The sequence below is a fragment of the Salvelinus fontinalis genome, chromosome 2 (assembly GCF_029448725.1).
Source record: "Salvelinus fontinalis isolate EN_2023a chromosome 2, ASM2944872v1, whole genome shotgun sequence".
Lineage (NCBI taxonomy): Eukaryota > Metazoa > Chordata > Actinopteri > Salmoniformes > Salmonidae > Salvelinus > Salvelinus fontinalis.
Genome location: NC_074666.1, coordinates 26,481,262 through 26,625,440, shown reverse-complemented (window position 1 = coordinate 26,625,440; position 144,179 = coordinate 26,481,262). Strand labels below are relative to the sequence as shown.

Below are 144,179 nucleotides of genomic sequence, written 5' to 3'. Positions count from 1 at the left end.
TATCTATCTATCTATCTATCTATCTATCTATCTATCTATCTATCTATCTATCTATCTATCTATCTATCTATCTATCTATCTATCTATCTATCTATCTATTCNTCTCTCTCTCCCTCTGTCCCTCTGATCTCTCTTTCACCTACATCTACACATACTTCATGGTTTATTTTGCCTGTATCTGCCTCCTCCCTGTCAATATCCACTATCGCCTAATGCACGCTTGGCTGGTGTTTACAGCATTGTAGATACAATCACTATATTGACTGGGTAATATTCTGGAGGTGCAGAAGCAACACTGAAGGGTGGTGGTGGGGTGGCCCTTCATGTGAAACTGAATTCTATGCAATTACTTTACAGCAATGTATTTAGAAATTATATGTTTCCTAATACCTAAGGTACAACAGTGTATTTATGTAACCTTATCCACTACCCTATGTCACTATCTGGTCCCACCTATAATGATGAATGTTGTGGAGTACTTGGAACAAAATAAAGGAATTGTTAGATATAGTTGGAAAATAATACATTTCATATATTTTCATTGATTTAATATGATTCATTTTGTTCATTTTCATAAATTTTGTAATCCTCTGTATGTTCTCATAGTCTCACAGTATATAAAGTTTTTTTTCTCCTCAGAGAACATACTGTGATATTCTCCTAAAAGGTAAATCTACCTCGACTGAATTCTCCATGGTCGCCTGGCAGGGTATAAATCCATGGAGTGCATACAAATGTGTCTGCTGTCACACCTAACCTGAACACTGCCTCCAAACGCAGCCCCAGAGAACAGGACACACAGGTTCACCAGAGCATCGATTTCTCCCTCCACGCATGCAGCACTATAACGGCGGAGAGGAAAATGGCTTTCTAACTACCTCTTGCTTTTTTGTTCTCCGTGCCCTATGCACAAACAAAGGCCCCACGAGCCACTGTATCAATTCTAACTTTGGTATTGGGGTGTAATCGGGCATGTAGGACACCAGCTTGCTGAAGCGCGGGGGCCTTTGTGAGGCGCCCATCTGTTTGGTGCACGGGAACGGGCTGGTTCCCACTGAGAGGACTGGATGAAAGGGCGAGTGTGAGAGGGGCCAGCTGAAAACACAAGGGTGGGCGGCTGCCTCGGGACGCCAGTCTGTGGAGCTCCTTCCTCCCCGTGTGTCACGGTGCTCTCTTATTCTAATGGAGCATCCTGGACTACCCCTCACGCATACAACTCAGAGATCAGACACTGCTGCTAGACACACACAGGGAATCACACACAAGCTGTGTGTTTGAGTGTGTGTGCGCGCCTGTGCAGATGTGTATGGTGGTAGTACAAGCCTAGATGTGTGCATGCATGTGTGTGCGCGCCAAGATTGTGTCTGTATGTTTCCCACCTCTTTTCCCTCTCCAGGCACAGCAGTTTGGCCAATATTTTCTTATTGACTTGCCAATGTACATATTACCTAGACTCAGTGACCCCTGAGAAGCACATTTCTGTGTGAGCCCAGATCGATTGATACAGTGGCCTCCCTCCCTGTTGTCTGTAGTGAGAGGATGGGGAGGTGTGGGTGTAGATGATAAGCTGCAGCAGGCCAGTCATATCACTCAGCTAGGAGTCGTGACCTCGCTGCAAAACAGCCTGATTACCTCCATGGACCACCCATTGTTACTGGCTCTCTGCTCTCAGTGGCACATTATATTATCCCTTGCAACATATTCTCACAACAAACACCATGGAGGAACCCATTAACATGGTAGAAACCAATAGATCACACATTACGTTTGAGTAGGGGTCTCCAACAGGTCGATCGCGAGCTACTAGCTCTTAGCTGCTATCTAATCAAGCAACATTGACATTATCCCACCCGTGGTTAGCCACTATTGGCTTAAAAAACAAACCTAACACAATATCTGCCAAGGAATTTACAGCACTCTTGCCTCTGTCTGTGTGGTGGGCGCATTTGTTTCTTACTCCGAGTGTAGCCAGTTGATGTGATAACCATCTTGTTGGTTGACAGAAAAACCTTCTCAATTAAATGTTAACTGCAAAGTAGGCTTACCTGGCAGAAGTATATCATGAGTAAGTATATCATTTGTATCGATTATTTGTTATTGGCAAACTTTTCCATGAAATGAGCAGCAGCAGTACAGAACCATGCTAGATTAAAGGGCCAGATGTGCAATTAAAGGGGAATTACACTCAAAAATCTAAATGTGTTCATTTTCTTTCTGACCTAAAGAAAACTGTCTTCTGATGTGATTTAAGCATTGACGTAGACTCAGAACATCCAACTTTGTTGTTTCTCTACAAACAATTGTAATTTTTGAGAGTGACAAATTAAACTGAGAATATCTAATATTTTATAGGACCCCCTTAAAGTTGTTTATGAACCATTCATTCTGTATATTGACAGAAAACATGTTCATTGCTTTCTCTTGTAGACTAAGGATCTGAAGAAGAGTTGTGGGTGAGAAGAGAAGAGAAGAAGGGGCCTATTTGAAATCTAGAAAGAAATGAGTAGCTCGCAACATATTATTTGTTTTTACTTCTTAGGGCTAGGCACCTTTTTTTCTCAATTTCTGACCTGAATGACATGCCCAAAGTAAACTGCCTGTAGCTCAGGCTCTGAAGCCAGGATATGCATATAATTGGTACCATTGGAAAGAAAAGACTTTGAAGTTTGTAGAAATGTTAAAATAATGTAGGAGAATATAACACAACAGATATAGCAGGAGAAAACCCAAAGAAAAAACAACCAGAATTATTTTTGTTTGAGAGACCATTCTCCTAGAAATATTGTAAAATAACTCCCTGAATGCAATTCCTATGACTTCCACAGGGTGTCAGCAGTCTATGTTCAATGTTTCAGGTGTGTAACTTCAAAAAGGAATAAGAAATAACAGTTTTAGTATGAGGACACAGACTTGGAAATCAATGTCTTCGTGTGCAATAAAGGAATTACGCACCTGCTAAAATCTGTTTCCTATTGAACATACTTCTTTCCGAAAGGAATATTATAGTCTAATTACATGTTAGGGTATCTAAGGAGTAAATAGAAATGTATTTTGACTTGTTGAAACAAAGTTTACGGGTAGATTGTTGGAGACCCCTACGTTAGAGGAAGGATAGCTGTTAATGTTAAGTGTTTGTGATTTTTCATGTCAAGCCCTATTTACTATGTCATACTAGTCACCCATCAGATCATTAAATGTCAATGAGAATTTTATGTCATATGTCAAAATAGTCATGGGGTTTGCTTGACCCTAGTTACGGAGAAAAATCATAGTTTGTAGTGAGGCTATAGCCAGAACTTACAGCCATATTGTAATTTCCATAACAGAACCCTAAATAATTTATAGAAATCCAATGATATGAAAGAGAGAAAACATAATGATTCGATATGGAATTAGTGCAATAAGTAATGAGAGCCTTCAAAATAATTTTGGCAAAATGAAAACTTTCATACTTTGAGTGATATTTTCCATGATGTCTGTGTAGATGATCTGAGAGGAGCATTAAACCCAGACAGGTTGGGGATATGGGGCAGCCAATTTGCTTGTGTGAGAGTTGGCATGTGTTCTGGACAGGAACACACCACAGGTCCCTCTTACCCCAGGTCCTGTTGGCCAGGCTCCACATGCCCTCCAGCTTCGTCAAGCCCCCATACAGCCCTCCACTACCCCCATCACACATCCCCGGTATCTGGCCATGGCTGTTTAAATGAGCACAAAGCATGGGGCAGGGCAGCTCAGCTGGCCTCCACTCCCCTCTTGACACAAGTTTGACCTGTGCTGTGTATGTCCTCCCTGTAGGCTGCACCTCCACCCTGACACAGGCTGTCTCTCTATCTCCTCTCCCCAAACACGCTGCTCACAGCCAGGGCAGCCATCCAGGGCCTGTGTGCGTCCTCAGGTCACATGGGTCAATTCAATTCAAATTGAGGATAAATGATCTGCAAATGATCTACAAATAAGAGAGTAATTCAAGGTAAGTTCCTCTTTATGGTTTACAAAAACTGAGACTTTACTCATATAGTCTGGGTATTTGTGTTTATGGATTCATGGCACTGAGAGGAAATGCCTGACTGATATTGGCATATTGACTGTGTTTACAGATGACAAACGATATAACCCAAAACATGACAGAATTCTAATTAGCAAAATGTATTGCTGTTTTACTGAGTGTTACTCTACTATGATGTCGTACAGATTTGACATACTTCCTCCACATCTCTCTCTCTCATATACACACACATACACAGAGAGCGAGGCAGCATGGCATGCTTCACAGACGTGGCCAGTGTGAGTGAAAGGCATGTACAGCCCCTCTCCCTGAGGGGTTGATGACACTAAAGAGACCAAACAGAAGCCTCAGCGTGAGCGCGACAGAGTGGGGTTTGGAGGACCTTCTGCCATTCTGCTCTTTTACAACTTTACAAAATAGCCTTTTAATTTGCCTGAGCGTCTGGGGTGTCTGAGTTGTGCCTGTATCAATCACCATCATCACTGGGCTCCAGGCACATTGTCCCTAAGGGTCTCTTACTGCAAGGCCCCCAGGCATCCCTTCCCCCTGGGGGAGCCCCTCTCCTCCTCTCCCTTGTCCCCTGTCCTCTACCTAACCCTCTCTCCTCCACCCTCTTTCATCATCACTCACACAACCCCTGTCACACTGCCTGGTTCCTCCCTCATATTACCACTCTCTCTTTTCCCTAACATTATTATATTCGTCAAATTGCTTTATGTTTTACCATCTTATCAAAAAAATCACACATTTACCATCTTTAAGAAAAACAAAATAAGTTGAGGTTTCAAATTATGTTGCCTGTATTGAACTAATTATTTATATACATTTTTACTTATGACCTAATATTGCCTTATATTGGATGGTAGGTTATTGTATGAACTAATAATGTCCACATAGCCTGTAAGCTTGCGAAACCTAACAGTTGCTCAATGTAATCTTCAGGGTCAGCTGAGAAATCATGATTTTTAATGTCTATTCCATAACAAAACTGCACCATGATCTGTGTGAATGATTCCCCACCATAGTGAGCATATCTGTTTGATTAGAGACACTGAAGACTGCTTCATTAACCTAATGTGCTGTACTCTCCCTGGGTGGTTTTGGTATGTAAATGTATATTTGTCTGCACCATTCCCTCTCCCTCTGTGGTAGTTTTGGCAGAGTCCTAAATGATGATGGTGACATTGAGGACTATCAATGGTATGGACTAACAGGGGGTGTCTTGATGAAGGCACATCATTGAGCGAGACAAATCCATGATATGAATTGGCAGACAAGGGAAAAGGCGGTCGATACGGATTACAGCTAAGCCTCTTCTCTTTGTGGCTGTTGGCCCTGGCATTGACGGGCTCTCCCAGAAGCCCCTGCTCTGTGGGGTTGGGGGTGGGCCGTAACTGGCAGAGTGAAGAACACTGTTATACCTGAAAGCTCCACCACTCCTATCCCTGCCCTCCCCAGTCACAATGTGCTGGCACACACAGACCAACCACTGCCAGCTGGGCAGGCACTAAGCAGGTACACAATCACTAGTCAACTGGATAAGATGAAGACCTCAGTAGATGATTGGGAATGGAAAAACACAGCAAAATCATGTGCATATATTTCACCTAGCTACAGGTGTTGTGCATGTACGTAAGGTGTTCAAGGACTGTTGTGGTGTGTTTTGGTTTTTCTGAGTGCTCTACGTGCTGAGTGCTACACTGAGGGGTCTAGTGCTGCCCCACTTCCCTGCCCTGAAAAATTGCTGAAGTGTGTCATTTCTCAATGGCCTTCGGCGCTGCTTGCTGAGAGGACAGGAGGTGCAGGTGTTGTGGTGTCAGGAGGCTTAAACCTTGCTTAACTCTCTCAATGTAGCCTTCTGGTACCTCTTGTGTTATTTACCCTGCTTCCGCTCTAACTAAAAATCAGACAATGGTGTCAAAAAATGTAACTATCAATTGACATTACAGTAACAAGCATGTTGAGATAATTCCAATAAAAACATATCCGTTTGTCTTACTTTTATGGGGTTCAATTATTTCAATGATGTCATTGATTAGAATTAGTAGTATTTTTGTTTTTTTCTGAATTTGTCAGAACAGAGCCTTCTCACAACATTGGACACAGTAATGGAGCTGTCCACATAGTGGTGGTGCTGATTTCAAATTCTGTCTCAGCAGTGCCTGTCAGCTATCCCATGCTCAAGGACTTGCCTCTTTATGAATAGCCTACACTCTATGTACTCACTATGGGTGGCATGTCTTTGTTTTATTAAGTGTTAATACCTTTATTTGTCACCTCTTTGGGAATAGCACGGCCGGCTGAGCTACAAGCCCCTATCTGGGAGCCAGATAGGGGCTTGACCACAACAAAGACTGAACCATCTGCCCCGTCACCCGGCCCTGTTTCTGCAACAAGTGAGAGGATAAAGTCTCACCCTCTCGCCCCTCTTCTCTCTCTTTTTATATACATCACTTCCCATTGTTTGAGGTGCTGCACAATGGAGCCCTTCATTTTGCAATGTTATAGTGAAGCTGTTCTGTAGTTCAGAACAGAGGGGTGGTTGATGAATGGATAAAGCTCTGGTGAAGTGTGATTGGCACTGTAGGAGATTCTCTGATTAATCAGCTGAGAGAGAGAGAGCAACAGGAGTTTGCTTGTTATATCAACTACAGCTGGTGAAGTGCTGTACATGCAGGTGAGAATCAGTTTGTTACAAAGAGTCAGGCAGCTCTAGGCTGTTATTATATGCTGTGTATTTTCAGCTTCTTTGCTATTTAATATTTGTATCTATTACTTCCACATTCCAGTATCGCGTAATCAGCGTTAATTGGCTCCAATTAGCATCTAGTCATTTATTTTTTCCTACTTATTATTTGTATGAATGATCCCACCGGGTTGCCTGTTCATCTCGTTAGAGACAATTAGCTGCAATTAGCACGCACTAATGAGATGCTTTCTGAGTCCAAAACAAACAACGTGCACCCTGCCTGATTCCAGAGCTGTTCAGACCTCTTGCATGTTGGAGTGGTGCTGGAGACCAAGTGCACTGGGCCAGGCTTCCAATCAACACCTCGGTCTCACAGAGGAACGAACACAAACCTAGCTGGAGGCTCCCAGCCCCACCGCACAGCAGCATTCAATATAGCCAAGCAAATCATTTTCACTTTCCATTGACGTGTTGCAACAGATTTCTTTCATTGTGATATTTCTCATATTGGTGTTTGTTGCATTTGAAATGGGAGACCGAGTGAATGGAGATCACTAATATGTTTACAGCAGAGATTAACAACTAGGGGGCCGATTTTTTTTGAGAGGATGGTCGGGGGTCGGAACATATTCACAAATAATTTCTAGACTGTAGCAACTGTTTGCTTTCAGAGGACTACAGGGGCGAAGTGGCTACTCTTAACAAACACTTAGCGAACCTACACAAGCTACTGGAGAAAACAGTGCCTCTGGCAACGGGGGCCTCCTTGGAGATGTTAAGCCCGGACCGGACACAGACTAGAATAAGCTTTACCACCCTGGATGCAGAGGCTACGGCGCCTTCTTCTCTGGGGGCTTCCAATTTCAGATCGGATCCGGAGGTACCTGCGCCTTCGTCCTCTGTTCTGTCTTCCTCTCCAATGGCTTCTACCTCAGATTCAGATCCTCAGAGCTTCCATCCTCAACAGACCGTGAGGTTATCTGAGACTCTGGCCCATTCATCATCCATGATGGATACTACAGCTGGCTCGGGTCCATTGGGCCCCACCACCCCTCAGTCCTCAAGGGGTTTGCGAAACCACTCGAGGCGAAACGGCCGGACCTCCTCAGCCATTGCAACAGCTGTCGTCATCAGCAGTTCTATGGTAAGAAACATCTCGGTTCCCAGGGAAAAAACCCTGTGCTACCCTGGAGCACGAGTACAGGACATTACAAGGCTGCTTCTGACCGTTCTACGACAGCTGTCAGGAACTGACGCTGTCGTTGTCCATGTGGGGTCAAACGACATTAGGAGGGCTAGCTCGGAACTTATGAAAATTGATTTTAAAGAACTGATTCTAGCACTGAAAGATTCCAAAAAGCGGCCACTTATTTCAGGTACTGTACCATCGTTGGGCCGCGGGTGTGAAAGATTCAGAACCACATTCCTGTAAAGCTTAGAGAGGATCTCATGTTAAATACTGTAATATGGCTACAAGTTCATCTGCCTCACTTAAAGCCCATTCTTGTGGGAGGCTGCTATAGACCACCAAGTGCTAACAGTCAGTATCTGGAGAATATGTGTGAAATGCTTGATAATGTATGTGACATCAACAGAGAGGTATATTTTCTGGGTGATTTAAATATTGACTGTCTTTCATCAAGCTGCCCACTCAAGAGAAAACTTCAAACTGTAACTAGTGCCTGCAACCTGGTTCAGGTTATCAGTCAACTTCAAATCAAATCAAATTTTATTTGTCACATACACATGGTTAGCAGATGTTAATGCGAGTGTAGCGAAATGCTTGTGCTTCTAGTTCCGACAATGCAGTAATAACCAACGAGTAATCTAACCTAACAATTCCACAACTACTAACTTATACACACAAGTGTAAAGGGATAAAGAATATGTACATAAAGATATATGAATGAGTGATGGTACAGAACGGCATAGGCAAGATGCAGTAGATGGTATAGAGTACAGTATATACATATGAGATGAGTAATGTAGGGTATGTAAACATAAAGTGGCATAGTTTAAAGTGGCTAGTGATACATGTATTACATAAAGATGGCAAGATGCAGTAGATGATATAGAGTACAGTATATACATATACATATGAGATGAGTAATGTAGGGTATGTAAACATTATATTAATTGGCATTGTTTAAAGTGGCTAGTGGTACATTTGTACATAATTTCCATCAATTCCCATTATTAAAGTGGCTGGAGTTGAGTCAGTATGTTGGCAGCGGCCGCTAAATGTTAGTGGTGGCTGTTAAACAGTCTGATGGCCTTGAGATAGAAGCTGTTTTTCAGTCTCTCGGTCCCTGCTTTGATGCACCTGTACTGACCTCGCCTTCTGGATGATAGCGGGGTGAACAGGCAGTGGCTTGGGTGGTTGTTGTCCTTGATGATCTTTATGGCCTTCCTGTGACATCGGGTGGTGTAGGTGTCCTGGAGGGTAGGTAGTTTGCCCCCGGTGATGCGTTGTGCAGACCTCACTACCCTCTGGAGAGCCTTACGGTTGTGGGCGGAGCAGTTGCCGTACCAGGCGGTGATACAGCCCGACAGGATGCTCTCGATTGTGCATCTGTAGAAGTTTGTGAGTGTTTTTGGTGACAAGCCGAATTTCTTCAGCCTCCTGAGGTTGAAGAGGCGCTGCTGCGCCTTCTTCACAACGCTGTCTGTGTGGGTGGACCAATTCAGTTTGTCCGTGATGTGTACACCGAGGAACTTAAAACTTTCCACCTTCTCCACTACTGACCCATCGATGTGGATAGGGGGGGTGCTCCCTTTGCTGTTTCCTGAAGTCCACAATCATCTCCTTTGTTTTGTTGACGTTGAGTGTGAGGATATTTTCCTGACACCACACTCCGAGGGCCCTCACCTCCTCCCTGTAGGCCGTCTCGTCGTTGTTGGTAATCAAGCCTACCACTGTAGTGTCATCCGCAAACTTGATGATTGAGTTGGAGGCATGCATGGCCACGCAGTCGTGGGTGAACAGGGAGTACAGGAGAGGGCTCAGAACGCACCCTTGTGGGGCCCAAGTGTTGAGGATCAGCGGGGTGGAGATGTTGTTACCTACCCTCACCACCTGGGGGCGGCCCGTCAGGAAGTCCAGGACCCAGTTGCACAGGGCGGGGTCGAGACCCAGGGTCTCGAGCTTGATGACGAGTTTGGAGGGTACTATGGTGTTAAATGCTGAGCTGTAGTCGATGAACAGCATTCTCACATAGGTATTCCTCTTGTCCAGATGGGTTAGGGCAGTGTGCAGTGTGGTTGCGATTGCGTCGTCTGTGGACCTATTGGTTCGGTAAGCAAATTGGAGTGGGTCTAGGGTGTCCGGTAGGGTGGAGGTGATATGGTCCTTGACTAGTCTCTCAAAGCACTTCATGATGACGGAAGTGAGTGCTACGGGGTGGTAGTTGTTTAGCTAAGTTACCTTAGCTTTCTTGGGAACAGGAACAATGGTGGCCCTCTTGAAGCATGTGGGAACAGCAGACTGGGATAAGGATTGATTGAATATGTCCGTAAACACACCAGCCAGCTGGTCTGCGCATGCTCTGAGGATGCGGCTGGGAATGCCGTCTGGGCCTGCAGCCTTGCGAGGGTTAACACGTTTAAATGTTTTACTCACCTCAGCTGCAGTGAAGGAGAGTCCGCAGGTTTTGGTAGCGGGCCGTGTCAGTGGCACTGTATTGTCCTCAAAGCGAGCAAAAAAGTTATTAAGCCTGTCTGGGAGCAAGACATCCTGGTCCGCGACGGGGCTGGTTTTCTTTTTGTAATCCGTGATTGACTGTAGACCCTGCTACATACCTCTTGTGTCTGAGCTGTTGAATTGCGACTCTATTCTGTCTCTGTACTGGGACTTAGGTTGTTTGATTGCCTTGCGTAGAGAATAGCTACACTGTTTGTATTCGGTCATGTTTCCGGTCACCTTGCCCTGGTTAAAAGCAGTGGTTCACGCTTTCAGTTTCACGCGAATGCTGCCGTCAATCCACGGTTTCTGGTTTGGGAATGTTTTAATCGTTGCTGTGGGTACGACATCGTCAATGCACTTTCCAATGAACTCGCTCACCGAATCAGCATATTCCTCAATGTTGTTGTTGGACGCAATGCGGAACATATTCCAATCCGCGTGATCGAAGCAGTCTTGAAGCGTGGAATCAGATTGGTCGGACCAGCGTTGAACAGACCTGAGCGAGGGAGCTTGTTGTTTTAGTTTCTGTTTGTAGGCTGGAAGCAACAAAATGGAGTCGTTGTCAGCTTTTCCGAAAGGAGGGCGGGGGAGGGCCTTATATGCGTCGCGGAAGTTAGTATAACAATGATCCAAGGTTTTACCAGCCCTGGTAGCACAATCGATATGCTGATAGAATTTAGGGAGTTTTGTTTTCAGATTAGCCTTGTTAAAATCCTCAGCTACGATGAATGCAGCCTCAGGGTGTGTGGTTTCCAGTTTACAAAGAGTTAGATAAAGTTCGTTCAGGGCCATCGATGTGTCTGCTTGGGGGGGAATATATACGGCTGTGATTGTAATCGAAGAGAATTCCCTTGGTAGATAATGCGGTCGACATTTGATTGTGAGGAGTTCTAGATCAGGTGAACAGAATGACTTGAATTCCTGTATGTTGTTATGATCACACCACGTCTCGTTAATCATAAGGCATACACCCCCGCCCCTCTTCTTACCAGAAAGATGTATGTTTCTGTCTGCGCGATGCGTGAAGAAACCAGCTGGCTGCACCGACTCCGTTAGCGTCTCTTGAGTTAGCCATGTTTCCGTGAAGCAGAGAACGTTACAATCTCTGATGTCTCTCTGGAATGTTACCCTTGCTCGGATTTCATCAACCTTATTGTCAAGAGACTAGACATTGGCGAGTAGTATGCTAGGGAGTGGAGCGCGATGTACCCGTCTCCGAAGCCTGACCAGGAGACCACTACGTTTGCCCCTTTTACGGCGTCGCATAGGGTCGCCGGCTGGGATCAGATCCATTGTATTGGGTGGAAGGCAAAACACTGGATCCATTTCGGGAAAGTCATATTCCTGGTTGGAACGAAGGTGAGGTGACGTTGCTCTTATATTCAGTAGTTCCTCCCGACTGTATGTAATGAAACCTAAGATTACCTGGGGTACCAATGTAAGGAATAACACATAAAAAAACTAAATACTGCATATTTTCCAAGGAACGCGAAGCGAGGCGGCCATCTCGGTCGGCGCCGGAAGTAGACTTACCAGGGTAGTTACAAACAGCACAGGAATGAAATCATCTACATGTATTGATCACATCTTCACTAATGCTGCAGAAATTTTATGTAGTGATCACAATTTAGTAGCCATATCTAGGAAAACCAAAGTTCCAAAGGCTGGACCTAATATAGTGTTTAACTGGTCATACAAGAAGTTTTGTTGTGATTCCTATGTTGATGATATTTGCTGGTCTGTGGTGTGTAATAAGTAGCAACCAGACGCTGCACTTGACACATTTATGAAATTTCTTATTCCAATTACTGATAAGCATGCACCCATTAAGAAAAGGACTGTAAAAACAGTTAAATCCCCATGGAGTGATGAGGAAGCTAAAAATTGTATGGTTGAGAGGGATGAGGCAAAGGAATGGCAAATACGTCTGGCTGCACAACCAATTGGCAAACATACTGCAAATTGAAAAATCATGTGTCTAAACTGAATAAAGAGAAGAAACTGTAGTATGAAACAAAGCTAAATGATATGAAGAATTACAGTAAAAAGGCAAACTCAGCTCCATCATTCATTGAATCAGACGGCTCATTCATCACAAAACCAACTGATATTGCCAATTACTTTAATGATTTTTTAATTGACAAGATTAGCATACTTAGGCATGACATGCCAGCAACAAACGCCGACACCACACATCCAAGAATAACTAATCAAATTATGAAAGACAAACATTGTAATTTTGAATTCCGTAAAGTGAGTGTGGAAGAGGTTAAAAAAAATATTGTTGTCTATCAACAATGACAGGCCACCGGGTTCTGACAACTTGGATGGAAAATTACTGAGGATGATAGGGGAAAGCAAAAGTAATTCTGTTACCCAAGAATAATAAAGCCCCCTTTACTCGCTCAAATAGCCGACCAATCAGCCTGTTACCAGCCCTTAATAAACTTTTTGAGAAATAAATTGTTTGAACAGATACAATGCTATTTTACTGTAAACAAAATGACAACAGACTTTCAGCATGTTTATAAGGAGGGACTTTGGACAACAAGTATGGCACTTACACATATGACTGAATATTGGAGAAATTGATGTTAAAAAATTTGTGGGAGCTGTTTTGTTAGACTTCAGTGCAGCTTTTGACATTATCGATCATTGTCTGCTACTGGAAAACATGTATGTGTTATGGCTTTACACCCCCTGCTATATTGTGGATATAGTGTTACCTGTCTAACGGAACACAGAGGGTGTTCTTTAATGGAAGCCTCTCCAACATAATCCAGGTAGAATCAGGTATTCCCCAGGGTAGCTGTTTTGCTTGCCTGAGGAAGAGAATCTCATGATAATCTGGAGACCACACTATCTACCTAGAGAGTTTTCAGATGTATTTTTCGTAGCTGTCTACATACCACCACAGATCGATGCTGGCACTAAAACCGCACTCAAAGAGCTGTATTCCTTCATAAGCAAACAGGAAAATGCTCACCCAGAGGTGGCGCTCCTAGTGGCCTAGGACTTTAATGCAGGGAAACTTAAATAAGTTTTACCTCATTTCTATCAGTATGTTAAATGTGCAACCAGAGGGGAAAAAAACTCTAGACCACCTTTATTCCACACACAGAGACGCGTACAAAGCTCTCCCTCGCCCTCCATTTGGCAAATCTGACCATAATTCTATCCTCCTAATTCCTGTTTACAAGCAAAAATTAAAGCAGGAAGCACCAGTGACTCAGTCTATAAAAAGCTGGTCAGATGAAGCAGATGCTAAGCTACAGGACTGTTTTCCTGGCACAGACTGGAATATGTTCCTGGGATTCTTCCGATGGCATTGAGGAGTACACCACATCAGTCACTGGCTTCATCAATAAGTGCATTGAGAACATCGTCCCCACAATGACTGTACGTACATACCCCAACCAGAAGCCATGGATTACAGGCAACATTCGCACTGAGCTAAGGGTAGAGATGCCACTTTCAAGGAGCGGGATTGGGATTCTAACTCGGAAGCTTATAAGAAATCCCGCTATGCCTCCGACGAACCATCAAACAGGCAAAGCATCAATACAGGACTAAGATCGAATCGTACAACACTGGCTCCGACGCTCGTTGGATGTGGCAGGGCTTGCAAACTATTACAGACTACAAAGGGAAGCACAGCTGAGAGTTGCCCAGTGACATGAGCCTACCAGACGAGCTAAATAACTTCTATGCTCGCTTTAAGGTAAGTAACACTGAAACATGCATGAGAGCATCAGCTGTTCCGGACAACTGTGTGATCACGCTCTCCGTAACCGATGTGAGCAAGACGTTTAAACAGGTCAACATTCACAAGGCCGCAGGGTCAGATGGATAATCAGACGTGTACTCCGAGCATGCGCTGACCAACTGGCAAGTGTCTTCACTGACATTTTCAACCTCTCCTTGTCTGTGTCTGTAATACCAACGTGTTTCAAGCAGACCACCATAGTCCCTGTGCCCAAGAACACTAAGGTAACCTGCCTAAATGTCTACGGACCCGTAGCACTCACATCTGTAGCCATGAAATGCTTTGAAAGGCTGGTCAGGGCTCACATCAACACAATAATCCCAGAAACCCTAGACTCACTCCAATTTGCATACCGCACCAACAGATCCACAGATGATGCAATCTCTATTGCACTCCACACTGCCCTTTCCCACCAGGACAAAAGAAACACCTATGTGAGAATGCTATTCATTGACTACAGCGCAGCATTCAACACCATAGTGCCCTCAAAGCTCATCACTAAGCTAAGGACCCTGGGACTAAACACCTCCATCTGCAACTGGATCCTGGACATCCTGACGGGCCGCCCCCAGGGAGTAAGGGTAGGTAACAACACATCCGCCACGCTGCTCCTCAACACGGGGGCCCCTCAGGGGTGCGTGCTCAGTCCCCTCCTGCACTGCCTGTTTACTCATGACTGCACAGCCAGGCACAACTCTAACACCATCATTAAGTTTGCCGATGACACAACAGTGGTAGGCTGATCACCGACAACTATGAGACAGTCTACAGGGAGGTGGTCAGAGACCTGACCGTGGGGTGCAAAGAAAACAATGTCTCCCTCAACGGGATCAAGACAAAGGATATGATTGTGGACTACAGGAAAAGGAGGACTTTTTTCTCATCGACAGGGCTGTAGTGGAGCAGGTTGAGAGCTTCAAGTTCCTTGGCGTCCACATCACCAACAAACTAGCATGGTCCAAGCACACCAAGACAGTCGTAAAGAGGGCATGACAAAACGTATTCCCCCTCAGGAGACTGAAAAGATTTATTATGGGTCCTCAGATCCTGAAAAGGTTTTACAGCTGCACCATCGAGAGCATCCTGACTGGTTGCATCACTGCCTGGTATGGAAAGTGCTTGGCCTCCGACCGCAAGGCACTACAGAGGGTAGTGCGTGTGGCCCAGTACATCATCGGGACCAAGCTTCCTGCCATCCAGGACCTCTACAGTATACCAGGCTGTGTCAGAGGAAGGCCCTAAAAATTGTCAAAGACTCCAGCCACCTTAATCATAGATTGTTCTCTCTGCTACTACACGGCAAGTAGGACCGGAGTGCCAAGTCTAGGTCCAAGAGGCTTCTAAACAGCTTCTACCCTCAAGCCATAAGACAGCTAATCCAATGGCTACCCAGACTATTTTCATCCCCCCCTCCCCTCCCCCCCCTTCTACGCTGCTGCTACTCTCTGTTATTATCTATGCATAGTCACTTTAATAGTTCTACCTATATGCACATATTACCTCAATTACCTCGACACCGGTGCCCCCCACATTGAATCTGAACCGGTAACCCCTGTATATAGCCCTGCTATTGTTATTTACTGCGGCTCTTTAATTATTTGTTATTCTTATCTCTTACTTTTTTCCCCCTTATTAAAACTGCATTGTTGGTTAAGGGCTTGTATGTAAGCATTTCACTGTAAGGTCTACACCTGTTGTATTCGGCGCATATGACAAATAACATTTGATTTGATTTTATGCGTTTTTGTAAGAAGTGTTGACATGCTGAATGCACCGATGTGTCTGTTTAAACTACTAGCACACAGCAGGGACACCAATGCATATCCCACAATACATGCCACCAGAGGTCTCTTCAAAATCCCCAAGTCAAGAACAGACTATGGGAGGCACACAGTACTACACATAGCCATGACTTCATGAAACTTTAATCCACATCAGGTAACTGATGAGAACAATAGAATCAGATTTAAAAAACAGATGAAAATACTCCTTATGGTACAGCGAGGACTGTGAAGAGATACACACAGGTACAGACAAACGCATACGCACACACGCTAGAACATGCACTCTACACATGTACATTGTAATATTGTTGTATGGTGGTGTTATACACTTTGTAGAGTAGATATGTAGTTGTGTAATTATGTTGTATGATGTACTGTGTTATCTTTTGTTTTATGTGTGATGTAAGTGCCTTAATGTGTCTGGACCCCAGGAAGAGTAGCTACTGTCTTGGAAGCAGTTTATGTGGATCCCTAATAAATAAAAATACAAGTAGACTGCAAATTGACTGCAAGAAGCCCAAACAGATATAATATTTTACTAAAACATAATAATTTCAGACCTTGCTTACATTTGTATAAGATCACGTGTCTCTCTATTATAAGTGAAAATATTTGGGAACAGATTTCATTGGTTCCAGGTCATCTACAAGACCCTGCTAGGTAAAGTCCCCCCTTATCTCAGCTCGCTGGTCACCATAGCAGCACCTACCCGTAGCACGCGCTCCAGCAGGTATATCTCTCTAGTCACCCCCAAAACCAATTCTTCCTTTGGACGCCTCTCCTTCCAGTTCTCTGCTGCCAATGACTGGAACGAACTACAAAAATCTCTGAAACTGGAAACACCTATCTCCCTCACTAGCTTTAAGCACCAGCTGTCAGAGCAGCTCATAGATTACTGCACCTGTACATAACCCATCTACAATTTAGCCCAAACAACTACCTCTTTACCTACTGTATTTATTTATTAATTTATTTTGCTCCTTTGCACCCCATTATTTCTGTCTCTACTTTGCACTTTCTTCCAATGCAAACCAACCATTCCAGTGTTTTTTTTAGTTTTTATTTTACTTGCTGTGTTGTACTCACTTCGCCTCCATGGCCTTTTTATATTTTATTTATTTATACATATATCTGTTTGCCTTCACCTCCCTTATCTCACCTCACTTGCTCACATTGTATATAGACTTATTATTTTTTTTTTTTCACTGTATTATTGACTATATGTTTGTTTTTACTCCATGTGTAACTATGTGTTGTTGTATGTGTCGAACTGCTTTGCTTTATCTTGGCCAGGTCGCAATTGTAAATGAGAACGTGTTCTCAATTTGCCTACCTGGTTAAATAAAGGTTAAATAAATAAATAAATAAAAAAATAAAAAAATCACTTGGAGCTGATTTTCTGGTGTTTTTACAGTCTTTTTTTACAGTTTTTTATGTCCAACAATGAACATTTTGTTGAGCTAGACAAAGCTACAGGATCCTCAGCAGAATGGAAAATGGATTCATGGATAATTAATGGAAAATGCCATTACCTACCTATTGTAGTTAAGTAGGTTGTATTGAAAATATTTTGTATACAGAACCACATGGTGGCTAGCAAATACGTCTTTTACAACATCAGCTCACAGTGTATCAGACACTCTCTCCCACCAATTCGGTAACATTCTCAGGGATAGAGAGTAGTGTGATAGGGACAGAAACAGAGGGGAGAAAGAATTCTTACTTACTCTACTGGATATATTAGAGCAGGGGTCTTCTGCCATTTCTTTCCCAGGGACCCCCATCCTATGTTATCATCAGGTGAGTGATAAATGGCAAGGAGAAGTAATCAACATCTTAAAATGAATACATTTGGTAGATCATTTTTCATTATTTTGACCTCACATTAGAACTGGAAGAGGAAGTGTAAACTCTAAGCCTATTAGCTGGAAAGGTAACTCCAATTGTTTTTTGCTAAGAGCAGCTGTTAAACAAAGGTTAGCCATGTGTTGGCAAAAAATAAAGTCCAAGTGAAGAAAGCTTACCAGCAGCGAGCAACACTTGCTGCACTAGTAGCCTATTCATGGGTGCTTTTTCAAAGCCTATGTCAGATACTTAAGTAAGCTAAATGGGCTCCAATGAGTAATTTGCTCAATATTAGGAAATAAATTTGACATCATTAGAAAGAAGATATTCTCCTCTTTTCTACTGTCGGTATGTAATTCAAAATGTGTTTATTCTGTTGTTACTAGAGATATTCATAAAAACATTGATGCATGTTTTGTATATACTTTTCCACGGTCCCACTGCAGTAACTCCGGTTGAATACCCCTGTAGTAGAGAAATTCCCTGGTGAAATAGAATGATCAGAGTGGTACAGGAAAGGAGGCTTCGCTCACTGTGGGGAAGAGTCTGATTATTCCTAGTAACAGTAACCTACTGTGATGCAGAGTTTTCTACAGGGGCAAAGGAGGGGCAACATTAGGATTCTAGGGGGAGTGGAAAGGGTATTGTAAGAGGGTAGAGGGGTATGGATGGGAGAAGGGTTGTATTATTGGGCTTTACGATGCAGAGAGATCGGTGTCTTTCAGTTTGGTGGAGAAGGGTGAATTTTAGAATTGAACAACTTAGTAGCCTAAATGTACACCGAGTATACCAAACATTAGGAACACCTTCCTAATGTTGAGTTTTGTCTTGCCCATTCACCCTCTGAATGGCACGCATACACAATCCATATCTCAATTGTCTCATGGCTTAAAACTCCTTCTTTAACCTGTCTCCTCCCTTTTATCTACACTGATTTAAATGGATTTAACAAGTGACATCAATAAGGGATCATAGCTTTCAACTGCATTCACCTGGTCAGTCTATGTCATGGAAAGAGCAGGTGTTCTTAATGTTTTGTACACTCAGTGTATATCTTTGTATATAGTTGAAATGTAGCCCTTTATTTTTGATGATATGTGTTCATCAACAGATCATTTGTGGGAACAGGATCTTCATATGTTCATGAATAATATTGCATTTGAAAGCACATAAGAACTGCATGCATTGCGTGTTTTGGTACTTAAAGCAGGTCTGACAGCCAGGTCTTTCCCATCACCCTCTGCTCAGGCCTGTTCTCTGCCTGCATCTTACATCTATTAAAATATGAAGTAACCAGGGGAACAACAATGTGTTTGAAATGATGGGGCCTATGTGTACTGTGTTTTGGGTGATTTGCAGATTCTCACAGCCTCTGGGTATAGGATAGACGAGGTAGACTTCAGCCATCCATCAGCTACAGCCACATTGTAATTTCAATAGACGCTGTGTGCAAGGGATGATTGGTCCAAAAATAGGAGACATAAATTAACCCAATGGTTTTATTATTAGGGCTAAGTTAACCCGAGACTGCAAGAAAAATTATTTTACACGGGCATGAAAATAGTTATCCGAAACGTCTATTTTCATTTTAGACTATTAAATATTGACTGCTGAATTTGTAAACCTGTTGTGTATTCAAAAGTAGGCCTATTCTATATATTTTTGTATGGCGTGTGTGTGTGTGTCTATGTGTGTGTGTGTGTGTGTGTGTGTGTGTGTGTGTGTGTGTGTGTGTGTGTGTGTGTGTGTGTGTGTGTGTGTGTGTGTGTGTGTGTGTGTGTGTGTGTGTGTGTGTGTGTGTGCGTGCGTGCGTGCGCGTGTTTGTGAGAATTACACTATCAATTTGCATCCTTGATTTCAAAATGCATGGGCCTCGCACATGCATGGTAAGGACCCTAAATAAGGACCATACGCTATCTCAATGCGCGCAGTGCAGGGACTACCGAGTTTTGCTTATGCATTAGCCATTATTTTCATCTGCTTGACATATCCCAACATAAAACCGTAAGGCAGTGGTGAACTATCTCTCTCCTGGCGAAAGTAAAGCGTTGCCTCTCTCCTGATCTATGTGCTATAAAATTAAACCCGTCCACCGGTGGTGGCTCTATCTTCAACAAGAGCTGCACTTGCGCACACAAAAGGCTATGAAGACAATCAGACGAATGGAATAGATTGTGGTGATTCTCATGCGCAAGCCACCCTATAATCTACTCAAATGAAATCAGTTCTCTTGTGGCTCTATTTTTTCTGAAGACTCAGTGGTTGCTAAGCAAATGCAGTTTTTTTTCCTCACGGATTTAATTAATCTTAATCTAATTTTCCAACCTGATTTTCCCCCCAGTGTTATGATAAACTGTATTTGATCAATTTAAAGGCCTAGTGCAGTCAAAACGATTTCCCTGTTTTTTTAAAACATATATATATTTCCACACTATGAGGTTGACATAATAGTGTGAAATTGTGAAAATTATGATAATGCAATTTTAGTGTAAGAGCTGTTTAAATTAGTTAATAGACCAAAAGAGAGTTCCAAACCTCTCTGCCAATAACACATCATTTCCCCCTCCTCCGTCAGGCCACTCCCAGACAGTCCTAGCAAAATTATTGCTTTAGAAATGGCTCTTTTTGACCATTTGAATTGAAAACAATCACAGTAAGGTATTACTTAATTGTTAAGCAGAAATTATTTGACATTGAGATAAAAATGGCTCACCATGGCCTTTGAACCCACTGGGTACACACTGGTTGAATCAACGTTGTTTTTACGTCATTTCAATTAAATTATGTTGAACCAACGTGGAATAGACGTTGAATTGACGTCTGTGCCCAGTGGGAAGCCTGCTTTGCACATATACAAATAAATAAATCATATGAGGAGCTGGGCCTACAAGAATAGACCTGGATTTATATTTCAGAGTCTGAATGGGACTATATCACAACAGTTTCAGTCGTCCACACGGTTGATTGTTTATACATTTCCCCGGGCAACAGATATCAGCGGCACGCAGAGCTGTGGCCTGTGGGAGAAAATGGGCATGAAAATCCGCTATCTCCACGTCCCAGCCCTGCAGACTGTCCCAAGTGCATTGCCCACTGCGCGATATTATCTTTCAGGGAGCGCCTATCGCTAGACATGATATTATAATGATTATCCTTGCCCTTTCACCCAAAATGTAGAATAAGCGCAGGGAAACATTAATCTATGGAGAAAGCTTGCATTCAGACTTCCCAGAGCCCTTCCCTCCCCTCATCTGCAGATGATGAAGTCATGATGATTTGTCATTTCTGTCACGGCTCCACAGTCTTATTCTCAGGCCTACTCTTTCGCTATGTTGCTTTAATACAGTATTATAAAAATACACTTTGGAAAACAATGTAGGCTAGTAAAATGTAGACCTGTAAACAGAGTAGGCCTAAATAGTGAAAAATAATTGACTATAATAATTGACAAATTGTTATAGTTGTTGACAAGGTTATAACAAATATGTTAGTTCAACTCTAGTTAGCGAAAATGTAGGCTACTCTAAATTATTAAGACATCAAAACACAGTCATAAATGACCATGTACATTTCTGGAGGTTAAAATTGGTTTATTCTATGAAAAACATCCAGTGTCAAGTTTTTAATGTCACATGCACAAGTACAGTGAAATGCCTTTCTTGCAAACTCAAAACCAACAATGCAATAATCAATAACAATGTAATACTAGACAAAAAACACACGAGAAATAAGAAGAAACATGAAGAACACAATACGGAAATAAGTAAGCATACCATATACAGGGCCAGATACCTTTAGACAGGCATATTGTCCTGTTTGAAATTAAGAGCCATAGAGTGAAACATAAATTAAGACAATTCATTTAAAAATATTTTTTGTGAGTTTTTAATGTCTGTCAAAGCCATCCAAACGAATTCTTAATGTGCATGGGGTTTAATAGCCCACTTTTGTAATTATAAAATATATGTAATCTTCATCATCATCATTATCGTCCAAGTCTGACAACATCAAACTCTATAATTGCAAGTTAACCTAACTCTGTCGTTTTGCATTGCCCTTCTTCCACATTTGAGGGTGGTGGTTTCCTTTCAAATAAAGTAACATATGTTGGGTGTTTATCGGTACTTTTCTGATTTAACTATTTAAATATCCATGCATGTGTCAGAGATGCATTTCCGTTTGATTAATCGATCTGTGAACTTCAGTGCGTCCGTGTCATTCACTTTCTCTCCTCTCCTAAGACCTGCAAACACATGATATAGGAAGGCCTATCCATAATGATAGCCTTATAAGTTATATTTCCAATTTCAGATGAATAATGTTAGATGTAAACGAACTTAGTTTCCTCTGCCAAAATGACTATAAACTACAAGAAAAGTTGTTGTTTTCATGAAATACTGTACCTTATTAAATGTATCCTATCCGGAGACCCTAGCTCCGCTTCGACCTGGAATATGCTATATGCCTGCTGTATCGAGTTGGAATTTACGAGTTTCTAAAACAATACGACCGTTTCATAGATACGAGGCAATAGTCGTTCTCTGTTCCCTAGTCCTTAGTGGGTCCGTCCGGCAAGTTTAGCGGGCATAGTAATTGCCACTCCAACAGCAAGCTGCTGATAGGTGTCGATTCAACATGACGTCAGGAGGCTCCTAATAAGGCTAGCTCGTGCGCTTTCAGAGGTACGGATACTGAAGCTTGTACTAAAGAGTGCATCATACTCGAAGAATAGAAGGATTATGACAGAATCGACAAGAAATTGAACAGATTTTTATCATATTTGTGTTAACTTTCGGCTTTGGCAATAATTATTTGGCTGTGTGGCAGTTATGTATTCGCGCGTAATTGTAGTGGCATGATGCCTTGTTCAGATTCACAAAATCCTTAGCCTACTATCGCACCTCTTGGCTCATATTGATGGACAAGCAGAGGCCTTGCTCCTCTCAAGTTTGCATTCTTGCTTGTGAAATGTATTCACTTTGATAAGTTAATTGTTCGTTTTCGTTTTTTTTATACCATTTTTTATAGCCAAGTTTGTTCTGTCCATGCAGGAGGAATGCAATCATATTTGAGCTCAAGGGATATGATGATGCTAGCTCATTGTTGAGAGATTCGTCTGGATGAGCTGCATCCTCTGGATTGTAGGAGTGGACTAGAGCAGGTCATTCTCTAAATCAACAAAGCGACTAAGGAGACAGACACATCGCTTTCGTTTGGGACAAAAAAGAAAGACATTCACTTGGAATAGCTGGAATTATCCAAATATGGTTCACTGTGCCGGCTGCGAAAGACCTATTCTGGACAGGTTTCTACTCAATGTTCTGGACAGACCATGGCACATCAAGTGCGTACAGTGCTGTGACTGTAAATGCAATTTGACAGAAAAATGTTTTTCACGGGAAGGGAAACTGTACTGCAAAAACGACTTTTTTAGGTAAGCACACCTGGGCACATGCCTTTCAGTATTGTGCGGAAGAGCTTTAGCTTCTACTGGGTATCCAATTAAGCAGAACTATGCAAATGTACAACAGATTATATGAAATGCAAGTTTTATCATAAAAAAATTATATTGCAAGATTGTTTTTTTTTGCAACAGGGCCTCGTGTCAATCTTGTTTAATCTATCCTCATGAGCGACATAATTTGAACAAACCAGAGGCAGGAAACCCAGATTATGAGTGGTGATCCAGGAAAAGCTGATACATTATAAGCATATATCACCATGTTCTGTGACGGATTAAAGAAACGCGCCCTTTGTTTACAAGGAAAGGCTGTCAAACAAGCCGCGGGGATTAAAATTATGCCAGAATTCTTGACGGAAATGTATTCTGCGTTCAATCAGTCGGCGCACACCCGTTTGTTTGCTGAGACTCTAGTGAAAATGTGATAAGTGGATTTGAATAATAAATCATCTTGAGAAAACCAATACTGCAATCACAGAACTACAGTCCACACGTTTGTTAACTATTTAAATACACAACTATTTACATAAATATAGGCTACATTGCAACATTGAACATTTTGTATACTATATATATATATATATATATATATTCCTATATATTGTATACTGTGGCTTTGTCATTTTCAAGCATTAAATAGGATATATTTCAATAATGGACCGTTTTTTTATGCATGTTTGACTTCTCGCCATGCAATAACCTAATAACAAACGGCGTGGCCTTTCTTGAATTATAGTTTTTTTAAAGAGTTCTGCAACACGTAAACCTAGGCCTAAATATAAGATACATTTATATTTATTTATGAAAATGTATTTAGCCTAAAAAACATAATTCTTATCTTATATTTATGGTTGCTAAATAACTGGTTATCTGTGTGAATAGGCCCACGTAAAATGAATATAGTGGCGGTGAAGCTAGTGCAGGCCCAACATGTCATTTACAGATTCACAAACAAACTTGAAAAGAAAAAGCCTACGAAATGTATATATATAGTTATATTCACTTGAAATCTCACCAAAAATATATTAAGCATCAAAATACTGAAAATTAAATATTTTGCTTCATGAAACACGCGTATCCCTTCGTGTAAACATCTATAATGTTGCCAATAATATTTTCATGTTATTGGTAATCTGATGTGAATATTTTCTGTGGCTATTTGCTGGTACACTGTCAGCCCTGCTTTGTTTGATCAATGATGGTATTTAATTTTGCTTTCTTTCTTTTAGGAGATTTGGCACAAAGTGTGGAGGTTGCGCCCAGGGAATCTCGCCCAACGATTTGGTTCGAAGAGCAAAGAGCAAAGTGTTTCACCTGAACTGTTTCACGTGCATGATGTGTAACAAACAGCTATCTACTGGAGAGGAAATGTACATTTTAGATGAATTTAAGTTTGTTTGTAAAGAGGACTACCTAAGCAACAGCAACGGAAAGAACACAACCCTCCTCTCAGGTATGGAACATGACTTGAACCACATCCCAATTTTCAACCATAAAGCGTTAATATATATGTATATTCTATATAATTCTATAGCCTCTTGTGAATCATTATTTTCAACTTTTTGCTATTGCTTTATATTCCATTTATAAAAAATATATATTTTTGGGGGGCGGGGGGAACAGTTATGATAACAGTATCTTGATAGGTTTAATAACAGTACAAATCTAAACAATAGCGTTGATGACGATTAAAATATTATTATAGGGATTAGAATTGATTGTTAATTCATGTTATCATCACCAATAATAATATGTCTAAAAGTAGTTGGCTAATATGTCTAGTGCATAATACTAATAATAACAATATTAATTGGCCCAATAGTAGCCTAATAATACTCTAATGATATGGTATTCTTGTCGATTATTTTTTGTATATTCGTTAATGAATATGCTATAAAGTCATAAGAATACATTTAAAATCATTTCATTTCGTGTTTTTTTCATCTCACAGTCACGACCTGCAGTGACCCAAGTCTATCTCCAGATTCCCAAGACCCACAGGATGATGGTAAAGATTCGGAAATCGGGCCTTTATCTGATAAAGAGGTGGGTAGCAATGAAAACGATGAGCAGAACGTAGGGGGGAAACGACGTGGGCCTCGAACAACTATAAAAGCCAAGCAACTTGAGGTCCTCAAAGCTGCTTTCACGGCCACGCCAAAACCCACAAGACACATTCGAGAACAGCTGGCGCAGGAGACAGGTCTCAACATGAGAGTGATCCAGGTAAGAGTCCATTTCGCTTAAGTCTGTATCACACGAACAATAAAAAATATGCTTATTTTCAGTATTCTTATACGGGTCTGTGAGAAAGTATTTTCAATTCAATGGCACCTAGGTCAATAATGGCAGATGGCAAGATATGCAGATTGCTTACCACGAAAGTGGTGCAGATGCACATATTGTCATGACTTCACAATGTTTTCACACCATGACCTCTAGGCTATCTATAGTCTATACATATCAATGCAAAGGTCTTTGTTTTCTCATTTTGAAAATAGCGGCTATATGTTGGACTATTAGGCTTTAGCATATGTTACGAGAATGTAGCAATTGTGGAGTAAAAGGATGGGGGGGTTGTCCCTGGCTGTTATGTCCCTGGTATTCACGAAACATACGCTAAACTGGGTTAAAGATCATTAAACATTTGACAGTTGAGCCAAGGACCCATTTAGAGGTATAGGCCTATAGGCTAATCACGTCATGGTTATTAAAAGGGCATTTCACAACATGTCATCAGATCTGGGACCTCGAGATGTTGCACACATTTCTGATGCACAAAATAAATATATGACCGGGGCTGAAAACACAATTTCAATCAGCCATTTCCATGTCATTTGTGGTGTGCAGGTTTGGTTCCAAAATCGTCGGTCTAAAGAGCGGCGCATGAAGCAGCTGAGTGCACTGGGGGCGAGAAGGCACTCGTTCTTCCGCAGTCCAAGGAGAATGAGAACTCTGGTGGACCGACTCGAACCCGGGGAGCTGATCCCCAACGGCCATTTCTCATACTATGGTGGTAAGGTATTTTATATTCACCATGGTCCAACCAAATAACACATTTGTGTTTAAAGATCATCCGAAATGCATTTTGATTATGAGCGCCATGCACAGGCCTTTTTACCTTATTTAAATTCCCAATTTCACTCATAATTCACAGGTGTTTTATTGCATAAAAAAAATGGCAATAGGTCTAGGCTTACTGTATGAATTACATTTAAACATTCTTGGGGTTAAGTGAAAAAAATAAGAGAAAAAATAGGCAATAGTTGTCATTGTTTTAAGTCTAATTACAATACTGTCATCCTCCAAATCACTATTATGGCAAATTAATCCTTTATACTACTGGAAATGTAATAGTTGTACTTTTTTTGTAATTTAAATGGCATTCCTATAGTTTCATTGTACCGGTACAATACATTTTGTTATATTTTTTATTTTCACCACATAAGCATTTCCCATAATAATTCTGGTGTATATGTTTGCAGATTATCAGAGTGAATACTATGGACCTGGAGGAAATTTTGAGTACTACACCCAAGGCCCCCCCTTGTTGCAGGCCCAGACCCCAGTGGACCTAGGCTTCTCCTCTGGCCCCGCTGGCACCCCTTTAGGGGGCATGGACCATCACCTGGCTGGGCACCACCCATCTGGTGAGGTGCAGTGCTTCACTGACATCATATCTCACCATCCAGCGGACTCGCCTAGCCCCGAGCCCAACGGACCCGGGTCAATGCACAGCATATCCAGTGAGATGTGTGGCGTCAGCACACCCTTCACCTCACTGTCCATCAACGGCAGTGGATACAGCAACCAATTGTCACACCCCTCCTCAGAGATGAGCGAAGGCACTGTCTGGTAGCCCACAGGACATTATGAAGCCAAGGCTAACTATTGACTTAGGAGGCAACTGAAGTCCTGAGCGACTATCCCTTTTTATTTATATTATTTATTTATTTATTCGTCAATTAATTTATACATAATAATATATACGCATTTAATTTATTACTTGTCTCTAACTACCTTTACTGCTGTTTTGATTGTTGCAGTTTTATTTAAAGATTCACACAGTAACAGTGCAGACTCCAAAGCAGTCATATATTGGTGAATACTGTATAAGCGTTCAGCAGAACTTTTGCTTTAGAGGGTCTACCATATCAGATAAAAATGATTTTTTTTACCTAAAGCTTTTATGATGGCTTTGGTAGTCGTGCTTATTTCTCAATTTGTTTTTGTTTCTCTGTATATGTCTGTGTTTTGACAAATCCTAGAGAGTTTGCCTTCAAAAGGAAAACTTTAAAAAGTTGTATAATCTTTTATTTAATTGAAAATAACTTGAATTTGAAGATGAAGTCAACCTTCTAAAAATCGATGGACAATGGTTTGAGGTGGACATACAGTAGAACAGTCAACTGTTTACCTATATATTTACAGTACTTCAGGGGTTTGAATATCAGCATTGTTTGAAACCTCTTGATTCAGATGTGAACATCGTTCAAGCAACAAACCAAACTTTTGTATTTATTCTATTTATATTATGGTCATGGTTCCTCACTGTGCTAGATTGTATTATTGTGTTTACTTCGAAGAACATATAAAAACACAAATAGACCGTTGCCAAATAAGGATAAAAGCACAATTCGTTAGTGCTTTGCGTCATCAATTGCTGAACATACTACAAGAAACATAGTAGCATTTTTAACAGAATGTGTTAAATTATAGTTAATTATATAATGAGGCTGTCTATTGTGTCCGAAAGGATTTATTTTGTGTCTTTACATGAAATTCCAAATGATTAAACATTGATGGTCAAACATGTTACCAGCAGCTGCTATATTCTTGAAATATCAACTCTCATATGATTATGTGACCTCTAGTGCATATTAGACCATTCACTGTATAATAAAACATGTAAAAAAAAAAAAATGCAAGCATTTTTAACGATAAAGGGGTGGACATTTTTAGGTTGAAAAGATGGACGCTACTGTTCTTTCTTCACTCACTTCTAACACACCTTCTGCACACTTCTTGATTTCTAAACAGTCGACCTAAAGTACAGTTTACCCAACTGCCCCTAGGCCCTAGTGTTATGTTATTTAAATCGCTGACATTGGGTGTGTCTGATGTACAGAATCCACTCACTGATTAGACTACAGTACGCAGAGGGCCACATCCACGTCTACAATGCTGCTCAGCTCTCCATCATCAGATAAATTGACATGAGGATGTCTGAGCAGGTACAGGCCTCTCCTATAAGGGGATTAGAGTTTGGAAAGAGGAAGATCAAGCCTATAAATTAAGAAAATATGATATAACGGTAGATCTACATATTTCTCAAATGCAAATAAGATTTTTTTAAATATGACAATGAGATCCTACATGTATGAATTGGCACCAAAAAATTGCACTCACAACCCTGTGGCACTAATTATTGAAGTAGGCCTACAACATATAGAAAGTATATTATTCATTTACCATATATTATAACCCACTTTACCTGCAGGGTTTACGGTGTATTATGCTGAACAACAATTACGTCGGATAGTATTCGTCCACCCGACATTATCTGGTTTAATTATTTTAATAATCCAAAATCAATAGCCTAAACAACAACCCCCGGTTGCTTGAAGTTAAACTGTAGCAGATCTATTTCGTTAATCTATTTTTATCTTTGAGTCGCCTCTTGATGACGTAGGGATTAACACGCGTGAGTTGTGAGTGCATGGAACGATGGCTGGCTACAAATCACAACAGCTCGAGGATTTATTAAATCCTCTGCCCAAGTTCACGGATCCAGGGGATGATAATGATTTACACGATTTGTAATGTTTTATAGGTATATTTTGTTTTCGATTTGAGGACAATGTTTCCGTTTTCATGTATCAACTCGTTACACACACGCCGGGTAGCATGTAAAACTAAGCTAGCCAGTTAGCTAACAGGCTAGTAGTACACTGAAAGCACGAAACACCTCTATAAACGATTATGATGCAGTACTGGCAACCAAACACTTAGACATGTATTTGTTGTGAGGTTTTTAAACTCGGCACGTTGTAGGATGAACACCCACTGCACCAGTTCCAATAACATATGATTCTGCTACTGGTGCTGCTAGCTAGCTATGATGACAATTTTAATATTATCACTAGCTAGTATTCTTATCTCTCCAAACCTCTTATATTCATTGTCATTGCTAGCAAGTCGGCTCGATGCTGAAGATACAAATCAACATTGACATGACCTTATGGAGAGGGGCAATATCTTGTCAGTTTTTCCACTTGACTTGTCTTTCTCCTGAAGAATTCTTCTGATTTAATTGTAACATTCTGATCCTGAACAGTAAGCTATTATTGCCAGCCACTTTGTATATTGATCAGCTATGACTATAAACTTGCAGTTTTCAATCATTCAATCACAATGTTTGGATACCTCCCAGAGACGAAAGCCAAGGTGGTAGAGGCATTTGAGGGTGGTGGTGATGATGTGGTTGCCTTAAGTGGGCTCCGGAAGAAAGCTATAACTCTGCTGGAAGAGACAGACAAACGGTACCTGGCCAAGGCAACCTCTCGTAAAGACATGCTAAAGGAGATCGAAGGTTCTGGTGAGTTGGAACATGAATGTGTCATTTATAATAATGATAAACATATATGTTGGATAATCAATGCAACTGACCACAGGGAAAAGGAAATAAGGAACCTGTCTAGAAAGTTGGATGAGAGTAGGTAGTTTGGGTTCAAGTACTTGAAATGCATATTTGTTTCCTTCTATCCCTGGAATTGATCTGATAAGGTTGGATTGGTGAAACGATAAGGTAGTAACCTTGATTTTACTTATTTAATCAGATACATGCTCATCCTTTTGGGGCGGCAGGTGGTTAGAGCGTTGGGCCAGTAACCGAAAGGTTGCTAGATCGAATCCCCGAGCTGACAAGGTAAAAATCAGGAGACCATCCGCCACCTCATCAGGAGCATGTCCAGGCGTTGTAGGGAGGTCATACAGGCACGTGGAGGCCACACACACTACTGAGCCTCATTTTGACTTGTTTTAAGGACATTACATCAAAGTTGGATCAGCCTGTAGTGTGTTTTTCCAAATCCAGACCTCCGTGGGTTGATAAATTTGATTTCCATTGATAATTTTTGTGTGATTTTGTTGTCAGCACATTCAACTATGTAAAGAAAAAAGTATTTAATAAGAATATTTCATTCATTCAGATCTAGGATGTGTTATTTTAGTGTTCCCTTTATTTTTTTGAGCAGTGTATTTCAAAAGCAATTTCATCAAGGCACTGCATTTGAAAATGGTATTTTGTAGAATTCTGCCCTCTTGTGGTTCTGCAAGGGACAGCTTTACATTTAGTAACTGTCCATCATTCAGTTCAAAATAAACTACAAGTAAATGTGCCTCTCACGCCACACTAGATTCTCTTATAATCTTGTTAATGTCTCCTATAATTATTACCATAACACATTGCTGGTGAACAAGATACCGTAGCTTTAATAGATTGATGTAGGTTCCTTATTTCCAATTGAATCTATGCTCAGCTGTGAATTGTCAAATCATGTGTAGATGTTTAATTACAATAAGCATGTAACATAGAATAGCTTAGGCCTACATCTTCAAGTGGGCTGTTTTTTTGGCTATTAAATGGAGAAATTGCATTGTTGTTAATCAAGCTAATCCCTGTTTATCCAAACAAAATGCCTTGATTAAGGCAAAGAGTTGCAAGTCAAACACGGGCCATGCAGCTAATCAATTTAAACTTAGAAGACAACTGATTACAGCATTAAGCTGATGTGTACACGGCATGCACTACTATTATTCAGCTGCTGAGTGGAAGGCCACCTACAGCCTTAACTGCTTGCATTAGTTAGAAATGCTACATTTTATCGCCGTATGGTTGTTAAAGAACATCTGTTTGGTTTTTTCAAATGTAATATTGAATCCTGGTCTTATCATTCTATTGCGATTTGGGTTTTTAGGAGAGGACGAGGACAATGATGATGAAAACGAGGAGGAAGCTGAAGATGACAGGCAAGGTGATGCTGATCTGGAGGATGGAGAGGCTGAAGATGATGATGAAGAGATTGAGAGTGACACTGCTAAGAAGAAAAGCTTGGTATCTAAGCGGAAGGAGACGGACATGACACTTCCCTCAGAGACAGACTTACATAAGCTAACAGAGGGGATGGATCACTTTGGAGAGAGCGAAGAGGAGTATGATGATGAAGAAAGTGGCGATGATGATGGAGAGAACGAGGAAGATGAGGATGAAGAGATGGAGGATGAAGCTGATGATGTGGGAGCTGTGATGATATTTTCTTAAGAGAAGGTGGATGAAGAGGTGGAGAAAGGGAAAGCTTGGAAAGATCAACTTGGTATGTATTTTGATAGACCTGCTATGTGTAATATACACTGCTCAAAAAAATAAAGGGAACACTAAAATAACACATCCTAGATCTGAATGAATGAAATATTCTTATTAAATACCTTTTTCTTTACATAGTTGAATGTGCTGACAACAAAATCACACAAAAATGATCAATGGAAATCAAATTTATCAACCCATGGAGGTCTGGATTTGGATTCACACTCAAAATTAAAGTGGAAAACCACACTACAGGCTGATCCAACATTGATGTAATGTCCTTAAAACAAGTCAAAATGAGGCTCAGTAGTGTGTGTGGCCTCCACGTGCCTGTATGACCTCCCTACAACGCCTGGGCATGCTCCTGATGAGGTGTCGGATGGTCTCCTGAGGGATCTCCTCCCAGACCTGGACTAAAGCATCCGCCAACTCCTGGACAGTCTGGTGGATGGAGCGAGACATGATGTCCCAGATGTGCTCAATTGGATTCAGGTCTGGGGAACGGGCGGGCCAGTCCATAGCATCAATGCCTTCCTCTTGCAGGAACTGCTGACACACTCCAGCCACATGAGGTCTAGCATTGTCTTGCATTGTCTTGCATTAGGAAGAACCCAGGGCCAACCGCACCAGCATATGGTGTCACAAGGGGTCTGAGGATCTCATCTCGGTACCTAATGGCAGTCAGGCTACCTCTGGCGAGCACATGGAGGGCTGTGCGGCCCCCCAAAGAAATGCCACCCCACACCATGACTGACCCACCGCCAAACCGGTCATGCTGGAGGATGTTGCAGGCAGCAGAACGTTCTCCACGGCGTCTCCAGACTCTGTCACGTCTGTCACGTGCTCAGTGTGAACCTGCTTTCATCTGTGAAGAGCACAGGGCGCCAGTGGCGAATTTGCCAATCTTGGTGTTCTCTGGCAAATGCCAAACGTCCTGCACAGTGTTGGGCTGTAAGCACAACCCTCACCTGTGGACGTCGGGCCCTCATACCACCCTCATGGAGTCTGTTTCTGACCGTTTGAGCAGACACATGCACATTTGTGGCCTGCTGGAGGTCATTTTGCAGGGCTCTGGTAGTGCTCCTCCTGCTCCTCCTTGCACAAAGGCGGAGGTAGCGGTCCTGCTGCTGGGTTGTTGCCCTCCTACGGCCTCCTCCACGTCTCCTGATGTACTGGCCTGTCTCCTGGTAGCGCCTCCATGCTCTGGACACTACGCTGACAGACACAGCAAACCTTCTTGCCACAGCCCGCATTGATGTGCCATCCTGGATGAGCTGCACTACCTGAGCCACTTGTGTGGGTTGTAGACTCCGTCTCATGCTACCACTAGAGTGAAAGCACCGCCAGCATTCAAAAGTGACCAAAACATCAGCCAGGAGGCATAGGAACTGAGAAGTGGTCTGTGGTCACCACCTGCAGAACCACTCCTTTATTGGGGGTGTCTTGCTAATTGCCTATAATTTCCACCTTTTGTCTATTCCATTTGCACAACAGCATGTGAAATTTATTGTCAATCAGTGTTGCTTCCTAAGTGGACAGTTAGATTTCACCGAAGTGTGATTGACTTGGAGTTACATTGTGTTGTTTAAGTGTTCCCTTTATTTTTCTGAGCAGTGTATATTCTTCACAATGATGAACCAACTTAATAAGCACATATTATCATCTATTTTTCCCAGTAGACAACCGTGTCATTATTTCATTGAATCTTCACAGCTCTTTGGGACCAGCTACTTGAGGGGCAAATTAAAGTGCAGAAAGCTCTTCTGACAGCCAATATGCTGCCACAAACACATACCTTCCCATAGTTCAAGAAGAGGGGTGGAGCAGAGTTTGCTGGAGCGTTGAAGAATAGTGAGCGCATTGTTTCTGGTTATATTTTAAACTACATTTTATTTTACAGCTACCAAGAATATTAAATTAATTTAACTTTGTTGATCCCCAGGGGGAAATTGAGAAAAAAGGGAAATTACACAAAAACACACATTACAAAGTTAATAAATGATGTGGTGATAATACTGAATGTTTTGTCTAGACATGTTATCTCCCAGACACAGATTTAGAAAATTAGTATTGCTTGCCTGCATATGCAGTGATTATTAGTGCGTAAAATAAGTTACTTTAAACGCAATGGCATTTGAAACATGAATTTTTAATCTTGGTGGACAAGGCTGGAGCTAGTGTTATGGTTTAGTATTTGGTGAGTAGAAAATAATTCAAACTATGTGACTAGAATCTGAAGTAGGCTTGGCTGTGGGTAAAAACATCACTACAGGAAGATTGTCATAACGAAATCATATTTTCTGTCTTTTCCTATAAGAATATCTTAATCCTTAATTCCACAGTGGAATCATATGTGAAACGCTAGTTTGCTTTTCTCTCATTATTGTTTAAACCTGACAGATTTGTCGTGATTCTTCTAATACTATTTTTCTCAAGGCGTGATGGTAGTCCACCTCCCTCATGAAAATCACTCACACAATTTTATAATCAATGCCCACAGTAATAGGATTCCTCTGGCCATGGGCAATTAATACAGTTTTTCCCTTTCTTTCTCCCCGCGCTGATCTCAAAGCTACGAGACACTGGCTTCTCTTCATTTGCATATTTATTACATTGGACTCAAATCTGGCGAGTGATTGATGTGGAGCCTGCCTCCTGAATTTTTAGCGGCCCATTATTATGAAAGGGAGGGAGGGGGCTCCAGCGTGCCAGTGTACTTTTGATTAAAGTTGAAGAGGAAGGAATCATAAGTGTTCCCCACCTCCTTTCTTTTCCTACACCCTGTGATTTGGAGGGCAAAGTCTCGAAGATTTGTGGCATGTTTTAATGGATGTTGACGAGATGTGGACTAACAACAGCCGAGGCAGATCTGCTCCAAAACATTTTATGCTTGAGGGGAATACTTTCTGTAGATTGGTTGACAAGTGAAGTTATATTTTCTATTGTTATGCGGTATAACTTTGTTTTATTATTTTCCCTTTTCCACCCAGCTAATATTGAGGATTTGACTTGCACCGTTATGCCATTTACACTCATACTTCCTTAATTCATTTTTATTTATTTATTTATTTCACCTTTATTTAACCAGGTAGGCAAGTTGAGAACAAGTTCTCATTTACAATTGCGACCTGGCCAAGATAAAGCAAAGCAGTTCGACACATACAACAACACAGAGTTACACATGGAGTAAAACAAACATACAGTCAATAATACAGTAGAAAAATAAGTCTATATACAATGTGAGCAAATGAGGTGAGATAAGGGAGGTAAAGGCAAAAAAAGGCCATGGTGGCGAAGTAAATACAATATAGCAAGTAGAACAGTGGATTGGTAGATTTGCAGTGGAAGAATGTGCAAAGTAGAAATAGAAATAATGGGGTGCAAAGGAGCAAAATAAATAAATACAGTAGGGGAAGCGGTAGTTGTCTGTGCTAAATTATAGATGGGCTATGTACAGGTGCAGTAATCTGTGAGCTGCTCTGACAGCTGGTGAGGGAGATAAGTGTTTCCAGTTTCAGAGATTTTTGTAGTTCGTTCCAGTCATTGGCAGCAGAGAACTGGAAGGAGAGGTGGCCAAAGGAGGAATTGGCTTTGGAGGTGACCAGAGAGATATACCTGCTGGAGCGCGTGCTACAGGTGCGTGCTGCTATGGTGACCAGCGAGCTGAGATAAAGGGGGACTTTACCTAGCAGGGTCTTGTGTAATCATATTTACTACTAATTGTCATTTCAGAGTTTGACAAAGACCAATGTTAAGTTTACTTTAGACAACACCATATTCATAGCATGTTTCCCTCTATCTTTACCCTCTTGGTTCCCATATCTCTCTGTTAGTATATTACATCCTGGCAGCATGTTCTCTCTGATGTTCTGTAAGGTCACAAAGCCCTGAATGCTCTCCAGAGTCTCCACTGGAGCTACAGGACCAGCTGCTCCATCAGAACCCAGACACTAGGCCCATCTCCCTGGGCACGACCTGGGGAGCACACAGGTCAGCACTGTCTCGCCTCCACACCCACAGACAGCACACGTTGTACTCTGCTACATGGACCACTCTCCTGATTAACATTAAATGCTCTGAATTTCAACCTACTTCCGGCTTTAAAGGCCCAGTGTAGTCAAACTTTTTTTTCCTGTGTTTTGTATCATATTGTACAACAGCTAATGAAACTAACACTGAAAAAGTGTGAATACATTTGCTGACATCACCAGGCGGTATAAGTTGATATAGACCAATAACAAAGCGAGTTCAAAACCTCTCTGCCATGACCGGGAGACCCATGAGGTGGCGAACAACTGGACGGTGTTTCCTCCGACACGTTGGTGTGGCTGGCTTCCGGGTTAAGCAAGAAGCGGTGCGGCTTGGCGGGGTCGTGTTGCGGAGGACGCTTGGCTCTCGACCTTCGTCTTCCCCGAGTTCGTACGGGAGTTGCAGCGTTCAGACAAGACTGTAACTACCAATTGCATATCACGAAAAAGGGGTAAAATGTACCAAAACAATCAATTAATATAAAAACTATGCCAATAACAGCTAATGTTCAAGATTACATATACCTCCCCCTCTCCACTAAGAACACTCTCAGACAGTCCCTAACAACATTTTTGCTTGAGAAATAGTTTTTTGCTAAAAAGCAATTTTTGTTTCTCTTTGACCATTTGAATGGAAAACTATTACAGTAAGGTTCTTATTAATTGTTACCCAGATTCAAATCAAATGTTGTCACATTTCCCGAATACAACAGGTGTAGACCTTACAGTGAAATGCTTACTTACAAGCCCTAAACCAACAATGCAGTTTTAAGAAAAATAAGTGTTCAGTAAAAAATAGATTTTAGTACAATTTTTTCATTACAAATAATTAAAGAGCAGCAGTAACATACAGGGGGTACCAGTACAGAGTCATGAAAAGTATGAAAAAATAGAACTGTTTGGCCATAATGACCATTGTTATGTTTGGAGGAAAAAGGGGGATGCTTGCAAGCCGAAGAACACGATCCCAACCATGAAGCATAGGGGTGGCAGCATCATGTTGTGGGGGTGCTTTGCTGCAGGAGGGACTGGTGCGCTTCACAAAATAGATGGCATCAGGAGGAAGGAAAATTATGTGGATATATTGAAGCAACATCAGTCAGGAAGTTAAAGCTTGGTTACAAATGGGTCTTCCAAATGGACAATGACCACAAGCATACTTCCAAAGTTGTGGCAAAATGGCTTAACGACAACAAAGTCAAGGTATTGGAGTGGCCATCACAAAGCCCTGACCTCAAACCTATAGAAAGTTATGTGGGCAGAACTGAAAAAGCGTAGGTGAGCAAGGAGGCCTACAAACCTGATTCAGTTACACCAGCTTTGTCAGAAGGAATGGGCCAAAATTCACCCAACATATTGTGGGAAGCTTGTGGAAGGCTACCCGAAACGTTTGACCCAATTTAAACAATTTAAAGGCAATGCTACCAAAGACTAATTGAGTGTATGTAAACTTCTGACCCACTGGTAATGTGATGAAAGAAATTAAAGCTGAAATAAATCATTCTCTCTACTATTATTCTGACATTTCACATTCTTAAAATAAAGTGGTGATCCTAACTGACCTAAAACAGGGAATTTTTACTTGGATTAAATGTCAGGAATTGTTAAAAACTAAGTTGAAATGTATTTGGCTAAGGTGTATGTAAACTTCCGACTTCAACTGTATCAATGATGTCGCTCTTGCTGCTGGTGATTCTCTGATCCACCTCTACGCAGACGACAATGTCAAGTTCTGTATACATCTGGCCATTCTTTGGACACTGTGTTAACAAACCTCCAAACGATCTTCAATGCCATACAACTCTCTTTTCGTGGCCTCCAACAGCTCTTAAATGCTAGTAAAACTAAATGCATGCTCTTCAACCGATCGCTGCCCGCACCTGCCCGCCCGTCTAGCATCACTACTCTGGATGGTTCTGACTTAGAATATGTGGACAACTACAAACACCTAGGTGTCTGGTTAGACTGTCAACTCTCCTTTCAAACTCATATTAAGCATCTCCAATCCAAATTAAATCTGGAATCGGCTTCATATTTCGCAACAAAACCTCCTTCACTCATGCTGCCAAACATACCCTCGTAAAACTGACTATACTACCGATTCTTGACTTTGGTGATGTCATTTACAAAATAGCCTCCAACACTCTACTCAGCAAACTGGATGTGGTCTATCACAGTGCCATCCTTTTTGTCGCCAAAGCTCCATATACTACCCACCACTGCGACCTGTATGCTCTTGTTGGCTGGCCCTCACTACATATCTGTCGCCAAACCCACTGGCTCCAGGTCATCTATAAGTCTTTGCTAGGTAAAGCCCCGCCTTATCTCAGCTCACTGGTCACCATAGCAACACCCACCCGTAGCACGTGCTCCAGCAGGTATATTTCACTGGTCATCCCCAAAGCCAACACCTCCTTTGACCGCCTTTCCTTCCAGTTCTCTGCTATCAATGACTGGAACAAATTGCAAAAATCACTGAAGCTGGAGACTTATATCTCCCTCTCTCTTTAAGCAGCTGTGAGAGCAGCTTACCGATCACTTTACCTGTACACAGGCAATCTGTAAATAGCACACCCAACTACCTCATCCCCATATTGTTATCTATCTTTTAGATTTTTTGCACCCCAGTATCTCTACTTGCACATCATCACATCATCTGCACATCTATCACTCCAGTGTTAATGCTAAATTGTAATTATTTTGCCTCTATGGCCTATTTATTGCCTTACCTCCCTAATCTTCTACATTTTCACACACTGTACATAGATATTTCTATTGTGTTACTGACTGTACGTTTGTTTATGTGTAACTCTGTGTTGTTGTTTTTGTCGCACTGCTTTGTTTTATCTTGGCCAGGTCGCAGTTGTAAATGAGAACTTGTTCTCAACTGGACTACTTGGTTAATAAAGGTGAAATAAAAATAATACAAACTGAGTTACGGTATTGTTTCTGACTGTTCTTTATCTCTTCTCTCAGGGTTTTGGGCGTTTTACAGAAACATCCTCACCCAGGTGCTTGAGAAATTGCTATTTGCTAAGAAGCTAAAAAAACACCAGAAGCGAGCGGGTGGAGCAAGCAGAGGGAGGCGGGTGGAAAGAATGGGACAGGCAGAGTAGTGACTGTATGCTAGCAGGATAGTCCATATCGCCAATAATCTTTGCTGAGAGCAATGTTGTGTTTCCAAAAGTGGATGAATTGGCCTAATTTAGTATGTATGCTAACGCCTAAATCCTTAGCTATCTCTCCCAATTCAAATGAGTTAAAAAAAAATGTAATAATGACAACTTTAAAATAAAAAATTTTGACTGCAGCGTCAGCGATAAAACGCAAAAATAGAGACAAGTTCTAATTGAGCGAGACGTGAAAGCGGACAACCCGCCCGCCCTACTTCGGTTGAGTCATAATAATTCAAAACAATGCATTCTAAAATAAATCACACACATGCCTCATACGTTCGCCTTTGGTGAGTTTAGGCCATAAGGTACCGCAATGTTACCCAGAAGTTATTTGATATTAAGATAAAAACAGCTGCATTGGCCCTTTAAAGAATATATCTCTGGTGGGAGCTTTCACCATGAAACCCTCTCTTCAGTCAGATTCCTTCTAGTTTGTTAAGCGTTCATCTGTTACAGCATTAACTGAGTGAGATACGTTAAGCTCTGTATCTTAACTTAATCTAGTCAGCAAATGCAGCATCTGAACTTTATTAACCTGAAATGTAGGCAATGTCACGGCCCAAAATGATTTCAAGCAAGGAGCATTTGTAGGTTGTTAAATACATTACGGGAGATAGAGGGGTTGTTTTAGATTAGGACCCGCGCAGCTCAGCCATCCCTCTCCCTCCTCCAGAGGTGCCACTTTATCTGGAGAGCAGCCTGTTTATCTGGGGTGCTACATCTGGAGTTTATGGCTTCACCTCCTGCATCGCTACATGACAGAGAGCTTTCTCTCTCCCACTCTCTACCTCGTTCTCACCCCTCCCTCCCTCCCTCTCCCCTCCTCTTCCTCTCTCGGGGGACAGAGCAGCTGCTGAAAGCTAACACACGTCTGAAAGACCTGGACGAGGAGATCTTTGATGATGATGATTTCTATCACCAGGTAAATATCAACCCTTCTGCATGAAACAATCATCACACAAGGGCTGAAGCATTCCTAAAAATATCTATTGTTTGATACCACACTTCCATTTTGTTACAAAAGTGGACGTGTATTACAGGCAGCATATCAGGAGTAAGCGATGCTGTGCTCTTGGGAATGGTGCCTGGATCTACATTGTGTCGCGTGAAGTACCAAGACTGCCCTTGTTATTATAGTTGGTCCTTCAGAGGACAATGTCCTGTCATTCGAGTCTCCCCCAGTCTGAGGGCTCCGGAAGTGCAGCTCAGAAGCGTTCCCTGTGGGACTAAGCCTGCTCCAGTAATACGCCAGTAATACATTGTTTTAATGTGGTTAACCTCTCACAGCAGGCCAGAGCTGGACTGATCTTTGCATCCACCCAAACCTTTTTAGTCAGCAACTCTGTGCATGCCATAAATCACTGTTGTGCATTTGTGTGTGTGATGCTGACTCCTATAGTACTGTAATGGCTCTCTCTACACCGCTCAGTACAGCTGAGGCGTAGTCATTAACCATGTCTGTGAACAGAGCGATCACTCCCACACTGGATTAGAGTCATTATGTAGCACCAATGGAGCTTTAACAGTTACATTCACCAAGGAACTGCAAGATATGCACATTCCTAACCTACGTCCTGATCAAGGATGAGGAAAGCTATGGGGACATGCACACTGTAGTGTGCATGTTGTGTTGCTGGTGACTTGGTATTGCCCATTCTCGCTATCTTTCCCTGTCTCAGAGCCTGGAAGCTGGCCATACAGAGAGAGAGCCCCATAGAGGGAGAGCCAGAGGGGTTAATTGGGGACATTAATGAAGATTCTCTCTCTCCTGATAGGGGTCAGGGAGAGGGCTGCATGGTGGCCGATTTTAAAACGAAATGGTCCAGTCAGTCAAGACGAGACGTTATTATCTCTGGGGGGAACACAAAGGAACAGGGCTGAGTAATGAAACTACTCCCTGTATTGTGGGGCTGTGTGTGGGGTTATGTGTAGTCAGAGTCAGTTGTGTGAATGGAGTGTGAATCAATGAGAACTGTCCTCATTAAGATGTTGTACTGTGAGGTCCAGTGCTGATGATCCTCTGGGGTCCTGGCACTGTGTTACTCTTCTAACTGAGGCTGATGCCCAGCGGTGGTTCATTCTGGCAGAGCCTGGCTGGTCTGGGCCTAGGTTCTGTGGTTGGCTGCTGGGCTGACGCTGTTGAAGAGGTCCAGGTTAAGTGAATGGATTTGCTGCTAGGGCAGAGAGGAGGGGGAGAGAGGGAGCTCTGTACTCTGGTGAATGAGCAGGGGGGATAAATATATCCACACACACACACACAGGAAACACTAAGTCTCCCCTTTTGGTCTCTTTTTCCTCCGCTCACCTTATTCTGTTTAAAACAGCTTCTGCGGGTGCTTATTGAACGTAAGACAAGTGCTGCAGACCCCAACGACCAGGTGGCTATGGGGAGGTGAGTGATGTGTGTGTGCATGCGTCTGTGTGTGTGGTGCTGAGATCTGGGATTACCCCTCTAGGCTTTGTCTGATAGGGGTCCTCTCCTCTCCTACTCTTCCAGACAATGGCTAGCCATTCAGAAGCTTCGCAGTAAGATCGAAAAGAAAGTGGCCACCAAGGCGAGCAAGAGCCGCAAAGTCAGTTGAGTGGAGGGAACAGCGAAGGTATACAGTGGGGAAATATTGATTCACTAGAATATTTCCTTTTCTCCCCATTAAAACTCTGACAATAATTGAGTGCCCTTGTTTCCATGTACGTCTTGTTCCATTTATGTCCGTTAGCAGTATTAGGTGTAGTCGGTCTGTTTTTAGCATCCACTGCAGAACAATCTGTGTTTCTCTGTCCGTGTAGGCCCCAATGACCGCATGTATTACCCTTGGTTCGTTTATGAAAAAACAAATAGATTTCACTTCCTCTAATGCCAGTTTGTCTAATGTCCTTTCAGTTATTTTAATGATCTTTTATAGAAAATGTCCCCATCTGTTAATGTAAATTCCATTTATATAGACTATTTTTTTTCCACTACGCTATTTGTTCTCTCCATTTATTGCAAGTGGAAAGGTCAGCCTTTTATTTGGGGCCTTTTGTGCCCATTGTATTTCTCTGTGTTTATCTTATACACGCATGCACACTGAACTAACACATGGACTCAAATACTCACATTTATTAACGGACAAACCACAGTTACACACATGTACATTGCATTAACATTTTAGTCATTTAGCAGACACTCTTATCCAGAGTTAATTACAACATAATTGAAATGGTGTGTATTCCCTATTTTTGATTATGTTTGTTCTTGCGTGCGTATCTGTCTAGGTTCCACATCCACAGTAAGCTGGTGAACATCATGGCCCCCATCGACCACAGCTCCATGAATGATAACGCACGGCGACTCTCTTATTGTTCACACATTACATGAGTAAAGGCAGCACTTTTCACTGACATGCCAATATTGACCTGTTCTTCAACCTATCACCTCCTCTATCTTGGGGCTGGAAATCACAGAGCTCAGTGTTCCTCTGTCCTGTCCTCTTGTCACAGCCATCTGACACACAGCCTCACTCACAAACCTGACATGACTGTCCCTATAACGGCTACCCTCCCATAAATCTCTGAATGCTGCTTTGCTCGTCTGCTCTCCTGCACTCACACACAGACGTTGTTCCCCTTTTAGCTTTTTTGTTACCAATGTCTGTAGTTGGTCAGTGTGATTTCTAAATGAGAAGAACAGGTTCTTCAGTTGTAGACTGCTGATTGTCCTATTATGTGAGTTTACAAATGCCATAGCAGGAGTGTTGTAGTCTTCCATTTGCTAGTGGGTCAATATTGATTCCAAGCACACACTGGAGACAGAGAGGACAGTAGATGGCTAGTCCCCTGACTGTCCTCCTTATCTGTCCTCGTCCAGTACATACTGTAGGTAGGCAGGGTAGTACAGGCTGAGGTTGTGTTTACTGTGAGATGACAGGTATTCTAAACGCGGTAATAACTGACCAATGGCGTGACCTTGCCCTGCCGTGTGTACAGCCCACCTCATTTCCATAGCAATCAATGGCCTACAGTAATAATGGTGATGTATGGCCGTTGCATCAGGCTGTTCACTGACCTTTCTCAGAGAGACACACTGGGTGACCTTTTGGAATGAATGCCCCGGCACAGCCCTCCTCACCCTCTATATCACCCTCCCTCCCGGACCTCTTATCTCTCTCCCCCACCACCGTATCTCAACGCTGCGCTGGCTTCACGGACGCAGCCCGCAATGCTCCACTGGCTCCATGAATGTTAATGTGAGGGGGGAGGGGGGCTGTCACAGACAGGTCCCACATACAATGCAGGATCTAAACGCTGTTTGTTTATTAATAGAGGTACGTGGTGGAGCTGATGAGTGAGTAGGCTCTTTTTATTTTATACTGACTTTTTCCGGCCCTGCACCCACTAAAGGATGTGCATTTGATCACTCTTGACACACACATGCAAGTGTCATGCATACATTTCATGCACATTGCACACCTGTGCACATTTAAGTCCTCTAGAAGGTATTTAGACATTCATCATGGCACATTTCTGCATGTAATATATAGGAGATGAGATTTGAGGCAGGCTTCACCTCCAACCACACTTCAGCTCCCCTGTTCCTCGTCTCTCATCTTCTCTCCCTCACACACACACACACACACACACACACACACACACACACACACACACACACACACACACACACACACACACACACACACACACACACACACACACACACACACACACACACACAGAGACACACAGTCAGTCAGTCCTATTTTAGGCTGGGTTCTGAGCCTCTCCTCCTCCCCTGTCTTCCCGGCGCTCCTCAGTATTCCCCAGCCGATATTTACCGAGCTCAGGCGGAATGAGAATTTATGCATTATGTGGTGATGATCAGAATGTATTGTAATCCTTGACCCTGGTGGCGCATTTCAAATGAGGATTGGGGATTAAGCCCCTGTGGCTGGCTGACAGACACGTTGGCTCCCTGCCCCCTGAGAACAACAACACAAGGCTCCTCTTTAACACAACACATTACACAGATACAGGGACTGGGACCCTGCACTGACTGTTATGCTGTAGTGGACACAGATTTGTAATAGGTTATAATCTGTATAGCATGCTATTGTAGGAGTGGTTACTTCTCTACCCTGGCCAACACAAACTATAGGTTGTTTGACACCACTGCAGTAAAGAGCAGTGCAGTTTGGGTGAATGGTTGTCCCGTTCATGTTCTGCAGTGATGTCTCTGGGACTCTACCTCTGGCTACCTATAGTTGGTCGGGTCCTTTGCCTTTTCCCATGGAAGTGGACCCACAGCAGTTCTGGTAGGATTGGCTGCATTCAGATCAGAGCAGCACAGGTCAACTGGCTGCATTCAGATCAGAGCAGCACAGGTCAACTGGCTGCATTCAGATCAGAGCAGCACAGGTCAACTGGCTGCATTCAGATCAGAGCAGCACAGGTCAACTGGCTGCATTCAGATCAGAGCAGCACAGGTCAACTGGCTGCATTCAGATCAGAGCAGCACAGGTCAACTGGCTGCATTCAGATCAGAGCAGCACAGGTCAACTGGCTGCATTCAGATCAGAGCAGCACAGGTCAACTGGCTGCATTCAGATCAGAGCAGCACAGGTCAACTGGCTGCACCAGAGCAGCACAGGTCAACTGGCTGCACCAGAGCAGCACAGGTCAACTGGCTGCACCAGAGTAGCACAGGTCAACTGGCTGCACCAGAGTAGCACAGGTCAACTGACTGCACCAGAGTAGCACAGGTCAACTGGCTGCACCAGAGTAGCACAGGTCAACTGGCTGCACCAGAGTAGCACAGGTCAACTGGCTGCACCAGAGTAGCACAGGTCAACTGGCTGCACCAGAGTAGCACAGGTCAACTGGCTCCCTTGATTCTCTAATAATCTCAACACAATTAACGGAGACATGTCACTTCTGGTGGCATCACATACTGCCATCTAGTGTCTATTCTATATGCAGACAGACGCACACAGGCTTTACATGCTGTACATTTGTATGTAAATGCTGAACATTATGTTTTATGGATGTAGAAAACAGTTGTGATCTATGTGCAGACAGTCATACACAAACAAAACTAGCCCTGTCTCAAAATTAGACTCTATTGGCCGATCTATCTGAGTAGAGCCACTTTGGCTGGAACATTTGACTGATTGAAATGACTGAGCTGGTCAGGGAAGGAGGAGGCAGCCCAGCGAGATGGAGATTGAGAGCAGCTGGTGCCTTTCCCTGATTCCCTCCCTGCCTGCCTGTGTTGGTCTGCTTTTTGTCATGGACAGGCCTGTCAAAGACAGTGACAGACACTTGTGTTCAGGCCGTAATCAGACGGCACTGGGCTCCGTAAAGACCCTTCTCTGTCTCATCTGGCCTATTGCATATACCTCCCTAATTGGAATCCTGCAACTGGGTCCCTGGCATTATCTCTCAAGTACCGTCAAGTCATTGAGACGCATGAATGTGGAATTATTCCTGCTCCCGATGCATGATTGAGACCTCTCCTTCTTTTCTGTCTTATCCCTCCGTCATCCGCTGATTTCCTCTTTTGTCACATTAAAATGTTAAGTCTGTGGCGAAGCCAGGTTTGATCATAATTTTGCCATAATTTTGCCATTCTTGCTATTGAAAAAAGTGATGTTTAAAATGTTTTTCTCCTTGATGGTGTAGGACTGAGTTGTATCGCTCACTATTCAGGAAGAACGCATTGTGCTCCCGAGTGGCACAGCAGTCTAAGGCACTGCATCTTAGTGCAAGAGTCGTCACTACAGTCCCTGGTTCGAATCCAGGCTGTATCACATCCAGCTGTGATTGGGAGTCCCATAGGGAGGTCGCACAATTGACCCAGCGTCGTCCGGGTCTGGCTAGGGTAAGCTGTCATTGTAAATAAGAATGTGTTCTTAACTGACTTGCCATGTTAAATAAAAAATACAATTTGCTGAAGGTGCAGTGCGGGAGTGACATGCTCTGAGCTAGTAGGAGAGATGCACAGCAGAACAGAAGGCAGAACCCGGGAGATAAACACATGCCTCTTCCTGTGGTCTGGCCCTCTCCTCTAAAGGCTTATGAACAGCACCAGTCTAGATGTTAGTTCAGAATGGACCTGACTGGTTTGGAATCGGCCTCATTGACTTGAAGATACGGTTTTCTTCATTAGGTTTAAATATGTGATTTTGATACTATCAGATTTTTTTTTTTTTTTGCCAAGTTGCAACAAACACTCAAACTCTCTCTTGTTGTGATGTGTGTTTTGTCTTATTTATATTGTATTTATTTTTTATTTTGAATCCCAGGCCCCCGTCCCCACAGGAGGCCTTTTGTCTTTTGGTAGGCCATCATTGTAAATTGTAAATGGTTAAATAAAGATTAAATAAAAATAAATCAATAAAAAGTTTTTTCTATTATCCCCATTTTATGTCTGTCAGGTGATTTGTCTGCTGACCAATGGAGGGAAATTAACCCACCCCAGAGTTGGTTGGCGATTAAATGTATTGTTGTTTTTAAATTTATTATGGGAGAAAAAACACTTAAAAACCTAACAAGCAGCCATGCCAAACATAACAAAGCAATTCCTTGTAACTTTCTCCAAACAATCCCGTTCTCTCCGCTCCAGTAGAAGTAGTGGAGGAAGGGTCTGATGCTGCAGTTTGTCAGTGATTAGTGCTGGAATTAGCCAGCCTAGCGTGCCTCTACAAATGAGCAAAGCCCTCTGGGAGACCGGAGAGGCCAGGCAAGGCGCATTTCCAATTATACCACCAAATGACTCATTTTCTTATTGGGTCTCCCATAATTGTGATGGGTATTGGGTGTATGCAACTCAATTTGTCTTACATATTTGTTGGTAGGATGGTAATAGAGTTGACGGAGCCAAGGGGACGATATGAAAGTGAGACAGGAAAAAAACTAAAGGGATGAGATGGATTCCTCACTATTTGTTTGATTCGTCTCATCCCTCTTAAGACGGTTGAAGTTTAAAAGCCCATACATTTAAAAAAATGCCACTGATCATCTGTGGGTTGAGGCATGAGAAGACAATATCATTTCAGAGTAATCAGAATGTCTCTCCCCAAGTATTATACTTCTCTCACTGCATTTGGCAGAATTGCTGAAGTATGATGGTGGTGTGATAATCTATCATGGATGATCTATTTCTCCAGGGGCTAGGCCACCGTCACTTTGCCATGAAGATATTTTTATGTGGATTATAATACACTGAACAAAAATATACAGTAAACACAACATGTAAAGTGTTGGTCAAATGTTTCATGAGCTGAAATAAAAGATTCCAGAAATGTTCCATACGCACAAAAAGCTTATTTCTCCTAAATGTTCTTAACAAATTAGTTTATATCCCTGTTTGTAAGCATTTGTCCTTTGCCAAGATAATCCATCCACCTGACAGTTGTGGCATATCAAGAAGTGGATTAAACAGCATGATCATTACACAGGTGCACCTTGTGCTGGGGACAATAAAAGGCCACTCTAAAATGTGCAGTTTTGTCACACAACACAATACCACAGATGTCTCAAGTTGAGAGGGAGTGTGCAATTGGCCCGCTGACTGCAGGACTGTCCACCAGAGCTATTGCTAGAGAATTTAATGTTAATTTATCTACCATAAGCCTCCTCCAACATCGTTTTAGAGTATTTGGCAGTAATGTCCAACCAGCCTCACAACCGCAGACCACGTGTATGGCGTGGTGTGGGTGGGCGGTTTGCTGATGTCAACGTTGTGAACAAAGTACCCCATGGTGGAGTATGGGCAGGCATAAACTACAGACAATGAACACAATTGCATTTTATCGATGGCAATTTGAATGCACAGAGATACCGTGATGAGATCCTGAGGCCCATTGTCGTGCCATTCATCTGCCGCCATCACCTCATGTTTCAGCATGATAATGCACCGCCCCATGTTGCAAGGATCTGTACACAATTCCTGGAAGATGAAAATGTACCAATTCTTCCATGGCCTGCATACTCACCAGACATGTCACCCATTGAGCACGTTTGGGATGCTTTGAATCGACATGTACGACAGCATGATCCAGTTTTCACCAATATCCAGCAACTTCGCATTGAAGAGGAGTAGGACAACATTCCACAGGCCCCAATCAACAGCCTGATTAACTCTATGAGAAGGAGATGTGTTGTGCTGCATGAGGCAAATGGTGGTCACACCAGATACTGACTGGTTTTCTGATCCACTCCCCTATCTTAAAAAAAAGATATCTGTGACCAACAGATGCATATCTGTATTATCAGTCATGTGAAACCTATAGATTAGGGCCTAATTAATGTATTTCATTTGACTGATTGCCTTAAATGAACTGTTACTCAGTAAAACCTTAGAAATTGCTGCATCATGTGTTTATATTTTTGTTTACTATAAATTGACATTTGTAAGGGGTAGATGTATTTTTCGTTAGGGATTTATTTTTAATCAATGGTTTCATATGTTGAAGGCAAGCAATAGGTAGAATAAATGTTTTCGGTTACCCCAGTGCCTGTGTGAACTTGCGGTTACAGTCACTGACCCATCACACAACTCAAAGGTTAACACTTAAGGTTAGTGCTATGGTTCGGGAAGGTTAAAAAGAAAATGATAAAAAAAACGACGTGTCTATGTATCAGTATTATTTTGGTGCTTGCTAGAGAGCATTGTGAATTGCCATAACGCAGTGGTCTAAGCAGCGCGCTCCAGCTCCAAGCCTCACGAGTGCTGGGCAGTCTCATGAGTAGTGACCAGTCCAGTAGCGTTAGTTCAGTAAAGGAAGCCCTGGACTAGCCTTTCATCGGTTTTCTCACCTTTCATTACGTGACAATGGATAGGCTAACGGGTAGCCTATTGGAATATAGTCAAATAACACTAGATTATCTCCAGTTGATGTCATTCAAACATTAATAGACCTACATGCTAAATTCACCCGCACAGCTGATCTCCAGTTGCAACCATTATTGGTCACCTCATTACCGCTCCCTAAAATGTGTGTGTTACCTTAAAGTTAGTCCTGCTTGCAACCAACGTCTTTCAAGATATGTTCGCCCTCTGGTTGGTTTTGTAATCGGAACAATGTAGTGTCCTTTTTGAACATACTAAGGGCTCTATTCAATCCGCATCGCAGAAGTTCAGCTTTTCAGCATGACACAAATGTAAAGGGTAGTGTTCCCACTTTAGCAGAGACTGTATTCAATGCCGCATATGTCGCCTCAAACGGAAATTACCTTTACATTTTTATCACGGAATCTGTAACGCTTTAACTTGAATAGATTGAATAGAGCCCTAAGGGAGATGTATTCATTTTACAAGCATTCCGTTCAAAATAAAAACGTACAGTATTTCCTTATTTACCATGTCAAATCTACTGTGGCAATTCACCCGACGCTTTCTATGAATGGAAATGAATGCTTGTGTAACCTATTATTATTTTATTCATTTCCTCTTTGGGTGATTCTGCAACTTCGGGCACTTGGGCCCTGCAATCTTTCAGAAATAAAACTTATTGAAACACCATTTTACCAGTATTATAATTGTCTTTGATTTGTCCAGAAACAATATCTGATAATGGCTGCGATCGTACTATTTAGGAATTTATATATTTGTCATTTTCCCCAGACAGCCAGAGACAAAGGTAATTTCCATCGTCATTAAACATCCATTTTAGTTGAAAATGAAATATCATACAATTTATTTAACACATTTGTACATGACCTTGTATTGAATATTGTTTTAAGTGATTTTTATGGTTTTCCTAATATTAATATTTCAACCCTATCCCTGAATGTTTAAACTTGCCTTGGTCACAGCTGAAAACATCATGAAAAATAAGATATTTCCACCCAAACTTTTAGTGAAATTATGATAACCAAATGATTTCCATATCTAAAACAAATCAATCAATGTAAATTATACATAATATACTAATATACCTAAAAAAATATGGGTTGTGATGGAAATGTTTTGGTACCATTCCCCAGATCTGTGCCTCAACACAATCCTGTCTTGGAGCTCTATGTTCAATTCCTTCGGAGCTCTATGTACAATTCCTTCGACCTCATGGCTTGGTTTTTGCTCTGACATGCACTGCCAACTGTGGGACCTTATATATACAGGTGTGTGTCTTTCCAAATCATGTCTAATCAATGGAATTTACCACAGATGGACTCCAATCAAGTTGTAGAAACATTTTAAGGATGAACAATGGGAAAAAAATGCACCTGACCTCAATTTCAAGATTCATAGTAAAGGGTCTGAATACTTACAGTACCAGTCAAAAGTTTGAACACACCTACTCATTCAAGGGTTTTTCTTTATTTTTACTATTTTCTACATTGTAGAATAATAGTGAAGACATCAAAACTATGAAATAACACATGGAATCATGTAGTAACCAAAAAAGTGTTAAACAAATCCAAATATATTTGAGATTCTTCAAAGTAGCCACCTTTTGCCTTGATGCCAGCTTTGCACACTCTTGGCATTCTCTCAACCAGCTTGACCTGGAATGCTTTTCCAACAGTCTTGAAGGACTTCCCACATGCTGAGCACTTGTTGGCTGCTTTTCCTTCACTCTGCTGTCCAACTCATCCCAAACCATCTGAATTGGGTTGAGGTCGGGTGATTGTGGAAGTCAGGTCATCTGATGCAGCACTCCATTACTCTCCTTCTTGGTCAAATAGCCCTTACACAGCCTGGAGGTGTGTTGGGTCATTATCCTGTTGAAAAACAAATGATAGTCCCACTAAGCGCACACTAGATGAGATGTCGTATCGCTGCAGAATGCTGTGGGAGCCATGCTGGTTAAGTGTGCCTTGAATTCTAAATAAATCACAGTGTCACCAGCAAAGCACCATCACATCACCTCCATGCTTCATGGTGGGAACCACACATGCGGAGATCATCCATTCAGCTACTCTGCGTCTCACAAAGACACGGCAGTTGGAACCAAAAATCTCATATTTGGACTCAGACCAAAGGACAGATTTCCACTGGTCTAGAGTCCATTGCTCGTGTTTCTTGGCCCAAGCACGTTTCTTATTATTATTAGTGTCCTTTAATAGTGGTTTCTTTGCAGAAATTCGACCATGAAGGCCTGATTCACGCAGTCTCCTCTGAACAGTTGATGTTGAGATGTGTCTGTTACTTGAACTCTGTGAAGCATTTATTTGGGCTGCAATCTGAGGTGCAGGTAACTCTAATGAACTTATCCTCTGCAGCAGAGGTAACTCTGGGTCTTCCTTTCCTGTGGCGGTCCTCATGAGAGCCAGTTTCATCATAGAGCTTGATGGTTTTTGCGACTGCACTTGAAGAAACTTTCAAAGTTCTTATAATGTTCCAGATTGACTGACCTTCCTGTCTCAAAGTAATGATGGACTGTCGTTTCTCTTTGCTTATTTGAGCCATTCTTGCCATAATATGGACTTCGTCTTTTACCAAATAGAGCTATCTTCTGTATACCACCCCTACCTTGTCACAACACAACTGATTTGCTCAAATGCATTAAGGAAAGAAATTCCACAAATTAACTTAAGGCACACCTGTTAATTGAAATTAATTCCAGGTGACTACCTCATGAAGCTGGTTGAGAGAATGCCAAGCGGGTGCAAAGCAGCCATCAAGGCAAAGGGTGGCTACTTTGAAGAATCTCAAATATAAAATCGATTTTGATTTAACAGTTTTTTGGTTACTACTTGATTCCATGTGTGTTATTTCATAGTTTTTGATGTCTTCACTATTATTCGACAATGTATAAAGTAGTAAAAATAAACATCTTTGAATGAGTAGGCGTGTCCAAACTTTTTACTGGTACAGTATGTGAATATGTAGTTCAAATGTTTATTTTTTTACACACAAAAAAATTATCTAAAAACCTGTTTTTGTTTTGTCATGATGGGGTATTGGGTGTAGATTGATGCGGTAAAATAATGTATTACAGCCTTATTCTAAAATGGGTGTAACGTAACAAAAAAAGTGGAAAAAGTCAAGGGGTCTGAATACTTCCCGAATGCACTGTATTTGTGCCAGAATCGAACCCACGCCAACATGGTAGGCCTATATGTGCGTGCTGAAGCCAGTAGCCCTAACAGCTTGACCACCCCAGGCCACAATTGGACTAAAGTTTGACCTTTGTATACAGTTGTATGTCATCAGCCTAGTGGACATCAATATCTATCTTTTATTAACAGTGGTGGAAAATGTACCCAATTGTCATACTTGAGTAAAAGTAAAGATATCATAATTGAAAATTACTCAAGGAAAAGTAAGTCACCCAGTAAAACATTACTTGAATAAAAGTCTGGTTTATACTTAAGTATCAAAAGTAAAAATATAAATAATTTAAAATGACTTATATTAAGCAAACCAAACAGCAGTTTAGTTTTTATTTATGGATAGCCAGGGGCACACTACAATACTCAGACATCATTTACAAACAAAGCATGTGTTTAGTGAGTCTGCCAGAGATCAGAGGAGTCTGCCAGTAGATGACCAGGGATGTTCTCTTGAAGTATGTGAACTGGACCATTTTCCTGTCCTGCTAAGCATCCAAAATGTAACAAGTACTTTTGGGTGTCAGGGAACATATATGGAGTAGAAAGTACATTAGTTGTCAAAAATATAAATAGTAAAGTACAGATACCCCACAACACTACTTAAGTAGTACTTTAAAGTATTTTTACACCACTAGTTATTAAACTATATAAAACAGTTGTTTATGCTCCATTTCAGATACTTTTTTGTACATTTGAATGTTGTAGTAATAGGACCTAGGCCTAGAGTTTGAGTGAGCAAGCAAACATTATTTTTTTTTAATAGCAAACCCCGATCCCAATGACTCCATGGAGAGAAATAACTGCGGATCAATAATTAACTCAAAATTAGTGAACATTTTAAAACACACCTGTAATACTGACTGTAACTCCAGTGTACATTACCTAGTTCTCTTTAACATGATTGCCATTTAATAAATTAGTCACCCAAATGTTTCACATTTTCAACAAAAACAAATACAGAAAAAACACATTTTCAACATGTTTTTTTGGTGGGAATAAGCCACAATAATAGCCAAAAATATACCACACGGTAGAAAACTATTGATTCTTAACCATTATGGCAACAATTACCATTGATAGTGTTTGCTTGTGTGTCAGACTTTTAGTAAACTAAAGAGCAAGCTGTGCTGCACTAAAGCCTAATGTAAGTAATAGAACAGTAAGGTCCATTCAAAGCAATGTGTGTAAGGCGACAACTGCTCGTCTATCTGCTTCAGCATGTGTCTGCCTGCCTTGGCTCACCCCAGGGCCAGTGTGGTTGGTCTGAATTGGCCTCTCCTCCTGCTGGACTCCTCTCCAGCACTCCAGTCCCTGGAAAGATCAGCCCACTTTCCCAATCACAATGCCCCGGTAGCGCCATGCAACACTCTCTACCATGGGTTTTATCAGTAAATAAGTGCTCCCTCCAAAATGTGTACTAACCCCCCCACCCTAGTGAACCCTCCCAGCAGTCTACTGGCATCTTATTTTCAAGATCACCATCAAAACACCCCAAAACCCAATGCATGTTTTCCTTTCCCATAGGACAGAGGCTCTTTATGATTGCAAATGGATGAAGAGCTGCTTCCACTTTGGTCAATTGTGTAGTCCCTAAGCTTGGCCTCATTCATGTTAGCTATACAAGTATATAATTTCTGGTCTCTGCTTTGTTGATAATTATTCAAATTGCACTTACATATACACATATATTAGATACACTGAGTGTACAAAACATGAACACCTGCTCTTTCCATGACAGACTGACCAGGTGGAAGCTACAGTATGATGCCTTATTGATGTCACTTGTTAAATCCACTTCAATCAGTGTAGATAAAGGGGAGGACACAGGTTAAAGAAGGATTTTTAAGCCTTGAGACAATTGAGACATGGACTGTGTATGAGTACCATTCAGAAGGTGAATGGGCAAGACAAAATATTTAAGTGCCTTTGAACAGGCAAGCTGTGCACCGGTGTCAAGTGCACCGGTTTGGGTTTTTCATGCTCAACAGTTTCCCGTGTGTATCAAGAATGGTCCACCACCCAAAGGACATCCAGCCAACTTGACAACTGTTGCAAGCATTGGAATCAACATGGGCCAGCATCCCTGTAAGAATGCTTTCAACACCATGCCCCAACAAATTGAGGCTATTCTCAGAGAAAAAGGAAGGAGTTTATCAACACGAACACACATTCTGTAAGACTTGTGTAAATTCATTACCCTGGACATCAGTCCCCGTGTGTCTCCACTCTTCCCCCCCCTCCCTCCAGAATCATTGCCAACAGTTTCATCAGTAACAGCACAAACTCATCGGCTGCCATGTAGGCTCCTCCAGCCCCAGTTTCCAGCACAGTTCCTCCACAGGGGCAGTGCCAGAGTGCAGTGGGGCCAGGCTAGGAAGAGAGGGGAGGCCCTCTAGGTTTATAACTGGTGCTAACGTGAGTCCTTTGTCCGGATCATATTCACATTCTGATTGTGCCCACATTGATGAATACCATTTTATTTAAAAATTCCACTGACTCTCTTGCATACTCACTGGACTCTACCCACACACGCTGCTGATACGCTTATCTTTCCTGATTGCTTCAACTACCTCGTACCCCTGCACATCCACTCGGTACCAGTACTCCTTGTATATAGCCTCGATATTGTTAATTGATTGTGTTATTACTTCCTTTTTTTATTCTGCATTGCTGGGAAAAGGCTGGTAAGTAAGCATTTCACAGTAAAGTCTGCACCTGTTGTATTCAGCGCATGTGACAAATACAATTAGATCTACACATGGTAGTAAAATGTGTCTCTTATCCACCAACCATTGTGACCAGATTTCCTGGTGCCTCCCTGTATGCAAATTATGTGACAGATTCTTTCAAAATATATATATTTTGTGTTAAACAATTATTGATGCCATAAGTCAATGGAGCTACCTGTCAATGGTTTTAGATACCAGTATAATGATTTAAATGGATTGACCATCCAGATCTGTTTACAATGGATTGATATCCAAATACAATGGGTCCCTGACTACCTCCGGAGGTGGTCAGGAAGATATGACCACAATAATCTATACCTCACAAAAAATGTGGACAAGATCAGAATGTGGACAAGATCAAGACAAAGGACGCATGTTAGAACCAGGTATAAATGAGGCTTAGGTATCGGCCGGGGCAGCATCCATGGTAGACAGGATGCGGACCACCTCAGCACGCTGTGTTGGGGAGATGTGTTGGGTCATGTGCACGATGGAATCCATGGCAACCTCAGGATTGGCTTGGACCAGGCTAAGAAAAGAGATGAGAGATTGTGAGTGAAATTAAGGCAATGCACAGTAAAACAGATTACATGGAATAAATTGATTCTGTGGTAATCAGTGACATCCCACTTTCCTGACACCAAGAAATATCCCACTGCATAAACATATGGTACTATACAAGGCTTTGAGTTGACTGCTATCTGACATCATAAAGGCCGGTAAGTTCCCAGTGATCTGCCTGTTAAACAGGCTGTCTGACTCACCTGCGGATTTGCTTGAGGATGTGGTCCCTGCGGATGTACTTAATGTTCTCGTCGACGATAGACCTGGCCCCCTCCTCCTCCTTCAGCTGCTTCTCCAGCCACTCCACTACCTCCTCATTGCTGTCCCATAGATACGCCTGCACACATACCACAGAGAGAAGAGAGGAACATTACTTTTTTGGGCCTTAAATTTACCCATTTTCGAGCAGGAGAGTACTACAATTTTCTCATAGCCTTGCTTGATTGAACTAGCAAACCAAGAAAGTGAAAAAAAATTAAAATAATATCCTATCAGAAGTGAAAGAGCTACAAAGCAGACCACTGATGCCTTTTTGACTGGACCTGATAGAGGGATCCCTATTCATGAGCGCAGCCAGTCTCTGATCCCAAACAAAGGCAGACGGGGGGGGCTTAGGCAGATTGGGAGGGCGTGACCTCACGCCGTTTTAAGAGCGCTCCTGCTTGTAGTCCGCAAGAACATTTAATGCCCTTATTAATCATTTTTTATCCGTTTGATTTTAATTAAGAAACAGCGTGTCGCACTCCTATCTGCACGTGCCAGGGCTCGGATTAATTGTAGCTTAAGATAGCCGGCCCTGATTGGAGTAATGTATTAAGCTAACAAGACGGCCGCTTCTAAAGATATACTCTCAATGTACCTCAGGAGCTGGGCTTTTTCTAGTCACCCCTGAAGGCAGCAGTCTGGGCTGAGGGACATCTCTTCGATCACCATCACTTCAGGTTATTTCTACCTAGCCATATCCAAGATACCACAACGCCTGCTTTGAAATTTAACTGATCGGAATGTATTTGTTTTGAAAATGACTAAAACCAGACTTTAATTATGAGGCTGTAAAGGAAGGTATAGATATACTCTGCAGCCTCTAGCCGACAGTGACCGTCAGTGTCTCGGTGCTGTGGTGGGCTGGATTAAGGAAAGTAGAGGAGCAGGCACTGGACAGTCACCTTGACGGTCCCCTCAGCCTCTACGAACCAGCGTCTCAGCATGGCCTGAATCTGTCCATCAGTCAGCTCGCTGTTGGCCACTTGGATCTTCATCTTGACCGTGTCCTCCAGCAGCAGACGCCTCAGACGCCAGTAGAAGAAGTGACGTGACGTCCGCCACTCCAGGATGTCCTGGGAAACCAACCACACACACCAGCGCTTCAGAGAGGATATGTCTCACAGAGAAGCCATACTGGCTGACACTGTACTTTTAACATTTAAATAGAATCGTATAATGTGTAGTTATTCACCAAAACATGATCTAATATCTGACAATACTTAGTTTACATAGATTTTATTATTTTGAACTGAATAAGATATTTGTTCATCATGATATGAGAACTTATGAGTGCAAGCAGTGGCATCCTGTCATTTATTTGGGCTGAGCCCCACCTGCTTTGAGGTTTATATTTTTTATTTTGGCATTAATACGTGTCACATATCAGTTTGAAAGCATTGTGGGAAAAAAATATATAATTGAGTTAATAAAGCCGTATACAACCATGGTCTCTATTTTGTTTTCTTGAGTAAGGCAGCTCCAAAATGCAGGTGTTTCAGTCTCACTCAGTGCTTTCTGTGGTGGTGGGGCGGGCCAGCAGAAATGAGCAGCATTGCACCATGATTGGCTCAGTATTCTGTCACTCATGGGGACCTTGTGCAATCGCCTAGCTTCAGTCCTTTTGTACAGCCAAAATTTCAGCCCTTTGGGTCCTACCATAGTTATATTACGAGCCTTCTTGGAAGGGCACTTAAGGTCATTGGCCATAGAAATGACATCAAATCACATTATATGTACAGTAGCTTTGATTGGACTGATCATGTCAACATCTTACTTTCACAATCTTAGCTAGCAGTCATCGTCATGAATCAAGTCTACTGGCAAATCCTTTTTAATCCTTATTTAAGGATATGGTCATATGAAGAGAAATAATGAAGAGAAAATATAGCTAAAACGTATCAGTGCTCATCGACCATTGGACATAAACATTACACAACAAGTTGGAAATTGCAAATTTGGAAGGAATAGGTGACAGTGGCTAACCACAAGCATTGCAACTGGGAAGTCAGATGGGGAAATTATGTTTTGAACGGTCATCCAACTCGGAATTGTAACCGCCGCGCACAACAATGTCTTATATGCTGCTGCATAAATGATGTAATATGCCAGGGAGATATGGTCAGCCATGTTTTTTTTAAAGGTAGTAAACGAGGCTGAATGAATTGTTTCGTTCCCAGAAGGATCCACTGATAGCCAGGTGTAGCTGTGGTAAGGATTCCCTCCATGGTGCTGGAAATAAAGCTCTGCTGTTGCCCCACCAAGATTAACATGCTAAAATCGCCACTGAGTGAGAAAAATCGCCACTCCAGAGAAATCCATTGGTCCTTGGTATTCTAATGAGAATCTGTGTGTCTGTCAATCACAGATTATTGTGCTGTTACATTTGCATGCATCTTGAGAGCGTCAGAGAGATTGTCATCTCTTATACAGAAATGCCCCAGCAGTCCTCTCTCATGAAGTAACCCATTGTGCGTACACGAGTGTGTGTTTCAAGTGTGTGAGCGTGTGTGTGATAGAGAGAGCCTGGAATTCTGCCTGGGGCTGTTCTGTGCTTGCTGAGGTGATGGGCCGGGTCATCAGAAGATAATTATAAAGACACGTCTCACAGCCTGAGAGAGATTGGAACACACTATTCCCTAGGCCTCTACCGAACACACTATTCCCTAGGCCTCTACCGAACACACTATTCCCTAGGCCTCTACCGAACACACTATTCCCTAGGCATCTCATCAACTGTACCAGGCTACTGCATCCTGGGTAATACAGGCTTGGTTACTCACATACCGCATAGACACAGTTGTGTGTGTATGAGTTAGATTTTATCAAAGAAAAACTTTGTAACATTTCTTCTCATATAGCTATGGGGGACCCTATTGCACCCTTCATTTTCATAGTGTTCTGACACAATCTCTGTTGTGATCACTTTTGCTTCAGCGTGACTTTGTGACAGTGTCGTCTCACCGTGATGACGCCCTTCTCCTGCATGCGTCCCGGGGTGTCGTGGAGGTCAGCGAACTGCACGGCTACCTGGTGGTAGATGGGTAACAGGAACTCCTCCCGCTCCTTCAGTTTGGTCTCCAGTTCCTTCCTCTCTGGCGGGCCCAGCTCTGGGGTACCTGGGGAGGGGGACCAAAATGAGCAGGAGGGCTACAACAAACTATTCTGAGCAGGTTATGGTGAGGCAGGGATTATTCACGGAGGTATGATTCAAACCAGCTGCATGCTGAGAACATTTATGTAACATCAGAAACTAACACACCAAGGATATTGTGTCAATGTGATGCTGAACGTTTGGGATGGGCTACACTTCCTTATTCACTGAATTGTTTAAATTTTTATTTAACCAGGTAGGCCAGTTGAGAACAAGTTCTCATTTACAACTGTGACCTGGCCAAGATAAAGCAAAGCAGTGCGACAAAAATAACAGAGTTACACATAAACATATAGTCAATAACACAACAGAAACATCTATGTGCAAATGGAGAAGAGTAGGGAGGTAAGGCAATAAATAGGCCATGGGAGGCAAAATAATTACAATTGAGCATTAACACTGGAGTGATAGACGTGCAGGTAGAGATACTGGGGTGCAAAAGAGCAAGAGGATAAGTAACAATATGGGGATGAGGTAGTCGGGTGTGCCATTTACAGATTGGCTGTGCACAGGTACAGTGATCGGTAAGCTGCTCTGACGCTTAAAATTAGAGAGGGAGATATAAGTCTCCAGCTTCAGTGATTTTTGCAATTCGTTCCAGTCATTGGCAGCAGAGAACTGGAAGGAAAGGCAGCGAAGGAAGTGTTGGCTTTGGGGGTGACCAGTGAAATATAGCTGCTGGAGCACGTGCTATGGGTGGGTGTTGCTATGGTGACCAGTGAGCTGAGATAAGGCGGGGCTTTACCTAGTAAAGACTTATGGATGACCTGGAGCGAGTGGGTATGGCGCCGAATATGTAGGGCCAGCCAAAAAGGCATACAGGTCACAGTGGTGGATAGTATATGGGGCTTTGGTGACAAAACAATTACACTGACAGACTACATCCAGTTTGCTGAGTAGAGCATTGGAGGTTATTTTGTAAATGATGTCGCCGAAGTCAAGGATCGGTAGGATAGTCAGTTTTACGAGGGTATGTTCGGCGGCATGAGTGAAGGAGGCTTCGCTGTGAAATAGAAAGCCGATTCTAGATTTCATTTTGGATTGGAGATGCTTAATGTGAGTCTGGAAGAAGAGTCTACAGTCTAACCAGACACCTACAGTTGAAATCGGAAGTTTACAAATCAAGTTTATTTTATATAGCCCTTCGTACATCAGCTAATAGCTCGAAGTGCTGTACAGAAACCCAGCCCAAAATCCCAAACAGCAAGCAATGCAGGTGTGGAAGCACAGTGGCTAGGAAAAACTCCCTAGAAAGGCCAAAACCTAGGAAGAAACCTAGAAAGGAACCAGGCTATGAGGGGTGGCCAGTCCTCTTCTGGCTGTGCCGGGTGGAGATTATAACAGAACATGGCCAAGATGTTCAAATGTTCATAAATGACCAGCATGATCAAATAATAATAATCACAGTAGTTATCGAGGGTGTAGCAAGTCAGCACCTCAGGAGTAAATGTCAGTTGGCATTTCATAGCCGATCATTAAAAGTATCTCTACCGCTCCTGCGGTCTCTAGAGAGTTGAAAACAGCAGGTCTGAGACATATACCTTAGCCTCTTGGTGCACAGATCCCTTTAGCGGGATCATTTGTCAACATCCGCTGAATTGCAGAGCGCCAAATTCTAATTAAATTACTAAAAATATTTAATTTCATGAAATCACAAGTGCAATATACCAAAACACAGCTTAGCTTGTTGTTAATCCACCTGTCGTGTCAGATTTTGAAAAGTTGCTTTACAGCGAAAGCAATCCAAGCGTTTGTGTGAGGACATCGATCAGTAGACAAAACATTACAAACAGCTAGCAGCAAAGTAGCTTGGTCACGAAAGTCAGAAAAGCAATAAAATGAATCGCTTACCTTTGATGATCTTCGGATGTTTGCACTCACGGGACTCCCAGTTACACAATAAATGTTCATTTTGTTTGATAAAGATTCTTTTTATATCCAAAAACCTCCATTTGGTTGGCGCGTTTTGTTGAGTAATCCACAGGCTCGTGCAGGTCATGACAGGCAGACGAAAATTCCAAATAGTATCCGTAAAGTTCGTAGAAACATGTCAAACGTTTTTTATAATCAATCGTCATGTTGTTTTTAACATAAAAAAATCGATGTTACATTCCCCAGGTTCTGTGTCGTGGTTTGTATTTGAGTGTGTGTGTTTCAGGAGATAGCTTCCTGAGTTCTCCCCTACCAGCTGAGTGGTCGACTCAATGGCTAATTGATGATTGGAGAGCTGACCCCGTCCCCTCGTCAAGAAGCAGCTGACCTTAATTACTATTGCCACCTGAAGATATTATGTTACGCACGCCTCTGAAGAGGGAACGCAACACCCTGCTGCAACTCAACTCCAAGTGAAGTGAAAAAGGTATGGGCTGTAGGTGCGAGTAAGGATGACACAAAAAGCAGAATTTACCGTTTACTAGGATTTATTTCCTTACACGGTAATATGGGGAAAAAGGGCTGGACGGAACCAAAGTAAATATCAAAGCTTCCCCCTCTCCTATCTAACCTGCCTACCCACTACTTACCTAACAGCACCACCTGGTGCCCTAACCAAAATACAGGGGGTGGTCCGCCCAGGTCTTACCTAGTGTGCCTAGACATTGAATATACTACGGGTATATGTATGCCTTTTGCCTAAGCACTCCCTAGGTGCCTTCCCCTTCCCCCTGTGAACAAATGAAACAGAATAATTATTAACAATTTCACAAACACTCAGAAACACAGGACATCAATGAGGCTCTGTCTGACTGAGCAACAAACTCACAGAATATACCAACTGCTCCTACCAACAACACACACAGTAAATTACCCCAAAGCCATCAGCCTCTTCTCTCAGCAAATATCTCTCTCAATCAAACTCTCTGCATTCCTCAGCCTTCAATGATCTCACCCTGCCTATCCTCTCTCTCTCTAATCATCTCTCTTCTGAACAGAACACTGGCTTTTATATCTTCAGGTGGCAATAGTAATTAGAGTCAGCTGCTTCTTGACGAGGGGGCGGGGTCAGCTCCAAAAATGTCTCCAAAAAGTACAATCTTAGTCCCCATGTGCACTTGCAAACCGTAGTCTGGCTTTTTTATGGCGGTTTTGGAGCAGTGGCTTCTTCCTTACTGAGCAGCCTTTCAGGTTATGTCGATATAGGACTTGTTTTACTGTGGATATAGATACTTTCGTACCCGTTTCCTACAGCATCTTCACAAGGTCTTTGCTGTTGTTCTGGGATTGATTTGCACTTTCTGCAACAAAGTATGTTAATCTCTAGGAGACAGAACGTGTCTCCTTCCTCAGCGGTATGACGGCTGCGTGGTCCCATGGTATTTATACTTGCGTACTATTGTTTGTACAGACGAATGTGGTACCTTCAGGTATTTGGAAATTGCTCCCAAGGATGAACCAGACTTGTGGAGGTCTACAATTTATTTTCTGAGGTCTTGGCTGATTTCTTTTGATTTTCCCATGATGTCAAGCAAAGAGGCACTGAGTTTGAAGGTTGGCCTTGAAATACATCCACAGGTACACCACATTGATTCAAATGATGTCACTTGGCTTTAGAATCTTCTGATAGGCTATGACAATTTTCAGGAATATTCAAGCTGTTTAAAGGCACAGTCAACAAAACCCACTGGATTTGTGATACAGTGAATTATAAGTGAAATAATCTGTCTGTAAACAATAGTGGGAAAAATTACTTATGTCATGCACTAAGTAGATGTCCTAACCAACTTGCCAAAACTATAGTTTGTTAACAAGAAATTTGTGGAGTAGTTGAAAAACTAGTTAATGACTCCAACCTAAGTATGTACACTTCTGACTTCACCTGTAGGTATTTGTAGGGATCCAGATTTTGCAGCTCTTTCAGAACATCAGCTGTCTGGATTTGGGTGGAGAAGTGTGGGGGGTGGGGGGGGCTTGGGCAGGTTGCTGCGGGGAGTGCAGAGCTGTTGGCTGGGGTAGGGGTTGCCAGGTGGAAAGCATGGCCGGCCGTAGATAAATGCTTACTGAAATTCTCAATTATCGTAGATTTGTTTTTCCTAGCCTCAGTGCTGTGGGCAGCTGGGAGGAGGTGCTCTTATTCTCCATGGACATTAGTGTCCCAAAACTTTTTGGAATTAGTGCTACAGGATGCAAATTTCTGTTTGAAAAAGCTAGCCTTAGCTTTCCTAACTGACTGAGTTTATTGGTTCCTGACTTCCCTGAAAAGTTGCATATCGTGGGGGCTATTCGATGCTATTGCAGTCCGCCACAGGATGTTTTTGTGCTGGTCGAGGGCAGTCAGGTCTGGAGTGAACCAAGGGCTATATCTGTTCTTAGTTCTACATTTTTTGAAAGGGGCATGCTTATTTAAGATGTGAGGAAAGCACTTTTAAAGAGCAACCAGGCATCCTCTACTGACGGGATGAGGTCAATATCCTTCCAGGATACCCGGGCTGGGTCGATTACAAAGGCCTGCTCACTGAAGTGTTTTAGGGAGCGTTTGACAGTGATGAGGGGTGGTCGTTTGACCGCGGACCCATTACGGATGCAGGCAATGAGGCAATGATCGTTGAGATCCTGGTTGAAGACAGCAGAGGTGTATTTAGAGGGCAAGTTGGTCAGGATGATATCAAAGAGGGTGCCCATGGTTACGGATTTAGGGTTGTACCTGGTAGGTTCCTTGATCATTTGTGTGAGAATGAGGGCATCTATCTTAGATTGTAGGACAGCCGGGGTGTTAAGCATATCCCAGTTTAGGTCACCTAACAGTACGAACTCTGAAGAAGGATGTGGGGGGAAACAATTCACATATGATGTTTAGGGCACAGCTGGGGGCTGAAGGTCTATAACAAGCGGCAATGGTGAGATCTGTTTCTGGAAAGGTAGATTTTTAAAAGAACAAGCTCGAATTATTTAGGCACAGACCTGGATAGTAAGACAGAACTCTGTAGGCTCTCTCAGCAGTAGATTGCAACTCCGCCCCCTTTGGCAGTTGTATTTTGTCGGGAAATGTTATAGTTAAGGATGGAAATTTCAAGATTTTGTGGCCTTCCTACGCCAGTATTCAGACACGCCTAGGACATCCGGGTTGGTGGAGTGTGCTAAAGCAGAGAAATAAACTAAACTTAGAGAGGAGGCTTCTAATGTTAACATGCATGAAACCAAGGCTTTTACGTTACAGAAGTCAACAAATGAGAGCGCCTGGGGAATGGGAGTGGAACTAGGGGCTGCAGGGCCTGCTTTAACCTCTACATCACCAGAGGAACAGAGGAGGAGTAGGATAAGGGTACGGCTAAAGGCTATAAGAACTGGTAATCTAGTGCGTTCGGAACAGAGAGTAAAAGGAGCAGGTTTCTGGGCGCGGAAGAATAGATTCAAGGCAATGTACAGACAAGGGTATGGTAGGATGTGAATACAGTGGAGGTACACCTAGGCAGTGAGTGATGAGAGGTTTTGTCTCTAGAAACACCATTTAAGCCAGGTGAGGTCACCGCATGTGTGGGGGGTGGAACAAAAGGGCTAGCTAAGGCATATTGAGCAGGGCTGGAGGCTCTACAGTGAAGACAATCACTAATCAAAACAGCAATAGACAAGGCATATTGACATTAGGGAGAGGGATGTGTAGCCGAGTGATCACAGGGTCCAGTGAGTAGCTAGGCACGCTGGAGTCACGGCGATTCAGACAGCTAGCGGGCAGGGGCTAGCAGATGGGCCTCAGGGGGACGTTGCAGCCGGAAAGCCTGTTGAAACCCCCTCGGACGGTTACGTCGGCAGACCAGTCGTGATGGATTGGCGGGGCTCCGTGTTAGCAGTAAAAGGGTCCAGGCCAATTGGCAAAATAGGTATTGTTGCCCAAGAATTGGCTGATGGACCTCTACAGCTAGCCGGGAGATGCGCCTAGCTTGAGGCTAGCTCCAGGCTAACCGGTGCTTGCGTCGAGACAGAGACGTTAGCCAGGAGTAGCTAGCTAGCTGTGATGATCCGGTGTAAAGGTTCGGAGCTTGCGGTAGGAATACGGAGATGTGGTAGAGAAAAAGCAGTCCGATATGCTCTGGGTTGATATCCCGCTGTGCATACTGGCAGGAATTGACCAGGCTGAGGCTGGCTGATGTCCGAGTTAACGGTGATGACCGCATGACAACAGGAGTGTTTAGGTAAGAAGCTACACTCCATTAGCATGGTGTTGTTTTTATGCAATAGTGTGTAAGTGCCACTCATTATCCCTGAGTTGGTTGGTGCTTTATGACTGAGTGCAGGCTCAGCTCAGCTCTCCGTTTCACTGTCTGTTTTGCTACACTGTTCTCCAGAACCTCTGGCTGCTGTGCTACCTGTCAGCAGAGATTGATTTCTGTCAAAGCCAATCGGTCAGCATCCCCACCATAGCCCCTAGAGGCCCGGCGCTGGCCCATTGCTCCATGGTGCTCCTGTGAGCCCAGAGGAAAATCAATAAGCCCGGGTTGGGTGGGGGGAGAGCAGGCCCTGCTGATTGATCTGGCCGTGCCGTGATTGACACATCTCCCCAGGGAACAGAGCAGGGACGATACGATCACCCTCAGATAAAGAACAAGAGTGACAGGGAATTACAGCACACATACTCCGCTAGATATTACCATCCCTCCCTCACAGAGAGAGAATGAGAAAGAGAGAACGCAAAGGAGAAACCGAAAAAGAGTGAATGAGAAAGGGAGAAGAGCAGTTGTGAAAGACTTGATTATTTACAAAAGAGAACGGCATTGTGTGATTGAGAGAAAATGGGAATAAAGCGAGTATCTTACTGACCCAGTCTCTCTGCCAGGCCCATGTAGACCGGGTCCACCCTCCTCATAGTCTTCACCAGGTCCTTCTTCCTGAACTTGATCTCTACTGTTCCCTCTGGCTCCAACACTCCACCACTGTAGAACAGACAGAGGACATCTTCAACACAGCACCCTAACGTCACTGCCTGAACACTATTACAGTAGAAGCATAAATCGGTCTGGAAAGTGCTTTGCTAAATCAAATCACATTGTATATACGCGCCGAATACAACAGGTGTGGAGCTTACCATGAAATGCTTACTTACAAGCCGTTAACCAATAATGTAGTTCAAGAAATAGAGTTAATAAAATATTTACCAAATAATAAAAATAAAATAGTTAAAAACAAAAAGTAACAAATGAAAATGACAAAACAATAATGAGGCTATATACAGGGGGTACAGGTTAGTTGAGGTAATTTGTAAAGTGACTATGCAAAGATAATGTAAAAAGTCTGGGTGACCATTTGATTAATTGTTCAGCAGTCTTATGGCTTGGGGGTAGAAGCTGTTAAAGAGTCTTTTGGTCCTAGACTTGGCGCTCTGCTACCGCTTGCCATGCGGTAGCAGAGAGAACATTATATGACTTGGGTGACTGGAGTCTGACCATTTTTTTGCGCCTTCCTCTGACACCGCCTAGTATATAAAGTTGAAGTCGGAAGTTTACATACAGCTTAGCCAAATAAATTTAAGCTCAGTTTTTCACAATTCCTGACATTTAATCCTAGTAAATATTCCCTGTTTTAGGTCAGTTAGGATCACCACTTTATTTTAAGAATTACATTTACATTTACATTTAAGTCATTTAGCAGACGCTCTTATCCAGAGCGACTTACAAATTGGTGCATTCACCTTATGATATCCAGTGGAACAACCACTTTACAATAGTGCATCTAACTCTTTTAAGGGGGGGGGGGGGGTTAGAAGGATTACTTTATCCTATCCTAGGTATTCCTTAAAGAGGTGGGGTTTCAGGTGTCTCCGGAAGGTGGTGATTGACTCCGCTGACCTGGCGTCGTGAGGGAGTTTGTTCCACCATTGGGGTGCCAGAGCAGCGAACAGTTTTGACTGGGCTGAGCGGGAACTGTACTTCCTCAGAGGTAGGGAGGCGAGCAGGCCAGAGGTGGATGAACGCAGTGCCCTTGTTTGGGTGTAGGGCCTGATCAGAGCCTGAAGGTACGGAGGTGCCATTCCCCTCACAGCTCCATAGGCAAGCACCATGGTCTTGTAGCGGATGCGAGCTTCAACTGGAAGCCAGTGGAGAGAGCGGAGGAGCGGGGTGACGTGAGAGAACTTGGGAAAGTTGAACACCAGACGGGCTGCGGCGTTCTGGATGAGTTGTAGGGGTTTAATGGCACAGGCAGAGAGCCCAGCCAACAGCGAGTTGCAGTAATCCAGACGGGAGATGACAAGTGCCTGGATTAGGACCTGCGCCGCTTCCTGCGTGAGGCAGGGTCGTACTCTGCGAATGTTGTAGAGCATGAACCTACAGGAACGGGTCACCGCCTTGATGTTAGTTGAGAACGACAGGGTGTTGTCCAGGATCACGCCAAGGTTCTTAGCACTCTGGGAGGAGGACACAATGGAGTTGTCAACCGTGATGGCGAGATCATGGAACGGGCAGTCCTTCCCCGGGAGGAAGAGCAGCTCCGTCTTGCCGAGGTTCAGCTTGAGGTGGTGATCCGTCATCCACACTGATATGTCTGCCAGACATGCAGAGATGCGATTCACCACCTGGTTATCAGAGGGGGGAAAGGAGAAGATTAATTGTGTGTCGTCTGCATAGCAATGATAGGAGAGACCATGTGAGGATATGACAGAGCCAAGTGACTTGGTGTATAGCGAGAATAGGAGAGGGCCTAGAACAGAGCCCTGGGGGACACCAGTGGTGAGAGCACGTGGTGCGGAGACAGATTCTCGCCACGCCACCTGGTAGGAGCGACCTGTCAGGTAGGACGCAATCCAAGCGTGGGCCGCGCCGGAGATGCCCAGCTCGGAGAGGGTGGAGAGGAGGATCTGATGGTTCACAGTATCAAAGGCAGCCGATAGGTCTAGAAGGATGAGAGCAGAGGAGAGAGAGTTAGCTTTAGCAGTGCGGAGCGCCTCCGTGACACAGAGAAGAGCAGTCTCAGTTGAATGACTAGTCTTGAAACCTGACTGATTTGGATCAAGAAGGTCATTCTGAGAGAGATAGCAGGAGAGCTGGCCAAGGACGGCACGTTCAAGAGTTTTGGAGAGAAAAGAAAGAAGGGATACTGGTCTGTAGTTGTTGACATCGGAGGGATCGAGTGTAGGTTTTTTCAGAAGGGGTGCAACTCTCGCTCTCTTGAAGACGGAAGGGACGTAGCCAGCGTTCAAGGATGAATTGATGAGCGAGGTGAGGTAAGGGAGAAGGTCTCCGGAAATGGTCTGGAGAAGAGAGGAGGGGATAGGGTCAAGCGGGCAGGTTGTTGGGCGGCCGGCCGTCACAAGACGCAAGATTTCATCTGGAGAGAGAGGGGAGAAAGAGGTCAAAGCACAGGGTAGGGCAGTGTGAGCAGAACCAGCGGTGTCGTTTGACTTAGCAAACGAGGATCGGATGTCGTCGACCTTCTTTTCAAAATGGTTGACGAAGTCATCAGCAGAGAGGGAGGAGGGGGGAGGAGGATTCAGGAGGGAGGAGAAGGTGGCAAAGAGCTTCCTAGGGTTAGAGGCAGATGCTTGGAATTTAGAGTAGTAGAAATTGGCTTTAGCAGCAGAGACAGAAGAGGAGAATGTAGAGAGGAGGGAGTGAAAGGATGCCAGGTCCGCAGGGAGGCGAGTTTTCCTCCATTTCCGCTCGGCTGCCCGGAGCCCTGTTCTGTGAGCTCGCAATGAGTCGTCGAGCCACGGAGCAGGAGGGGAGGATCGAGCCGGCCTGGAGGATAGGGGACATAGAGAGTCAAAGGATGCAGAAAGGGAGGAGAGGAGGGTTGAGGAGGCAGAATCAGGAGATAGGTTGGAGAAGGTTTGAGCAGAGGGAAGAGATGATAGGATGGAAGAGGAGAGAGTAGCGGGGGTGAGAGAGCGAAGGTTGGGACGGCGCGATACCATCCGAGTAGGGGCAGTGTGGGAAGTGTTGGATGAGAGCGAGAGGGAAAAGGATACAAGGTAGTGGTCGGAGACTTGGAGGGGAGTTGCAATGAGATTAGTGGAAGAACAGCATCTAGTAAAGATGAGGTCAAGCGTATTGCCTGCCTTGTGAGTAGGGGGGGAAGGTGAGAGGGTGAGGTCAAAAGAGGAGAGGAGTGGAAAGAAGGAGGCAGAGAGGAATGAGTCAAAGGTAGACGTGGGGAGGTTAAAGTCACCCAGAACTGTGAGAGGTGAGCCATCCTCAGGAAAGGAACTTATCAGGGCGTCAAGCTCATTGATGAACTCTCCAAGGGAACCTGGAGGGCGATAAATGATAAGGATGTTAAGCTTGAAAGGGCTGGTAACTGTGACAGCATGGAATTCAAAGGAGGCGATAGACAGATGGGTCAGGGGAGAAAGAGAGAATGTCCACTTGGGAGAGATGAGGATCCCAGTGCCACCACCCCGCTGACCAGAAGCTCTCGGGGTGTGCGAGAACACGTGGGCAGACGAGGAGAGAGCAGTGTGAAATGTCAGAATAATAGTAGAGAGAATTATTCATTTCAGCTTATTTATTAATTTCATCACATTCCCAGTGAGTCAGAAGTTTACATACACTCAATTAGTATTTGGTAGCATTGCCTTTAAATTGTTTAACTTGGGTCAAATGTTTCAGGTATCCTTCCCACAATATGTTGGGTGAATTTTGGCCCATTCCTCCTGACAGAGCTGGTGTAACTGAGTCAGGTTCGTAGGCTTCCTTGCTTGCACACGCTTTTTCAGTTCTGCCCACACATTGTCTATAGGATTGAAGTCAGGGCTTTGAGATGGCCACTCCAATACCTTGACTTTGTTGTCCTTAGGCCATTTTGCCACAACTTTGGAAGTATGCTTGGGGTCATTGTCCATTTGGAAGACCCATTTGCGAGCAACCTTTAACTTCCTGACTGATGTTGCTTCAATATATCCACATAATTTTCCTTCCTCATGAAGCCATCTATTTTGTGAAGTGCACCAGTCACTCCTGCAGCAAAGGACCCCCACAACATGATGCTGCCACCCCTGTGCCTCACGGCTGGGATCGTGTTCTCGGCTTGCAAGCTTCCCCCTTTTCCCTACTAACATAACGATGGTCATTACGGCCAAACAGTTATAATTTTATTTCATCACACCAGAGGACATTTCTCCAAAATGTACTATCTTTATCCCCATGTGCACTTGCAAACCGTAGTCTGTCTTATTTATGGCAGTTTTGGAGCAGTGGCTTCTTCCCTGCTGAGCGGCCATTCAGGTTATATCGATATAGGACTCGTTTTACTGTGGATATAGATACTTTCAACCTGTTTCCTCCAGAATCTTCACAAGGTTCTTTGCTGTTGTTCTGGGATTGACTTGCACTTTTTGCACCAAAGTACATTCATCTCTAGGAGACAGAACGCGTCTCCTTCCTGAGCGGTATGACGGCTGCGTGGTCCCATGGTGTTTATACTTGCGTACAATTTTTTGTACAGATGAACATGGTACCTTCAGGCGTTTGGAAATTGCTCCCAAGGATGAACCAAACTTGTGGAGGTATACAATTTTTTTTTCTAAGGTCTTGGCTGATTTCTTTTGATTTTCCCATGATGTCAAGCAAAGAGACACAAAGTTGGAAGGTAGGCCTTGAAATACATCCACAGGTACACCTATTGACTCAAATGATGTCAATTAGCCTATCAGAAGCTTCTAAAGCCATGACATAAACAGCTTGGAAAATTCCTGAAAATTAACGGCACAGTTACCTTAGTGCATGTAAACCTCTGACCCACTGGAATTGTGATACAGTGAATTATAAGTTAAATAATCTGTCTAAACAATTGTTGGAAAAATTACTTACGACATCTACTTTGTGCATGACAACTGACTTGCCAAAACTATAGTTTGTTAACAAGAAATTTGTGGAGTAGTTGAAAAACGAGTTTTAATGACTCCAACCTAAGTGTATGTAAACTTCCGACTTCAGGAAGCACTACCCTCTGTAGCGCCTTATGGTCAGATGCAGAGCAGTTACCATACCAGGCGGTGATGCAACCGGTCAGGATGCTCTCGATGGTGCAGCTATAGAACTTTGAGGATCTGGGGACCCATGCCAAATTTTTTCAGTCTCCTGAGGGGGAAAAGGTGTTGTCGTGCCCTCTTCACGACTGTCTTGGTGTGTTTGGACCATGATACTTCGTTGCTGATGTGGACACCAAGGAACTTGAAACTCTCAACCCGCTCCACTTCATCCCCATCAATGTTAAATGGGGACCTGTTCGGCCCTCCGTTTCCTGTAGTCCACGATCAGCTCATTTGTGTTGCTCACATTGAGAGAGAGAGGCTGTTGTCCTGGTACCACACTACCAGGTCTCGGACCTCCTCCCTATAGTCTGTCTCATCATTGTCAGGCCTACCACTGTTGTGTGGTCAGCAAACTTAATGAGGGTGTTGAAGTCGTGGCCACGCAGTCGTGGGTGAACAGGGAGTACAGGAGGGGACTGAGCACGCACCCCTGAGGGGCCCCAGTTTTGAGGAGGAGCTTGGCAGATGTGTTGTTGCCTACCCTTACCACCTGGGTTATGTTCAGAGAAACTCACCGACTGTCCTTGTCAGCATACATCTCCATGTGGCGGGGGTTGATGGTGGGGTCTATGACCACCCAGGACCCTCCTCTGAGCTCTGCCTGGGGAGGGATGTACACCAGAACAGGCTGGCGGTACTCTCTCAGCCCATCCACGATGTAGGCTCCAAACTTCAGCACCTGGTCATACATGTCTGAGGGAGGCACAGGAGTGGGATTTTATTTCAGCGACTGAAAACCCACAGACACAGGTATAACTAAGATATGTACAAAACATCTGTTATCTGGTACCTTTCATGCCTCCAGAGAAGCCTCTCCAGTTTGCGAACACCATAAGAGGGAGGCCCTCGCGGTTCAGGTCCTTGATGGCCTGTGACGTCTTAAACGCAGAGTCCGGGAACCACACCTGGCCTGCCTGCTGGATGATCTGAGGATAGGACAACATAGGGTAACAGTAAGCATGTATTTCTCTGTGTTCATGTAAAACAATCTGAATTAGGACACAACGCATTGTAGGTATTGAAAGGATGTTACCTTGGCTTCAGAGTCCAGGTTGGCTGGATCGGCTGGGATTGACAGCTCCACAGATCTAGTTTCCACAGCAACCACTCCAGTAGGTATGCCACCTAGCCTGAGAGAGAAGAGGGTCATATCAGGACAGGACACACAACTATGACACTGAGGGCTGATAGGAGGGTCGCTCCACCAAACGAGTACCTTCTGGTAGTGTAACTTTGTAAAAAAAATAAAAACATGTCCCCTCATTTGAACATTCTGTCATAAAGAGCACATGTTCAACTTATTAAAAAGTATGTTTTCCCCATCTCAAGAGCTTAAATAAAAAAATAAAAAAACACTATAGTAGGTGCCTTTTAAACAGATAGTTCAGGATTTTGGCAAGGAATCCTTTTATTTACTTCCCAGAGTCAGATGAACTCATGGATACCATTTGTATGCATCTGCATCCAGTATGAAGTTAGAGGTAGTTTCGCGAGCCAATGCTAACTAGCACATGCTAGCTGTACCCAAAGACTTCTAGCCTTTGTGCTAAGCTAATTAGCATTAGCTGACAAAACTAACTTCAACTTCCCTCCTGCTGGACACAGATGCATAAAAATGGTATCCATGGGTTCATGTGAAAAAAGGCTAGAGGGGTTTCAGTACTGGAGAATGTAGATCGACTTGCATGACCTTCAACAGAGGAAAGATCTCAGGCCACTTAATATATTTCCTGCATGGCTCAAACAGGATCCTGTTCTATAACTACATACATTCTCAACAAATTATGTTGTGACCAAGATGACCATTGAAGCTCTGCGGACACGCGAGAATGACTTGGTCTTAATGCTCTGGTATGTTTGACAAAGGACTAATAGTGTCTATATTGCTTAGAAATAGTGGAGTGATGTGGTTCCTTACCTGGCTCTGCCCACCACCACACTCTGAGCCCAAGGCTGCATGATCTCCATGAATGAGCCATGGTCAAAGAACCCACTTTGCCACGGGCCCTTTGGAGCTGCAGAAAGACAGAGAGAGAGAGAGAAAGAGTTTTAATATTTGATTATTACAAAGTAAACATCTGTAAATGAGAAATACCATTTGCCCTTATTTGGCAGAATACATTGTTCCCTCCAGATGCTGACCATACACTCATGTCATATCCATGCGGCCAAAAGCAGAGTTTGTTTTATATTTTGAACAGAGATCTCTAATCTTCAGACGAATGAGGCTCCTGGCAGACAGAGCGACAGGGCTAGTCCAAGAGGTTACCATTCAATTAAGGCTCCCCGCTCATCACAGCTAAAGACATGGACTGGTCTGCCTCGCGCACCGCCCCTCAGTCGCTTCCTCTGCCCAAAGTTGTAATTACACTGATATGGAATCTGCTCGGGCCTGTCCATGCATGTAAAACCTAAGCCATCCATTCCCCTGCTATCTCCACCTCTTCATCCATCCAGCGAGCCTAGGATTCACAGTGTCTCGCACACTGTCTGAATGAGGAATATCCCCCCTACAGCAAGCCTATAACCCTCTCTAACAGTCAGGAATTAGTTTAACCCCTGACCTCAAGGAGATCTGCCCAAAATGATAGCAGCGCATATCGCATGTCAACCTTTAAATGACAATCAGCTGTTGTTTCACACCTGCTGAGGCAGCACTAGTGAGACTGGATGAGAGGATGAATGACTACTGTACACGTGAGTTGTTATTGTTAATATAACAATAATAATAAGATCCTTTATTGCACAGCGATGGAAAGATTAGATAGAGTTGGTGATGAGTGAGGTACAAAGTTTACAATATGTTGTAAGTGAAAAGTAGTTATTTCTCATTTGTGGGGTACTGTAAAATTTTGAAGAAATATTAATCTAAAAAAAAAAAAAAAAAAAAAAAGGGGTTACTTACTTTGGCCGGGGCGTCCTGCCAGCATCCAGCGGGGATCATAGGGAGCCTTGGTGGGCATGAACTCCACCAGCCGGTCTATGGGGTCCTTGGCATTGATGATGGGCACAGGACTAGATCGGTCCTATGGGGGACAAACAATCAAGAACTTGTAGAAAAAAATGTAAACATTGCCTCTGAATTTAACACAGCTTCACTGTGAGTAGCTAACAGCATAAAGGTACATTTGCATTGGTTAGGCCTAAATGAATGGACAATGGAATACATGTTGACAGTAACAGCTGATGCTTACCTTGGGCATGTAGGAGAGCCAGTGCAGCAGCATGTGGACTCCCTCAAAGTCATCACACACTGTGCTGTGGGTCACACCGTTGTTGTGCATGATCTGAATCCCACCCAGCTGGTTGTTGGAGGTGTATACCTCTCTACCCAGCACCTACGGGAAAGAAGATGGTGTGATGTCATATTCTGTATAATAATCGCTAATTCTTCCTTGGTAGTAACAAACCATGTAAGCCAATTTCCCTACAAACTACAAGCCGAGAGACCTCCAACCATATGTAGACACTAGATATATAATAATGGGTATTTTTATGTTGAGACACCCATTCTTCTCCCTACAGGGCATAGTGAACCAAGCCCTTTGAGGCTTAGGGCTGAGGATAAAGGGTGGTGTCACCAGGGCTCTGGTCCCTGGGGTTGTGGATCAATAGGATGACACACACATCTGAAAGGGTACAGGGACCCCCCTGCTCCCCACCGTGGCACCGCCTCGTCAATACTGTCGATCGGTGGCTAGGGATCACTGCATCACGGCGGTCACGGGGGGCCGCTAGCATCCAGCGCTCTCTCTCCCAGGGGTTATTTGTAACCTCCAGAGTGAATTAATACCCGAGGTTTCTCCTCCCCGACACAATCGACAGGAGCTGTGACAAAGAGCTGCCCGCCCGCACACTGCCTCACAGCCGGTTTATGAGCACGCACACACATACACAAAAACACACATGCTCACACACACAGTGAATGGCATGTGTATGAGACTGCCTGTATGTGTGCGTGTATATTGGTTTATTGTGCGTCTCTCCTGGTGTGAGAGGCTAATGAAGGATGGCATGGACCCATTAACCTCCCCACACATACACAGGCGGCCGTGCAGGGGACACAGTTCCGTAAAACAGAGGTGCTCGTTGATCACTCAGCTCTTACCTCTTCACCATCATTTACTTTCTCTGTTCCCATTAATGGATATGTCCCTGGCTACAAATCCTAGGTGCTCTCCTAAAGCTGTCAGGCCAGCCCGTGGCCCCGGGAAGCATTGCAGTCACATTGACAGGCAGACACAGGGCCTCTGTGCCACCGGGCTGGGCCTTGGTTCATTAACATTCCACAGCAGAGGGAGAAAAGAGGTAGGGTGGAGGCACGAGAGAGGGACGTAGGCTCTTTTAGTGGCCGACTGGGATATTTGTACCAGTAGTTACTATCCAGTCACCATACAAATAGGAGAAAGATGTCCATCAGTGAATGAAATGAGTGTCTTTAGATGACAGACTATCTACGGCTTTGGTGAATCAGGGAGTCTATGGGGATATAATATGAAGACAAGGTTATAGTGAATGTCTTGGTACATTTTTCTGCCATATTATTGTTGAATGGATGGTCCATCAAAGTGACATCCATTTGGGAAAAACTATAGATTTATCGCTGCACTGGTAAATGTATACATTTCTCAGTAAATCTATAGTCTCCCATTTAAACATTTACTGTAACACAATACATTTGTAAAATTGTGATATATTACATAATCTTCTGATGTTTCTCTAGCATCCGAACACACACAGACGAACTTGCAGCAAAACCTGCAAATGGAAACTCGCATGTTGTGTTTAGTCATGCGGCAATTTGTCATGTCATTTGTTATAAAGTCATGTTAATGCTGAGACTGAGGAGAAATAAAGGGAAGAGAGATGGGGAAAGCAGTGGGTAGTCAGTGCTAGTGGAGCCCTGAGAGAGAGAGAAAACAATCTGCCTCAGCAAAACTTTTCATTCTGATTGGAGAGAAATGATAAGGGTGTCCTTCGCCCCAGCAGCAGCCTCAGGCATCACGCTGCTATTTCTATGTCAACAACAACTTGACGCTTCTCTTTCTATTATTCCACCAGGAGCTGCAGCAGTGTGACTGGTGAGACGAGGGGGGGGGGGGTTCAACCACAGAACAAGGGCGAAAAAGGCCTGATCACTGAGGTGGAAAACTGCACACAGAGTGAGAGAATAATATGGGATCAGAAAACACCATTATAATTTGTATTGTTAGATTCAGACGTGATGCAGTCTTCCTGCCTCCATATTATTTCAGAGGGAGATCTCTTACGGGATATCTATCCAATGGCCAACGCTCTGTCCTTACAGTATACAGTAACAAAACTACACACTTTGTCCTCTTCCTTAAATGAACTGCAAAATAAATGGCATGACCGAGTAATACATATTAATAGTGAAATTCCAAATGAAAATGCGTTAATTGCATCAACTAAGGAACAATCTATGTGCGTCACAGATGACAGAGCACAGTGCACAAAGCACACATGAACATTGCCTATTCTTAAAAAAAACCAGACAATTAAAAGAGTATAAAATGACCTTCACGGTAACTGTTTTATAAATGGTTCATTTAATTATGTGTAGTCTTGTTGTTAGTGATGCATGGTGGTGAGTGCTACAGCTGAATATACCTTTTATTCAGACAAAAAAACAATGTCCCTTTGCAGACGCTGCACTGCAACCAGAGGAAGAAAGAATTATAATAAATAACTCTAGACCACCTTTACGCCACACACAGAGATGCATACAAAGCTCTCCCTGCCCTTCATTTGGCACATCTGACCATAATTCTATCCTCCCGATTCCTGCTTACAAGCAAAAACTAAAGCATCTGTGACTCGCTCAATACAGAAGTGATCAGATGATGTGGATGCTACGCTACAGGACTGTTTTGCTAGCACAGACTGGAATATATTCCGGGATTCATCCAACGGCATTGAGGAGTACACCACCTGAGTCATGGCTTCATCAATAAGTGCATCGACGACGTCGTCCCCACAGTGACCGTACGTACATATCCCAACCAGAAGCCATGGATTACAGGCAACATCCGCATCAAGCTAAAGGCTAGAGCTGCCACTTTCAAGGAGCGGGACACTAATCCGGACGCTTATAAGAAATCCCGCTATGCCCTCAGACGAACCAACAAACAAGCAAAGCGTCAATACAGGATTAAGATTGAATCCTACTACACCGGCGCTGATGCTCGTCGGATGTGGCAAGGCTTGAAAACTATTACGGACTACAAAGGGAAACCCAGAAGTGAGCTCCCTAGTGACACGAGTCTACCAGACGAGCTAAATGCCTTTTATGCTCGCTTCGAGGCAAGCAACACTGAAGCATGCACGAGAGCACCAGCTGTTCTGGATGACTGTGATATAACGCTCTCGTTAGCCGATGTGAGCAAGACATTTAAACAGCTCAACATTCACAAAGCCGCGGGGCCAGATGGATTACCAGGACGTGTACTCAAAGCATGCGCAGACCAACTGGCAAGTGTCTTCACTGACATTTTCAACCTCTCCCCGACAGAGTCTGTAATACCTACATGTTTCAAGCAAACCATCATAGTCCCTGTGCCCAAGGAAGCGATGGTAACCTGCCTAAATGATTACCGCCCCGTAGCACTCATGTCGGTAGCCATGAAGTGCTTTTAAAGGCTGGTCATGGTTCACATTAACATCATCCTCCCGGAAACCCTAGACCCACTCCAATTTACATACCGCCCCAACAGATGACGCAATCTCAATCGCACTCCACATTGCCCTTTCCCACCTGGACAAAAGGAACACCTATGTGAGAATGCTGTTCATTGACTACAGCTCAGCGTTCAATACCATAGTGCCCACAAAACTCATCACTAAGCTAAGGACCCTGGGACTAAACACCTCCCTCTGCAACTGGATCCTGGACTTTGACAGGCTATCCCCAGGTGGTAAGGGTACGCAACACGTCTGCCACGCTGATCCTCAAAACTGGGGCCCCTCAGGAGTGTGTACTTAGTCCCCTCCTGTACTCCCTGTTCACCTAAGACAAAGGAGCTGATCGTGGACTACTGGAAAAGGCGGGCCGAATAGGCCCCCATTAACATCAACGGGGCTGTAGTGGAGCGGGGTCGAGAGTTTCCAGTTCCTTGGTGTCCACATCACCAACGAACTATCATGGTCCAAACACACCAAGACAGTCGTGAAGAGGGCACGACAACACCCTTTTCCCCCTCAGGAGACTGAAAAGATTTGGCATGGGTCCCCAGATACTCAAAAAGTTCTACAGCTGCACCATTGAGAACATTCTGACCCAATTGCATCACCGTCTGGTGTGGCAACTGGTCAGCATATGACCGTAAAGCACGAGAGGGTAGTGTGTACTGCCCAGTACATCACTGGGGCAAAGCTTCCTGCCATCCAGGACCTATATACTAGGCGGTGTCAGAGGAAAGCCCATAAAATTGTCAGACTCCAGTCACCCAAGTCATAAACTGTTTTCTCTGCTACTGAACGGCAAGCAGTACTGGAGCGCCAAGTCTAGGACCAAAAGGCTCCTTAACAGCTTCTACCCCCAAACCATAAGACTGCTGAACAATTAATCAAATGGCCAATTACATTGACACCCCCCCCTCCCCATTTGTCTTGTACACTGCTGTTACTCACTGTATATTATCTATGCATAGTCACTTCACCACTACCTACATGTACAAATTACCTCAACTAACCTGTACCCCCGCACATTAACTCATTACTGGTACCCCCTGAATATAGCCTGGTTGTTGTTATGTTATTGTGTTACTTTAGTTTATTTGGTAAATATTTTCTTAACTCTTCTTGAACTGCACTGTTGGTTAAGTGCTTGCAAGTAAGCATTTCACGTTAAGGTCTACACTTGTTGTATTTGGCGCATGTGACAAAAAGTTTCATTTGAACACTGCATCCAAGCAGAATCTCTCTCAGTATTTCAGTTTTGTGTGCCATGTGGTACAGCTAGCACAGGGGGAGTGATACTGGCCCTTACCTTGTTGAGTGCTCCAGCCCCAGTGAGGATGATGTGGGAGTTTTCCACCTGGATGGTCCTCTGACCCAGCCTAACCAGGTAGGCTCCGATCCCGATTGCACGACAAGTCACCTGGAGAGAGAAGTGCACACAGCCTGGTTAGGAAACCACTGGTCAAGTGCATGTTGGTGATCAGGGTAAACCAATTCTTAGATTTGCCATCCTCTGCCTCAGATTCTCCGGTACTTCTGTATACTTTTCAGCCAGTAGTTCTAAAAATAGCCAAAGTTCATATCTGCAGATATATGTGCACCATGTCATTGCTCTCTCTCTCTGCTGTGTGTGCATCTTGCTAGCTGTTACTCAAATGGCGAGGGACTGACGCCCATTGGCTAGAACTCGAGTTGTTAAGGGGCTGGCCCAGGTGGGGGAAAATGGCACGTCACAGCTTCCAGAAAAACATCTGCTTTCAATATAGGGATTTCTTTGCAAATTGATGTAAGACAGTAATTCTGCTCATATATTCTACATGTATGAACTACACATTGACACATCCATCACGTCTGAATCCATGTTTAAAAAAATTATTCGTAGTCACCATAGTTCCGGAGCTTGTCTTTAAGTAGTAACTTAGACATGAAAGATAGTTTCGAATTAAAGAGGTGTTAAGTCCACCATTCCTATAAGTGCTGTGCGTAGGCCTGTGTGTGAGGCCTGTGTGTGTCGGAACATCCAGTGCGTCGGTGCGTACCAGGTTCATGGTGATGACCTTGTCATAGGCCAAAGAGGACTCTCCAGCAATCATCCCGGAGCCCTTCAGGTTCTCCACCCCCAGACCCTCCTCCTTCCCGATGATGTCAGTGATCTTGTACCTGAACAAGGAAAGGCTCAGTCAGACAGCACACTTTCTCGGTGGAAATCATCACGTCATCCTTTTCCTTATTCCACTTCTCCCATTGTACAAGGGGTTTGTCATGTGTATTCATGCACAGTCCATTGATTCTCTTAATTTGTAGATTTACAGTTTCTCCATTGGCCTAATCCAGTGAGCTGGATGTATTATCTGTATTGAATAGGGTGACAGTGAATAATAATATGGCTGAGAGGTAAGGTCTGGACTCACCTGGACTCTCCCTCATCCTCTATGTGTTCACAATGAACAGAATTCAGGGCTGACACCTTCTTGTAGTCCTGAGGGGTCAGGTACAAGTACTTGAAGCCCTGGGGCAAGAAACAGACATTGCATCAGCAGACTGCGAGGGGCATACATACACACACACACATACTTGGGTAGATTGATTTGATTGATTCATTTATTGGGGGAAAAGATGCACCGAGTACAACCCAGGGGATTCCACGTTAAAGCTAATATCACTTGTTTCCAACGTGGTCCCCAATGGAATACACCAATACAGACAAAACAACAGTAAATCCCTACAGTACAAAACAGCATCACAATAGAACCATCTGCGAACAGAGACCTACAACACTAATCTCCAAATCAAAATAGTTTCAATTCTTCAATAGAAGGTCTACACCGCCATGCCCCCTTCTGCCAGCTGACCTTGTAGGGGTCTGCCGTGTCCTGCCAGGCTACATGGAACATGTGTCTGATCTCCTCTGCCAGGCCGATGCGGGCACCGCTGTTGGCAGAGATGTAGATACGAGGAATACCACTCTCCCTGGACATCTCTGAGGCCTGCAGGAACAGCAGGTCCTCCTGCGGCCCAAACGAACCAATCTTGTGTGTGATGTCATTACTGATCACAATGATCTCACGCCCTGCCGGGTACTCCGGGGTCCTGAGCGTCATCCGCCAGGCCACCATGCCAATCTAGAGGGACACACACACAGGTTCACATTCATTTATGTAGTCGAGACATGACTGTTGTATGCATTTTCACAAAGACAATACCCATGCAATACAATAACCTGGCAAACAGTTACTGAACAATCCTGCCAAAGAAACACAGAGACACCTACAGATCAGAAATGGAACTGCAACTTTAAAAGGAGTTACTTCTCACCTCGTTCCCTCCTGGTAGACGGTTCATCTGCACCAGCTGTCCCTGTGGATCCAGGACCAGCTCAGTGAAAGTGAGCAGCTCAGAGGGCAGAGGGCATTTGGGCAGGTGGGCGAAGGCTTTGGTGGACTGCCACAGCTTCTTTAGAGCCTGGAGGAAAGAGGAGCCAGAGACACGAGGGACTGCTGCTCACTCTTAATATAACAAACTTACTGGAAAGTGATAACATGCAGGGTTGAGGTCAATTAAATTTCAATTCAGGTTCGACATTGTAATTAATGAATTGGACATTTCCCATTATTTTACAATGTGAAATCTTAATTTCATGCATTGGATTTCAATTAACCGAGTTGAAATGCAATTGACCCCAAACAGTGCTCCCGAGTGGTGCAGCGGTCTAAGGCACTGCATCTCAGTGCTTGAGGCGTCACTACAGACCCTAGTTCGATTCCAGGCTGCATCACAACTGGCCGTGATTGGGAGTCCCATAGGGCAGTGCAAAATTGGCCCAGCGTCGTCCAGGTTAAGGTTTGGCCGGGGTAGGCCATCATTGTAAATAAGAATGTGTTAACTGACTTACCTAGTTAAATGAAACAAAAACACATGATTGTATGTTTACCATCTACGGAGACCACTGTGGGTCGTTGTGTCACGGTCCGTACCTGTCTGACCATCTCAGGGAAGTCATAGACATAGGTGGTTCCCAGGGACTGGGCCTGGAAGCGTTTGGACTGCAGCAGGTCCTTGGTCACATATGGGGTGTTGATGAGCATGCCATGTAGAGGACCCTGCTTGTCCCCATATGCCTGGAACATGATCTGGAGGAGAGGGGACACAGTCACTCCCCACACAAAGACACTAGCTGCCCTTTGCAGCACACACATCTACAAAAACAACACAGAACCCAATATGTAATGAGGACAGACATCAGGCACGGACCGTATTCCAAGATAAACATGAAATGGTGAGAAAGGTGTTTAGAGTTGTGGAATCAGTTATATCTACATAGGAGAACATGTTCTTTAAAACACCAATCAGCTGTGCACATCGCACATCAGTCTGATTAGGTGCTTTGACCAGACCTGGCAACATAAGCGGTCATTTCACATTAGAGACAGGAGCATATCGACGACTCAGAATGAGAACACAATAGAAGTAATTTTTTAAGAAAAGTGTTAATCTAACACATCTGGCTATTGAGAGGTTCTCATGGACCTACAGTAGCATAAGGTAAGAATAGGTCTGGCGTCACCGGTGCTTAAGTGTTAACGAATAAGGCTAAGCTCAATGCACCGGATCCTCACTTAGCACCATCTACCACCTCCAAAATAGAACCCAGATTCATTAAATGAATAAAGGTACCTGCCCAGAATACAAATGGGAAGCGTTACATTTCAGTATTCCTCTCTCAACTATGGTCCACAGACTGTAGTAGTGGGGGTATTGTTTTTCTTAACCACACTTTGCTTCTGCATATGCTCTCTGCCAATGACTATTTGATTTATGGATAATTTACCCTGGAATGGGATGACATATAGATGGCTGTAACTTACCTGTTCTCCTATATAAAAGGAAAATATCATGATCACTGCTAGTCTTGTCCAACAGGCTGGCCAGACCACTTATAGAACCCTCAGCTCCACTTTACACAGTGGACTGACTGATCCACAGTTGGCATGTAATTTATTTCTTAACTAAACTTGAAAAAACTTGAGCAAGAACCAAGAGTGGTGCATTTTGGGAGCTGAGGATTATGAATGAAGCTGCTTCCCCGGCCTGTGATTGGATGGGAGTGAGGAGCGTGAGGGACGTGCGAGTGCCCCACCTGTCGGTCTTTAGGCCCCAACTGTCCCGTACGGGAATCGGTGACCTCCTTGTACAGGCTGATGTCCAGGTAGTAGCCTGACTCGTTGGTGAGGAAAAGGCGGATGGGTATCTGTTTGCCTGTGGGCGTCAGCCGGATGTTGATCTTCAGCTCAGCCTGCAGGACCCGGAGCTTCCACAGCCTACTGCCGTAACGCATCACCATAGAGCGCACCGACTCCTCAATCTGAGCATGGTTACACAGAGAGAAGTTTGTTTTAAACATATACCAAAACACATCACTACATGTACAGTGTACAAAACCAATGTACACAGTGCATGTACAGGTCTTGGGTGTGCTGCCACTGACCTTGGAGGGGTCCATGATGACGGTGGGGACAAAGTTGAGGAAGATGTGGTTGCAGTCAGTGCGTACGGTGGTGTTGTTGAAGGCCACTTCCAGCTCGTCCATGGCCTCCAGCAGCAGACGCTCGGCCTCGTTGTGGAGGTACTCAAAAGACGCCTCCTGGAGATAAGACACAGGACGGAAGCAGAGGTCAGACAGGGACAGGTTTTCATATACAAACTGAACAGGTGTAACAATCAAAACACACACAAAGCAGTGTGTCATTATTGCTCTCACCTTGGTGACCAGGTCTGAGTGACGGATGATGGCCCGGACAAAGAAGCGGTAGTCTGTGACCTCTGTGCCCGCCTCCACACGGGCAGCGCCCAGGTAAAGGTGCATCTTGTGGTTGGCACAGGGAATGGCGGTCAGGGCAAAGTTACGCATGCGGTTCAGCTCCAGCTGGAAGGCCAGCGCTGGCTCCAAGTGACGGTAGATCCTGTCCTCCTCAAACTGGAGACGTATGGTGACAGTCCGTTACATAGCAAAGCAGTCGCACAAGAAGACATCGTCACAGACAGCAGGCCACAGCCACCCACAGCAAGATACGGTCACACCAACCAATGAGGGTTCAAGAGATGGGAATGATCTTTCCTCAAGGCCTAGAAATGACTTAACCAGTTAAGGCTGTTCTACCATCATCCCCAATATTAATAACTGCAGAACTCAGGGAACTTGGGTTGGGTTTATAAGAGTAGAGGGTGCCCGCCAGCCATACACTGCATTAAGTAAATTAAATCAAAGGCAATCTCAGCCTGCTAATGGGTGTAATTTCTCTTAAATGGAGACGTCATTAAATAGATAATTACGGTAATGAGTTTGTGGTGCCATTGTAGTGAGACTATCAGGGGCCTAGGCAGGGGATGAGCCGTCATTGATCATGTTAGAGAGACTTTCAGTGCCAACGAAGGGGTGAGCAAGGACAGCGGGAAGGTACTTCTGCAACTATCTTATTCAAATTGCCTCACCTCAATTGTAGTCATTATGTGAAATTGACACTTGCCTAGTTGAAACTGGCTTACCTCTTCCACTGTAACTCTAGTCTACACATTGAGAAACATGGTCATTTGGGCTCATATTTCATCTCAGTAATATATTCAGTCTGCGTTTGCACTTCAAATATGAATTCCCTTATCTTTTTGGGATGGATTCAACCAGTTTATTGACCACTACCACTGAGAAGACCATTCCCTATTATTTGATGGTAGCCCATAAAGCCAGTGTTCATATTGACACACAGACAGTGTGATGACACTAACCTTGTCTCTGGACCGGAAGGTGAAGAACTTGGGGAACTCTCTCTGTGTGGGAGACAGACAGGTGAGGAGAGAGAGTACAGTTAAACAGATTCTCATGCTACGAAGAACACACGTTACCAACCTACCAGTTCTACTGGTTAAGAACGGCTAAGAATGACAGTTAGGGCTTTGAGTCCAGGAATTCAAGGATCCCTGCTATGCTGCACCTAAGAGTGTTTTCACATATAGTCCTCTTCACACTTGGTCTTATTCAGACAATTTTTGTGAACTCGGTGTTGATTGCTTAATTTTTTTATCCAGTATGAACACTCCAATGGAACTCAGACCTCTCGAAAGAGCCCCCGAAGCAAACCCATTGAGAGGTGGTCTGAGTTTGGTTCGCTTGAAATCCTCTGTCCAGCTCCCTTTTTTAGGGCAATGTGAACACAAAGCTCCCCGGGTTCGCTTGTCATTCCAGCACCACACACTAGACTACTGCGACACCGTTTCCCCTGCCATAACCCCTCATACTAGACTACTGCAACACCGTTTCCCCTGCCATAACCCCTCACACTAGACTACTGCAACAGTTTCCCCTGTCATAACCCCTCACACTAGACTACTGCAATACAGTTTCCCCTGCCATAACCCCTCACACTAGACTACTGCAACAGTTTCCCCTGTCATAACCCCTCACACTAGACTACTGCAACACCGTTTCCCCTGCCATAACCCCTCATACTAGACTACTGCAACACCGTTTCCCCTGCCATAACCCCTCACACTAGACTACTGCAACACCGTTTCCCCTGCCATAACCCCTCACACTAGACTACTGCAACACCGTTTCCCCTGCCATAACCCCTCACACTAGACTACTGCAACACCGTTTCCCCTGCCATAACCCCTCACACTAGACTACTGCAATACAGTTTCCCCTGCCATAACCCCTCACACTAGACTACTGCAACAGTTTCCCCTGTCATAACCCCTCACACTAGACTACTGCAACACCGTTTCCCCTGTCATAACCCCTCACACTAGACTACTGCAACACCGTTTCCCCTGTCATAACCCCTCACACTAGACTACTGCAACAGTTTCCCCTGTCATAACCCCTCACACTAGACTACTGCAATACAGTTTCCCCTGCCATAACCCCTCACACTAGACTACTGCAACAGTTTCCCCTGTCATAACCCCTCACACTAGACTACTGCAACACCGTTTCCCCTGCCATAACCCCTCACACTAGACTACTGCAACACCGTTTCCCCTGCCATAACCCCTCACACTAGACTACTGCGACACCGTTTCCCCTGCCATAACCCCTCACACTAGACTACTGCAACACCGTTTCCCCTGCCATAACCCCTCACACTAGACTACTGCAACACCGTTTCCCCTGCCATAACCCCTCACACTAGACTACTGCAACAGTTTCCCCTGCCATAACCCCTCACACTAGACTACTGCGACACCGTTTCCCCTGCCATAACCCCTCACACTAGACTACTGTAACACAGTTTCCCCTGCCATAACCCCTCACATTGGTGCCACAAAAGAGAGATGATAACGTGCAGGTTCAGATTATTTGTTTGCAATATGTGATCTATAGGCTGAGAGCTTAATAAACTGTTTATTCGCAAATAACTGCAGATTAAATAATGCTCTAATTGACAATTGTACACCCAATGTAGGCTACTGCCCCTTTAAGAACAATAATTGATTTTGTGCCCTATTATCACCAAATATGTTCACACTATTAAAACCTGTTAATAGCATCTTCTGATTAAAGGTATTTTATCTCATCTTCTAACTAAACGCAGTTAAAAGCTTCCAAAATTAGCTTCCCAAATGTAAGTAGGTATATCTAGCTGTCTGATAACACATTCTGATGGAATGGCATTGAGTGAATGTTGGAAAAAGATCTTGGTTACTTTCTAGATAGCAATGTGAATGTAAAGAGGACTCGGACCACAACATAGGTAAAGTGAACTGGCAAAAAGGCAAGGGCAGTGTGAATACAAAGATAAGAGTTATTTTGCTGTTTTTGGCCCCAGAGTTCACTTTAAAGAGGACTGAGATTGGTTCTTTTTAAAGAGGACTAGATGTGAAAAAACCCTCACTCTCAGTTCGGTTCTCTTTGGGGGCTCTTTTGAGGCGTCGGAGATCCTTTGGATTGTACACTCCACCAAAAAATTAAGCATACCGTACTGGGGTAAAAACTGTTTTGTCTGAAAGGGACCAAGTGTGAAAGAAACCTAAAGTTACAGAACCATCTAGACTAAAAAATAGACATGACATTTAGAGAACCCAATGACTGCAGGTGAAAATGACAGCGACATTCTAACAAGACTAAGCGGCTACATTTCCTTCTAAGGGTCTACATTTCTCCCTCAATAAGCTGTGATGAGCGCTATCATGTGAATTGCTGTGAGCTTGAAGAGGAACACTATGGCATCAGTCTGTGATCAGCAACAGCCTGTTTAACATTCAACAGCCCTGATCTCCTATTTGGCCTGGTGTCCGAGGGTGAAATTACAGTGTATTTTCCCAAAACTGCCTTTTTACATAATGACAGACCGCAACATGCAGCAGTCACATCTTAACCAATGAATAAAACATCTTTCCAACAGGGAGTGCTTTGTATTTCTGAATGCTCAAGCTAGAAGCCTGGTTGGCAGGTTTGTCTTTGATGATCGTACCCCACTTGGCCAAACAATACTGGCCTAATTGCAAACACTCATCAACTCAATGTGTACATGGTAACAAGAGAGCTGTCAGAGCTGTGTTCTAGTATGCCCACTACAAGCCTGTATACAGGACTGATTTGATGACAACACAATGGTGTTAGTACATCACATCCCCTATTCTATCTATAACAGAGAATACACAATTTAATATGTGCGAATACACTGGTCTGTGTAGTCTGAAGAGGGTTAGCTACTTGGTCTCCCGAGTGGCGCAGTGGTCTAAGGCACTGCATCTCAGTGCTAGAGGCGTCACTACAGACACCCTGGTTCGAATCCATGCTGTATCACAACCGGCTGTCATTGGGAGTCCCATAGGGCGAGGGCAGCCACACCAACCCACATAACGAGGGCAGCCACACCAACACAAACCCACATAACGAGGGCAGCCACACCAACACAAACCCACATAACGAGGGCAGCCACACCAACACAAACCCACATAACGAAGGCAGCCACACCAACCCACATAACGAGGGCAGCCACACCAATGGCAGTAATTAGCTCTCATCGGGACCCATTCTTCTCTTAAAGGATTTCCATTAGATAACACAGCCACAAAGTCAGATTCCACAGCGACAGTCCAAATTGGCTTTTTGGTCTTAATTTAAGGTTAGGCATAAGGTTATGGTGAGGTTTGAAATCAGATTTAAAGAAAATAAAATGTATAAATGAGCAGGGTTTAGCCATTATGATGACTTTGTAGCTGTTTTAACTAGTGACGACAGAGTCAAAGGGCTGAAGTCACGATGCGGGGAGAGAGAGAGAGAGGGGAACCTGGCATTTACCCAAATGCCTTTAGTCTCAAATGCTTTCATTTTCTCTCAGAATCTAAAAGCTACTTTGAGTGCTTAAAGGAAAGAGTTGACAATACAGGAAGACAAACTGTACTGTTTCAGTCATCCACATCCTCCCAGGCTACTCACATGAAACCTCTGGTCCACCTCATAGTTGACTGCCTTCCTGAAATCCTGTCAACACAAACACCACAGCAAAGGCAAGACATGGGTACAGAGGGGGAAAAGATTGCAAGCAAACAGCCAAATTTGAGATACAAATTTGTCAAATTATAGGCCATTCCAAATTAAAAGTGACTCTCTCATGCCGTCTGGATGTCTGGAGATTCAACCAGTATCACTGTGATTAAGATAAGATAGTTGACTGGCAGAGAGTTGCTTAGAAAACCGAGGGTAGCGTAGAAGAGTGGTACTCTTAGTCCTCACCTTCTGAGCAACCAGGAAGGTCAGCCTGCGGATGCCATGTTCAAACAGCAGGGATTTCTGGGGAACGAAGACAGAGGAAGAGAAAGTGTGAGCAACTGTGAGGCAGGTAGCATAGCAGTTAAGAGTATTGGGCCAGTAACCAAAAAGTTGCTGCTTTGAGTCACCGAGCAGACCAGGTACATTTTTGTTGTTGATGTGCCGTTGAACAAGGCACTTAACCCCAATTGCTCCTGTAAGTCACTCCGGATAGGAGTGTCTGCTAAATGACTAAAATGCCAATGTGTCCAGTTGTATTTCCTGAAAGGCTCATCTGACCTCTGACTGGGTGAACTCCCGGAACATGGCGGCCAGGCCATCGTCGTCGATGTCACTGTCAGTCTTAATGGCCGCGTTGAGGATGTGAACGGGCTCATCTTGGATACTCTGGGACACAAACACATGCAGGCAAACCTCAGTCATACAATTCAAAGAGAAAGTAGTCACAACCAAAATTATTGGCACCCTTGATATTGGGCGCGTTCCTCTGCATAGGCGTTGCGGACAACTGCCAGATTTACAATGCCTGGATAGGTATTTTATGTATCAGCTAACCACATATGTTACAGAAGTCCGTCAGTCGATGACACTGTCGATGACGTGGGACGCACTCAATGGTTGACGCATGCAACGCCTGAGCAGGGGAACGCAACCAAAGATCAGCAAAAAAAAAAAATACTACATGAAATAAACAATACATACACTGAGCTATATTGTCAGCTCAAATTTGTTTTGAAAAACTTATTATTTTATACTAATACAATTGCTCAGAGAAATAGATTTTGTTTAACAAGTAATACTTATTTTCTCCCAAAAAGATAGGGGTCAACATTTTTGGCACCCCTGTTTTCAATACTCCAGCACCTTCCCCTTGCAAGGATAATGGGACAGACTTTTTCTAAAATGTTTTATGAGATTGGAGAACACATTGGGAGGGATCTTAGATCATTCCTCCATACATAATCAAATTGATTTATATATCCCTTCTTACATCAGCTGATATCTCAAAGTGCTGTACAGAAACCCAGCCTAAACCCACAAACAGCAAGCAATGCAGGTGTAGAAGTACAGTGCCTAGGAAAAACTCCCTAGAAAGGCCAGAACCTAGGAAGAAACCTAGAGAGGAACCAGGCTATGAGGGGTGGCCAGTCCTCTTCTGGCTGTGCCGGGTGGAGATTATAACAGAACATGGCTAAGATGTTCAACTGTTCATAAATGACCAGCATGGTCAAATAATAATAATCACAGTAGTTGTCGAGGGTGCAACAAGTCAGCACGTCAGGAGTAAATGTCAGTTTGCTTTTCATAGCCGATCATTAAGAGTATCTCTACCGCTCCTGCTATCTCTAGAGAGTTGAAACAGCATCTTTCCATATCCTTGATATCCTTAGTCTGCACTTATGGACTGCTCAGCAGGTAGTCTGGCGGGTAGGAGCGTTGAGCCAGTAACTGAAAGGTTGCTCGATCTAAAGGTTGCAGGCCCAGCACCTCTCGGATTCAGAGGGGTTGGGTTAAATGCGGAAAACACATTTCAGTTGAATGCATTCAGTTGGACAACTCATTATGTATCCCTCTATCCCCCCTTTAATTCAAACCACAGGTACTGGAAACAGAGGTGCCAATCATTTTGACCCCTACCTTTGAGAAAATAAAGTATTACTTGTTCTACAAAATCTTTTTCTCTGAGCAATTGTATTAATCATTTCTTTCAAAAAATTGCATCCAATATACACTGCTCAAAAAAATAAAGGGAACACTTAAACAACTCAATGTAACTCCAAGTCAATCACACTTCTGTGAAATCAAACTGTCCACTTAGGAAGCAACACTGATTGACAATACATTTCAGATGCTGTTGTGCAAATGGAATAGACAACAGGTGGAAATTATAGGCAATAAGCAAGACACCCCCAATAAAGGAGTGGTTCTGCAGGTGGTGACCACAGACCACTTCTCAGTTCCTATGCTTCCTGGCTGATGTTTTGGTCACTTTTGAATGCTGGCGGTGCTCTCACTCTAGTGGTAGCATGAGACGGAGTCTACAACCCACACAAGTGGCTCAGGTAGCGCAGCTCATCCAGGATGGCACATCAATGCGAGCTGTGGCAAGAAGGTTTGCTGTGTCTGTCAGCGTAGTGTCCAGAGCATGGAGGCGCTACCAGCAGACAGGCCAGTACATCAGGAGACGTGGAGGAGGCCGCAGGAGGGCAACAACCCAGCAGCAGGACCGCTACCTCCGCCTTTGTGCAAAGAGGAGCACTGCCAGAGCCCTGCAAAATGACCTCCAGCAGGCCACAAATGTGCATGTGTCTGCTCAAACGGTCAGAAACAGACTCCATGAGGGTGGTATGAGGGCCCGACGTCCACAGGTGGGGGTTGTGCTTACAGCCCAACACCGTGCAGGACGTTTGGCATTTGCCAGAGAACACCAAGATTGGCAAATTCGCCACTGGCGCCCAGTACTCTTCACAGATGAAAGCAGGTTCACACTGAGCACATGACAGACGTGACAGAGTCTGGAGATGCCGTGGAGAACGTTCTGCTGCCTGCAACATCCTCCAGCATGACCGGTTTGGCGGTGGGTCAGTCATGGTGTGGGGTGGCATTTCTTTGTGGGGCCGCAAAGCCCTCCATGTGCTCGCCAGAGGTAGCCTGACTGCCATTAGGTACTGAGATGAGATCCTCAGACCCCTTGTGGGACCATATGCTGACAAATGCACATTTGTGGCCTGCTGGAGGTCATTTTGCAGGGCTCTGGCAGTATTTGTATTATTTATTTAACACAGTCTTTGTTGCACATCTTTATCAAGGGTGTCGATCATTTCAGTCGTGAATATTGCGACTGTGAAGAAAAGCAAGGTCATTCTACTTTGTAGCAGTGAACAAAGGGCTCTCAGTCATAATACTCTAGTGTTGCAATACAGCTCAGAATCAGTAGAAGCAGAACATTCTGACCTTGGTGTCCTCCTCTCCATAGAGCACAGGGTTCCCTCCCTCTGGGAAGGTGGGGCTGTGAGGAGGAGAGTCAGAGAAACAGCTCATCACGTCTTTAATGTTCCTGAGGGAGTGGAAAGGACCACCGTTAAGACACCACACAAACAGACACTTAAGGTAAAATCTAGGTTTTACAGCTCTAATTCAATAACGCCATTTCCCAATGTGGGATAATAATAAAGTTATAATGTAATGATTTTGAAAAGGTCAAAGAGCCCAGCCCTCACCGGGTGAACTCCTGGAAGGAGCGGAAGGAGACCATGGCTCCCATGCGCTGGCAGGGTGGGGTGAAAGAGGTATCCAGGAGGACGTCACTCACGCTGCCCATGTGCACCATGCCGTAGTGGTTCAGGTTGGACGAGAACGACATCCTGGGGTGACAATAGACAGCCATTAGACTGGGGTCCTGCAGCAAACACATTCACTCACCCACCCAGAGCAGAGCCCATTTCTGGCCCAAAGGAGAGTCACCTTTAAGAGCCCCCCACCAGCCACTTCTATCACACACACCAGTATTTATTAACTCTGTGATAAGCTGCTGGGACAGAAGGAACATTGACTCCTCATTCACTTCCATAATAACAGTAATATAGCACCGTGTTCTCACAGAGATCAGTGAATGAGGATTGGAATATAAGAACTAAATATGCCTCTTATAGATCTGGATGTAATTCTCATGGAGCAGCCCAGCAGCAGTGTCCAAACACTAAGTGGTAATGTAGATTATGTGGAAGAGCACATCTGTATAATGTTAGTGGACATGGAAGCATTGTAGATTTCCCCTCAGCCAAACATAGTAGAAAGACCCAAAGTTCCCCCAGGTGTTTTTAGTATTCAGAGGTCCTCCTCTCCCCTCCACACAGAGGCCAAGTCCCCTTTTAGAGAGGTTAAGCCCAGAAGTCTGTTAGCCCACAGAATGATATACAGCCTAGAGGCTGCTATAGGGCCCAACCTGTCCACAGAGTCATCCGTATCTGGAGGTTTATTCTCCTCCGTTTTAGAATCATCCTTTGTTTTATCATCCTGTGCTTTAGTGTCCTGTATTTTACTGTCCACAGACACAGGCTTAAGTAGAAGAGGCAGGGGCAGAGCAGACAGTCTCCTGAGAGGACAGTAGCAGCACATTCAGAACACAGCTAACGCAACACAAAACAGGACATCTGATCTCACACAGAGCACTATTTGATAACATTTTGTCCCAGAATATTACCCAGTTAATGTACATGTAGACAACATCTTTTGACTCCATTTCTCACCGGAAAACAGCACAAGATCCATGATTTGCACACATACACAAGGTAGCGTACATACACCGACAATACACCCACAGAAAGACAGAATCTCAGTCTTCTCAGTATGCTGCATCATGCCATGCTGTTACCATTGATTTAGTAAATGATCCATGATCAAACATATTCAGCTCCAATTGTAAAAATCTGATTTATTTTTGTAATAACTTTTAACATTTTACAGAACAAGCAGTCTAGCCAAACATTTCAATAATGCCCAACGTTATCTCGTCTTGCCACAAGATGCAATCTATCTATATATAATCTACACCCACACTGAACAGAAATATATATGAAACAATTTAAAATATTTTACTGAGTTACAGTTCATACAGGGATGTAAACAAATTTGTGCACAAAATTAGAAAAATAAGTGTTTTGTGCATATGGAAAATTTCTGTGTTCTTTAATTTCAGCTCATGAAAAAAAAGAGAACAATTTACATGTTGCGTTTATATTTTTGTTAAGTGTAAATGGTAGAATTACAATTTGATTAAATTCTAAATGTTGCAGGCATTAAGGCTTTCAGTAACGTTTCTCTGCAGATTGTTGACCATGCTGCTTTCTAGAGCGTCTCAAATCTACCAGAGGCGGCTGGTGGGAGGTGCTATAGGAGGACGGGCTCATTGTAATGGCTGGAATATAATAAATGGAACGGAGTCAAACGTGGTTTCCATATGTTTGATTCCGTTCCACCCATTCCAGCCATTCCAACGAGCCCGTCTTCCTAGAGCTCCACCCACCAGCCTCCACTGAGGTCTACATATTGGTTGCAATAAGAAGAATGTGTACTATACCTGTTTAGAGTTGGGATGTTCCCTCTGCAATCAAACAACACTGATTGGTTAGTTAGGCAGGCAGGCAGGCAGGCAGGCATCAGTTTAAGGAAGTAGTCAGGGCTCAGAGAAGTGTGTGTGAATCATACAAGTGTGAGACTATGTATTATGGATATGGCTGGCGTCTCATATGGTACATTTTGAACATTGTTACTTCTGACAACCTAACAAATTATAACAATCTCTCATGACATAGGCCTTATTGTTGACTTCAAGGGCTTTATGAACTAACAATGTATTACAAATGGCAGGCAGCACATGGGCTGGATGTTCAGTGGTGTCAGATCCTGTCCCTTTTACAACAAGACATTAATGTGACACCCTAGGGCACTGTCATACAGCGAATGTATTGTCTCATAAACATACACATTGCACTCTAGGATTGATCCTCCAGAAATGCAACAATAGTCCTAAACCTCCCTAGAAGCCTATTATTTGTTCAGGGTATTGGTTCACTCCCGAGGTGGGAGACATGCACGCAGCTAGCTTGGTTCCAATGAGGAAGCCAATCATGGTTGGTTAATGCAACCGGGGTACACATTTTAAAATAGGTTAAAGCAGGTGCATGCAACAATCTGAGCATAGCAGTCAATGGGAGATGACCCCAAATGTCTGAGGGGTCAACACACTGGATCACAGTTATTTATCAGCCATATCAAATTGCCATACATATCAAATTGTACATGGGTACAACAGCAAGAAGCAAAGACATGATCATCCACAACATTACACACAGAACATCTATGTATCTGGGATCTGTAACAGGCAGTCGACACAAACGCTGAACATGTACAGTACAAGTCCTGAGTCGCTCTCTGGTTGTGTGTTACTGAAACAGAATGTACATCTTGTAGTCATCCAATGGACAGATCGACAAAAGTGGGACTCTTATGCTGACAGGAGACTAGTTACAGTTTCCACTCACACATTTTTTGTAAACCAGAGAAAGTATTTGAGCTCTCACAGAACACCTGCTTTTGCACATGAGGAGCGTTTTTCAGGGGTTGAACACAGTGGAATGTGGGTAAAAGAAGCATGGCACCATGGATGAGAACTGGACCCTTCTGGAGATGGTGAAAGACAGTACTCTCCTTAGAACTCTGGTCTCTGTTAGTGCTCATCTCCCATGTAGAACCACCTCCCATATAAAGGGCATTGGAAAAGTATTCAGACCACTTCACTATTTTCATGTTTTGTTAGGTTACAGCCTTATTCTAAATGGATTCAATTGTTTTCTTCCATCAATCCACACACAATAACCCATAATGACAAAGCAAAAACAGGTTTAGACATTTTTGCAAATGTATAAAAAATACAAAACTGAAATATCACATTTACATAAGTATTCAGACAATTTATTCAGTAGCACCTTTGGCAGTGATTACAGCCTCAAGTCTTCTTGGGTATTGTGCTACAAGCTTGGCACACCTGTAATTGGGGAGTTTCTCCCATTCCTCTCTGTAGATCCTCTCAAGCTCTGTCAGGTTGGATTGGGAGCGTTGCTGCACGGATATTTTCAGGTCTCTCCAGAGATGTTCGATTGGATTCAAGTCCGGGCTCAGGCTGGGCCACTTAAGGACATTCAGACTTGTCCCGAAGCCACTCCTGTGTTTTCTTGGCTATGTGCTTAGGGTCGTTGTCCTGTTGGAAGGTGAACCTCCACCCCAGTCTGAGGTCCTGAGAGCTCTGGAGCAGGTTTTCATCAAGTACTTTGTTCTGTTTATCTTTCCCTCGATCATGACTCCCAGTCCCTGCCGAAAAACTTCCCCACAGCACGATGCTGCCACCACCATTCTTCAGCATAGTAATGGTGCCAGGTTTCCTCTAGACTTGAAGCTTGGCATTCAGGCCAAAGAGTTCAATCTTGGTTTCATCAGACCAGAGAATCTTGTTTCTAATGGTCTGAGACTCCTTTAGGTGCCTTTCACTGAGGAGTGGCTTCCGTCTGGCCACTCAACCATAAAGGCCGGATTGGTGGAGTGCTGCAGAGATGGTTGTCCTTTTGAAGGGTCTCCCATCTACACAGAGGATCTCTGGAGCGCTGTGCCTTTCCAAATCCAATCAATGTCCAATTAATTGAATTTACCACAGGTGAACTCCAATCAAGTTGTAGAAACATCAAGGATGATCAATGGAAACAGGATACACCTGAGCTTAATTTTGAGTCTCATAGCAAAGGGTCTGAATACTTATGTGAATAAGGTTTCTGTTTTTTATTTTTAATAAATCTGCAAAAATGTCTAAACCTGTTTTCGCTTTGTCATTATGGGGTATTGTGTGTAGATTGATAAGGTAAACAGTTAATTTAATCAATTTTAGAAAAAGGCTGTAAAGTAAAAAAGTGAAGGGGTCTGAATACTTTCCGAAAGCACCGTAGAACCACCTCCCATATAGAACCATCTCCTGTGTGTGTGTGTGTGTGTGTGTGTGTACACGTACGTACCGGTTGGGGTGGGAGGTAGGCAGCATGAACTGGAACTCTACAATGCAGGTGTTGTCCTTCAGCTGTCTGTGCTGGACGCTGTTGAGCTCGTAGGCGATGTAGGCTCTACGTACGTACACCTGGGATGGGGAACACAGACACCAGAGTTAACACAGTAGAGATCTGGCTACAGTGGAGGATCGTTAACTTTAATCCCCTGAAATGTCCCTCTTAGTTCATTGGCAAATACGGTTAAATTCTCTGGGCAACCAGCTACGGTGGCTTTGAATCCAAAAACCACGGTCTGCTTCCTCTCACCTCCAGGGCAGCCATCCGGACCACCTGGTTACTATGATAAAAGAAGTTGGGCAGCACATCAAAGATGGACGTCTCAGACAAGATCAGTTTCTACAAAGAACGAGAGAATTCAGAATCTTAAATGCTGTGAAAAAGTAACAAAGATCCTCAATTTACTGCCTTCAGCAATGCCAATAAAAAGTCAACAATGGCCATTGTCCCTACCTGCAGGTTCTCGATGCAGAACTGGTGTCCGTACATGTCGATGGCAGAGAGGAAGATGGACTCCACCTGGTTGTGACGGAGCTCGTAGGAGGGGAGGTGGGAGGCAATCAGCACCTGAGGGGGAAACAGACGGGAGTGAGAAGATGACAACTCATACCTTGATAAATCACAAAAACAGGAAGAGACCCTTCAGAGAGACAGGAAGTGATGAGTGCTGACCTGGCGGGCACGCAGTGCCACCTTGGCGTTGGTTGTCTTGCTGAGCTGGGTGAGCTCTGTCAAAATGGCCATCAGCTCGTCAGTCAGGGTGGGGTCACGACCACACAGCTGGTCCTACAACACACACACAAACTCTGGTCTTAGACAAACAGGAAAACACACACAGTCAACTGTGTCACACAAACACTTAGCAATTAATCATGACCAATGTATTTCTAAAGAGGGAAGGACTTACAATAAGCATGGTGACCAGGAGGTTCTTCTTGGTGACCTGGGCGTGCGAGAAGATGTAGTTTAACACGTTGGCCATGTCGCCCTTGTTCTCCTCACGCAGTGTGAACACACACTTGTCGTAGTGTCCTGGAATCACACACACACACACACACACAGTATACAGGATTCAGAGGAAAATGAAAATCAACCGGAGCCCAAAGTAAGGCGCAAATGAAATGTGTGTTGTGTAACAGTGCCCTCACATGGACAAATAGATCAACTGCAGTCCTGAGAGAAGACCTTTGAATCCTATTTATAAATCAAAGACAAACAGGACTAAAAAAAACAAAGGCTCATCCTTCCCCCTATACCAACCCAGGATACCCATTGCTTAACATAGCCTGCAAATGTTGGCAGTAGAGTGTAATGTTCCTCACCATGCTGGAACTGCACCTCTACTTTGAGATACTGTCTGAGCAGGTCCATCACCACAGCCTTCATGTGACCACGGATGCCACTGCGGTACCTGGACAGAGACAACATGGACATGGTCTGGCACAGAGAGAATCAGTGTGAACACAGTATGTGTATTTATCATCAGCAATTTAAATCCTTGAAGCTGAGGGCAGGACTCACTTCTGCACCAGTTGTACAATGCTCTGAGTGTTCATGAAGAACACCTCTCTCTCCGACTTCCTGTTCAGAGTGGCAGCATGACTGTCCAGGATGTTGGCAATCTGGACCAAAGAACATGCACAATCAGTCTGGTGTATTCCCCATGCACTCTCCATATCAACAACTTCATTAAAACCATAAATAATGTAATAACCAACCTGAATAATACGTGTGTGTGTGTGTGTGTGTGTGTGTGTGTGTGTGTGTACCTGCTGACTGGGGAACTGGCAGAGCACAGAGGTAATGTTGCTGGCGTACTGGGCCATCTCCTTCTTGATGCATTTCTCTACAGCGAGTGGGATCCGGCCTGACACACTGGTCATAATGTCCTGCAGCTCCAACAGCGGCAGGGAGGGGTCCCGAAAAGTCTTCATCAGCCTTTCCACCCATTCCTTTAGCTGGGGAAACACACAATATTACCAATTTAAACAGATTAATGTATGAACACAGAATATTGGCATCTTTTGTTTGTATATCTTTGGGCGTATAATAGTGTGTCTGTATGTACAGTAGTAGTGGACAACTTACCTTTCCACTGAAAAAGGGTTCAGGCAGGCAGAAACCACTCATGATGTGCACCAGGTGGTCCAGGGTGCTGTGGAAGACCCTGTGGAGCTTCTCTCCTCTCAGCGCCACCGCCTGGATGACGGGCAGGGCCCCGTGGTGCAGCTCCGCCTGAGAGACACGCACGTTACAAAATACTTCTAAAGTCTCACATGGAACGTTCTGTATACCTACTCCATATTTCCAGTACAAAATACAAGGAGCATATTTAGTCAAATATTGCTAAATTCCCCAGTGTCAGACACACCCTGCCACACTGACCTGTTGTACCCTGCCAGGATCATCCAACTGCAGCTTGGCGATGACACAGCCCGGCTCCAGCACGGCACCGGCCCTCTTCACATAGTGGATACAGCCGGACTCCAGCGCCGTCAGAGTCATCACCATCTTCATCACCTGAAACAGAGACACAAACACACGGTTTACATGCCTGTTCACTCCACTAATGGAGTGTGTGACCATGGCCAAACCACATCTCACCTATATAACCAAACCTCAACCATATGTCACACACACACCTCTATCTCAGCATAACACTGGCCAGAGAACACGTGCCCTCCGTCCTCCACGGTGTACTGGATGAGTTTCCCTGCTGAGGGCGAGCGAAGCAGCGACGGGTCGTTCTCCTTCTCAAACACACACGTCTTGTTCCCAATGGTGATACGGTACCTGGGAGAAATTTTCTTTCAGTCTATTGCCCAATTCTAAAATCAACCCCAAGCAAACGCCTCAATATTCCTTTTAATAAAATAACGCATTTATTCTTTCTTTCCATCCATCCATCCATCCTACCGGTCCACCTCCTCCTTCATGTAGGTGGTGTAGCTGCTGCCGTCGTAGGAGAGCAACAGGCCACCGTCGCTGAGGCGATGGACGTCCACCTCGGCAGAGGTGCTGTTCATGATGACCACATAGGAGTTGGGGGACTGACGCGTCACCTTCAGACAATACTTAGTACCTTCATAGATCAACTCCACATCCACGGTGTTGAGAAGAGTGTGCGCGGGCATCACCTGACCTCTGTAGAGGGGGAGAGAGGAGGGAGAGATGGGGTGTGTGTGGAGATGTGTAGGGCCACAATCAATAGCAATCCCAAAGTCACCGGAGCACTACTGCTTCTCGCTGGACTAAAGTTGTAACATTCTTCAATGCTTAAAATAGTGTTGACCTTTCTAGAGAGTGCAGGAAGTTGGAGACACTGTTTCTCAGGTTGACATCAGCCACGTGGAGAGCCCCGCTCACTATGCCCAGCATGGTGTCAGGACGCTCCGCCTGCATCTTCTCGGAGATGAGCCTGTCCAGCCAGCCTGTGTCGATGGTGTTGTGCTGGAAGCTCTCAGTCTCCAGCAGCTTGATGAGGTACTCCACTGTGGTCCTGAAGTCTCCTCTGATCGACAGCTCCTTCAGGGCCACCACCATGTTACTACACACACACAGGAGAGGTGTACCATACAGTACATCATTGGGTGTTACTGACAACAAACTTTACATGACTATTTCTAAAGTGTGTGTGCGGACTGGCTCGCGTGTGTACTCACGAGATGGCCTCCTCTCGGTTCTCTCCCCAGGAGAAGCAGTGGCCAAACTGGGAGTCTGCAAACTCATGCAGGCCTCCGGCCGCTGCCACACTGAAGTATCCCCACACATTCTTGTTACTGCGGAAATTCAGTTCCTGCACCGTGCCCGAGCTCGGCTTGAAACCCTCATCCGGGTTCTCACTGGTGATGCGGGCAGCGATGACGTGTCCACGTGGGGAGGGGGCCGTGGACAGACCCTCAAAGTCAATCATAGAGTCTCCCCAGGGCTGGACCCCATACATCATTCTGATGTCCTTAATACGGTGCAGGGGGATCCCCATGGCAATCTGAGGAGGAAGACCATTATAGTCTGTAGAACTAAGACTTTTCTGTCATACTAATTAGACTTTAAAGAAATGAGAAAAGTCCAATGTTTAGAAGTGACATGATCATTATTAACAATTTTATCAAAGGAAAATGTCCCTTTTATTTCCAAAATGGTAGCTAGGGTTTTATTTGGCTGACAAGAGGAACATTGTATCTTGAATGAAACAGATATTTTTCTCTCACTTAGAACACGGTTATGAAGTTTCTCCTTTGTGTAACTCAGAGTCCAAGCGCTGTTGTATCCCATTGTTGTCTGTACCTTCCTGCCTAGTGAGATTAGATCATGTCTATGCTGCAGAGAGGTTGACAGAGAGCAGATCCCTCCACCACAGCACAGACAGACGCTTGCCTTCTTCAGCAACAGCTCTGTCTGTCTACACGCTGCGGAGTAGCTTAGCTTAGCTCGCTCTAACCTAGCCAGTTACCATGGAGACAGATGCCTGGGATAAAACTCACCTTCGAGAACAGTGAGGCGTGCCTAATCAACAGAGATGTACAACAGACTGAACATGAGCAGGGCAGGACACCACACGCGTGTTTATTTTACTATCCATGTAGGGACCAAACAATTGATTCCGATTCACAATCCTAGCTTCCCTAACCCTAAACCTAACACCTTAGCCTAAAATACCCGAATTGTCCTTAATTTACTATCTTTGTGAAGACTTCTGGTACCGACAAGGATAGTAAAACCAAAAAGACACACAGACCTGTAGCTGTGCAGCAGGCAGGTTGACGTCGGCCACCATCTCAGTACAGGGGTGTTCCACCTGCAGACGAGGGTTGAGTTCTAGGAAGTAAAAGCTGCCATCTTGGCTGTAGAGATACTCCACTGTGCCAGCACTGACGTAGCCCACCATCTTAGCCAGCTTCACTGCACACTGAGGAGTGAGGAATAGACACTCAGTCACAACCCGGTAACTTAACCACAGGTCAACAAGTCCCTCTGGTCAGTCTCTCTCAAATGAAACATATTGGCATAACTCTTCCCATCCAATAGCACAAATTGTGCCATACCCTCTCCATGTCCTCAAAGACGTCTGAGGTGGAGATGGTGGCGGGCGCCTCCTCTATGATCTTCTGGTGTCGCCGCTGTACGGAACAGTCCCTGCCGAACAGGGAGATGGCGTTGCCGTACTGGTCAGCCAGGAGCTGGACCTCCAGGTGACGAGCGTGTTTGGCCAGCTGCATCACGAAGATGGGTGAGCCTGGAACCTCGGTCTGGACCTGAGGAGCCAAGGAGAGAAGGCATCATAATCATACTGATTACGTAGTTTAGATAATTATAAATATACTGATCACGTAGTTTAGATAATTATACACATACTGATCATGTATTTCAGCTCATCATAACCTTCTACTGATACTAGAATTAGACTGGACTTCTCACCTGTCTGAAGAGGTTGGGGAAGTCGTCAGCACAGTTGACTTTGCGGATGCCCTTTCCTCCACCTCCCTCGGAGGCCTTCACCATCACGGGGTAGCCTACCACCTCCGCAGCCTTCAGTCCTGCCTCCACATCATGGATGCAGCCCAGCTCATACAGATCAGGGGGAACGTTGATGATCCTCTTCTTCTGATCGCTCTCTGTCCAATCCACTGTGAGTCCTGAGACACACACACACACACACACGGGTTGGGGGGTATCCAGATCTCCATACCATTCCTGTACCATACCAGTGTGTTTGGTATTACCGGCAGCGCACACAAGGGGCTCTATTTCTTTCACCCCTCACAAATGCAAACAAAGTACTAGCGAATTCCCATAGCGGAATGCTAACAAATGCAAGCGAACATAAAGTAATTGCAAGCATAGAAAACCCAGCTCATAAAGTATTACAACTAACTCAACGGGCTACTCGCACTTCATCCTGGAGGGGATTGATCGTCTCTGCTGTAACCAAGAAGCTTGATCTTGCAAGTTAGCCACCTATAGCTAGCAAGTTAGCAAGCCAAATGCATAGCTGGAGCCCTGAGCTGGAAAACATTTATTTGGCATATCTTAGATAGTTAACTTATAGTTAGTTATAAGATATTCAGCTGCCAAATATTAGTAGCTAGTGAATTTCAAGTATAACTTGAACACCTTTCTCACACTGGTTCATCACATCACAAAACTTCTGTGTGCTCTTTGAGACAAACACCATGTGACTGGCTCAATTCGATTTTTGTGAAAACAATTATTCAACAAAAATATATGCACCGTGGGTATTTCAAAATACCCCGGTATACGGTATACCGCCCAAGCCTAACCCACACTATGGGAGCAGTCTGACAACACACTTACTTCTTAAGACGTCAGAAGTATTCATGCACATTTATAAAACCTTCTTAGGCCTCACTCCCTCCTATCTGAGATATCTACTGCAGCCCTCATCCTTCACATACAACATCCGTTCTGCCAGTCACATTCTGTTAAAGGTCCCCAAAGCACACACATCCCTGGGTCGCTTCTCCTTTCAGTTCGCTGCAGCTAGCAACTGGAAGGAACTTCAATAAACACTCAAACTGGACAGTTTTATCTCAATCTCTTCATTCAAAGACTCAATCATGGACACTCTTACTGACAGTTGTGGCTGCTTTGCTTGATGTATTGTTCTCTCTACCTTCTTGCCCTTTGTGCTGTTGTCTGTGCCCAATAATGTTTGTACCATGTTTTATGCTGCTACCATGTTGTGTTGCGTTGATACCATGCTGTGTTGTCATGTGTTGCTGCCTTGCTATGTTGTCTTAGGTCTCTCTTTATGTAGTGTTGTGTCTCTTGTTGTGATGTGTGTTTTGTCCTATATTTATAATGTATTTATTATTATTTTTAAATCACAGGCCCCCGTCCCCGTAGGAGGCCTTTTGGTAGGCAGTCATTGTAAATAAGAATTTGTTCTTAATTCTTAACTGACTTGCCTGGTTAAATAAAAGGTTAAAGAATTATATATATTTTAAAGTGCACGGACATACCTGCTCCGCTCCATGGCAGGGTAGGGATGCCAGCTGTCTGAGCCACGATGGATGAGGCGATCTTGTCCCCTAGAGCCCACATGGCCTGGCTAGGAGGACCTGGAAGTGGGCCGCAGAACACATCTTACAGGCCAACTCAGGCACAGGACAGAAGGGAAAAAAGCAGTATCCATGGCTCTGTGTGTGAAGAAAGAACTAGACTCAGTAGAAAACACAGTCTTACCCATGAAGGCAATGCCATTCTTCATGAGCAGCTCTGGGAGTTTGGGATTCTCTGAGGCGTGGCCCCACCCAGCCCATACAGCCTGGAGACACAAGACAAGCATTACAGACAACAAGTTATAATACAGATTTCAAGAAAGTTCAATCATTATTTAAAAGAAGGTCTACTCTAGTCATAAATAAATGAAAGTCTAGCAGTACCTGCACAGGTATTCGCTTGGCAATGTCCAGAATGAGCTCCACGTTGGCATAGTTGTTGTTATTGGTCCCTCCTGGCACCGGCACATAGTGGTCGGCCATCTTTATGTACTCTGTAGAAGATCGTGGAGTGAAAACCATTTCGCTCTGCACATAAGATAGCGTGTATAACAGTCCAACATTTAATCTGACCTTTCGTCTCTCAATATCACCTCATCTAAACCTCACCATCAGTGTCAAACTATTTACACAAGATAGCACTTTCAGAATGCACTGTCTTTCTACACCATCAGACAGAGCATTTTCTTCTGAACTGGGTCATGCTTGGCTGTTCAGTGCATTGCAGGACAAAACCAACAGACAGCCTGCTCTGGTCCATCCCTGGGAACCTCGAGGGTCTGCTTGTTTATTAAGCAGAGTTAGGAGAGGATGGGTAGAGACTAGAGTCACTCTGCTGCTACTAGTGGTGATGCTACCATAATGTAAAGCACACCTGCATTGGCCTTCAGGTCCTCGGGGGTTACCATGACAACAAAGCGGATGGCGCGCTCGTTGCGGAACATCTCGTAAGCCCAGCGGCGGATGGAGCGCATGCACTTAACCGCCGCGATGCCGTTGTTGGCAATGAGGACCTGAGACAGGAAGAGATGTGAGTGAGGGACTAGTCTCTGAAATACTCTGTCAATAATGTGGTAAAACTAGGCAACAGACGCTAAAGAAGCCCTGGTCTTACCTTCTCGATGACCTTATTGCCTCCGAAGCGGGTGACGAACTCGGCGGGGGAGGCCACAGTGAAATCTCTCTGCAGGTCTATGCGACGGCGGTCTCGTCCCTGCTTGACCAGGTGCAGCCCAGACATGCTTGGTCTGTGTGAACAACTAACATTATTTCCGCATTAAGAGTGTACAGTTGATGAGGTTCACCATTTCCCAGCATAAACATAACACAATCTATCATAAAAATGTACAGTAGCAATCAAAAGTTTGGACACACCTACTCAGTCCAAAGTTTTTCTACATTGCAGAATAACAGTGAAGACATCAAAATTATGAAATTACACATGGAATCATGTAGTAACCAAAGTGTTAAACACATCAAAACATATATTTTATATTTGAGATTCTTCAAAGTAGCCACCCTTTGCCTTGATGACAGCTTTGCACACTCTTGCGTTTCCACTGAGGGAAAAATAAACTAGGCTCCACCCACAGAGAGCCAGTGGGAGGATGAGCAGGCATCCATTCACCCAGGAGGGTGTGGCAGAGGCAGAGCCCCCAGTCTGCGTTTGGCTGGCTGCTGTGGCCTGACACTGCACTGTTGCACTGTTGGATATTGGCGAGATCTGTGCTCTCCTCAGCAGGCATGTTACATTCAGACAGGCAGACAGACAGAGGCTTCTGCATGAAGCCCCCCAGAGAATGGCACTTCCCGTTACAGAGCTAAGCTGAGCTCCCCCTTGCCCTATAGGAGAGAGGGGTGGGGGAGGAGAGTCTCCCCTCCCACTGTCCAGTAATTCAAGTTTCACCATCAACCCTCACATTCCCTCATCACATCCTCCCCTGTCCCCTGAAGCCCAACCAGACATGAGGGCAGCTGTGGAGAGCTGTGAAACTACAACTGATCACTAAAAAAGGTTTAACAACAAAAACATGCCTCCTTCTTTGTCAAACTGGCACATCATAACAGTCTGAAAGCTCAGTCAATACCAAATAGACTGTAGGTAAATACTTTGGCATGATGTTTAGTTAAACTTAACTTGATATCTGATGTACATTTCAATTGTTTTCTTTCTATCCTCCCACCAAACGATTGCCAACAGGCTAATATAGGAGTGTGTACACTGCTATTGTACATCCATGGCTATGGCATGTAGGCGGAGGTGTATGAAAGAGTTAGGCCTAGCTGACAGGTGAACAGCAGTGTGAATATTTACTTCAGGGTATTGGCCAACTACAACACTAAAACCTTACTGCTAGAGTGACTGTAGGCCTGACTCACCAGTCTCTATTAGGGCTGGAACAATTACCGTATAACTGTAACCGATGATTATGGATGAAAACCAGCATTAAAATAAAATAACCATGATACCATTTCCATATTCTAAAAAAGCTGACTGAAGACTGGACAGCCGGGCAATTGTGCGGTTGAGTCCATTTCTGCTTTTACATGGACTCTAAAAAAAGGGTTCCCCAACTGGTGGCCTGCTGGCCAAATTCAGTGATTTTACACGGGAAACTTGAGCGTAAAAAGAAACCAGCAGCGTTGCAGTTCTTGACACAAACCGGTGCGCCTGACACCTACTACCATACCCTGTTCAAAGGCACTTAAAATCTGTCTTGCCCATTCACCCTCTGAATGGCACACACACAATCCATGCCTCGATTGTCTCAAGGCTTAAAAATCCTTCTTTAACCTGTCTTCTCCCCTTCATCAACACTGATTGAAGTGGATTTAACAAGTGACATCAATAAGGGATCATAGCTTTCACCTGGATTCACCCGGTCAGTCTGTCACAGAAAGAGCATGTTCTAATGTTTTGTACACTCAGTGTATGTGACCGTACACAAACATAAGCAAGGTTTGAAATGAATATGTTCCAGTCAAATATAATATTTCATCACATTGTAGAGCAGGGATCATCAACTAGATTCAGCCATGGGCCGATTTGTTTTCTTTAGTGGATTGTCAGGGGGGCCAGAACATCGTTGCAAATAACTTGTATACTGCAAATTGACCGCAAAAAGCCTAAATAAATACATTAATATATATTTGGACTTCTTACGGTCAATTTGCAGTATACAAATTATTTGCAACGATGTTCCTGCCCCCTGACAATCCATTCAAGAGAAGAGAAGAAAAAGTCCACCCACGGCTGAATCTAGTTGATGATCCCTGTTCTACAACGTGATGAAAATGTGTTGCTCCTTATTGAAACAAGCAAGGTGTTGTAGTTAACACGGTTTTGGTTGCCTAGGCAACACACCCCTCCCTGCAGCAGGAGCACATGCAGTCAGGCACAGATGATGAGAAAATGTATAATATAATGTATATATCATTTTATTTATTCAAACAGTTATAACGGTGACCACGATCATTTGGCTGACCAATAACTGTCATCCAAAATTCCATGACTGTCACAGCTTTAGTCTCTATTACAATGCTTCAATCACCAACAACAACCCAGACCTGAGGCAGGCATATACTCTAGCTTAACCTCACTAGACCAAATAACTTACACACAAAAAAAAGAGTTTGCAACAAGAAAAACAGTGAGAAACAAATCTGAACACCATTCTAAATTACCACCCAAAGCCTACTATGTGTACAAATGTAGCCATATTCTTCCTGCCAGCACCATATCTGCCACTTAATCATACAAATCAAGTCTGATGTATGCCACACTCATTCACAATGAGTGTGGCTGTAGTCCCAGTAGCTGTAAAAAGAGCCACTGAATACAAAGGAGAGCTGGTGAAACCAGGCTCCAGGGAGAGCTCTGGGCTGAGGCTGTTGGCAGAAGGACAGCAGCATCAGGGAGGCCAGTCCTCCCAGAACACACAGCTCCTCTATAGCAGATAGGCAGGGTGTGAAGCTGGCCTGGCCACGCCACGTTTTTAAACACACACACAGCAGAGAAGAGGGAGCCAGCCAGGGGGTTAGCACTGAACTGAACCCAGTGTTCTCCTCCTGCTGCCATTTCAGAATACTCCCCTCCAGACTCATCTGATGGAGACAGGTCTGTATTGGAGGTTTCTTCATCCCATATGACTGGGGACAGATTGTTGCTGCAATCAAAACTAGTGCAGTACCATCTTGTATAATCTATTGAGATAACGGTAACCTCCGTAAAGATCATGCTATGATTAAACACCTGTGTGGTTGCCATGCCTGGATACACAATACAAACCAAACAGAGAGACTCAGGTAACACAAGAAAGAAAAGCCCGGGTTCTGACCTCATGTGGGGTCCGTCAATGTTGTCAAAGCCCATCTCGTAGCTGCTGTTCTCTGAACTGAGGCTAGAGGTGGGGGATATGGAGCGCTCCTTCTCCTCCAGGCCCAGCGTTAGGTCTGGCTTCCCCAAAAACTCATCTTCAGAGTTCTCCTCTGACACAGAGCCGATGATAAAATTGGAGTGCAGCACGGCCAGGTTCGGGGCAGCGGCCTTATTGGCAGGCGTGTCCTGCTGTGCCATGACTGGACTGTCACCACCCTGGCAGGCTGTGAACACTGGAGGAAGAGGAGGGGATTCAAAACCACATGTATTTATAAAGCAGGAGATAGGACTGAGTCCTCAAGTAAGTGAGGTCACAGCATGATGACAGGATCATCCTGGCATGGGCTGCTGTTAGTCAGATTTCATCAGTGAGTTGAGTTGCACAACAATTATGCTGACGCTGCATTCATATTGCAAAAGAAGGGTACAGATTGCAATACCTCCCAATCCTTCTTAAATAAAGTGCTTACTGTAATATATCTCATAGCTACAACAAACTCAAATCCAAAACCACGTAGTCAACTACTGCTAGTTGACTGGTTTGAGAGGCATGGTCTGCCTTGATATTAGTCTTTGAGGGGGTATAATTTCTGGAAACTGCAACTGCGCATGAGCAGAGCCACCAGAAGACAGCCACACCTTATCAGCAGCAGTTTTAGCTACTGGACCTGAAAAACAAGCCCAGCATCACAGACATAATTTAAGTGAAGGTGAGTGAACAGCACTGATCATAGACATAGCTACCCAGCATGATAATACATTATGTTTTACAACAGGGCTCTAACAGCCTGGTATCATAGACAAGACATAACATAGTAAATGTAAATCAGGGACACTCAAATTAGTATGATATCTTACGTTTGATATGGTTACATAAGAAAGAAGTTTACTTAAGGCAAAAACTAAAGTAGGGCGATTGTTCGGGGTGGATAGGAAGTCTCATCACAGACAACTTCAGTGTTTTCGCTTGATTCCATCCTAAATACACAGTGAAATTATTGAACACTTTATTGCAGTGTTGTTGCGATACTCTGAAGTATCGTGGCAAGGAAATAAAACATGAAGCAGATTTTACTTTCTTGAGGAAAACAGTTGTTAGAAACAAACAGTATGTCACTTACAGTCACATTTGTTTATTTTGCAAGCTATAGCACCAACAACTTTACATAAAGTAGGTTTTTAATAGGCCTTGATTTTTCACCAACAGAAAAATTGGTCTCTAAAATAAACAGAAGAGATGCTCAATTAAGTTTTGGGTACATACATGTTAAGAGAAAAGATTGAACATCAGTTAAATTATTGAAAGAATTTCAACAAGTGAACTGCAGTATGTCATTTATTCAAAAAAAGTAATTGTTTAACAACTGACCCACAGATTCCTTCTTAAATAATTTTAAGAGTCTGCTGACTTCTACAGGCTTCAAACTTCCTTTTAAGAGGAATTCTCAGCTATCTGCAATACAGGTATGAATGAAGAATGAAGCAGGTGTTAATCATGGGCCTTCCTTCACTGAAAACAGCAGTCCATTGTCAACACTTTGATTAAATCAGTAGACCTATATCAATATCTCTGAAAATACCATAAGTGTCATTAGCTTTTAAAACAATTCAATCTATTTTATCATATTTTGGGCCAGAGTGAGGCTATTGCTCCACTAACCTACCTTGTGTTACTGCAGTGAGGAGGACTCATCATCTTCATCTAATGTTTTCATAATTTATCTGCAGATAAATCACCAAAAAGGCTACAAATTAGAGAGTCAAATGAATGGCTCTTACCAATGCGATTTGGTAGGCTACTGACGAGTCACTCACTTTAACGTCTGTCTGGAAAGTCCTGATGGACTTCATATCAAAAATACAAACAAGATCTTTCGTTTACTTGTCCTGTTACGATACCATAGACATAACTACGTTCTATTATTTATGAATGGCAAGGATATGTGAGACTGTATTTAATCAGTTCGAACCCATTTATAACTATAACTTATATACTAGTAAAGTTTGCCGTTCGTAAATCAAATCACACTAAGCCTACGCACCAGCATTTCGTGGCTGCATATGAAACACGCAAAAGAAAATAAATGAATGTGCCAAAAAACAATAGGCTAAGTGGATTTGGACTCATTGTTACTACATTATACGGGACTCACAGACGTTGAAAGAACATCATGCCCTCTCCATCCATGTAAAGAAATGTGACTGCAACCACAGCGTACACAACACACACACAGGTAGTGAGGCGTGACAGACAGCAGACTGTCAAACCAGTAGTGTTTCCATGTCATCGCTCACTTTGTGACTGACAAGCGCTTGTCCTATCAATAGACCGCTAGAAGAGGCATATCGTTCATTCTAACGAGAGTGCGCTCAGCTGACGACTTGACTTGCGAATTGAAAAGTAGCCTAGTTAATGCCTATCATTCATTCAAGCGGGAGAGGGCTTGGCTGACTTGTAAAAAAGTAGCATAGTTAATTTAAGTGGACAAAGTACACGGCTAAAAAGTATCCAGAACTAGTAGAAACCTCTGCCCAACCCTAACCCTTTAACCTTAACTACTAGCCTAATAAACATTAGCCAAAACGAATTGACATTTGGAGCATAGCTCACAAACTGACATTTGCAGCATAGCATACAAATTGGATGATTACCCACATATTAATACATACCATACGAACTAAACGAAACAGCAAACTAAATGGAGTATTCCGGATTTATTTTACTATGTTACGTCTACCCCCGAGTCCGTGTTGACTCTAATGATGGGAAATAAATGTCTCCCCCGCACTGGCCCAAAACTGGTGAATCAAATCAGGCTAGTAACTACTAATTCTGTGTCGCGTTATGGTTTAACTACCATAATCAAATTCATCAAAACGCAATCGTCTCAATACAAATCTGGTGGATGTGAATGCGTATCATATAAGAAAGTGTTGGTTACTGACATTTGCACCAAGCTAGCTAGTCAGACCGGCATCTTGCTAGCTAGCACAATGGCATGCAAGGTGTAGCTATATACAGGCAGCTAGCTAGTTAGCGTTATACTGTACACAGGCAGTCAGTGTACTCGTAATGAGCTTAAGATACTCACCGTGTGAAATAAACCGACAAGCAATCCTGGATATTTTATCCCAAAGGATGGGTGATTATTTATTCACTCTGGTTCAGACATGCATTTCCAAACAAAAATCACACTATGATGACCTAACGCAATTACAAGATACGTTTTTGACAGCAACGAATAGTGTGATACGAAGATGGGTTACTTCTGGCCTCACGCTGCAGCGGAGGACCAATCGGATTGCGCGACGATTTCAGGAGGAGGGCAGAAAGAGCCATAACTGGAACTGACTGGGAGGAGGTGTGCCCAATGAGAAAACCTTTGTACTGTCCCACGTGTTTGGTCCAGTATGGCCTGGGGTGGTATACTACATAGTAGAATCAATGGGTCAAAAGTACCCAATTTTCATACTTGAGTAAAAGTATAGATACCTTAATACAGTGGTTCCTAAACTTTTTATAGTCCCGTACCCCTTCAAACATTCAACCTCCAGCTGCACCAGGGTCAGTGCATTCTCAAATGTTGTTTTTTGCCATCATTGTAAGCCTGCAACACACACACTATATGATACATTTATTAAAAATAAGAATGAGTGTGAGTTTGTCACAATCCGGCTCATGGGAAGTGACAAAGAGCTCTTATATGACCAGGGCACAAATAATATAATAATAATAATCAATAATTTTGCTCTTTATTTAGCCATCTTACATATAAAACCTTATTGTTCATCAAAAATTGTGAATAACTCACCACATGTTAATGAGAAGGGTGTGCTTGAAAGGATGCACATAACTCTGCAATGTTGGATTGTATTAGAGAGAGTCTCAGTCTTAAATCATTTTCCACACAGTCTGTGCCTGTATTTAGTTTGCATGCTAGTGAGGGCCGAGTTCACATAGGTATGAGGTTGCAAAGGGCATCAGTGTCTTAACAGCGCGATTTGCCAAGGCAAGAAACTCTGAGTGCAGCCCTATCTAGAAATCTGGCAGTGGCTTCTGATTAAATTACATTTTCACAGAACCGCTTGTTGCAATTTCGATGAGGCTCTCTTGTTCAGATATTGGTAAATGGACTGGAGGCAGGGCATGAATAACGAATCCAGTTGTTTGTGTCGTCCATTTCGGGAAAGTACCTGCGTAATTGCGCACCCAGCGCACCCAGCTCACTCAGGTGCTTCACAGGATCACATTTGACATTGTCTGTAAGCTTGAGTTCATTTGCACACAAAAAAAATCATACAATTATGGAAAGACCTGTGTGTTGTCCTTGTTAATGCAGACAGAAAAGAGCTCCAACTTCTTAGTCATAGTCTCAATTTTGTCCCACACATTGAATATAGTTGCAGATAAAAAAAATGTTTTTATATATATATATTTTTTTAAATGTGAATCACATTTTTATTTGGTGTACCCACGACAGCAGGGGTACACCAAATAAAATGGGAATAATATCCTAACTAGAAAGTTACTCAAGTAAAAGTGAAAGTCAGCCAGTAAAATACTACTTGAGTAAAAGTCTAAAAGTATTTGGTTTTAAATATAATTAAGTATCAAAAGTAAATGTAATTGCTAAAATATACCTAAGTATCAAAAGTAAATGTAATTGCTAAAATATACTTAAGTATCAAAAGTAAAAGTGTAAATCATTCAACTTTCCTTAAGCACATTTTCTTGTTTTGAAAATGTATGGATAGCCAGGGGCACACTCCAACACAAGACATTATTTAAGAAGGATGCATTTGTGTTTAGTGAGTCCCCCAGGCCAGAGGCAGTAGGGATGACCACATGTCTTCTTGATAAGTGCTTGAATTCGTCCGGCTAAGCATTCAAAATGTAACGAGTACTTTTGATTGTCAAGGAGAATGTATGGAGTAAAAAGTATAATATTTTCATTTGGAATGTAGTGAAGTAAAAGTAAAAGTTGTCAAAAGTATAAATAGTAAAGTAAAAGTACAGATACCCCAAAAAACTACTTAAGTAGTACTTTAAAGTATTTTCACTTAAGTACTTTACACCACTGGAAATTACTGTTTATTTTTTTGGTTCATTAAGAAATCTAAACAGATACAGTTTTTGATTGTTGAGTAAATTAGACAATCCCATTAGTAAATTAGACCATCCCCTGCTTACCTCCTCCTGAGAGATACTCTGGGGATCCTGGTACCTGCCGGGGTTCTTTCTCAATGCTCCCTTATTTTTGAGCTACAGCCATCTTTGTTTCCTTTGGACTGATCTAAAATAGCATATATTATTACGCTAATGTCGGCAAGGGCGCTCTCCTGGGCGACGGCAGTTTGTGAGCAACAATCCGCTGTTTGTCGTCATCTGGAGGACTTTATGGCAGAGGTGAGGAAGGTTTTTGATTCTCCGGTATCCGGCAGAGAGGCGGCCCATAAACTGCTGGATTTACGTCAAAATTCTCGTCGTGTGGCAGACTACGCTGTTGACTTTCGCACGCTGGACGCCGAGAGTGCCTGGAATCCGGAGTCCCTTTTTGATACCTTCCTTCACAGACTATCTGAGGAGAAAAAGTATGAGCTAGCCACTCGGGAATTGCCGGTGGACCTCGATTCCCTCATCGCCCTCACCATTAAAATTGATGGGCGGCTAAGGGAACGCAGAAGTGAGAGGTCTAGCCTGGGTCACACTCGTTCATCCGCAGTGGCTCGCTCACCTTCGAAGGAATCCGGAAGTCCCCGAAGGCTATTTTTCAGAGAGGATCCGAAGCCACCCGAGCTCCCTCAGAATCATCAGCGACGGGTGAGTCATGTACTCTGGAACCTATGCAACTGGGCAGAGATAGATTATCGCCGAAAGAATGTTCACATAGGCTGAGTTCCAACAGCTGTCTGTACTGTGGGGCTGCAGGACATTATATAGCCACCTGCGCAGTTAAGAGACCTATCTCTATAGTAGGCACAAGTACTCTGGTGAGCCAGACTGGGAGTTTTCTTAATTCCATTAATAACCGCACTTCCTCCTTTGTTATACTGCTATGGGGAGACCAGTCTAAATCTCTAAGGGTGCTCACTGACTCTGGGGCAGATGAGTTTTATGGATGCTACTCTAGTTTCTGAATGAGCTATTCCCACTCAATTTCTCTCTGTTCCCATGGACGCTAGAGCACTGGATGGATGATCTATTGGTAGAGTTACCCACAGCACTGTTCCTGTTAATCTACGGGTTTCAGGAAATCAGTGAGGCAATACAACTGCTTCTCATTGAGTCTCCCCATGTTCCAGTTGTTTTGGGATTTTCTTGGTTTAAGAAACACAACCCCGTTATTGATTGGACCACAAGTTCAGTCCTGGGTTGGAGTCCGTTTTGCCATTCCCATTGCCTCAAAGCAGCGCAGTCGTCCCCGAGACAGCCTCCTCAGGGCTTAAGTTAAGTCTCGGATTTCTATACCGTCCCCACACAGTACCACGACCTCCTGGAGGTTTTCAGCAAGGCACGGGCTGCTTCTCTTCCCCCGCATCGTCCTTCTGATTGTGCCATTGATCTCCTCCCAGACACCACACCACCTTGTGGTAGGTTATATTCTCTATCTGGGCCGGAGACCAAGGCCACGGAGGAGTAGATAGAGGAGTCTCTGGCTACTGGGGCTGTCTGTCCATCTGCTTCTCCTGCCAGCGCAGGGTTTTTCTTTGTGGAGAAGGACAATACCCTGCGTCTGTGCATTGACTGCCGGGGTCTTAATGATTACGATTGCAATTAAGAATCGTTAACCCCTACCACTCCTATCCTCGGCTTTTGAACCTCTCCAGGGGGCCACCATTTTTCCCAAGTTGGACCTTCGGAATGCCTACCACCTGGTTCGGATACGCGAAGGAGACGAGTGGAAGACAGCGTTCAACACAGCCAGCGGACATTATAAGCACCAGGTCAAGCCGTTTGGACTCACCAACGCTGTCTTCCAGGCCCTGGTAAACGATGTGCTCCGGGACATGCTAAACCAGTTTTTGTTCGTTCACCTTGACGACATCCTGTTTTTTTCCCGGTCCGCCCAAGAACATGGTCTGCATGTCAGACATGTCCTTCAATGCCTCTGGAGAACCAATTGTCCGTAAAAGCCGACAAGTGTGAGTTTCAACACTCTACCATCTCCTTTCTGGGATATGTCATTGCTGAGGGAAATGTCCAGATGGATCCTGGAATGGTGAAAGCAGTGGTGGATTGGCCTCAACCCACGTTCAGGGTGCAGTTGCAACGTTTCCAAGGTTTTGCTAACTTCTACCTCTGTTTCATTCGTGGTTACAGCTAGAGGTCGACCGATTATGATTTTTCAACGCCGATACCGATTATTGGAGGACCAAAAAAAGCAGATACCGATTAATCAGACGTTTTTTTATTTTTTATTTGTACTAATGACAATTACAACAATACTGAATGAACACTTATTTTAACTTAATATAATACATCAATAAAATCAATTTAGCCTCAAATAAATAATGAAACATGTTAAATTTGGTTTAAATAATGTGAAAACAATGTTGGGGAAGAAAGTAAAAGTGCAATATGTGCCATGTAAGAAAACTAACGTTTAAGTTCCTGGCTCAGAACATGAGAACCTATGAAAGCTGGTGGTTCCTTTTAACATGAGTCTTCAATATTCCCAGGTAAGAAGTTTTAGGTTGTAGTTATTATAGGAATTACAAGGCTATTTCTCTCTATACGATTTGTATTGCATATACCTTTGACTATTGGATGTTCTTATAGGCACTAGTATTGCCAGTGTAACAGTATAGCTTCCGTCCCTCTCCTCACTCCTACCTGGGCTCGAACCAGGAACACATCGACAACAGCCACCCTCGAAGCAGAGTTACCCATGCAGAGCAAGGGGAACAACTACTCCAAGTCTCAGAGCGAGTGACGTTTGAAATGCTATTAGCGCGCACCCCGCTAACTAGCTAGCCATTTCACATCGGTTACACCAGCCTAATCTCGGGATATGGTAGGCTTGAAGTCATAAACAGCGCAATGCTTGAAGCACAGCGACGAGCTGCTGGCAAAACGCACGAAAGTGCTGTTTGAATGATTGCTTACGAGCCTGCTGCTGCCTACCATCGCTCAGTCAGACTGCTCTATCAAATCATAGACTTAATTATAACATTACATTTACATTTACATTTAAGTCATTTAGCAGACGCTCTTATCCAGAGCGACTTACAAATTGGTGCATTCACCTTATGATATCCAGTGGAACAACCACTTTACAATAGTGCATCTAACTCTTTTAAGGGGGGGGGGGGGGGGGGTTAGAAGGATTACTTTATCCTATCCTAGGTATTCCTTAAAGAGGTGGGGTTTCAGGTGTCTCCGGAAGGTGGTGATTGACTCCGCTGACCTGGCGTCGTGAGGGAGTTTGTTCCACCATTGGGGTGCCAGAGCAGCGAACAGTTTTGACTGGGCTGAGCGGGAACTGTACTTCCTCAGAGGTAGGGAGGCGAGCAGGCCAGAGGTGGATGACCGCAGTGCCCTTGTTTGGGTGTAGGGCCTGATCAGAGCCTGAAGGTACGGAGGTGCCGTTCCCCTCACAGCTCCGTAGGCAAGCACCATGGTCTTGTAACGGATGCGAGCTTCAACTGGAAGCCAGTGGAGAGAGCGGAGGAGCGGGGTGACGTGAGAGAACTTGGGAAAGTTGAACACCAGACGGGCTGCGGCGTTCTGGATGAGTTGTAGGGGTTTAATGGCACAGGCAGGGAGCCCAGCCAACAGCGAGTTGCAGTAATCCAGACGGGAGATGACAAGTGCCTGGATTAGGACCTGCGCCGCTTCCTGCGTGAGGCAGGGTCGTACTCTGCGAATGTTGTAGAGCATGAACCTACAGGAACGGGTCACCGCCTTGATGTTAGTTGAGAACGACAGGGTGTTGTCCAGGATCACGCCAAGGTTCTTAGCACTCTGGGAGGAGGACACAATGGAGTTGTCAACCGTGATGGCGAGATCATGGAACGGGCAGTCCTTCCCCGGGAGGAAGAGCAGCTCCGTCTTGCCGAGGTTCAGCTTGAGGTGGTGATCCGTCATCCACACTGATATGTCTGCCAGACATGCAGAGATGCGATTCACCACCTGGTTATCAGAGGGGGGAAAGGAGAAGATTAATTGTGTGTCGTCTGCATAGCAATGATAGGAGAGACCATGTGAGGATATGACAGAGCCAAGTGACTTGGTGTATAGCGAGAATAGGAGAGGGCCTAGAACAGAGCCCTGGGGGACACCAGTGGTGAGAGCACGTGGTGCGGAGACAGATTCTCGCCACGCCACCTGGTAGGAGCGACCTGTCAGGTAGGACGCAATCCAAGCGTGGGCCGCGCCGGAGATGCCCAGCTCGGAGAGGGTGGAGAGGAGGATCTGATGGTTCACAGTATCAAAGGCAGCCGATAGGTCTAGAAGGATGAGAGCAGAGGAGAGAGAGTTAGCTTTAGCAGTGCGGAGCGCCCCCGTGACACAGAGAAGAGCAGTCTCAGTTGAATGACTAGTCTTGAAACCTGACTGATTTGGATCAAGAAGGTCATTCTGAGAGAGATAGCAGGAGAGCTGGCCAAGGACGGCACGTTCAAGAGTTTGAGAGAAAAGAAAGAAGGGATACTGGTCTGTAGTTGTTGACATCGGAGGGATCGAGTGTAGGTTTTTTCAGAAGGGGTGCAACTCTCGCTCTCTTGAAGACGGAAGGGACGTAGCCAGCGGTCAAGGATGAGTTGATGAGCGAGGTGAGGTAAGGGAGAAGGTCTCCGGAAATGGTCTGGAGAAGAGAGGAGGGGATAGGGTCAAGCGGGCAGGTTGTTGGGCGGCCGGCCGTCACAAGACGCGAGATTTCATCTGGAGAGAGAGGGGAGAAAGAGGTCAAAGCACAGGGTAGGGCAGTGTGAGCAGAACCAGCGGTGTCGTTTGACTTAGCAAACGAGGATCGGATGTCGTCGACCTTCTTTTCAAAATGGTTGACGAAGTCATCAGCAGAGAGGGAGGAGGGGGGAGGAGGGGGAGGAGGATTCAGGAGGGAGGAGAAGGTGGCAAAGAGCTTCCTAGGGTTAGAGGCAGATGCTTGGAATTTAGAGTGGTAGAAATTGGCTTTAGCAGCAGAGACAGAAGAGGAGAATGTAGAGAGGAGGGAGTGAAAGGATGCCAGGTCCGCAGGGAGGCGAGTTTTCCTCCATTTCCGCTCGGCTGCCCGGAGCCCTGTTCTGTGAGCTCGCAATGAGTCGTCGAGCCACGGAGCAGGAGGGGAGGACCGAGCCGGCCTGGAGGATAGGGGACATAGAGAGTCAAAGGATGCAGAAAGGGAGGAGAGGAGGGTTGAGGAGGCAGAATCAGGAGATAGGTTGGAGAAGGTTTGAGCAGAGGGAAGAGATGATAGGATGGAAGAGGAGAGAGTAGCGGGGGAGAGAGAGCGAAGGTTGGGACGGCGCGATACCATCCGAGTAGGGGCAGTGTGGGAAGTGTTGGATGAGAGCGAGAGGGAAAAGGATACAAGGTAGTGGTCAGAGACTTGGAGGGGAGTTGCAATGAGATTAGTGGAAGAACAGCATCTAGAAAAGATGAGGTCAAGCGTACTGCCTGCCTTGTGAGTAGGGGGGGAAGGTGAGAGGGTGAGGTCAAAAGAGGAGAGGAGTGGAAAGAAGGAGGCAGAGAGGAATGAGTCAAAGGTAGACGTGGGGAGGTTAAAGTCACCCAGAACTGTGAGAGGTGAGCCATCCTCAGGAAAGGAACTTATCAGGGCGTCAAGCTCATTGATGAACTCTCCAAGGGAACCTGGAGGGCGATAAATGATAAGGATGTTAAGCTTGAAAGGGCTGGTAACTGTGACAGCATGGAATTCGAAGGAGGCGATAGACAGATGGGTCAGGGGAGAAAGAGAGAATGTCCACTTGGGAGAGATGAGGATCCCAGTGCCACCACCCCGCTGACCAGAAGCTCTCGGGGTGTGTGAGAACACGTGGGCAGACGAGGAGAGAGCAGTAGGAGTAGCAGTGTTATCAGTGGTAATCCATGTTTCCGTCAGTGCCAAGAAGTCGAGGGACTGGAGGGAAGCATAGGCTGAGATGAACTCTGCCTTGTTGGCCGCAGATCGGCAGTTCCAGAGGCTGCCTGAGACCTGGAACTCCACGTGGGTCGTGCGCGCTGGGACCACCAGGTTAGAGTAGCAGCGGCCACGCGGTGTGAAGCGTTTGTATGGTCTGTGCAGAGAGGAGAGAACAGGGATAGACAGACACATAGTTGACAGGCTACAGAAGAGGCTACGCTAATGCAAAGGAGATTGGAATGACAAGTGGACTACACGTCTCGAATGTTCAGAAAGTTAAGCTTACGTTGCAAAAAATCTTATTGACTAAAATTATATAGTACTGCTGGCTGGTGAAATAGGCTAGCTAGCAGTGGCTGCGTTGTTGACTTTGTTTGAAAGTGTAGCTGGCTAGGTAACCTCTAACTGGCTAGGTAACCTCGACAATTACTCTAGACTACACAATTATCTTGGATACAAAGACGGCTATGTAGCCAGCTAAGATCAAACAAATCAAACTGTTGTACTGTAATGAAATGAAATGTAATACTACCTGTAATACTACCTGTGGAGCAAAGCGGAATGCAACTACTCGCTCCAAACCAAACCGGGAGTGCGTATCGTAGAGGGAGAGGCAATAGAAGTGTTGTTTCTTGTATTATTGTCTTTTGTGTCTTTAGAGGACTGCTTCACCTTAATGTCCCCTTTCCCTTTTCTTCTGTCCTTATTTTGTCCCACTTTGTCCCTTCTTTGTCCCTTCTTCTCTTCTGCCAACTAGACACTCCTTGTTAGCTAGCTAGCTTCTTTCAGGAATGTCCCTAGCAACTGCCTAGCAACAGGTAAACAACTTAGCTAGCTAAGAAAACGGTATAATTTTATGAAAAATTGTTACTTTTTCAAAAGCCTTTCTTCTTTGTTTGCTGCTTGTTTGGTCTCCTATTCAGTTTGCAGTTTTCTTTTGATTTTTTTTCGATGTACTTTACTCTAAAAAAACATTTAAATTTCAATATTTGTAGGAGCTCATCTTTTCAGCTGCTGCTGCTTAATTTGGAACTCCGGAACATAATGACACAAAGAAATACGAGCCTTAGGTAATTAATATGGTCGAATCCGGAAACTATCATCTCGAAAACAAAACGTTTATTCTTTCAGTGAAATACCGAACCGTTACGTATTTTATCTAACGGGTGGAATCCATAAGTCTAAATATTCCTGTTACATTGCACAACCTTCAATGTTATGTAATAATTACGTAAAATTCTGGCAAATTAGTTTGCAACGAGCCAGGCGGCCCAAACTGCTGCATATACCCTGACTCTGTTGTAAGAGAAGTGACATAATTTTCCTAGTTAAAATAAATTCATGTTAGCAGGCAATATTAACTAAATATGCAGGTTTAAAAAACATATACTTGTGTATTTATTTTAAGAAAGGCATTGATGTTTATGGTTAGGTACACGTTGGAGCAACGACAGTCCTGTTTTACGAATGCGCACCGCATCGATTATATGCAACGCAGGACACGCTGGATAAACTAGTAATATCATCAACCATGTGTAGTTAACTAGTGATTGATTGTTTTTTTATAAGATAAGTTTAATGCTAGCTATCAACTTACCTTGGCTTCTTACTGCATTCGTGTAACAGGCAGGCTCCTCGTGGAGTGCAATGTAAAGCAGGTGGTTAGAGCGTTGGACTACTTAGCTGTAAGGTTGCAAGATTGAATCCCCGAGCTGACAAGGTAAAAATCTGTCGTTCTGCCCCTGAACAAGGCAGTTAACCCACCGTTCCTAGGCCGTCATTGAAAATAAGAATGTCTTCTTAACTGACTTGCCTAGTTAAATAAAGATTTCCAAAAATACTGATTTCCGATTGTTATGAAAACTTGAAATCGGCCCTAATTAATCGGCCATTCCGATTAATCTGTCGACCTCTAGTTACAGCACCCTGGCGGCCCCTCTCTCTGCACTCACCTCTCCCAAAGTACTGTTTACATGGTCTCCAGCTGTCAACAAAGCCTTTGTGGACCTGAAGCATCGGTTCACAACAGCACCCATCCTCATCCATCCGGACACGTCCTGTCAATTTGTGGTTGAGGTTGATGCGTCTGATGTTGGAGTGAGGGCCATCCTGTCCCAGCGATCTGCCCAGGACCAAAAGCTTTATCCCTATGCCTTCCTGTCCCATCAACTCAACACTGCAGAAAGAAACTACGACGTGGGTAACCGAGAACTCCTGGCAGTCAAGATGGCACTGGAGGAGTGGAGAGGGAGCTGAACATCCGTTTTTGGTATGGACCGACCACAAGAATCTGGAATATCTCCGCACAGCCAAGCGCCTTAATTCCAGGCAGGCACGATGGGCTCTGTTATTTGCTAGGTTCAATTTCACCATCTCCTACCGACCAGGGTCCAAAAACGTGAAGCCGGACGCTCTCTCCCATCTATACAGTTCCTCTGCCACTCCCTTTGAATCTGAGACCATCCTCCCTGCCTCTTGTTTGATGACTTCTGTTTGGGGAGGGGGGGTGGGGGCAGCGGCGGCTAACCGTCTGTTTGTCCCTGATGCGGTCCGGTCTAAGATCCTGGAATGGGCTCACTCCTTCAGGCTTACCTGTCATGCTGGTACTCGTCAGACAGGAAGAAGCTTTCCGCTGTTAGCGCTTCTGGTGGCCTATCATGGTTTCTCAAATCAAGACTCCGCCGCAAGCTCTGTCTGGCCTCCTACAGCCACTTCCTGTCCCTCATTGCCCCTGGTCCCATATTTCTCTGGATTTCGTCACTGGGCTTCCTCTGTCAGATGGCAACACCACCATTCTGACGGGGGTGGACAGATTCTCCAAGGCCCCCCATTTCGTCCCTCTTCCTAAGTTACCTTCAGCCAAGGAGACCCAACTTATGGTGCAGCACATCTTCCATATCCATGGCCTCCCGGTTGACGTTGTCTCGGACCGGGGTCCTCAGTTCTCGTCCCAATTCTGGAAGGCGTTCTGCACTCTTATTGGGTCGTCAGCCAGCCTGTCCTGTGGGTTTCATCCCCAATCTAACAGCCAGTCGGAGCGAGCCAATCAAGATATGGACACGGCACTCCGGTGTCTGGTTGCCAGTAACCCCACCACCTGGAGTCAGCAATTGGTCTGGGTGGAATATGCCAGAAACTCTCTCCCTTGCTCGGCTACTGGACTATCCCCTTTTGAATGCCCCATGGGGTATCAGCCCCCGCTCTTCACAGAACAAGAAGTTGAGGTCAACGTACCTTCAGCCCAGATGTTCGTTCGCCGCTGTCAGCGTACCTGGAAAAGAGCTAGGGCGGCTCTTCTCAAGACCACCTCCAGGTATCGTCGACAAGTGGACCGGCACTGGACTCTGGCTCCTCGCTATCGGGTCAGGCAGAGGGTATGGCTGTCCACTCGGGACCTACCCCTCCGGTTAGAATCCCGAAAACTTTCCCCCCGTTTCATTGGTCCATTCCCCATTTCTAGAGTCATTAGTCCCACTGCTGTCCTTTTGCTGTTGCCCCGTACCCTCCGTGTTCACCCTACTTTTCCTGTTTCCATGATTAAACACTTTGTCCTCTGTCTTCTGCTTCTAGGCCGATCCCTTCCCCCGATGTCATCGATGGCCAACCAGCTTATATGGTGAGACGCCTCCTGAGCGTTCGACCACGGGGCAGGGGTTTCCAGTATCTGGTTGACTGGGAGGGTTATGGCCCGGAGGAGAGGTGCTGGGTTCCGGTGAAAGACATGCTGGACCCGGCCCTCATCGCCGATTTTCACTGCTGACACCCCGGTCAGCCAGGTATGCGCGCAGGTAGGACGCCAGATGGCGTCCCTAGAGGGGGGGTACTGTCACGCCCTGATCTGTTTCACCTGTCCTTGTGATTGTCTCCACCCCCTCTAGGTGTCGCTTATTTTCCCTGGTGTATTTATCCCTTTGTCCTACTCTTTACAGAACCTGAACTGTACTTTGGAACCACATGGCTGATGCACCACAGTTTGGCTGGCCACAGGCCGCTGTGTCTCCACTAAACATGCAGCCTTGACCCTAATGACTTACCCAGAGTCAGCAGACATATTATGGTAAGATCAGATATATTGCCAATTGGGTGACTACAGACACTGCAATACCTTGTCTGTCTAATTGATCAGTAATTTTTTCCTGTTCCCCATCATCTTACGGAGTGAAACCTTTAGAGCAGTCTACCTACCAGGATTGTTATAAATGTGATTATAAATAGTCCTTGCTACCGGGATGTGATCTATGTGGTGTAATTACTCTGTAATAAGCTAAGTGTGGTGCCCAAGCCCAGTCCAGGGGGGGGAGGTATTGGAAGTTTGAATAAGATGGCGCGGCGAGTGGAGATGAGAGTAAGAAGGATTGCAGTGACTAATTCAAAAGGAAATTAGAGTAATAAAGTGATAGTGGTATCTAGTAAATCCAAGCTTAGTGCTGATTATTTATTGGTCAGAGTGAGGGGTTTGGATCAATGGAGTTACCTGGGAGATCCATTGGAAGTGTCTATGAGAATTGTGGATGCGTTGGATGACGTGGCGTATGTGAGAGTACCGAGAAGTGGGCTTATATTTTTGTATCCGTACAATGCACAGGATGAACTTGAAGAATTAGATCAAGTGGTTGGTGCAAACTGACTGACTCCATCCATTCTATTGTTTTTTAAAGAAGAGTCTCTCCTTTCGCATGTGTATTTGGGTTTTGTGAGATACCCTGTAAGAGCCTTTGGGCCCAAACCCATGCAGTGTGATAAATGCAAATTACAGTATTTGGTCATGTGTCAAGGTATGTAGACGGGGCCTAAATGCTGTAATTGTGGTGGCGAACATGCGCCCTAATTCCTGAGGTGCCCTGTTAGAGTGAAGGAGAAAAGTGGAAAGAATAAAGGGGTGGCAGGTAGCCTAGTGGTTAGAGTGGTGGGCCAGTATCCAAAAGGTTGCTGGATCGAATCCTCGAGCTGACAAGTTAAAAATCTGTTGTTCTGCCCCTGAACAAGACAGTTAACCCACTGTTCCCTGGTAGGCCGTCATTGTAAATAAGAATTTATTCTTAACTGACTTGCATAGTTAAATGTTAATTAAATTAAATAGAAATAGTCTGTCCAGCATGTCTCCTGTCTGGCGGTTGTGAGAAGAGTCAATGAAAGGAGTGATGTTGAATAAATAATGGTGGTAGGAGTAGACACCAGAGAATAGTTCCTGTCAACAGAAGGACCCTGACATGTTGCATGTTAAGAAAGTGGACTTTGTAGTGTACAGTAGTTGGTGGCAATACACCAATAGGTCTGCAATAAAACCTCAAAGAAGAAGCCCAGTCCAGGCTGACACCTACAGTCCCCACACAGTAGTGCACCCATAGAAGACACCCAAGACCCAATAGCCTAGATGTGTGAGTGAGTGGGCAGTGTCGAGTATTTGAAAGGCATTTCTGCTTTGGTTTGAGAGAGAGGTAATGGAGTGACGCCTCTCAGGGAAGATGGCGGAAACAGATATTCTGTTGGAAATTGATGGTGGGTCGGGCGACGATGAGAGTACAGAGCTTCAGAACGAGTGGGTTACAGTTGTGAAAAAGAAAGGAAACAAAAGAAGTAAAGTTGTGATTGAAACAAAAAAAATCCTAGATTTGTTTATAGTGAGGGTTTTGGATCAATGTTCAATGCTACCTGGGGGATCTGTTTGAAGTCTCAAAGAGTATCATGGAGGCGTTGGGTAAGGTGGCTTGGGTGAGAGTCACAAGAGGTGTTCTTATTCAGTTTTTTTGCGTGTCCGTGGAACAGAAGTAGCATGCTTTGCGATTGGAATATTTTGTGTATGGATTTCCGAAGCAGAGCCCCTCTCAAGGGGGCTATTTTTGGGGTTGCGCATGAAGTGTACGCAGAAGAAGTAGATGAAGTGATTGGTGCACGTCGACTGTATGGTGGATGGAGTAAGGAAACCCATTGTGTCCATATTACCGTTTTCTCATGTAAAGCTAGGCTTTATGAAATAACCTGCAAGAGCTTTTGTGCACAAGCCCCTCCAGTGTTATAAATGCAAAATATTTGGGCATGTATCCAGTGTATGCAGATAGGGAAGAATAATGTACACTCTAAAAAGAAAAGGTTCCTGGAGTATCCTTCAGGGGTTCTTCAAATTGAAACTGTGGGGGAACCCCTATAAGTTCTTCAAAGAACCCCTTTTAATGGATCCTCGAAGAACATTTTGAAGAACCTTTTGGGGTTAATTTTTAAACTACCCCTCTGTTATTATTAATTATAATAATATGTATAACAATAACAACAATAACACAATATTTTAGTTCTCAGTGTTTATTATGATTTTAGTGGCAAAGCAGCATTTAAAAATCCTAATATGATGTAAACTCCCAGCAGAGCCCCAAGTCCAATGGGTATATCCTCTTGCATGTTAATGTCTTGATGTTCTCTGTATCCATAGCCACAATGATTTTGCAGTGCATGGTGATTGAACAGGTTTACTGTTATATTAATCAGAGATGTAGAGAGGTTGAAGTCTGGAAATCCACAAAATATAATTATACAGATGATTAACAAAACACAACAGTATTCATACCTTTGGTATTTGTGGTGAATGTGAATGAAAAAAACTGTTTTGATAATAGTTTTCATACACACACATTGTGCATAATGTAGAGGCATATGGGATAGTCATTGAAGAGGTAAAGGAGGAGGATGGTAAATGTGATCTGCATAACATACCAATACCAATTGACATACCTTTGTATGCCTCCTTGTCGGTATACCTGCAGACACAGACAGAAAAGTGAACAGTTCAGTCATCTGCACCCAGTACAGCTAGCCTTCAACATATTCAAATGTGTATTTATTTTTTAACCTTTATTTAACTAGGCAAGTCAGTTAAGAACAAATTCTTATTTACAATGACGGCCTACACCGGCCAAACCTGGACGACGCTGGGCCAGTTGTGTGCCGCCCTATGGGACTCCCAATCACGGCCGGTTGTGATACAGCCTGGATATAGCCTACATATAGCCTACATATTCTTACCTCTTTGTTGATTCATATCCATTGAATTGTGTCCATTCTCTGTTATCGAAAGATTTGCACAAATATGAAAAGATAGATGGTATCATCATAAAACAATATCAATTTAGATCATATAAGTGACAAACCTTACCTTAAATTGAGGAGATCTTTACATGTTTCAGTTAAGTACCTGCCACTGCTGTCCTTTCAAATCCAAATGTTTCAGTTGGGCAGTTAGGTTCCTGCAAGAACCCCCACCAACTAAGGAGGTTCCTCATTGAACCCCACCTCCTATGGGGTTCTTGGAACAACCTTTTGGGGGCCATTTTCAGTGCCAAGAACCCTAAGATTCTTCAAAATGTTTTGAATGTATACCAGCTGAGGTTATATCCTGCAACTGTGTTGACGAACATGCGCCCGAATCCCCAAATTGCCTTGTTAGGGTGAAGGAGACAGAGGTGGTGAGAAAAAGGGTTGTCCAGTGGGTCTCCTATTTGGAGGCAGTGAGAAGAGTGGGAGGAGCAAGTGGCATTGAAGACCCAATGGTAATTGAGACTGCATCAGTGAATGTTTCTTGGCAATTAAGAGCTCTTCCTGAGACCCAGCAATACATTTTTGTCCATCAGTTCTTGGTCATATCTCTGAGGCCATACAAGCCACTGTTGTCCCTTCGAGATTAAAGTTTTGCTTTTCTGTGGTAATATGTGTGGGGGTGTGACCCTGACAACTTTAGAAAATGTTATGGAAAGTTGAAAATAGGTGTGCAATTATTATTTATAATTTTTGTGTTTGGTATTCAAAGTGTTTCTAGTAAGTGAATATTTCCAGGAATAGTTAAGTGAGTTGCCGGGACAGTGTAATACTTTTTTCACATTAAATAAGAGCTAAATAAGAGATTATCAAGAAATGTCCTCTGTAGTGGACACTCGGATGCTGCAATGTCGGCTGGAGTGGTCTAAAGCTCACCGCCATTGGACACTGGAGAAAGGGAAACGCGTTGTCTGGAGTGATGAATCACGCTTCACCATCTGGCAGTCCGAACGACTAATATGGGTTTGGCAGGTGCCAGGAGAACGCTACCTGCCCGAATGCCTAGTGCTAACTGTAAAGTTTGGTGGAGGAGAATTAATGGTCTGGGGCTGTTTGTCATGGTTCGGGCTAGGCCCCTTCCAGTGGGAGATCTTAACGCTACAGCATACAATGACATTCAAAATTATTCTGTGTCCAACTTTGTCGCAACAGTTTGGGGAAGGCCCTTTCCTGTTTCAGCATGACAATGCCCGTGCCCAATACGAGGTCCATATAGAAGTGGTTTGTTGAGGTCGGCGTGGAAGAACTTGACTGGCCTGCCCATAGCCCTGACCTCAACCCCATCAAACACCTTTGGGATGAATTGGAACGCTGACTGCGAGCCAGGTCTAATCGCCCAACATCAGTGCCTGACCTCACTAATGCTCTTGTGGCTGAATGGTGTTACAACCTGATCTGGTTCACCTGTCCTTGTGATTGTCTCCACCCCCTCCAGGTGTCGCTTATTATCCCCGGTGTATATATCCCTGTGTTTCCCATCTCTCTGTGCCAGCTCGTCTTGTTTGCCAAGTCAACCAGCGGTTTTCCTTGCTCCTATTTTTCCCAGTCTCTGTTTGTTTCTAGTCCTCCTGGTTTCGACCCTTGCCTGGACTGACTCCGTACCCGCTTGCCTGACCAATCTGCCTGTTCTGACTACCAGCCTGCCTATCCCTTGTACTGTTTTGGACTCGGATCTGGTTTCTGACCCCTGCCTGGTCTGAACTCGAGACTGCATATCGTCTGGTACTGCTTGGACTCTGACCTGGTTTATGAACTCTTGCCTGTCCCCGACCTGCCTTTGCCTACTCCCTTTGTTATAATACATATCGGAGGTCTACCATCTGCCTCCTGTGTCTGCATTAGGGTCTCACCTTGTGCCCTTATGAATGGAAGCAAGTTCCCACACCAATGTTCCAACATCTATTGGAAAGTGTTTCCAGAAGAGTGGAGGCTGTTATAGCAGCAAAGGGGGGACCAACTCCATATTAATGCCCATGATTTTGGAATGAGATGTTCAATGAGTAGGTTGGCTGGGCTCCCTGCCTGTGCCATTAAACCCCTACAACTCATCCAGAACGCCGCAGCCCGTCTGGTGTTCAACCTTCCCAAGTTCTCTCACGTCACCCCGCTCCTCCGCTCTCTCCACTGGCTTCCAGTTGAAGCTCGCATCCGCTACAAGACCATGGTGCTTGCCTACGGAGCTGTGAGGGGAACGGCACCTCAGTACCTTCAGGCTCTGATCAGGCCCTACACCCAAACAAGGGCACTGCGTTCATCCACCTCTGGCCTGCTCGCCTCCCTACCACTGAGGAAGTACAGTTCCCGCTCAGCCCAGTCAAAACTGTTCGCTGCTCTGGCACCCCAATGGTGGAACAAACTCCCTCACGACGCCAGGACAGCGGAGTCAATCACCACCTTCCGGAGACACCTGAAACCCCACCTCTTTAAGGAATACCTAGGATAGGATAAAGCAATCCTTCTGACCCCCCCCCCCCCCTTAAAAGATTTAGATGCACTATTGTAAAGTGGTTGTTCCACTGGATGTCATAAGGTGAATGCACCAATTTGTAAGTCGCTCTGGATAAGAGCGTCTGCTAAATGACGTAAATGTAATGTGTCCACCTACTTTTGTTCATGAAGTGTAGCTACTATAACTAACGCGTTAGTACAGTGTACAGTCAGAAAGCAGTGTAGCAGTTACACCGGACGGCCCCGACGGCAATAAATGTAATAAAATCAAAAGCTTACCTTGATTTGTAAGAGTTCCAGTGTTATATAGCCAGCTAGCTAACATAACCTCCCTCTCTGTTTGAGCTGGGTGTTTGAGCAGGCTAAACTAGCTAGCTGCATCCAGCTAGCTAAGGGAAAGTTTTTTTTAAAATACAACCAAATAATAATATATAGCTCTCAATCTCTCTCTTTCTCTTGCTTCTCCTTAATTTTGGAAGAAATTAATTTGTTAAACTGTTCAAATATTGTCTTTCTCTCTCTTTGAATCAGATACTCACCACATTTTATGCACTAGCTGTAGCTTATACCTTCAGTACTAGATTCACTCTCTGATCCTTTGATTGGGTGGACAACATGTCAGTTCATGCTGCAAGAGCTCTAATAGGGTTGAGGAGATCCTCTGGAAGTTGTCATAATTACTGTGTAAGTCCATGGAAGGGGGTGAGAACCAAGACCCTCCTAGGTTTTGTAATGAAGTCAATGTACCCAGAGGAAGACAGAAGCTAGCCGTCCTCCAGTTACACCATGGTGCTCCCTTAGAGAGTGATACTGAGGATACTGTAGACCTTCATTGCAAAACAGTGTGTTTTAATCAATTATCATTATTTGGGGACATCTGAATATATGTAGTATTGTTTTATCTAAAAAAAAATACTTTAAAAATGTTTTATTATTTGTATGAAATTCACTGAGGAGGATGGCCCTCCCCTTCCTCATCTGAAGAGGAAGTGATGTGACTTGAATTGGAATGTGACTTAAGGAGTGGGATCTTAGGCTATAATTGTTTTCGTTTTTTTATTGTATGATGTCAGTTTTTTCTACAATGGATATTATTTCTATAATTTACCACTCGTACAGTAGGGGGCGGCATGCACCTCTAATGCTTGTTTCCTGACCGCCATAAAGAAGAGCGAGGGAATGTGCTGCTGTGCTGGGGTTGTGTGTGTAGATCTGCAGTCGAGATATTGTATTTACATACATTTTCTATGTTGCAACGTGTAAAGGTTTGTAATGTGAATGAATCCATTCTTGTGTTTAGGGTATGCCAGGGAATCGTCCGATCCAGAACCCGGCCGGACTCGGCCCTTATCTCATCTCGTAGCTCCAAACCAATAGGAGGGATGGTGAAAAGTGAGCCAGTGTAGGGGCATGCACAGGGCTTGCAAAGCGTGTACCAAACACTATTTCCTTTTAGAATATGCATATATACACTGTAGATGTGTGACTGAATGGTGTATGTTTTCAATGCTTGAATTAACAGTGCTGCCCAGATAGTTGGCTACAGGAGCAGAATCTATCACAGGGTTACATGCTTCCTCCTTTTTGCTGCAGGAACAACAGGGAAGAAAAATCGGCCCTGACATTTCTAACACACCGGCCCATTTTTTTTCTTGAGGCCCCCACATTTTTTCCTCCCTCCCTTGAGGCTTCTATTATTAGCCAGATAATGATAATGTTGCACCAAAAAAACAAGTTAGACAAGCCCACTAGGCAAAAAATTAACCAGCTCATCTGGCATTAGCCCGACATGCCAGATGGCCAGTCCACCCCTGGTTTGCTGTTCTTTTCCTTCTCTTTCTCTTTTCCACATCATTATCTCCCTTGCAGATGCCTGGGGCGGGGACACGGGTTGGAAGCGGGCTCCAGCTCCCCGAGATAGATCTGGTGATCGGCTAGACAGGATAGAGTATTTTGAATATATATCCATCACCCATTCCGTAACCCTTGTGAAACTATTTAAACGCTGTAATAAAATTGCCATTTTGCTTTTTCTTAAACTACCTCATCTGATGATCTGTTGTGAACTGTGCAGGGAACATTCTAGGCCATAAGGTTGAGGTCCTTCCCCTCCTTAAACAGAAGGTGATGTAGTCTAGTCTAAAAAGTGGACGATAAGGTTAGGTAACCACATAAAGATCACAGTACAACCCTGCCACCCAGTGGATATTTACTAACACTGCAAGTGTCTCCATCTTTTGATTTAATTTGTGTTTGCATGCTCTGTTGTCTCCTGTCTGGAGTGCAGCAGAATCCAGCCAGTATTTGCCCAGCAGTAATGTCTTCTGGATATGTACAGAACCACATGCACAGATCAAGGGAAATGGCTTGGAAATAGTCAAATTCAAATGTCAAATTACCAGGGGAGGTTGTGCTTTACCTTGTGAGTAAAGGTCTGAAGGGTAAGAAAAAAAAGCTGTACTTTTTTTTCTGGCAGTAGAGTAATGTATCACATAGCCCTTTTCTACAACACTCAACAAGATGTCAACAAATTACCAGTAATTATGATTCATTTTGATAAGAATACATAGATCACTTTTCACAATAAAGGGTATAAAATGTTGTGGAAAATGCTGTAATAAAATGACTAAAAAGGCCAGTGGAAGACTATCATCACTCTTTGTCCCTCTATGCCAGGAGTCGCTGAAAATCAAATGCATTGTAATAAACACCCTGGGTTTCTGGAGTCCTGCAGTGAAAAGAATCTGTGTTAATGTGCTCACCCATCACACAGAGGAACATATTGCTTACAATCGGTACAATGGGCTCAGGGTGACTTCAGTTACACGTTCCTGGAGACTGGCAGACTGTTACAATGGGCACCGGGGCCCTGGCCCCTTTATTGCCACGGCGAGAAGGAAAGTGGCCGGATACGGTTTCACTCCATCCCTCTATCGCTGATTGACATCCTTGAATGCAGCTTTTGAGGCAAGCTCCAGTTTAATTAAAGCGTTTGCCCGGCTTCACAGTGATCTGAGAGCCCCCATGATAAATATTGAATGGAGTTCACCTTCTGGTTAGTGCATGACTCCCAGGATACAGGCAGATGCTTTGTGAGAGGGGCTCACTTGAGAGCCCTGCAGTGGGGTCTGGGGGAGAGGAGACCAGGGGAACCAGAGAAGAGCTGCTGGAGCCACTGTGAGGCTGTGCCAGCTCAGTTGAGCCAGAGGTTCCCTGGAGCGTCCGGCCGTGTGAGATTTCACACCGCCCAAACACCGTGGCCGCTCTCAGGTGTCTGAACAGCCGTTCTAGAGATGGAGGGAGAGAGAGGTCTCAGGCTCACACAGGCCGAGCCACTTTCTCTCCTTTCTCTCCTCACAGCCCAGGAGCTACTGGGTATCAGGCTACCTCCGCCGAGTGAAAAGACAGACTGATAACCTGTTAACCAAGCCCTGTGTGTAAAGGACACTGGCAAATACCTTATCTCAGCCACATTAGCCTCCCTCAGATACACTTGTGTGGATTGTGTAATCCAGTATGTCCTGAACATCTCACTGTCACCTCAGATATTACCACAGTGCACAGTGCTCCCTATCTTACCCTTTTAACCTCATGAATTTATGAGATGAACAACAGCAGGTGGTATGATGATCTATGATCGTCGCTTAGTGTGGGTGCAGTAGTTTTTGGGATGGGAGGGTTCACTCTGATGTGGGATTGTTATCTACATTCCAGAGGAGACTCCCGGCCTGCTGCTGTGTCGGTGTGACTGAAGCTGAGACTGTGGCAGGCATCTCCAAGGTGGAGGGTTGGCTTGGGTTGGGCTGGGGGGGAGTGGTGGGACGGGTAACAGATACTCTTGTGTCAGCTGTGTCCTGCGCTGCAGCTGACAAGGACCCCCATTCACAACTCTCCCCTTCTTCGCCACCGTGATGAATAAGTAATTATCCCATCACGGAGGCCGGGCACTTGGAATGGACTATTTCATGTGGCAGCCGTAGGTAAAGTGATCCCCTGTCACGGGCAACTGGAGCCGAGTGTGTACCAATTCCAGCAGGGCCGTAACCCTACCTGCCACCGAGCGCTCTTTCTCTCCCTGACTGACAGCTCGAAAAGGGGTCACATTCACCTCCACTCTATCACGCATTGTAATATTTAATGGCAAACAAGCTTGAGAAGGACAGCAGGTAACCAGAGTCTGTCCTTTCCACCGCAACGGGAGGCTAAGGAGGCAGCTTGATCCCTGGTATTGTGGTGCAACACACGCCGTTGGCTTACTATTTGTTTATAAAGGATATAGCCTTACTGATCATAGTTTGAAAAGAGAAAGGTTGAAAAAGGAGAGGGCCAAATAGAGTTGAGGATTTGTTATTTGAGGATGTTACTGATAGTGCCTTCTCCTTGATGTAGTACAGAAGTTGTGTTGCTTTTGTGTCTGAAGTGAGGGGGGTCATCACTTTGATGTAAGAGGGCAAATTGAGCTCCCAATTTAACATAATAAGCTCAGATCTCTGATAAGTGTACTCTCTAGTTGAATTGCACCTCCTTCCATGCTGTTGAGTGTAGTGCTGTGAATTGCTTTCAGTACCAGAACACCTCTCTGAAGGAGACTCCAGATCCATAGAGCTGGGGGTCTTTGATACACTGATGAATTGAATGTGTGTAGTGAGTGATATGTGAGTGCCTGTGTACAGTATGTTTTTGGTGTTTCCACAGCAATACATTACTGGGATGTGGAACTGCTGCAGAGTATGACAGCTTCTGAGAACCAATTTAGACATTGTCCTACACTTTACACAGAGATCAAGGGCTATCTGGTGCAATCACATCCACCTCTCACTCAGACAGCGGCTCCTCGCTCTGTGGCCAATGGATCGCCTTCTCTCCCAAGACAAAAAATAGAACACAAAGATACTATTTTGCAATTAATTCCTTTTGGTTTGTCTTTCCTTTCTAAAAAATGGTTGCCTTGCTAATCCACTAGATGTCTACAGAGGCCATTGCCTTGCTAATCCACTAGATGGCTCCATAGGCCATTGTTTGACACAACTCAGCTACCATCTTTGTTTGTACATTTCTGTAAAAATGTTGTCCTTAAAATGCTTTCGTATTACTGTGCGGTTATGCATCATATAATTATTCATTGTGAAGGTGGGTGTAGGTTTCAAAGCACTGATAATAAGCAGCTAGCATGTATAATACATGACGTCCAAAACCTCAGTTCACAATTCACATTTAACTTTCCTTTGTTTCAGCGTACATTCTGTGTGTTTACCGTAGGAGCCCATTGATGAATACTCTGTTGTCCACTTTGTTCTGTCCTGCTATTAAGATTAATAATGTTGTATCTTTCATGCTGTCTATCAGTGCTAATTCTACTACAGTAATGCTTTGGAAGCCTTCTCATATTTCCAGGTCAATTCATATACAGTCCTTATTGCATATTGTAACAGACAATGTTTTTATGTAGACACTTTTGTCTAAAGCTTAATTTACTCTTGTCTGTTGTTCATAGATTGGGCAGCAAATATCCTTGCAGTTAGAATGCTAGGCCAGTAACTGAAAGGTTGCTAGTTTGAATCCCTGAGCCAACAAGGTGAACAATCTGTTGATGTGCCCTCGAGAAAGGCACTTAACCCTAATTACTCCAGGGTTGCTGTTGATAATGGCAGAGCCTGGCCGTGGCCCCACTCTCTGAGGGTGTCTGAAGCGGAGTTGGGATATGCAAAAAACACATTTCTAATTCACATGTGTATAATACGCACTTGAACATGTGTGAAATAGGACAAATATAAACACCCACCTAACTATTACTGGATTTGTGGGTGTACACATAAGTGCCCCCTCCAACACGGATTTGGGGACATATTTACATATTTTATGTCATTTGATGTTTATTGGTCAAATCATGTTGTTGTCCACAACTCCCTTGTCTAAACATGGTAGAGGTAGTTGGGCCCTACCTACCATCCTTGGGGTGATCATGGCTGTGATGTACAGAGTGTGAATAATTCACATCTCCATGTGCGTCCTGTTATCTGGTGGATCTGAAAGGCTTCTTCTCTATGTTTCATTTATGTGGCCATTGTGCTGCTGACACCCTCCATTATTAAAGGGATGGAAAAACAGCAATGCAACTTAAGGCAGTCAGAGAGCTAAAGAAAATGTAACGTCATAACCAGACAACACATTGTCATGTATATCCAGAAGAAAGATACTTGCTGAAATATTTGATCAGTTTGAGCAATTTTGGGGGGAAAAGCCTGCACCTTGCTTGATGAATTGCACCACATTGAATTGATTTTAAAATACAGTCATTTCTAGTTACTGTAGGCTATGTAAATGTTATGTAGTGTTGTGAAAGCAGTGTAGTCATGCATGCATTTGCTATGGTTTTCTGGGACATACAGTTTATTCGGAAAGTATTCAGACCCCTTCACTTTTTCCACATTTTGCTACGTTACAGCCATATTCTAAATATTCTATTGATTAAATCTTTTTTTCCCCTCATCAATCTACGAACATTACCCCATAATGACAAAAAATATGTGATAATAAAAAAATGTATTATCATATTTTCGAACCCTTTAATCAGTACTTTGTTGAAGCACTTTTGGAAGCGATTACAGCCTTGAGTCTTCTTGGCTATGATGCTACAAGCTTGGTACACCTGTATTTGGGGAGTTTCTCCCATTCTTCTCTGCAGATCCTCTCAAGCTCTGTCAGGTTGGATGGGGAGCGTTGCTGCACAGCTATTTTCAGGTCTCTCCAGATATGTTCAATCAGGTTCAAGTCCAAGCCACTCAAGGACATTCAGAGATTTGTTCCGAAGCAACTCCTTTGTTGTTTTGGCTATGTGCGTAGGGTCGTTGTCCTGTTGGATGGTGAACCAGTCTGAGGTCTTGATTGCTCTCAAGAAGGTTTCCATCAAGGACCTCTCTGTACTTTGCTCAGCTCATCTTTCCCTCGATCCTGACTAGTCTCCCAGCCGCTGAAAAACATCCCCACAGCATGATGCTGCCACGACCATGTTTCACCGTAAAGATCGTGCCATGTTTCCTCCAGACGTGACACTTGGCAATCAGGCCAAAGAGTTCAACTTGGTTTCATCAAATAAAATTGTATTTGTCACATGCACCGAATACAACAGTGAAATGCTTACTTACAAGCCCTTAACCAACAATGCAGTTTAAAAAAAGCAAAAAAAACGTAACAAATAACCAGACCAGAGTACTTTGTTTCTCATGGGTCCTTTAGGTGCCTTTTGGCAAACTCGGGTTCTTGGTCACCTCCCTGACCAAGGCCCTTCTCCCTTGATTGCTCAATTTGGCTTGGCAGCCAGCTTTAGGAAGAGTCTTGGTGGTTCCAAACTTCTTCAATTTAAGAATGATGGAGGCCACTGTGTTCTTGGGCACCTACAATGTTGCAGAATTATTTTGGTACCCTTCACCTAGATCTGTGCCTCAACACAATCCTGTCTCGGGGCTCTACGGACAATTCTTTTGACCTCATTGTTTGGTTTTTGCTCTGACATGCACTGTCAACTGTGGGACCTTATATAGACAGTTGTGTACCTTTCCAAATCATGTCCAATCAATTTACCACAGGTGGACTCCAATCAGGTTGTAGAAACATCTCAATGATGATCAATGGAAACAGGATGCACCTTAGCTCAATTTTGAGTCTCATTGCAAATGGTCTGAATACTTATGTAAATAACGTATTTTTCTGTTGTTTTTTAAAATAAATTTGCAAAAATGTCTAAAAACCTGTTTTCGCTTTGTCATAATTGGTTATTGTGTGTAGATTGATGGGGAAAACAATTAATTTAATCAATTTTTGAACAAAGATGTAAACAAACAAAATGTGACAAAGTCAAGGGGTCTGAATATTTTCCGAAGGCACTGTATTTGCCAAGCCCTGTCTCTCTCTGGTCTTTATATTATACGTTTCCTAAAAATACACTAGGCGGTTTTATATGTAAGTCACTGTAACTGGACCGCTTACCTACTGTATGAAATAGTTGAGATATGCATTATTCACAGGCCTTCACTAAGTGTATTTCTCTGCCATCTGTGTTGTTGTAGGATTACGTGCTAACGTTTAGACAAGCTGAAGTGACTGCAGTTATTATGATGAAAGTAAATTCTGTATAATGAATATTTAAAGACAGTGGAATGGAATGGGAGTGCACTTGTGAGGCGAACATTCGTATGGGGACAACCTGGCAAATGTTGACAAACAGGGTTTTTTGTCGCTTCGACGTTACAGCATGCAAAGGATGATGTTTAATCAATAAGTCATATCCCAGTTTTCCTGTCATCACCTTTACAGACCTGAGGAAGTATGGCCTCGCTTGATTTCACAATCCAGTTCAGGCATGCAGAGTTCTGCGCTGTGTGCTAGTTCTCTCATTTGTCTCTTTAATGCGGCTCAGTGAGTATTCTACACACAGCAGTGTGAGCTGATATCATTCTCTCCCCCATCCCTACTCCTCCTGCTTCCCCAGCCGCCTCAGCCCACAGCAGTAGATGGTTGAGGGAGAGAGGGAGGGAGAGAGAAAGAGAGTGAGAGAGAGAGAAAGAGAGGGCTCTGGCACCAGGAGTTGAGCTCTTCTTTGCCCACTGCTTCCCTTCCTCTGACCACCATGCAGAACACTCTCACTGACCCTGCAGTAAGAAGTTTTCTGCTGACTGCAAGAACTTGTGGTTGACCTGTCCGCCACATTTCCAAGCCAGTAGAGATGCTCTTTCAGTGTGAAGCCACGCTCAGCCGAGGAGAAAATCCACCCAGAGGAGACATGACTGGAAGAGGGCTTTTAGATCAATGCTCCTCCTTGGAGACCGCCTGCACCAGTTATAGTCAGCACACGGAGCCAGGCAGGCAGCCACACTGATTTTATCACTATGCTGGGGATAGCTAAAACACACTAGCTCCTCTGCCAAGAGCTAGGAGGAAATAAAGACCACAGAATTAGTCCTGCGATAACTAATAGGAGTTCTTGTAGGATGAAAAGACAACTGCATTGTGTCAGACTCTTCAGTGTTTCTTGGGGGGCAGGAGCAGCGTGCAGGGGTCTTCCTCGGGATCCACATTGGCTGGTACCACTGGTAAGGACATCTTCACCAACAGGGTCAGCATGACAGGAGGACTGCTGCTGTCACTCGGACCAAAGAGAATGCCACTGATAGAGGTGCCAGTTTAAAATATAGGTACAACTATCCCAGTTAGAGAATGTAGAATAATCAGTAGGAGATACAATTCATGCTTTTCATATCACACTCAAGACAGACACACACACAGAATTGAAAAAGGAAGTAATGGTGGAAGGGGTTTTCTGTAATGGAGATGGAGTTTTATGCTACTCTGATAGCAAAAAATGTCCCCTTGCTTGCTATTTCTCGCTGTTGCTACACCCAAGGCTATAAATTCCTACTGCCAGAAGGCAAATGGAGCTTGCCGCTCAAGACGTGATTTGCATCTCTGGCGGGTAGCCCCCATTCAGAGGACCACTATAAGCCCTCGGCAGGCCGCTTTTGCATCTCTGGCATTTAACCTCCACTCAGCGGACCACTATATGCCCTAGGCAAGCCATGGAGCCCTGAGTTCATTTGAAAGACAATAGCCAGGAGTTTTGCTAATCTCAAATTAGTTCTCCCACCTTCCAGCCAAACACAGCCAGCCAGAGGCTGCAAGCTCTTTTCGTTGTGATCTATAAACCTTAGCCAACATTTTTTTGTGATTTAAATTTGATTTAATTTATTTGCCACTTTAAAAACAAAACAACCACACTAGGAGCAAATGCATTAACAAATAATTGAAGTTGATACAAAAGTGATACACCTAATAATTTACAGTTTATAGCCAGTAATAGCCTACATTTTTTCATTCGTTTTATATACTAAATCAAATCAAAATCAAATCACATTTTATTTGTCACATGTGCCGAATACAACAGGTGTAGGTAGAACTTACAGTGAAATGCTTACTTACAAGCCCTTACTTAACCAACAATGCAGTTTTAAGAAAATACAAAAAAAAGTAAGAGATAAAAGTAAGAAATAATTAAAGAGCTGCAGTAAATAACAATAGCTAGGATATATACAGGGGTTACCGGTTCAGATTCAATGTGGGGGGCACCGGTGTCGAGGTAATTGAGGTAATATGTGCATGTAGGTAGAGTTATTAAAGTGACTAGGCATAGATACTAATAGAGAGTAGCAGCAGAGTAGAAGGGGGGGGGGCAAATAGTCTGGGTAGCATTTTAAATAGATGTTCAGGAGTCTTATGGCTTGGGGGTAGAAGCTGTTTAGAAGCCTCTTGGACCTAGACTTGTTGCTCCGGTACAGCTTGCCATGCGGTAGTAGAGAGAACAGTCTTATGACTAGGGTGGCTGGAAGCTTTGACCATTTTTAGGGCCTTCCTCTGACACCGCCTGGTATAGAGGTCCTGGATGGCAAGACGCTTATGTACTGGACCGTACACACTACTCTCTGTAGTGCCTTGCTGTCGGAGGCGAAGCAGTTGCCTACCAGGCAGTGATGCAACCCATCAGGATGCTCTCAAAGGTGCAGCTGTAAAACCTTTTGAGGAGCTGAGGACCCATCCCAAATCTTTTCAGTCTCCTGAGAGGGAATAGGTTTTGTCATGCCCTTTTCACAACTATCTTGGTGTGCTTGGACCATGTTAGTTTGTTGGTGATGTGGACGCCAAGGTACTTAAAGCTCTCAATCTGCTCCACTACAGCCCCATCGTTGAGAATGGGGGCGTGCGCTGTCCTCCTTTTGCTGTAGTCTACAATCATCTCCTTTGTCTTGATCACATTGAGGGAGAGGTTGTTGTCCTTTCACCACACGGTCAGGTCTCTGACATCCTCCCTATAGGCTGTCTCGTCGTTGCCGGTGATCAGGCCTACCACTGTTGTGTCATCGGCAAACGTAATGATGGTGTTGGAGCCGTGCCTGGCCGTGCAGTCATGAGCGAACAAGGTCTACTGGAGGGGACTGAGCACACACCCCTGAGGGGCCTATGTGTTGAGGATCAGAGTGGCAGATGTGTTGTTACCTAACCTTACCACCTGGGGGCGGCTCATCAGGAAGTCCAGGATACAGTTGCAGAGGGAGGTGTTTAGTCCTAGGGTCCTTAGCTTAGTGATGAGCTTTGAGGGCACTATGGTGTTGAACGTTGAGCTGTAGTCAATGAATAGCATTCTCAAATAGGTGTTCCTTTTGTCCAGGTGTGAAAGGGCAGTGTGGAGTGCAATAGAGATTGCATCATCTGTGGATCTGTTGGGGCGGCATGCAAATTGGAGTGAGTCTAGGGTTTCTGGGAAAATGGTGTTGATGTGAGCCATGACCAGCCTTTCAATGCACTTCATGGCTTCAGACGTGAGAGCTACGGGTAGGTGGTCATTTAGGCAGGTTACCTTAGTGACACAGGGACTATGGTGGTCTGCTTGAAACATGTTGGTATTACAGACTCAGACAGGTTAAAAATGTCAATGAAGACACTTGCCAGTTGGTCTGCACATGCTCGGAGTACACGTCCTGGCAATCCGTCTGGCCCTGCGGCCTTGTGAATGTTGATCTGTTTAAAGGTCTTACTCACATTGGCTTCGGAGAGCGTGATCACACAATCGTACGGAACAGCTGATGCTCTCATGCATGTTTCAGTGTTACTTGCCTCCAAGCGAGCATAGAAGTTATTTAGCTCGTCTGGTAGGCTCGTGTCACTGGGCAGCTCTCGCTTGTGCTTCCCTTTTGTAGTCTGTAATAGCTTGCAAGCTCTGCCACATCCGACGAGCGTCGGAGCCGGTGTTGTACAATTCCATCTTAGTCCTGCATTGATGCTTTGCCTGTTTGATGGTTCGTCAGAGGGCATAGCGGGATTTATTTTAAGCTTCCAGGTTAGAATCCCGCTCCTTGAAAGCAGCAGCTCTACCCTTTAGCTCAGTTCGAATGTTGCCTGTAATCCATGGCTTCTGGTTGCGGTATGTACGCACAGTCACTGTGGGGACAACGTCATCGATGCACTTATTGATGAAGCCAGTGACTGATGTGGTGTACTCCTCAATGTCATCGGAAGAATCCCGGAACATATTCCAGTCTGTGCTAGCAAAACAGTCCTGTAGTTTAGCATCTGCTTCATCTGACCACTTTTTCATCGACTGTCACTGGTGCTTCCTGCTTTAATTTTTTGCTTGTAAGCAGGAATCAGGAGGTCAGAATTATGGTCAGATTTGCCAAATGGAGGGTGAGGGAGAGGTTTGTACTCGTCTCTGTGTTTGGAGTAAAGGTGGTCTATATTTTCCCCCCCTCTCGTTGCACATTTAACATGCTGATAAAAATGAGATAAAACTGATTTAAGATTCCCTGCATTGAGGAGCGTCGCCTGTGGATGAGCATTTTCCTGTTTGCTTATTTATTTATTTTTTATTTAACCTTTATTTAACCAGGTAGGCCAGTTGAGAACAAGTTCTCATTTACAACTGCGACCTGGCCAATATAAAGCAAAGCAGTGCGACACAAACAACAAATCAAATCAAGTTTATTTTATATAGCCCTTCGTACATCAGCTAATATCTCGAAGTGCTGTACAGAAACCCAGCCTAAAACCCCAAACAGCAAGCAATGCAGGTGTAGAAGCACACAGAGTTACACATGGGATAAACAAACATACAGTCAATAACACAATAGAAAAATCTATATACAGTGTGTGCAAATGTAGTAAGATTAGGGAGGTAAGGCAATAAATAGGTCGTAGTGTCGAAATAATTACAATTTAGCAATAAACATTGGAGTGATAGATGTGCAGAAGATATGCAAGTAGAGATACTGGGGTGCAAAAGAGCAAAAAAATAAATAACAATATGGAGATTTGGTAGTTGGGTGGGCTATTTAGGTGCAATGATCGGTAAGCTGCTCTGACAGCTGATGCTTAAAGTTAGAGAGGGAGATATAAGACTCCAGCTTCGGTGATTTTTGCAATTCATTCCAGTCATTGACAGCAGAGAACTGGAAGGAAAGGCAGCCAAAGGAGGAGTTGGCTTTGGGGGTGACCAGTGAAATATACCTGCTGGAGCGCGTGCTACGGTTGGGTGTTGCTATGGTGACCAGTGAGCTGAGATAAGGCTTGGGCAAGTTACCTAGCAAAGACTTATAGATGACCTGGAGCCAGTGGATTTGGCAACGAATATGAAGCGAGGGCCAGCCAACGAGAGCATACAGATTGCAGTGGTGGGTAGTATATGGGCCTTTGGTGACAAAACGGATGGCAATGTGATAGACTACATACAATTTGCTGAGTAGAGTGTTGGAGGCTATTTTGTAAATGGCATTGCTGTAGTCAATGATCGGAAGGATAGTCAGTTTTACGAGGGTATGTTTGGCAGCATGAGTGAAGGATGCTTTGTTGCGAAATAGGAAGCCGATTCTATAATTAATTTTGGATTGGAGATGGTTAATGTGAGTCTGGAAGGAGAGTTTAGAGTCTAACCAGACACCTAGATATTTGTAGTTGTTCACATATTCTAAGTCAGAACCGTCCAGAGTAGTTATGCTAGACGGGCGGGCAGGTGTACTCATTCAGAGTGGTCTTACTCTCTCATTTTTCAGAATACAAACCCGAAACTATTTCTAAAGACTGTTGACATCTAGTGGAAGCCATAGGAAGTGCAATTTGAGTCCTACATGGATACTGTAATGCCATTCAAGAGAAAACTACAAACATAAAAAAATCCCACTTCCTGGATGGATTTTTCTCAGGTTTTTGCCTGACAAATCAGTTATGTTATACTCACAGACATTATTATAACAGTTTTGGAAACGTTAGAGTGTTGTCTATCTAAATCTACCAATTATATGCATATCCTAGCTTCTGGGCCTGAGTAGCAGGCAGTTTACTTTGGGCACTCTTTTCATCTGGAGGTGAAAATAAGGCCCTCTACCCTAGTGAAGTTAAAGAGATTAATCACAATGTAATTAAGGGTAAAATTGTCTGTGGTCATTAAGCCAATTATCGTCTATTGTATTGACGCCATTATTACATAGCATACATTCCAATGTAAATGTAATTCCGTGGCCTGTTTCATTGCTTCAAACTATGTTCAATTCGAAGCCACAGTCAATGTTGCTACTTGCAATGGACATTTCAATGAATAGCCTGCAATGCTAAACTTTAGGAATCCTTATTCAGCCTTATTCTAAAATATATTAAATATATTTATGTTTCTCAGCAATCTACACACCACACCCCATAATTACAAAATGAGCACAGGTTTTTAGAAATGTTAGCAAATGTATTACAAATAACCTTATTCACATAATTATTCAGCCCCTTTGCAATGAGACTCGAATTTGAGCTCAGGTGCATCCTGTTTTCATTTATCATCCTTGAGATGTTTTTACAACTTGATTGGAGTCTACCAAGCCATGAGGTCGAATTAATTATCCTTAGACTTCCGAGACAGGATTGGGTCGAGGGACAGATCTGGATAAGGGTAACAAAAAATGTCTGCAGCATTGAAGGTCCCCAAGAACAGAGTAGCCTTCATAATTCTTAATTGGAAGAAGTTTGGAACCACCAAGAGTCTTCCTAGAGCTGCCCACCCGGCCAAACTGAGCAATGGGGGTAGAAGGGCCTTGGTCGGGGAGTCAACCAAGAACCCGATGGTCACTCTGACAGAACTCTAGAGTTCCTCTGTGGAGATGGGAGAAGCTTCCAGAAGGACAACCATCTCTGCAGGTCTCCACCAATCAGGCCTTTATGGTAGAGAGGCAAGATGGAAGCCACTCCTCAGTAAGAGGCACATGACAGCCCACTTGGAGTTTGCCAAAAAGCACCTAAAGACTCTCAGACCATGAGAAACAAGATTTTCTGGTCTGTTGAAACCAAGATTGAACTCTTTGGCTTAAATGGCAAGCGTCATATCTGGAAAAAAACCTGACACCATCCAATATCTACGAAGACTCGAGGCTGTAATCGCTGCCAAAGGTGCATCAACAAAGTACTGAGTAAAGTGTCTGAATACTTAGGTCAATGTGATATTTCAGTTTTTTTATTTTAAATAAATTTGCCCAAAACTTTTTACTTTGTCATTATGGGGTATTGTGTGTAGATTGTAGGGAAAAATATATATATTTTTAGAACAAGGCTGTAACTTAACAAAATGTGGAAAAAGTCAAAGGGTCTGAATAATTTCTGAATGCACTTTACAGAAGTATGTGGACACTCCTTCAAATTAGTCGATTTGGGTATTTCAGTCACACTCGTTGCTGACAGGTGTATAAAATTGAGCACGCATCCATGCAATCTCCATAGACAACATTGTCAGTAGAATGGTCTTACTGAAGAGCTCAGTGACTTTCAACATGTCACTGTCTTATACCCTGACTACACCGCTTGCATCGGGTGCGCAAGCTTTGCAAAATAAATTTAGAAATCTATATTATTCAATTATTGCACCCACACTGCCAGCAGGCGTCAACGAGTGTCTGCGTTGCCAAGGGCTAAAATAGAAGTCCTTTATATTTCTGACGTAGATCGCGCCGCAAGTCCTGCCTCTCCCATCTTCTCATTGGTTTATAGAAGTACATACCCATTTGCCATCTCCTCATTGGTTATACCCAAGTGGGTGATTGAAAGACGAACTGTGTTGCTGGACATCGTGATAATACTATGAAAGTTTAGATGCCAATCACCACGTAAGTTCAAATATGAAAAAGCCTGGCAGGAGAGATGACTAGAAATGATTCGGTTGACTGTTTTATGTGTGGATTAATTGTCGGAGTAGAGGACCTTGTGCATTTCAGGTAAAATAACAATTCAATGTTTATATCCCAGGACAAATTAGCTAGCAACAGCAAGCTAGCTAAATAGGACAAATTAGCTAGCAAGTGCAAGCTAACTAGCTAAATTGCCATACATGTTTAATGCTTTTCGACCTGTATCCAAATTAATGTAATTGGTTCGGAGTTTGTTTTGATATTTTATTCTGCGTGTCGTGATCGCGTTTGGTGTAGGGGGACAAAATAAATTTATGCACGATGGCGCACGCGCGCAGCCGGTTTGGGTTCCGTGTTAGGATGCCACCTTCCCAACAAGTCAGTTCATCACATTTCTGCCCTGCTAAAGCTGCCTTGGTCAACTGTAAGTGCTATCATTGTAATGTGGAAATGTCTATGAGCAATAACAGCTCAGTTGCGAAGTGAAAGGCCACACAAGCTCACAGAACGGGATTGCCGAGTACTGAAGCATGTAGCACATAAAAATAGTCTGTCCTCTGTTGCAACACTCATTACTAAGGTCCAAACTGCCTCTGGACGCAACGCCAGCACAATAACTGTTTGTCGGGAGCTTCATGAAATGGGTTTACATGGCCGAGCAGCCAGTCACAAGCCTAACATCACCATGCGCAATGCCAGGTGTCGGCTGGTGTGGTGTAAAGCTCGCCACCTTTGGCCTCTGGAGCAGTGGAAACGCATTCTCTGGAGTGAAGAATCGCGCTTCACCATCTGCCAGTCCGACTGACAAATCTGGATTTGGCTGATTCTAGGAGAACACTACCTCCCCAATACATTGTGCCAACTGTAAAGTTTGGATGA

At 44.0% G+C, this 144,179-nt stretch overlaps 2 protein-coding genes and 1 pseudogene across 11 annotated transcripts; 2 read left to right on the top strand and 1 right to left on the bottom strand.

The window, feature by feature from the left end:
- Positions 1-22,424: 22,424 nt before the first annotated feature.
- Positions 22,425-28,047, top strand: LOC129815360 (LIM/homeobox protein Lhx1-like). Of its 2 annotated transcripts, none has more exons than XM_055869128.1 (5): positions 22,425-23,209; positions 24,466-24,689; positions 25,221-25,462; positions 26,087-26,252; positions 26,722-28,047. In XM_055869128.1, exons 1-5 carry the CDS (start codon positions 23,040-23,042, stop codon positions 27,093-27,095), a joined length of 1,176 nt encoding a protein of 391 aa, XP_055725103.1. In that variant the 5' UTR covers positions 22,425-23,039; the 3' UTR covers positions 27,096-28,047. The 2 variants fall into 2 exon arrangements, with proteins under 2 accessions (XP_055725103.1, XP_055725096.1); XM_055869121.1 differs by having other exon boundaries at positions 22,442-23,209; positions 25,188-25,462.
- Positions 28,048-28,940: 893 nt separating this feature from the next.
- LOC129866872 (protein AATF-like) lies at positions 28,941-46,197 on the top strand (annotated as a pseudogene).
- Positions 46,198-52,156: 5,959 nt separating this feature from the next.
- On the bottom strand, positions 52,157-112,676 carry acaca (acetyl-CoA carboxylase alpha). Of its 9 annotated transcripts, XM_055869109.1 has the most exons (52): positions 110,077-110,258; positions 106,944-107,217; positions 103,721-103,853; positions 103,481-103,619; positions 102,991-103,100; positions 102,791-102,872; positions 102,568-102,666; positions 101,003-101,220; positions 100,630-100,839; positions 100,323-100,493; positions 99,247-99,572; positions 98,877-99,131; positions 98,501-98,728; positions 98,227-98,377; positions 97,970-98,104; positions 97,673-97,819; positions 97,354-97,542; positions 97,106-97,206; positions 96,907-96,995; positions 96,492-96,616; positions 96,257-96,370; positions 96,038-96,151; positions 95,834-95,923; positions 95,537-95,655; positions 93,055-93,078; positions 91,921-92,070; positions 91,196-91,339; positions 90,930-91,032; positions 88,254-88,361; positions 87,939-87,995; positions 87,642-87,686; positions 83,984-84,025; positions 82,962-83,177; positions 82,689-82,844; positions 82,341-82,565; positions 81,178-81,333; positions 80,519-80,665; positions 80,056-80,325; positions 79,615-79,712; positions 79,243-79,363; positions 78,513-78,623; positions 73,699-73,842; positions 73,410-73,530; positions 72,423-72,519; positions 71,538-71,634; positions 71,295-71,430; positions 71,020-71,197; positions 65,299-65,411; positions 58,359-58,513; positions 56,300-56,470; positions 55,334-55,470; positions 52,157-55,098 (listed from the first exon to the last, which is right to left on the bottom strand). In XM_055869109.1, exons 2-52 carry the CDS (start codon positions 107,180-107,182, stop codon positions 54,969-54,971), a joined length of 7,236 nt encoding a protein of 2,411 aa, XP_055725084.1. In that variant the 5' UTR covers positions 107,183-107,217; positions 110,077-110,258; the 3' UTR covers positions 52,157-54,968. The 9 variants fall into 9 exon arrangements, with proteins under 9 accessions (XP_055725084.1, XP_055725020.1, XP_055725054.1 ...); XM_055869045.1 differs by lacking the exon at positions 91,921-92,070 and adding an exon at positions 108,649-108,706 and having other exon boundaries at positions 82,341-82,844; positions 103,721-103,865; XM_055869079.1 differs by lacking the exon at positions 91,921-92,070 and having other exon boundaries at positions 103,721-103,865.
- Positions 112,677-144,179: the final 31,503 nt, after the last annotated feature.

Bases quoted from the DNA above. Each gene is read 5' to 3' on its own strand.
- LOC129815360 (XM_055869121.1), top strand. From the start codon at position 23,040: ATGGTTCACTGTGCCGGCTGCGAAAGACCTATTCTGGACAGGTTTCTA. The intron at 23,210-24,465 runs GTAAGCACACCT...TCTTTCTTTTAG, and splicing joins TGCAAAAACGACTTTTTTAG to GAGATTTGGCACAAAGTGTG. The intron at 25,463-26,086 runs GTAAGAGTCCAT...TGTGGTGTGCAG, and splicing joins TCAACATGAGAGTGATCCAG to GTTTGGTTCCAAAATCGTCG.
- acaca (XM_055869109.1), bottom strand. From the start codon at position 107,182: ATGGCACAGCAGGACACGCCTGCCAATAAGGCCGCTGCCCCGAACCTG. The intron at 97,543-97,672 runs GTAAGTTGTCCA...GTGTTTCCCCAG, and splicing joins AACCCTTTTTCAGTGGAAAG to CTAAAGGAATGGGTGGAAAG. The intron at 87,996-88,253 runs GTCAGATGAGCC...TTCGTTCCCCAG, and splicing joins GGGAGTTCACCCAGTCAGAG to AAATCCCTGCTGTTTGAACA.